At 43.5% G+C, this 144,179-nt stretch overlaps 2 protein-coding genes across 10 annotated transcripts in view; both read right to left on the bottom strand.

Moving 5' to 3' along the window:
- Nucleotides 1-17,716: 17,716 nt before the first annotated feature.
- Nucleotides 17,717-78,683, bottom strand: LOC138746992 (platelet-derived growth factor subunit A-like). Of its 5 annotated transcripts, none has more exons than XM_069905800.1 (8): nt 77,764-78,679; nt 75,856-75,952; nt 67,248-67,352; nt 46,880-47,067; nt 30,381-30,504; nt 26,984-27,014; nt 23,906-25,817; nt 17,717-18,488 (listed from the first exon to the last, which is right to left on the bottom strand). In XM_069905800.1, exons 1-7 carry the CDS (start codon nt 77,821-77,823, stop codon nt 25,628-25,630), a joined length of 795 nt encoding a protein of 264 aa, XP_069761901.1. In that variant the 5' UTR covers nt 77,824-78,679; the 3' UTR covers nt 17,717-18,488; nt 23,906-25,627. The 5 variants fall into 5 exon arrangements, with proteins under 5 accessions (XP_069761901.1, XP_069761900.1, XP_069761902.1 ...); XM_069905799.1 differs by having other exon boundaries at nt 17,717-19,198; XM_069905801.1 differs by lacking the exons at nt 75,856-75,952; nt 77,764-78,679 and adding an exon at nt 75,631-75,793 and having other exon boundaries at nt 17,717-19,198.
- A 42,075-nt stretch (nt 78,684-120,758) lies between these two features.
- The window catches only part of prkar1b (protein kinase, cAMP-dependent, regulatory, type I, beta), a 92,850-nt gene continuing 69,429 nt past the window's right edge, over nt 120,759-144,179 (bottom strand). For 4 of the 5 annotated variants that reach the window (XM_069905794.1, XM_069905796.1, XM_069905798.1 and 1 more), the window contains 4 exons: nt 142,757-142,817; nt 140,504-140,625; nt 127,259-127,340; nt 123,839-125,200 (listed from right to left, as the gene is read on the bottom strand). In XM_069905794.1, the coding sequence (XP_069761895.1) occupies nt 125,028-125,200; nt 127,259-127,340; nt 140,504-140,625; nt 142,757-142,817 (438 nt within the window). In that variant the 3' untranslated portion in view covers nt 123,839-125,027. Of the gene's footprint in view, nt 120,858-123,838; nt 125,201-127,258; nt 127,341-140,503; nt 140,626-142,756; nt 142,818-144,179 lie in introns of those variants that run through there. The other variant, XM_069905795.1, reaches the window with a different exon arrangement.

The raw sequence follows: 144,179 nt of genomic DNA on the forward strand, positions 1-144,179 counted from the left end.
CAGACTACAAATCCAGGAATTCACCCCTCCCTGGTTCCCCTACTGGTCCCTGATTATGTCCTCACATTTGAAGGCCATCTCCTCCCTGCGTTCTCAGTCTTGACAAAGGGCTCCGGCCCAAAATGTCAACCATTCTTTCTCTCCCACTGATCCTGCTCAACCCACCGAGTTCCTCCAGTAGAATTGTGTTTTATTCGCATGGTTGGTGTAGCAGTTAGTGCCATGCCTTTACAGCGCCAGCAATTGGGACTGGACCTGGGTTCAAATCCCGCACTGTCCATAAGGAGTTTGTACGTTCTCCCCATGTCTGTGTGAGTTTTCCCAGGGAGCTCCGGTTTCAACCTACCCTTCAAAAAAATGTACCGGGGATGTAGGTTAATTGGGTGTAAATTGGACTCGTGGGCTGAAATGACCTGTTACCGTGGTGTAGGTCTAAACAACAACAACTCAACTTTATCTATCTACCCAATGGAAATAGAAAGCTGTGTGTAACCCCCGGGCAAATGGGTGTTTGTAAACAAATGAAAGCACACTTCAAAAGTCATGGACAAATGGAATAAGGGTCATCTTTACATAGAATTGTGATATCATACAAAGGCCATCTTTGCAAAGCGATGCACAATCGTTGGTTTAGTCGAAGTTGAGGTGGTTGCCTTGACAATGTTTATCGTTTCAAAAAGGATTTTCTTCAGGAGATAAAGGAATGAGAACCAGTGTAGTCCAATTAAGGAATGGAATTAGAGTTGTAAATATCTGTTGGCTTAAAGGAAGCCACCCATGGTGTAAAGGTCAATACACTCGGATATAGAAATGAAACCTACCATCTGCCATGGGCAGGGTTCAGTAGGTATTGCAGACAGTCAGAAAGGGGGACGTAGATGATGTCTCTTTTGTCTCACTCCAGAGACCCGAAGACAAATGTGGGACAGTTGGACTGCCTCTCAGTGTTCCTCTCTCCCCTCTCAGAAGGCTAGGCAAGAATCCCATGGCCATATTTGAAAAAGAATTATCTCCAGTATCCAGCCCGTACTTATAGATTCACACAGTGTGGAAACAGGCTCTTCAGCCCAACTTGCCCATACAATCTCACCTCCCTGCATTTGGCCCATATTCCTCTGAATTTTTCCATTCCTTGTATCACTAAGGCAATTTTTTTGCATTACCTATAAGTGGTGATTTTGCCTCAACCACAGGAAAAAGAATCTCAGGGTTTTATGTGATATTATGTATGTACTCTGACAATAAATCTGAAATCTGAATCTGAAGTTTGATTCAACCAATTCCCTCTGGCTGCCCATCTTATACACCCACCAGCCTCTGTTAAAACAAAATATCCCTCCAGTTCCTATTAAATCTCTCCCCCCTCATCTTAAACCAGTGGTTTTCAAACTGTCCCCTAAATTCACATTCCACCTTCAGTAATCCCTATGCCTTAAGGGCTCTGCAATTAGTAAGGGATTGCTGAAGGTGGTATGTGGGTGAGAAGGGAAGGTTGAGAATCACTGCTCTAGACCCAATTGTTACTGAAATATTTTGCTTGAGAAAAATTGTCATTTGGAGTCCTGAAACCGCACACATAATGAGTCAATTAGAGACAATTAAAACAGTAGTTTTGAAACTTTTTCTTTCCACCCACATACCACCTTAAGCAATCCCTTATTAATGACAGAGTACCTATGGCATAGGAAATACTTAAGGTGGAATGTGAATTTAGAGGGGCAATTGGAAAACCACTGCCTTAAACCTATGTCCTCTGGGCAAAAAATAACATGCAATCTATTCTCCTCGTGATTTGTCTACCTCTATGGGGGATCACCCTTCATCCTCCTGCACTCCAAGGAATAAAGCCCCAGTCTGCTCAACCTCTCCCTGTAGCTCAGACCCCACCCCGCCCCCCCCCCCCCCAGGTCCAGGCAACATCCTCGTAAACCTCTTCTGCAACCTTTCCAGCTTGACCACATCATTTCCATAGTACGGTGGCCAAATCTGAATGCAATGCTCCAAATGTGGCCCTATCAACTTATAATACAAAATGTTCTGTCTTCCTGACTCAATCCTCCCTCAATGGGCATCATTCAGCACAGTCAGATGGACCAGAAGGATTGTTCCTGTGCGATACTCTTTTATATTCAATAAAAAACATTACCATCGGTGGAATGTTACCATGTGCCAGTTGGCTGCTGTACTTGCAACAGTCACTATATAGCCAATATCCTTTACCGTACAATCTGGCTTTTGATTGGAATCCAAGAAGAGATTTCTCCACCATTACTCTGCAGAGAACCATGCAGATAGAATGATCAGAGGAAGAGAACCTCTGCGCAGACATAGGTCGGCACGGTTAACATCGTGGTTTACTCAATGTTTGAATCCAGCGCTGTCTTTAAGTAGTTTATACATTCTCCACATGTCAGCTTGGGTTTCCTCCAGGTGCTCCGGTTTCCTCCCACCCTTCAAAAATGTACTGGGGTATTTCAAATAACACCATCCCACCCCCATGTCGGCTCCCTCAATGGGCCATTCAAAGCCCATTCGGAGCCAATGGCAGTCGACTGGGCATCTGGAGCCCGCGGGACTGCTGCATCTCCGCTCCCTCGCTCACAGCATCAGCCCTGCCATCTTTCATCCTTTGTATCTTCATAAACAGTGTGTATTCAAAATTAAAACCCAGACCATTACAGTCTGTGCCCAATATTTAAAAAGAGAAAAATCCCCCCAAAAAGCCCAGGTCAGTCAGGTCAGTCCAAAAACACAGTTCACAGAATTCAATCCCAAAGCTCAATGTTCAAGTTCACTTCCCCCAACTGAATAACAAAAAAGACATTGTATTGAACGTTGGGGAAAGAGAGGACTGATGTTGAGTTGCCATAAGCTCATGAATCCTTTCTCAAGGCCTCCTTAGATAACTTCCCTCGGTTCTCAAATTGTGGTTTTCCATCCTTCATTAATTTATGAGGCCTGTGCCTTTTCCACAGCTCTCCAGTTGGTCTCTGCAGCTCCAATTACAGTTATGCTACTCCCACTGCCTCTCTGCACCACAACTCACACAGAGATCCCCGTAAAATTCCATCCTTCATGATGACAGTCCTCAGTCCAAAAGGTCAGCCCATGGTCCATAACAGTTTACATTTCTTTCTTTCGTATACATGTACACACACACACACACACACACACATATCTATCTATCTAATAGATATCTATATATAGATATATTTCGATATAGATATATATTTATATATACAGCAAAACCTCGTTAGAATGCGATTCGTTAATCCGCAGAATCACTTATAGCGCAGGTGTCTGTGGACCCCAAACATTGATTTTAGGATGCCAGGCTAACAGCCACAAACTCAGAAATGGGCTCTTGTGACTCATTTACAAGATGTGTATGTTAATATGTGGAGTTTCAAGGTCTTATTATAGGGTTTGAGTTGTAGTATTCTGTTTTCCTGCTTCCTGAATTATGACATATATGCATCTGTTCCGCGATTCGGCTGTTACAGGGTATGAAATCTTGGACCCCAACTACCACATTCAAACGAGATTCTACTATATATATATATATATATATATATCTCTTAAGTACAGTTTATGGTTACCGGCAATTAGAAATTCTGCCTGGCCCACAGGAAAAAGAATTCCAGGGTTGTATGCGATGTCATCTATGCACTCTGACAATAAATCTGAACATTGAACTTGTGGAGACAACCCTATGGGACGATGACGGTAGCAGTGAAGCAGCAATGGTTCAGTGGCTGAAGGACCAACACTGAGCAAAAGGCTACAGGTGGCTTATGGCCCGGCAACCCACACGGGCTACGAGCTGCTGGACACTGGCTCCTGGGCACCAGGTATCGGAACCAGGAGTCGAAACGGTGCTGAGGGCAAGAAGGGTTCCCGAAGGGCCTTAGGCGCTGATCACGTCGAAGGTTTGGATCCGGAGCTCGGGTGGCCGAGGGATTGAACAGGAGTCTTGTTCTGCTGCAGAAGCGGTGGGAGCGCTGGAGGCAAATCCATGGTCACTCAGTCTTTTGTTTCTCTTTCTCTCTTACTGCAGGGGGGTGCTGGGTGACACTAATGGCGACTCTTTGTCTGCCTTGCGGCAGGCAAAAGGCGATTTTGTGTAATATTACACATTCTGTACTATTACAGGACAATAAAGGAATTTTAAATCCTGAGCTTTGAACATACACATGAGAGTTTGGTGTAAACAGCCCTCCGGAGGTACTGCACTGAAACCAGGTCAAATCACTGCCTGTCTGGGTCCAGGTGTGGCAGAAGTGATGGAAAAGAGATTGGGTCAACTAAGCCAATATTCAATGGAGTACAGAAGGGTGAGAGGGGATCGTGTAGTGGACAGGACAAGACAGAATAGGCTCAGGGAAGTGTTCCTGAAAATAGGTGCATCCAGAGTTAAGGCATCAGAATCAGAATTTATTTTCATGAACATGTCATGAAATCCATTGCTTTGTGGCAGTATTACACGTGCAAATATTACTATAAATTACATTTTTCAAAAAATAAATTAGTGCAAAAGAAGAGAAAGGTGAGATTGTGTCTGTGGTTCATTGTCCATTCAGGAATCTGATGGCGGAGGGGAAGAAACTGTCTCTATACCATTGCGTGTTAATCTTCAGGCTCCTGTACCGCCTTGCCGATAGGAGCAGTGAGAAGAGGACACAGCCTGGGTGGTGGGGGTCCTTGAGAATAGAGGCTGCTTTCTTGAGACACCACCTCTTGTAGACATCCTTAATGGAGGGAAGACTGATGCCCAAGATAGTTCAGGCTGAGTTCACAACCCTCTGTAGCCTTTTGCTGTCCTGCACATTGACACCTCCATGCCAGATGGTGATGTGACCCATCAGAATACTCTACCTTCTGAATCTTAGCCTCACGATGACATTTTGAACCAAGCTCAAGAGAAATTTTTTCAGAGGGTGATGAACCTGTGGAATTCTCTGTAATGGAAGGAATGAAGCAGGTTCATGGACGGGGGAAATCTATTTCTTAATGCTAAGGCTGTGGAGGGATGAGGGGAGATGATGGGGACAGGATCATGAGTGAATGATCAGCCATGATTCCACTGAAGAGGTGGAAGAACATCCTACTCTCACATTATAGCCATTTTCATTTAGAGATACAGCATAGTTGAGTTGGGTTATTAATGTGTAATAATTATTGGGGAGGGTATAGTTCATTTAGATTACTGATATTGTATTGTAATTTTATTATTTTATTCTTAATTTTTTTTAATGTAATCCTATATGTTATTCATGTTATAAAATCTTAAATAAAGTTTAAAAAAAAAGAGATACAGCACAGTAACAGGCCCTTCCAGCTCACAAGGCCTTGCTTCCCAAATACAGCCACGTGACCAATCAATCTATCAACCCCGTATGTCTTTTGAATGTGGGAGGAAACCAGAGCACCCAAAGAAAACCCATATGCACAAGGGGAGAACATACAAACTGCTTATAGACAGCGGCGGATTTGAACACGGGGTGCTGGCACAGAAACAGCATTACCCCATCCGCACTAGTTCTGAGAGACAGCATTAGCAGTACAAAGGACAACAGTTTGAATTGCGTCGTGTCTCAGCCGGAGATCCGTGGGCAACAGAGATCAGTGCACAAGAAAGCACGACGTCTCCACTCAAACAAACAAAGACTGGGAGTGCACCCATCACCAAAGGTCAAACGGCGAGGAAACGCAAAGGGTGATTTGGGGATTAGCCGTCAAACAGAGTCCGTGACCTCCTGGCCTTCCCTGCTACTTCGGAGGCATGATGAATGTCGCTCAATGGGAGAGAGGCACAAAAAGCATGGGTTGTGAGGGGGGACGCTGGGGGCTGTGTGGGGAGTAAACAAGAGAAGGAATGAAGCCCGGACTTTATGGAAGAAACATTTGTTAAAGAGCTCACAATAGCTCAGGTCTGAGTGTTGACTGGATTGGCATGTAAACAAGTCAAATGAGGCCGTCAATAATGTCCAGCACCTGACTTAGCACAGGAGCTGGCTGCTTAATCTGATGGCCAGGGCCTGTCTGGGTGTCAGCCAAACAACAGCCAGAAGACTCCATTCAGATACTGTAAACTGCAAGGTGCCAAACAGGACACAGGTCTTCATGACGTGACAAGATGTCCCCTTTGTGCCTTAATTCTCTGTCACTGATCTGAAACAACCAGTTTTGTGGGGAGAATTAATCAACATCATATCCTGAAATTACTTCAATCAACATCGCTATAGAGGGGAGTCACGTGATGGAGTAGTGGCCGGTCGGGGAACCCCAGCCCTCTCCAGAAAAGTTAAAAAAAATAGAGAAAAAGCAAAGGCACAAACTTAAAAACCAAAACAAAGTAAAAGTGTGAAGAAAATGGCAGCGAAGAAAGAAAAACCAAAAACAACGGGAAGAAAAGAAGAAGGAAAGATGTCGGAAGAAGAAGGTGAAGGCCTTACCTGTCCGAAGAGGCCCGCCGCGGAGAGAGAAGCCCGCTCCCTCAGGTCAGTGGAAGTCCCGGACAAGGGACTACAAAAATGGCTCGAAGAGCCGAGTAAAAGTGCGGAACCGCGCATGAGAAAAAACCCACTGACGGGAGGGGGGAACAGCTGCGGAGTCGATCTCCACAGCTGAGAGAGACACCTGCAGCACAGCAACAGGTGCAGAACACAGACAATAACGAGAACAAGAAAGAAGAGGGTAAAAAGAAAACAAGGAAACAACAGATGGTCAACCCAGAGGAAGAAGAAGAAGAAAAACAGAAAGAAGTGGAAGAAGAAGAGAAAGGCAAGACAATGGATGTATCTTTTTTTAAAGAATATATGGAATCAGTGAAAGAATGGCAATTACAAGAATTTAATGAGATAAAAAGAATTAAGAATGCAGAAGAAAGAATGAATAAAATGGAAGTGGCCATATCAGAATTGGCAAAAAGAGTGGAAAATATGGAAAAACGAGAAACATTTGTAGATATGGAAGTAAAAGACTTAAAAGAGAAATTAGAAGAATCTAATAAAAAAGCTAAAGAAGCACAGGAGCTGTTAGCTCAGAAGATAGATATAATAGAAAACTATAATAGAAGAAATAATATAAAGATAGTGGGCCTTAAGGAAGATGAAGAAGGCAAGAATATGAAAGAATTTATAAAAGATTGGATCCCCAGGGTCCTGGGAAGACCAGAATTACAGGAAGAAATGGAAATAGAGAGGGCATATAGAACTTTAGCCCCGAAACCACAGCCGCAGCAAAAACCAAGATCCATTTTAGTAAAATTCTTAAGATATACAACAAGAGAAAATATATTGGAGAAAGCAATGAAGAAAGTAAGAGAGGACAAAAAGCCACTGGAATATAAAGGTCAAAAAATTTTTTTCTATCCAGACATAAGTTTTGAACTCCTGAAGAAGAGGAAGGAGTTCAATACAGCGAAAACGATCTTATGGAAAAAAAGATATAAATTTATGTTAAGGTACCCAGCGGTACTTAAAATAATTATTCCAGGGCAACAAAACAGACTATTCTCGGATCCAGAGGAAGCAAGGAAATTTGCAGAACAACTACAAAACAGACAGAGAGATGAAGACATGTAATAAGAGTAAAAATGACCACGATCTATATGTATGTGTGTAAAGGGGTGTGTGTATATACACACACATATATATATATATACACACACATATACACACACATATATACATATATATACATACATATATATATATACATATATATACACACATATATATATATACACATATATATACACACACATATATATACACACATATATATACACACATATATACATATATACATACATATATACATACATATATACATATATATACATATATATATATATACACATACATATATACACACACACACATATATATATATATATATAGTGTGCATACATGAATGTATCCGTATTTAGAGGAAAATATATAGAGTATAGACAAGAATTCCGATGCGCTCTAGTATTTGCCAAAGCCCTTTCCTGCTCACGGTGTCGAAGGCTTTGGTGAGGTCAACAAAGGATGCCCCCCAAAGTTCCTCAACATGATTATCCAACTGCACGAAAACCAACAAAGTCGGGTCAGATACAGCAATGAGCTCTCTGAACCCTTCTCCATTAACAATGGCGTGAAGCAAGGCTGCGTCCTCGCACAAACCCTCTTTACTATCTTCTTCAGCATTATGCTGAAACAAGCCATGAAAGACCTCAACAATGAAGACGCTGTTTACATCCGGTACCGCACAGATGGCAGTCTCTTCAATCTGAGGCGCCTGCAAGCTCACACCAAGACACAAGAGAAACTTGTCCGTGAACTACTCTTTGCAGACGATGCCGCTTTAGTTGCCCATTCAGAGCCAGCTCTTCAGCGCTTGACGTCCTGTTTTGCGGAAACTGCCAAAATGTTTGGCCTGGAAGTCAGCCTGAAGAAAACTGAGGTCCTCCATCAGCCAGCTCCCCACCATGACTACCAGCCCCCTCACATCTCCATCGGGCACACAAAACTCAAAACGGTCAACCAGTTTACCTATCTCGGCTGCACCATTTCATCAGATGCAAGGATCGACAATGAGATAGACAACAGACTCGCCAAGGCAAATAGCGCCTTTGGAAGACTACACAAAAGAGTCTGGAAAAACAACCAACTGAAAAACCTCACAAAGATAAGTGTATACAGAGCCGTTGTCATACCCACACTCCTGTTCGGCTCCGAATCATGGGTCCTCTACCGGCATCACCTACGGCTCCTAGAACGCTTCCACCAGCGTTGTCTCCGCTCCATCCTCAACATTCATTGGAGCGCTTTCATCCCTAACGTCGAAGTACTCGAGATGGCAGAGGTCGACAGCATCGAGTCCACGCTGCTGAAGATCCAGCTGCGCTGGGTGGGACACGTCTCCAGAATGGAAGACCATCGCCTTCCCAAGATCGTGTTATATGGCGAGCTCTCCACTGGCCACCATGACAGAGGTGCACCAAAGAAGAGGTACAAGGACTGCCTAAAGAAATCTCTTGGTGCCTGCCACATTGACCACCGCCAGTGGGCTGATATCGCCTCAAACCGTGCATCTTGGCACCTCACAGTTTGGCGGGCAACAACCTCCTTTGAAGAAGACCGCAGAGCCCACCTCACTGACAAAAGACAAAGGAGGAAAAACCCAACACCCAACCCCAACCCACCAATTTTCCCTTGAGACCGCTACAACCGTGTCTGCCTGTCCTGCATCGGACTTGTCAGCCACAAACGAGCCTGCAACTGACGTGGACATTTACCCCCTCCATAAATCTTCGTCCGCGAAGCCAAGCCAAAGAATAGACAAGAATTAATAAGGGAGGGAAATGGAATAGAGGAAATAAGGAGGGAATTAAAAGAATGACCTTTGTTACATATGAAAATTGAAATCTTTTCTGGGGGGGCTGGGTGGGGAGGAGTTACAGTCACTGCAAAATCAGCTGACGTTTGCGAGTGAATTCGCAAATCCAAATGGAGAGGGTAGATGTGGTTGTCCGACAAGGGATAAAGGACAACTCAGGAGGGGGAGGGGAGAATGGGGTTAAAGAAGTTTTAAATAGGAGAATAGGGAAAATGTTTGATGTTTTAGAAATGTTGTCTTATAAAGTGTTCAAAACAAGAAAGCAGAAATGGATAAGGAAAGGTAATGATGGAGAAACGGAAAGGGAAGATAAACAAAGTATAAAATGGCTACGCTGAACTATATGACTTTAAATATTAACGGAATACATAACCAAATTAAAACGAAGAAACTGCTAAATTTACCGAAAAAAAGAAAAAATTGATATAGCATTTGTGCAAGAAACACATTTAACTGAATTGGAGCACAAGAAATTAAAGAGAGATTGGGTAGGACATGTAACAGCAGCGTCGTATAATTCAAAAGCAAGAGAGGTAGCTATATTAATTAGTAAAAATGTGCCAATTAAAATAGAAGAGGAAATAATAGATCCAGCAGGGAGATACGTAATGATAAAATGTCAGATATATTCGGAGTTTTGGAATCTACTCAATGTATATTCACCTAACGAAGAAGATCAAAAGTTTATGCAAGATATTTTTTTGAAGATAGCAGATACGCAAGGGAACATATTAATAGGAGGGGATTTCAACCTGAATTTGGATTTAAATATGGACAAAACTGGGAAAAAAATTAACAGAAAGAACAAAGTAACCAAATTTATAATTAAATCGATGGAAGAAATGCAACTTTTGGATATATGGAGGAAACAACACCCAAAGGAAAAGGAATATTCATATTACTCGGCTAGACATAAAACATACTCAAGAATAGACCTATTTTTGTTATCAGCTCGTATGCAAGATAGAGTAAGAAAAACAGAATATAAAGCTAGAATATTATCGGACCATTCACCCTTAATATTGACAATAAAGTTAGAGGACATCCCTCCAAGAATGTATAGATGGAAATTAAACTCCATGTTACTCAAAAGGCAGGATTTTAGAGAATTCATTGAAAGACAAATTAAAATGTATTTTGAAATAAACACGGAATCAGTGAAAGATAAGTTTATACTATGGGACGCAATGAAAGCGTTCATCAGAGGGCAAATAATAAGTTATGTAACCAAGATGAAGAAGGACTATAATCAGGAAACAGAGCAGTTGGAAAGGGAAATAGTAAATATAGAAAAAGAATTAGCAATGAAGGAAGATACAACTAAAAGAGAATTTGCAGATAAAAAAATAAAATATGGAACACTACAAACATATAAGGTGGAGAAGAATATAATGAAGACAAAACAGAAATATTATGAACTAGGGGAAAAAACGCACAAAATTCTAGCATGGCAGCTTAAGACAGAACAAGCTAAGAAAATGGTATTGGCATCAAGGAAAAAAGACAAACAAATCACATATAATCCAAAGGAGATCAAGGAAAACTTTAGAGAATTCTATGAACAATTATACCAAACTGAAAACGAAGGGAAAGAAGGGAAAATAGATGAATTTCTAACTAAAATTGAACTACCAAAACTACAAATAGAGGAACAAAACAAATTAACAGAACCATTTGGAATAGTAAAAATACAAGAGATAATAAAAAAATTACCAAATAATAAAACACCAGGAGAGGATGGATTCCCAATAGAATTCTATAAAACATTTAAAGATTTATTAATTCCTCCCCTCCTGGAAGTAATCAACAGGGAGATTACTTCAGCCACAAAGCCCCTCACTGGTCCTCCACCATGATCACCAACCCATGGGGTCGTCTTCCCTCCTTCCCCTTCTCACCCTGGGGTGTTCTCTCCTTTACTGGTGCCCCGCGCCAGTTCTCTGCTTCCCCAGAGTCTGCAACCCCTTGAGGCTGTTGCCGAATACAGGCACTGCCATTTAGTAGGATTTTAAAATAAACCACCGTCAGTCAGCTCCTTTTAATCGGCCATTTAAAGCCTGTTCAGAGCCGTTGATAGTTGGACTGGGCAGTAGGACCCTGCGGAGGTGCGCTGTGTCTCCACTCCCCGTGGGTCCACACCGTGACAGCAGCTCCAGCGGGGCTGCCATTTTTAAAAAATCTGCTCCTGTTCCCACTTTCAATCTTTCCATCCCCCTCCGCAGTGCTCTCCACCTCTCCCACCTTCTTCTATCTCTTGTCTCGGCCCCTCCCCAGTCATTCCTTTCTACCAACCCCACATCCCACCTTTCTGCACTCAACACCTTCCCTCCCTATATTTATCTCCGCAAACCCGACTGTCCTTCTCACTGCACACATGCTGCCTGGCCCTCCCAACTTTTCTATTTTCACTCAAGATTCCAGCATCTGCAGTTTTTAAAAGAAATTTGCCCTTTCCTCAGTTCTCTGGAGAAAGAGGTTTTCACATGATTTCCGTCGTTTTGAGCTCAGTGGTTAGCTTGCTTTTCAAGTTCCAGATTTTTCAGGGAATTCAATTGAAAAGTCACAGCTGCCATGGTGGGACTTGAACTCATTTTCCCGAATTGTTAGTGTAGGCCTCTGGATTACGAGCCCAGTAACTTAACTGCTGCATCACAACTGAGCCCTGAGGAATTCAGTCTGTCTCACTGCAGATATGCCATGCGTTAGAAGTGGGAGGATTATGTAACTGACCGCAAGAGAGCCAAGAATTTTGTTTAGAATAAACTGTAGCAGCTGTTAGCACTTCAGAGCCACATAGTTATCTGGCTAGGCATGTCTCTGCATGTTAGACTCTGTCACTGTGAACCTGTAGCAGTCAGGAAGCCTGGCTTCATCCTAAAAGTGCTTTGCATATGTTCAACTGTGATGGGGAGGTGATCTCCAACCAATATCTGTTTGAATGCTCCCAGCCAATTGCAAAATAGACAATGGGATTGTCTGTTACCCGACCTGGTCAAATTAATGATGTTTTTAACTAATAACATTGGACAACAAACCTTTTCAAAACGTTTTGCTTCCTGAAAATAAATTGGGGATTACGATAGACAATTTCAAGCTGAACACAAAGATAATTAAAGATTTGCTGCATCACATAGGAAGTTGGAGAAACATTAAATTAACTGTTATTGAATTTAGCATGTTTAATTGCATTATGATGCTGACCTAAAAATGTTTTGCCACTGATTTTCATTTGTACTCAGCATCTGATGCCTCTCATATCAGTGTACAACAATAGTTGGCCAGGATTGGTGGATTCCAGTTGCCCTGATACCACTTCCACGGTTGCAATGTCCTGGTGAAACCTTTCACCGTGTTCGTCACTGACTGCACCAAGATCATCAATATGTAGGCAGGTGCCTGGATTAAATGGTGGGGGTCGGGGCAGGAGGTGGAGCACAGTCCCACAGTCATGAGGTCATATGGGAGGAAAAGCACAAGAGTGAGTGTGAAAGAGATTTAAAACTAAAATAATCCTGGAATTTCAGCTACTCTGCAGTGACCAGTAATGAGATGATTATTTTGATGTCAGTAAATGATTCAACTTAAAACATGTGATGACTTACTAATGGGATTTTCCTCTCCCACACATGATCCAGGAACAGACGAAATTCATAAAATTCATAGTACAGCCATGTCTCAAATTACGCTCGAGTAATGTCCGATCGCAGATACTTCTAAGGTCACCATAAGGGCTTAATAAAAATGTTAAAATTTATGCACGTTGGTGGGCATTAGCGGATGTTAAGACATCCATCATGCATTTGACACTTGGGCTCAAAAGCCAAAACAAAACGATTGCATAGTGTAGACCAGTGGTTCTAAACCTTTTTCCTTCCACTCACATACTACTTTAAGTAATCCCTATGCCATCGGTGCTCTGTAATTAGTAAGGGATTGCTTAAGGTGCGATGTGGGTGGAAAGAAAAAGTTTGAAAACCACTGTTTTAATCGTCCCTCATTGACTCGTTATGTGCACAGTTTCAGAACTCCAAAGGAAATAGGCCAATGACAATTTTTCTCAAGCAAAATATTTCAGCAACAATTGGGTCTAGAGCAGTGATTCTCAACCTTCCCTTCCCACCCACATACCACCTTAAGCACTGAAAGCATAGGGGTTCCTTAAAGTGGTATGTGAGTGGAAAGAAAAAGGTTGAGAACCACTCATTTTAACCTCTCTGGGATGAAAGAGAAAGGAAAGAGTTGTAGATGCCACATGACTCATGCCACAAGGTTCAGGAACAGTGCCTATCCCTCCAGCATCAGACTCCTCAACAACAAACTCAATCAGGGACTTGTTTATGGACTTTTACTTTTGCAATTCTCTCTGTATTGCACAGTTAGTTTGTTTACATTTGTTATCTGTCTACAGTTCTTTATTTGTTTACATGTATGCATTGTCTACAGTTTTATTTGCAGTACCAATAAGTGGTAATTCTGCCTGGCCCACAGGAAAAAGGAATCTCAGAGTTGTCTGTGATGTCATGTATGTTCTCGGACAATAAATCTGAACTCTGAACCTGATCTGAAGCTGCCACAATCAAGGTCAAGGCTACACCATGCTGAGCACTCACCTTACAATTGGCCTTTCCAAAAAAAAAACCCACTCACGTCTCCACTATCTCTGTTAGCCACCTGCCCTATTTTGGGCAGACCTGGGTCACCCCACTGACCAGCAAGGGGGAGGGGGTATAACACGTGGAGAAGCTGGGCCTCTTTTCCCTGAGGAATGAACCTGAGCTGACGCTGGAAAATCGACACCAAGGCGTGTGCCAGTAACGGGTGCAGGACTTTTGTGGTGCACACTGATGAACCATCATCTTACAGCATTTGGTTTTTCCAATCAATTGGTGCCGTAGAGGGGTGGTGGGTACCGTTGTTGGGTCTTTTCTCAACTCTATATTCTTAGCGTGGTTTGTAGTTATTACCAGTTTCATTGTACTCTATGAAGTTGCACTGCATGTACCTTGCATACGTGTGTGAGTGTGTGTGATTCCCTGTGACGATTTCCCTCACGGGCAAATAAAGACTTTTGCTATGACTAAGCTGTGTCCAGACTCGTTCCTTCTTGGATCTGTTGAATTTGTTCCTTACATAACAGACATATACCTTGTTGAAGGGCTCAGTTATGTATCTATTGATGCTGTGAGACCTGCTGAGTCCCTCCATTCCCTTCCCTCTCCTTTCACCGAGCCATCCCTGTTCACTGCTGACCTCTCCCTCCCCTATCCACCTATTGCCTCCTATCTTTGGGACCATGCTTCACCCCCCGTCCCTACCCCCATCCCCTACCATTTTGTCCAAGCAGCTGCATACATACCTTGATGAAGGGCTCAAGCCCGAAATGTTGGTTATGTATCTTTGCTTTATAAAGCACATAGTTTGGCCAGCCAAGTTTTTCCAGCGACATGATTTTACTTCAATCAGTGTCTGCAGACTTTCATGTTTTTCTTCCTCCGTGTCTTTAGTGAATTTACTTGACGAGATGACAGCACTGAACTATCACTTACAACAAGGCAAAGGAGAACTGGAAAGAAAATAAATTTAGAGAGCTTTTGAGCATTTTTGAAAGAAGAATTGATTGGGTGAAATCCTGTGAAAAACAGAGGATTGGTCTCTGTTATCTATCTTGTGGTGATAAATCATTTTCCGCCGCTTTAGCATAACTAAAAGCAGATTTAAGCCAAAGAAACAGTTAACAGAAATAGTGTAAGGATTAACTCTAAAGTGTATAAATATCACGTTTCACTTAAGTTGCTGTTGCTTTGCGGTTGTGAGAAACAGGAGCAAAGTTGGTTCCCTGGCCCGATAGTAGGTTCTGTGAGCTTTGCGCGTTGTGGGGAAGCCGTGATAAGACTGAACTCTGAAATGCTTCAGTCATTCTTGGGTAGCAGAGGGGAGGGAAAGGACTCGGCATGTCATCGAAGACTCTCGAAAACTCCTTCAGGTGTACAGTGCAGAGCATCCTGGCTGGTTGCATCACTATCTGGTTTGGCAGCTCCAAACCTTGGGACAAGAATAAACTCCAGAGAGTTGTTAACTCAGACTGCGACATCAAAGGCACCAGACTTCACTCCATCAAGGACATCTACAAGAAAGAAGCCTCTATCCTCAAGGATCCTCTGCTACCATCAGGAAAAAGGAGCCTAAAGAAGAGCCCTCAGCGGCACAAGGACAGCTTCTTCCCTGCTGCCTTCAGATTCCTGAATGAACAACGAATCAAAGACATTGTCTTATCCTGACATTTTTTTTGTTTTTAATCATACCTTATTTGACTCGTTATGTGCATGGTTTCAGAACTCCAAAGGAAATGGGCCAATGACCATTTTTCTCAAGCAAAATATTTCAGTAGCATTTGGGTCTAGAGCAGTGGTTCTCAACCTTCCCTTCCACTCACATCCCACCTTAAGTAATCCCTTACTAATCACAGAGCACCGATGGGATAGGGATTACTTAAGGCGGGATGTAAGTGGAAAGAAAAAGTTTTGAAAAACAACTGTTTTAATCGTCCCTCATTGACTCGTTATGTGCAGGGTTTCCGAACTCCAAAGGAAATGGGCCAATGACCATTTTTCTCAAGCAAAATATTTCAGTAACATTGGGTCTAGAACAGTGATTCTCAGCCTTCCCTTCCCACTCATATCCCATCTTAAGCATTCCTTTACTAATCACAGAGCACTGATGGCAGAGGGATTATAAGGTGGGATGTGAGTGGAAAGGGAAAAGTTGAGAACCACTGGTCTAAATGTTTGCACTTTGATGCTGCTTCAAAACAACAAATTTCATGGCAATAAATTCTGATTTAAAATTGTAGGGAGCTGAGAGAGCAGTTTCTTCATTCCACTTTAATAACCCATAGCCCAATAGAATGCTAGATTCACACAATAGTTGCTTCGGAATCATTCTGGATCAGGCTGCGAATTGGAACCAACACCTCACTTTTCAGCTTCTACCTTCCCACCAGTGTCCACCACTTACCTGTTAGCCTGTGTTCCTCTCCCTTCCTTTCCTCTTCCTCCCATCTTTTTTTAAATTCAGGCACCTGCCTCATTTTGCTCATGGCTGGCGAAAGGCTAAGGTCCGAACCGTTGGTTCCCCCTTTACTTCCTGCTGCGTGACCTGCTGAGTTTCTCCAGCACTTCGACGTATTGCACTTGACTCCAGCGTCTGCAGACTTTCCCATTTCACAGCATAATTTGGCCACAATCTCTTCTTGCTGCTAACTTCGGGCAGAAGGTACAGAAGCCTGAAGTCCAGAACCTTGAAGTTCAAGAATGGGTTTTTATCCAACAGCTATCAGCCTTCCCATACTACCTCACTACATGACCACCAAAATTTCTGTCTGTACACTGAAACATTACATCTTTTCTTGCACTAACTGCAATTGTGAATCTTTATTTATCTACCCATTCATATTTATTATCTGACTTGGCTCATTGTGGTAACATTTTTATCTAGTGCAGATGGTATAACTTGTGCACCTGTTTGGCTGTGGGAATTTCAGTGAATCTGTACATTGTACTTGTGTCTATGACAATAAACTCTCACCGTCATCAATAAGTGGACTTTAGTCAAGGTCACACACTCTCCAACTTTCATGGTGCAAAATCTGGTTGAACATCAAGGAGGACCCCTATCCCCTGCACGCAGCATCTTCCAGCTGCTCCTGTCATGGAAGAGATACAGGAGTACCAGAGCAAGAACCACCAGGCTGAGGAACAGTTTCTTCCCACGGGCCGTGAGACTGCTGAACGACTGATGAACTGCTCACACTAACCCTCCATGACTCAACTATTTATTGAACAATATCAATTTATTTTAATATTGGTGTTGAAAATCAGGACGGCAGAGTTGGCATAGCGGTTAGTACAGTGCCTTTATACATCACTAATCAGGACTAGGGGTTCGAATCCTGCGCTGTATGTAAGGAGTTTGTACATTCTCCCTGCGTCTGTGTGGGTTTTCCCCAGGAGCTCCAGTTTCCTCCCACCCTCCAAAACGTACGGGTGTATTGGTAAATTGGATGGCAATAATTTGTGGGCCAAAATGGTCTGTAACCATGTGGTATATCTAAATATTTTAAAATATAAAATTGATATGTGTGTGTGTGTGTGTGTGTGTGTGTGAGTGAGAGAGAGTGTGTGTGTGTGTACAATATATACGAGTTCATATCTATTGTTTGTCGGTATGTGTATAATGTATGTATGTGTGGTATGTATGTGTGTTTGCGGTGTGTTTCACCGAGGAGCAGAGAACGCTGTTTTATTGTAAATAAACTAGAACTTGAACAAAGAGAGGTCCATGAATCTTTGTTTATTTTGCTGATGTGCAGGTGTTGAGCAGCACATCACAAAGGGTGTTCCTGTCCAAGGAACGAATGTGACATCTGGAACTCACCCAACTGCGCATGCAGCAAGGCGCAGCCCATCAGTCCTGCAGCAGTGCAAGCTCCTGTCCCTGAACTGCATACCATAAGAAAACAGGAGATATCCTTAGTCTCGATATCATCAGTCTTCTTCTTTGGCTTGGCTTCGCGGACGAAGATTTATGGAGGGGGTAAAAGTCCACGTCAGCTGCAGGCTCGTTTGTGGCTGACAAGTCCGATGCGGGACAGGCAGACACGGTTGCAGCGGTTGCAGGGGAAAATTGGTTGGTTGGGGTTGGGTGTTGGGTTTTTCCTCCTTTGCCTATCAGTCTCCCTATACCATTAACAAGCATCTCCTCTGGCATTGCAGAGAAGGCAATGGTAACATTTCAAATTGGCATTTGACCTTTCAACTGGCTAAAAGCAAACATAGTTCAATCCTCTGGAGGAAATGATAACTACAAGGTAATGAGTGCAATGTCTGAGAAACCAACAATCAAAGCAAATTCTAATTCAAAGTGAAATGCTTGCACTTACTCTTCAGTGTAAGTCCCTTTGAAGACATGCTGATGGATCCTTTTCTTGACACAACATAAATCCAAGTTCTATCTTCACTTTTAGAAGTTCTCCAAAATCTTAAAGGCTGGATTTGAATTTTCCAAATCCAGTTGAAGGACAGGAGCACACATTCTCTAGGTTACTTATGCCAGAGAATATAAAATTGTTAGTAATCGTGGCCTTTTTCCCCAAAGCCAACTCATTTCAATTTCCCATCCCATTCCCCTTGCCGACATGTCTGTCCATGGTCTCGAGCTCTGCCAGACTGAGACTACTCTCAAATTGGAGGAACACCACTTCACCTTCAGTCTGGGCCCCCTCCCACTGGATGGCATTAACATTGATCTCCAGTTTCTGTTACCACCCCCCACCAGCTTTTCCTTGTTTCCCTTCCAAAAGCTGTTTGCTTGTCTGTCTCTCCCCTTTTCCCTCTATTCAGAGGCAAAACTAACCTCCTCCCCCAATTAATTTTCACCATCCTGTCCTCTTATTGTCCATTTGACACCCTTTTGCCTGTTGGTCTGTTCTCCTCCCCCCTGCCCATTCTCCCCTGCCCTTTAATTCAGGTGTCTGCCAGCTTTTTACTCAATCCTTGTGGAAGATTTTTCAGAGGCCCAAGACCATCGGTTATACATCTTCGAATGCTGCGATACAGCTGAGATCCTCAGCATTTCTGTGTTTTTATTATAATCACAGCATCCACAGACTTTTGCGTTTTACTCTAAGACTAGAAGAGCCATTCCCAACCTTATTTTCATCTATTCCCACCTCCTACCCCCATCCCAAGTTTATGGGTCCCCTTCCTCGTGCAGCATCCAAAGGTCTGTTTCATCCGTACTTCTCTTCCAACGACTACATAAAAAACAAAAGAATGTTTACGTCCTGTGAGGTGAAAAGAAAACAAGGTTTTTACTGAAATTTGCTGTAGCTCATGTAGGGCCCCCACTGAGAAATGGCTGCACTAGAGGACATAGCTTAAAGGTGAGAGGGGAAGGATTTGAAAGGGAGTCAAGGGGCACCTTGTTCACACAGAGGGTGGTGGGCATATGGAATGAGATGCCAGAGGAAGTGGTAGAGGTCGGAACAACTCTAACATTAAAAAAAAATTTAGACGGGCATGTGGAGAGGTTGAGAGGAATATGGGACAAATGTTGGCAAAAGGAATTAGCTTGGTTAGCATGAACAAGGTGGGCAAAAGGGCAGTGTTGCAGAACTCAGTGGCTCTGTCACATTTGGAGGAGACAGCTGGATAAGAAAGTGGGGAACGGTAGGTGTGAAGGCACAGCAGGTGATGGGCACAGGTGGGAGAAGGCGTCATCACCTTCCCCCTCCTCACCATCTGATTTGGGGATCTGCCTGATTTTCAATACCCCTGAAGAAGGGGTCAGGCTGAAATGTCGACCGTCTTTATTATCTACAGATGCTGCACGATCTCCTGTGTTTAATGGGCCAAATAGCCTTCTTTCTATGTTGTAAGGAAATACAAGAAATGTTAAATGCTTGAATATTTGATTCAGTTCAGAGATTTATTTTAATAATTTTTTAATTAATATTTGACAAACTTCTGGATTTTTGGTTATTAAAGAACTGCAGTTAAGATGTGCATTAACCTTTGGTCACTATAAGGATCAATTGAATTGAAATTGGTGATAATGAAGGGAACTTTTCATATTAATTTTAACTTTTAAAAATCTTAATGGCGCTGTGGAGATGGTGGAGCTTTTAGGTTTTGAGGAATAATTATCCCCAACATCCTGCCCTGGTTTTACACCAGTGTTATGGCCAAGAAAGTGCACCTGCACCTCCATTTCTTCAGAAGCCTCTGGAAATTCGACACATCCACAATGTCCCTTATATAAAAGCACTCTGCCCAGATGCATCACTGCAAAGGACAGGAACTTGCTCTGCACACAACACAAGAAACCACAGAGATGTGTGAATGCAGCTCAGGCCAGAACACACACATCCCATCGTGTCGGTCTCCACCAACCTCCCCTCCCCCCCCCCCCCCCCCCCCACCCCAGCCACCAACCCACTGCCTCGGAAAGCAGCCAACATATTAAAGGACACATCCCAACCCAGTCGCACTCCCTTCTCACCCCTCCTGTCTGACAGAGCCATAGAACATTACAGCCTCACCAATGTCTAATACAACTTTATCATAACAGACCAACTCCTGCACTCAATACTTTGATTTATGAAGGCCAAGATGCCAAAAGTTCCCTTTACAACCCTATCCACCTGTGATGCCACTTTCAGGGAATTATGTATCTGTATTCCCAGATCCCTCTGTTTTACTACACACTTCAGTGCCCTACCATTCACCACGCATGTCCTTTCTTGGTTTGTCCTTCCAAAATGCAGCACCTCACACTTGTCTGCCATTAAATTCTATCAGCCATTTTTCACCCCATTTTTGTAGTTGGTCCAGATCTCTCTGCAAGCTTTGAAAACCTTCTTCGCCATCCACAATGCCTCTAATCTTAGAGTCATCTGCAAACTTACTGATCCAGATCATTGATATAGATGACAAACCACAATGGTCCCAGCACTGATCCCTGAGGCACACCACTAGTCACAGGTCTCCCGTCTGAGAAGCATCTTCCACCGCTACTCTCTGGCTTCTCCCATCCAGCCATTGTCAAATCCAGTTCACCACTTCACCATGAATACCTAGTGTCTGAACCTTCCAGACTAACCTCCCATGTAGGACCTTGCCAAGGGCCTTGTTGTCTATGTAGACAACATCGACAACATTTCCTTCATCAACCTTCCTGGGAACCTCCTCAAAAAACTCTAATATTGGTTAAATACAGCCTACCTCACATAAATCCATATTGACTAACCTTAATCACTCCATGGCTATCCAAATAATTGTATATCTGATCTCTTAGAACACCCTCCAATACCTTATCTATTATTGACATCAGGCTCACTGGTCTATAATTTCCAGGGTTACTCTTGGAGCCTTTTTTAAATAATGGAGCAACATGAGCTACCCTCCAATCCTTTGGCACCACACCCGTGGCTAAGAACATTTTAAATATTTCTGCCAGAGTCCCTGCAATTTCTACACTAGCCTCCCTCATGGTCCAAGGGAATATCTTGTCAGGCCCTGTGGATTTATCTACCCTTATTTGCTTTAAGACAGCAAGCACTTCCTTCTCTTTAATCTGTATAGGTTCACTGCTTGTTTTCCTCACTTCCCATGACTCTGTACCCGTTTCCTGAGTGAATACTGATGAAAAAAATTTAAGATCTCTCCCATCTCTTTTGGTTCCATACAAAGCTAACCATTCTGATCTTCAAGGGGACCAATTTTGTCCATGACTATCCTTTTGATCTTAATATACCTGTAGAAACCCTTAGGACTTTCCTTCACATTATCTGCAAAAGCAAGATCATTTCATATTTAACCTTCCTGATTTCTTTCTTGGCTTTAGTTGCATTTTTTATACTCCTCATGTACCTCATTTACTCCATGTTGCCTATACCTGTTATACACCTTCCTCTTCTTCCAAACCAGATCCCCAATATTCCTCAAAAACCAAGGTTCCCTATACCTGCTAACCTTGCCTTTGATCCTGACAGGAACATACAAACTCTAATCTCAAAATTTCACCTTTAAAGGTCCTCCACTTACCTCATATATTCTTGCCGGAAAACAACCTATCCCAGTCCAAGCATTCTAGATCCTTTCTCATTTCCTCAAAATTGGCCTTTCTCCAATTTTGAATCTTAACCCGAGGCCCAGATTTGTCCTTCTCCATAATTAATGAAAATTTTGGCACACTGGACCCAAAATGTTCCCCTACACATACTTCAGCCACCAGTCCTGTCTCGGTCCCTCATACGAGATCCAGTATTTCACTCTCTCTCGTTGGTACCTCTATTTATTGATTTAGAAAACTTTCCTGAACACATTTGACAAACTCCAAGTTATCCAGCCCTTCCACAATATGTGAGTCCCAAACAATATGTGGAAAGTTAAAATCCCCTACTATTCACAACCTTGTTTCCTGCAGCTGTCTGCTATCTCTCTACAGATTTGCTCCTCCAATTTTCATTGACCATTGGGCGGTCTATAATACAACCCCATGCGTGTGGTCATACTTTTCCCATTCCTCAGCTCCACCCATATAGCCTCAATAGATGAGCCCTCTGGTCTATCCTGCCTAAGCACAGCTGTGATATTTTCCCTGATGAGCAATGCCACTCCTCCCCCTTTCATCCTCCCCATTCCATCATGTCTAAAGCAACAGAAGCCCCAAACATTGAGCTGCCAGGCCTGCCCCTCCTGCAACCAAGTTTCACTAATAGCCACAATGTCGAAATTCCCCGTGCCAATCCACACTCTAAGCTCGTTGGTCTTTTCTACAACACTCCTTGCATTGAAATAGATGCACTGAGAACATTTCCACCACATTCAACTCATTAATTTCTTATGGTGCACGTAATTTTCATAAAATCTTTTCCCTCCTCCACTCCTCCATCTGCTCTGGCCCTCTGGTTTCCAAACCCCCCCCCCCCCCCACAAATCTAGTTTAAACCCACTGGAGCAGCACTACCAAACCTTCCCACAAGGATATTAGTCCCCTTCCAGTCCAGATGCAAATCATCCCTTCGGTACAGGTCCCACCTTCTCTGGAAGAGCCCAATGGTCCAGAAACCCAAAGCCCTCCCTCCTGCACCACGTCTTAAGCCACATGTTAAGCTGCATTATCCTCCTATTTCTAACCTCACTAGCACGTGGCATGCACAGCAATCCTGAGATCACAACCCTGGAGGTCCTGTCCTTCAACCTAGCACCTAACTCCCTGTACTCTCCTTGCAGGACCTCCTCACCTTTCCTACTCACTCCATTGGTCCCTATATGGACGACGACATCTGGCTGCTCACCCTTCCACCTAAGAGCGACATGAACTTGATCTGAGATATCTCAGACCCTGGCACCAGGGAGGAAACATACCATCCGGGATACCCGATCTCTTCCACGGAACCCCTTACCTGTTCCCCTAACTATGGAATCCCCTATCACTACAGCTCACCGCTTCTCCTCCCTTCCCTTCTCAGCCTCAGGACCAGATTCTGTGCCAGAGATATGATCACAGTGGCTTGTCCCTGGTAGGTCATCCCCTCCAACAGCATCCAACATGGAATACTTGTTATTGAGGGGGACAGCCACAGGGTTGCCCTGGTCTGCCTACCTGTTCCTGACGGCCACCCATCTACGTCCTCCTGCCTCCTAGGTGTGATAGTGTCCCTGTATATTACCCCCTCTGCCTCCCGAATGATTCAGAGATCATCCAATTCCAGGTCCAATTCCTTAACTCAGCTTGTCAGGAGCTGCAGCTGGATGCACATTTGCTGGCTTCCCTGACAACCCACACTTTGCAAGAGGAGCATTTCCCTGCCCGCCATTCCCACTGTTTACAACTAGAGGAACAAAATATATATCTAAAACCTGCCCTTACCTGTATTTACCTGCTGAATCCTATTTTGTTCCTTGAATAGGGTGGCCTTTTCTGACTTCAACTCCAACTATTCCTTGCCTCTTACCTATTCTCGCTGAAGCCTGATGAACCAAAGCCTTTCTGCTTTGTCTCAGCCCACTCCGACGATGACCGCTCCCCCCTTTATCTTCAACTGTTGAACTCAATTGCCCCATCAACTGCTTCCTGCTGAGCCTCTCCTTCTTCAGGCGTAAAGTTTGACGTGCCTGGATAGCACACAAAACAAAGTTTTTCCATTGTCTACACATGACAATAAATAATCCAAATCAATCCTACCAGCGCTGGGAAAAACTAGAACCAGGGGTCACCGTTTAAGGATAAGGGGGAAGTTTTTTAGGAGTGAGATGAGGAAACATTTCTTCTCTCAGAGGGTGGTGGATCTGTGGAATTCTTTATCATAGGAAGTAGTTGAGGCCGGTTCCTTGTCAATATTTAAGAGTAGGTTAGATTTGGCCCTTGGGGCTAAGGGGATCAGGGGGTATGGGGGAAGCCAGATACCAGGTACTGATCAGCCATGATCATATTGAATGGTGGTGTAGGCTTGACTCCTGCACCTATTTTCTATTATTCTATGTTACCAAACCACTACTGACCCAAAAGGACCAGTCAGCCATTTGTATCAACAACTTGGAAGCTACTTGCCTGACAAAAATTAAAATCTCCATGGCAAAATTTATGGTGTCAATTTTTATCATTAAAAAAAATAATTTTTTATAAGTTGGGCTTTTTTGTTTGATTACCTCAAAATGTCAACCCCCGATAATGAGAACGGTATTTTTTTTTTAAAAATCACATCACCAATTAGCAGACATCAATTTTCTTGGGTTTATTCAGGATTTTAATTATGGTTGTGACCACATTTTCTTTTTAAATCAGGCTTCTTGTGAAGCTTTCTGCTCATTTCGTTATAGTGGTCAACGCAACAGACACTAACTAGTTCACATTCACGCCTGAAATAAAACGTTAAAAAATACTTTTCCTTTTAGAAAATGCAAAATCAGAAAATGCAGTATTACTGAATGGCAAAATAAAACAAAAATAACATTTGCACTGTATAGGACCCAAAGATAGCTGCTTTTCGTATCATTTATTAATGCAAAATAATTTTACTTGAAATGATTTAAATTAGAAAGTAGGAAGAAGGGGAGACAAAGAAAATATTGAACCAGAAAGCCTTTTCTGGTATTTTTTTTGACGTTTTCTGAACATCTTGGGTTAAAGACCTAGTCCTCCAGTAAAAAAAATCAGTAAGACGCTGCAACATTGTACATGCAGTCTCCTAAATGCAATAAAATATACAAGTAGTCCATTGAATAATAAAACACTAGAAAGAGTACAGTAGAAGCAAGCTTAATATACACCAAATGGTGCGATCATGAACTCTCGACATCCATCTTCAAGGTTGCACACCCACCCTTACAGGGACCTGCAGAGTTCAATGTCATCAGAAAACAAAAACTCAGAACACTGTGCAAGGTTGCTCCAGAGTCTCATGGATAGGTCTGATGAGAAAGGCACAAGTTCTTGCCTGGGCCACGCCTCTCCTTTGTCTGTCTCCACCCCCACCCCCTTCTCCTGCTGAGGGAGACACAGCCTTTCAATATAACAGCACCATTAATATTAAAGTTCTTCATTAGACACATCTCCTCTGTCCAAGTGAAACCATATCCTTCCAGCAGCATTTTTCCGATACTCTCTGCAATCATTTGCATTGCATCAGTTCACCACACAGTCCCAGACCACATACTTCCTCTTTGCGGCCTCAGAGTTAAATCCATTTTTTTAATATAAATTGTCCATTTTTCATTTTGCTGGGGTAAGAGTTTTGATGAGGGCCTATGGGGAAATAACAGTCAACATAAAAGCACCTTTGGGGTACAGGCTTTAGAGTGTAATGAAAGGGTATTTGTCCTCGTCTTCCATTACAAGTCCTTGCATAGCTTATTTTCACCTCACATCTGCAAGAGAAGAAACATTCAGGATTAATGGGAACTCCTGACACTGCCTTTATGTCCAACTGCAAGCTACCACGTTGGGCATGCATCGTGGCAAATCACAAGCAAAGAGGTATGATCAGGAGACACACAAGAGACGGCAAACACTGGAATTTGGAGCAGCTGGCCATCCACTGGAGGACTGAGCAGCATCAGCAGGGGGGGGGGGGGAGGGGAGCTGTCGATGCTTTGGGCTGGGACCCTTCATCGAGACTGGACGAAGGGTTCCAGCCCGAGGAGGCGACCTTTCATTTTTCTCCGACTGATGCCACTCAACCCGCAGGTTGCACTTTATGATGCCCATGCTATGGCGCTGAGGGCTTCCTGATCCTGTCACAGATTTGGATCTGTAGCTCGGGTTGCCAATAGCTTACAGCAGTGGTTTTCCACTCACATACCATCTTAAGAAATCCCTATTCCCTGGGTCCTCTGTAATTAGAAAAGGATTACTTAAGGTGGTATGTGGGGAAAAAAAGGAAGACCCAATTGTTACTGAAATATTTTGCTTGAGAAAAATTGTCATTGGCCCATTTCCTTTGGAGTTCTGAAACCATGCACATAACGAGTCAATGAGGGACGATTAAAACTGTTTTTTTTCCCACTCACATCCCACGTTAAGCAATCCCTTACTAATCACAGAGCACCGATAGCATAAGGATTACTTAACGTGGGATGTGAGTGGAAAGAAAAAGGTTGAGAACCACTGGGCTAGTCCCACTGACCTGCATGGGGGGGCGGCAACTAAAGGCCGGTGGGGGTGGGGGAGACTCATCGATAGTTGCCGTGAGTGTGTGACACGTCACTTACAGTGTTATTGCGGGGTCGGGATTCCCCCTTCAATCGCCAGGTTGGCAATTTAACGGGTCGACCACCTGTAGCTTAAAAAGCCCTGAAGCACCTTTGCCTCAGTCATCTCACCTGGGTCCCAGAAGGGCTAGTGGCTCAGGGTCGGGGAACCTCTCTTTTGCTTCTCTTTCTCTGTCTGTAAGGGGTGGTGGGCAATTTCTGCTGATGACAAATCTTTGCCCATCTTAGTGTAGGTGAAAATAAATTTTGTGTAATATTTTAATTTTCTGTTTTGTTACATGACAATAAAAAGAATCTTAAATACGGTTTTAATTCTCCCTCACCTGTAATCGTTGTAATCGAAGACTACTGTGACTGCAGACAGAACAATGGTTAAAACAATATCAGATGCAAGTGTCAAGCATTGGTTTCAAAGATGAGTAATTTGTAAACTGGTCTCATATACAATAAAACCTATGGCAGATTATTTATTCAAATAATACCACTGTGTAACTGTTCCTAAACCACCATCCACTGTACATCTCTCACAGGGGAGATTCACAATGGAGTAGATTTCAACAGGAGCTTTGACCTTTATTCATCAAAGGGGTTGTTATTTATCTGGCTCCAGTTTTGTCCACACCCCATGACTAGCTGTACAGGGAGAGTGGTCGGGGACGGAACGCTGCCTCATTTCCAGTCTCCCTTGCTGAGGGCCACAGAGAAGTTGGAGGGATCTCCATAAGACTATAAGACATAGGAGCTGAAATAGGACCTGGTCCTGACTGCCTGCCTATCCGAGCTCCCGGCGCTGCGAAGTTACCGCGGTCAAAAGTAGCATGCATGTGACAATGGTTCCCCTAAATTTTATCCTCATTATCAGTCCACAAAATGCATATATATGGTCTTTATTTCCTGCAATTGTTTTGCCGGTTGTTTGAGGCTTGAATTCTTGATAACAGGGGGTTTTGCTGCATAACTTAAAACTTTTACAGAGTACCCAAGGGGACACCCATTTGTCTACTGGCTCAAGATGTGTGTTCTGATCTACCTCTTAGCACAAATTTATTTTGCAAAACATATGTTTATTAAAATTACATCTCACAGAAGAAAAGTCATTTTGCACCCCACATCATAGAAATTTTCCACAAGAAAACAAGCAGTCAGGCACAATGCAGGGAAAGAAAGCCAGGGTAGGATTGTGCAGGCCACATGTCTCTTCAAACCAGTGAAGGGAATTTAAAAAAACAAGCAGTGAGAGAATGAAATATCCAGCAGTGATCAATTTCCAGGAGACATTCTCCCAAAGGGGCAGAATCAGTTGAGCCAATCAAAACAGAATTTCGACACCCCTCCCCACCGCCCCTCAAGCTGAGACATGCTAAGATTTGGAACGTGATTGTGTTCAGGTACGGCATCTGATCATTCATTTTCTCTCATTGTGAGCGCTGGCCGACTTCCGTTCGCCAGCTCAACAAAGTCCTACCTGAACAGGTCCCAGAGCTTTTATGTTGGTAACACATCCTTGTCAGGTGACAGTATTAACTTTTTACGCTTCCGCTTTTTAATTTTTTCACTACTTCTTCCTTTAAAACGCTTTGGTTTGGTGATAGGGCCTGAGAAAATGCACTCGTATTGGAATTTAACAAGACCTTGGCAAGTCCCAGAGCAGCCACGAGCCAAATACGGATCACAGTGTTACAAAGTTCAGCAGCTCGATACATACGACGAATTACCACCTCGGAAACCGAACCACAAAATGTGTTGGGGAGTCTAAAGCCTAGTTGGAGGGACTCCTCCCTCCAACAAGAGTTCGCCGAGCGAAGGAAACTCACTGTCACTCTACGTTGCTGAATTACAATTTTATTTTGTGCTGTTACTGACATTGCGCGTCAATTTATTGGATCACCTTTTACTTTGGGGAAACTAAACCGTTGCATTAAAGCCTCAATTTAAAGGCGAATCCAGAGCAAAAAGTAGAAACTTGGAATTTGTTGACCTGCTGTGTGATGCTAAAGGAAGAGTGGGAATAAATAATGAGAACTAGTGTGGGTCTCTACTCATCAAATGCTCTTCTGCTCACACATCTGCATTATGGATGACAAGAAGACTAACGCTTCAAACGTTAACAAGTTAAAATAAATGCTTCAGTCAAATTAGCATTGCTTTACCCTGGCTCTGACAGAGATCAGGAGCAAGAGGGTTCACATACAAATGAGTGAGTACAGGTTGTACCACTTTAATCCAGTGTAACATTGGGACCTGGCCATTGCCAGACGACAGAAAATGCCGGAAAACATAAATTGACCCCTAAGGGAACCCTCTATGTAAACCGAACAAAAGTAGAACAAAGCTTAAAAACGGGAAATAATACGCTTATTAGCACTAGCACCAACTTCTGCACCTCTTGGTCCCTTGAACGACATCCCAAAGGGCTAAGGTGCAGCGGAATATAAGAAATGAACAAGACGGTATCACCCAAACACTCGGCTGCAGTGTAAACAGGTTTTGGGGCATCAGCGATGCTAACAGCGCCGCCCTGGTGGCAGATCCACAAACTAATGGCGGCAGATTCAAAGCGTGCCAGACCATGGTGGGGTGGGGGGGGGTGGTGCCAGACCACAGAGCGCTGGATTAGAGAGGTACAACCTGTACTTGCTTTTCATATCATAATAGAGAAACTTCAACCCCCAAGTCTATCCTTTAGCCCAAGCTCATCAAAGCAGGGAAATATGTATCCCGGGGGGGGGGGGGTGGGGGTGGGGGGGGTTGTGGAGGTGGAAATTATCCTGTTGAGAGTCCTAATCACCCAGCATAATCGCAGCTGTGCTTGCTATTCCACCTCTGCATTTGGCTTAATGGGAATGAATTTTGGGCAAACAATACTCTGTGTGGGGCCAATGCTCCAGACATGGTGAAACTGCAGGAACCCCTCATGATTCAGGGTAGCCATTCTCAACAGGGGAACCTGCGGCACTCCCTGTGGGGGCCAGAGCATATTTAAGTGGGGACACCATGGACTTAAATCATTACTAAAGGGGAGCAGTGAGGCAAAGTGTATAGAAGTGCATGGAAATTGAATGGACTAAACATTTTTAGAGGAACATTTTTCCTCCGTGTTCAATCTTAAACAATCAGTGCAGTAATAGGCCCTTTCGGGCCACAAGCCCGAGCTGCCCAATTGCACTCAATTAACCTCCAACCCTGGTACATTTTTGACTGGGCGGAGGAAACAGGAGCACCCGGGAGAAAGCCCACTCAGACACGGGGAGAACATAGAAACGTCCTACAGACAGCACGTGATTCCAACCCAAGTCCCGCTCTCTGGTGCGGTACAGCTTTTCATCAACCACTCTGCCAACCATTCTGCCCATCCCTCAATAAGAATGATTTCCCATTAGTCTGCTTGTTATGCTCAGAGTTTTCTTTTCACCTCATGTAACGTAAGTATTTTGTGTGTCGTCGGTAGGAGAGAAATACGGAGGCAACCAACTAAACTTGACTGCTTCACAGGGAAGGGGGCCCATAAACTTTGTGCAGAGTCCTAGGGTAAGGTGGGGGAGCATAGCCAAAAGGTTGAGAACGGCTGGTCTAGACCTGTGATGGAAATCCTATTGTTTAATTCCAAACTTCAGTGACAGCTGAAGAAATTGCAAATGATTTGATATTTTAACATTAAGAACATTTTGGTAAAACTAACCACTGACATATTGATACAGAACAATAGATTCAACAAAGTACCTTCATGTTCTCTGTACTCTGAATTGGACTGTATAACCATGCATGTACACTCCAGGTGCTCCTCTAACCTCACTATAACCTCCTTTAATCTCGGTCTGCGCCTGATGTATTCCACCTTTGCCACCTGCAAATCAATGGAGTAATTAATAGAGAGACACTGGAATCGTGAGCAGGCAAAGAACTACTGGCAGACTCAGCAGGTGAGAAAGCATCCATGGATAGAGACAGCCAGTCCACATTTCCAGTTTTGATAAAGGGCTCACATCCAAAGTGTTGGCGGACCACATCTACCCATGGATGCTGCCTGGCCTTCCGAGTTCCTCTGGCAATTCTTTGCCTTCTCAGAGTAAGTTAATTTTGCATTTATAAAGGCATTTACAGAACAAAGATACTCTGGTCATTAAGAGAAACAAAATGTACCTATTATTCATGACTATGAATTCAAGATTTACAAAGTGATAATAGACTTCAATGCTTTGCATATGTAAAACAGGCATTAGGCCGAATTTTCCTTGGGACCCCACAATGTTGGATTTGAGGGCTGCTGAGATTAAACATATTGAAAGTGACCCGATTGTAGAGGTTCAACTCTTATTTAAAAGTCTTGGGTGGTGCTAGTCAGCTCTGGCAGTGAACTACATTTCGAAAACATTCTGAATGAAGCCAGTGACTTGAGAATCCAATTCACCAAGAAGCCTGTCAAAGCAGCATGCAAAATAAACACAAATAAATGCATTTGCTGGCAAGTTTTAAACAGGCAGGTAGTTTGGAAGATGCCACAATTAAAGAGCAAGCATATTCCTGAGACACTTGAATGTTATTCTTGTTGCAATCAATTCAGACAGATTGTGAACCAAGCAAGTTTTCAATAATACTGTGAATTGTAAAGGAAATTCTATCTGAGACATAAGGACTTCAAGAAGGCAGCCAACATCGTGAAAGATCCGAATCTCCCTGGTCAAACAAGGCTGCAGTCCGGTGCCTCGAAGTCCAAAAAAAATTTTTCCCCCCCAAGAACCATCATGTTCTTCCATCTCCCCATATCACCTTAACTCAACTCCAGGGCCACCAAACATCTGTCTGCACCACTGACTACAGCACGTTTTTTTGCACTATGGTCAACTGTGAATATATTTTTTCCTCTTCCATTCACCTTTATTATCTTCGTTTTCTCTTTGTGGCATTTTATGTCAATTATACTTAAATTGTTGTCCACGTGCTGTATGTGCCTGGAAAGCTGCAGCAAGCATCTCTGCAGTGTCCTCACGGACAAGAAAATAAATTCATCCAATCGTTCAATGCAATCCACTAAGGATGGCTTCCAGATTATAGGAGCTTCCCAGAAAAAAGCTGGAAATATGCCAGGCAGCATCCAAGGAGAAGAAACAGAGTTAATTGAAACTGTTCTATCTCCACAAATACTAATATATCCAGATTTATTGTCAGAGTATGTACATGACATCATATACAACCCTGAGATTCTTTTTCCTGAGGTTGAGGCAGAATTACCACTTGTTGGCAGAACAAAAAAAATCTGACTCAACGTACACATGTAAACAATAAAGAAATGTAAACAAATTGACTGTACAATACAGAGAGAAAAAAACAATAGAGTTCAAAAGTCAGAGTCCTTAAATATGTCCCTGATTGAGTTTGTCGTTGAGGAGTCTGATGGTGGAGGAGGAGAAGCTGTTCCTGAACCTGGTGGGTGCAAGTCTTGTGGCACCGACACCTCCTTCCTGATGGCAGCAGTGAGAACAATGTGTGTACTGGGTGGTGAGGATCCTTGATGATTTTTGCTGCTCTCTGATGGCAATGTTCCCCGTAGATATTCTCGATGTTGGGGAGGGTTTTGCTTTTGATGTCCTGGGCTGTGTCCACTACCTTTTGGAGGGTTTTACGCTCAGGGATATTGGTGCCTCCATACTGGACTGTGTTGCAGCTGGTCAGCACACTTTCCATGACATACACGTAGAAATTTTCCAGGGTTTCCAACGCCAGCCAGACCTCCACAAACTCCTGAGGAGGTAGAGATGTTGACTTGCTTTCTTCACAATGTGTTGGGTCCAGGAAAGATCCTCTGAGATAGTGACTCCCAAGAACTTAAATGTACTCATCCTCTGAAGGGGTTCTCTTAGGGGTCCATTTTTGTTTTCCGGCATTTTCTGTGATCCAGGTCCCAACATAGCCAGATTAAAGCCCGACATACTGTGCACGGCCCCATTCCACACATTTGCAACCTCTGCCCCCTCCAACCTCCTTTGGGTTCTCATCCTTGATCTGCCCCATCAAACCGTCAACCCGACTGTCTCCGCAATCATCTCCGCAGCAGCTCTGACCTCACCATCATGTACAATACACAGGAACAGACCCTTCAGCCCGCGTGTCTGTGCCTAACATGTTATCTAAGTTGAATTAAATCTCTGCTACTTGTACATGATCCACATCGTTCCATTCCCTGCATAGAAGCCACTTAAACACTGTGATCATATTTGCTTCCACTACTACCTGTGGCTGCCACCTACAGGCTCCTGCCACTCTGTGTAAAAAAAAAACTTGTCCCACAAATCTCCATTAAAAAAGAACCTTGCAAATTTCCACAGGAGTACCATGGCAAGCATTCTGACTGTTGCAGCACAGTCTGGTATGGAGGTGTCAATGCACAGGAAAGGAACAGGCTACAGAGGGTTGTAAACATGACCACCCCATCATGGGCATCACTCCATTAAGGACATTTTTAAGAGACAATGTTTCAAGGAAAAAGCCTGTATCAACAAGGATCCCCCACCACCCAGGCCATGCCCTCTTCTTACTGCTATCATCAGGAAGGGGGGTACAGGAGCCTGAAGATGAGCACAAAAAACAGCATTTTCCCGTCCGCCATCAGATTCCTGAATGAACAATGAACCACAGACACCTCACTATTTTCTGTTCCTTTGTACTAATTATTTATTTTTAAACAGTGTACAAATTACAGGATTTGTAATTTCTTGCCATTTTGCATCTGCAAAACAACAAACTTCATAACTCTTGTTTGTTCGTGACAATAAACCTGATTCTAAATCATTCCCCTCACCCTCTGCTAGTTTATGGCATTCTTTTTTACCCTGGGCCAAAGATTATAACTATCTACCCGATCAATGCCTATCACAAATTTTACCAACATCCATCAGGTCACCCCTCAGCCTCCAACAGTCCAGAGAAAACAAATCAAGTTTGACCATCTTCGTGCTCACTAATCCAGGCAACATCCTGGTAAATCCCTTCTGTCTGCTTTGCAAAGCTTCCACATCCTTCCTGTAATGGGGCGACCAGTTCTCCAGACTGGAGACATTCTCTCTACATTATCACTCCAACATTTTTTCTGCAACTTAAAATCACCATGTTTTGTCTCTTTCCCAGCATTCACGAGAAATTCCTGACCGGAAACTTTCACAAATTCTCTTTCCACAGATGCTGCCTGATCTGCTGAGTGTTTTCAGCATTCTCTGACTTTATTTCGGATTTTCTGCACCTGTGCTCTTGTGGATTTCAATGGAAATGGACATTTTAAGCCAATCGTGTTTGGAAAATGATTGACTGGATACTTACGTCCATCTAGTGTATGCAAAACGTTCCGTTTATTTTAAAAGTGGGAGAAGTTCCAATGAACATTCCCATTAACTAGTTGTGCAAATTTGTAAACAAATTAATAAAACTATCCACTGCTGTTCACATCTAATGTCACCAAGTAACATCACATTTTGAATGCATGGCACTTTCCCATTTGAAAAGAACATTAAAAAATTATACAATGGTTTAGAATGACTAAAAGCTTATGGCTATTTTGGACAGGTTCTTGGTCCTTTCTATTCTTCATATTCAACACAGTGACTGTTGTTCAATTCATCCGAATCAGAGAGACTGTTAATGACAACACATTAGTTTTCACACACTCACACCCTCCCCCCCCCCCCCCCCTCCACATAACGTAATGTCATCTGTTTTTTTCCTGCATTAAGTGTAACTGTGAATATTTATCTATCAACTCTTTTATATTTATATCTTTTTCCTGCTTTGGTGTTTTGTGGTACCTGTAATTTAATTCTATTGTAGTTGCTGTATCTTATGTATTTGACTGGCTGAAGCGACCAAGAATTTACAAGCATCTGTACATTGTACTTATGGATATGACAATAAACTCTCATTACTCACCACACATCGTCCCACTCACATGCACACACACAGACATGCACACACACAGACACCCCCACACACAGACACCCCCACACACAGACACCCCCACACACAGACACCCCCACACACAGACACCCCCACACACAGACACCCCCACACACAGACACCCCCACACACAGACACCCCCACACACAGACACCCCCACACACAGACACCCCCACACACAGACACCCCCACACACAGACACCCCCACACACAGACACCCCCACACACAGACACCCCCACACACAGACACCCCCACACACAGACACCCCCACACACAGACACCCCCACACACAGACACCCCCACACACAGACACCCCCACACACAGACACCCCCACACACAGACACCCCCACACACAGACACCCCCACACACAGACACCCCCACACACAGACACCCCCACACACAGACACCCCCACACACAGACACCCCCACACACAGACACCCCCACACACAGACACCCCCACACACAGACACCCCCACACACAGACACCCCCACACACAGACACCCCCACACACAGACACCCCCACACACAGACACCCCCACACACAGACACCCCCACACACAGACACCCCCACACACAGACACCCCCACACAGACACCCCCACACACAGACACCCCCACACACAGACACCCCCACACACAGACACCCCCACACACAGACACCCCCACACACAGACACCCCCACACACAGACACCCCCACACACAGACACCCCCACACACAGACACCCCCACACACAGACACCCCCACTCACAGACACCCCCACTCACAGACACCCCCACTCACAGACACCCCCACTCACAGACACCCCCACTCACAGACACCCCCACTCACAGACACCCCCACTCACAGACACCCCCACTCACAGACACCCCCACTCACAGACACCCCCACTCACAGACACCCCCACTCACAGACACCCCCACTCACAGACACCCCCACTCACAGACACCCCCACTCACAGACACCCCCACTCACAGACACCCACTCACAGACACCCACTCACAGACACCCACTCACAGACACACACTCACAGACACACACTCACAGACACACATTCACAGACACACAAATACACACATTCACATACACACAAATACACACATTCACAGACACACAAATACACACATTCACAGACACACAAATACACACACTCACAGACACACACATAAATACACACTCACAGGCACTCAGACATATATAGACTGACACATTTAAACTAACATCTATAAACGTAATCTATCAAACATATTGCAGCAACTTGTTCAGGTTTCTTCGCTACCCTAGGAAAAAGACTGTAACCATTTATTTTTTTCTCTACTCCCCTTTGCCTCTGTACTGCGTAATCTTTTGTGATCCAATGTTACTGAAATCTGGATCATCAGAAATGCTGCAGTATATCTGAAGGTTTCTTTCTTTGGCTTGGCTTCGTGGACGAAGATTTATGGAGGGGGTAAACCCTCCCTACCCCATAACCCTCTATTTTTCTTCCATCCATGTGTCCATCTAGGAATCTCTTAAATGCCCCTAATGTTTCACCCTCCACCACCATCCACGGCAAAGCATTCCAGGCCCCCCACAACCCTCTGTGTGAAAACCTACCCCTGACATCTCCCAGAAACTTCCCTCCCTTTACTTTGTACTCATGTCCTCTGGTGTTCGCTGATCCTGCCCTGGGAAATAGGCGCTGGCTGTCCACCCTCTCTATGCTTCTCAGAATCTCGTAGCACTCTATTAAGTCTCCTCTCATCCTTCTTTGCTCCAAAAAGTCTCAGCTCTGCTAATGTTGCCATATAAGACTCATTTTCTAACCCACTCACCCTCTCCATAGCTTCCACATTCTTTCCTGAGGTGACTAGAGCTTCTCACCCCACCACAGTTTTCTGAATCAACAAATGCACCTATGGACACTACCTCACTTTTTCTCTTTTTTTCCCCACTAGTTATAAATTTTTTAAAATCTTGTATTTTCAGAATTGCAACTTATAGTAATTTTTCACCCTGTTCTACACCACAATCCTGCTGCTGCAAAGCAACAAATTTCATGACACATGTTGATGACATAAAACCTGATTCTGGCTCTGAATTCTGAGGAGGTGCATCATGAAGCTTTGAACCAGATGATCAACTAATCTGGGCACTAAATGCAAGGGTATAGAAATAATACTAGATTTTCCGTTGGATGTAATGTTTACAAAATAGACCTGCCCTTTCAACCAAATCCTGCAACTTAGAACAGCGCTGCGAAGTTTGAGCGCGTTTCCCATGACAAATTGGTATCCGTAACCACATTTTAAAAATAATTAATCCAGCCACTTTCTAGACAGTACTAAAAGGCTAAATTCCAATTATCTTAGTTGCATTTGCTGTGCATTTTACATGGTTACCAAGTGGTTCACGACAGACCATTATTTCAGTGTTGGTAACTGGAGACTGGATTTACTGGTGCACTGCCTGATTGGAAATTTCTCACTAAATACAATAACTTAATATGTTCTGAAATGATTCGGTACTTAGCTGTATTATCCAACAGATGTATCATTAAAAATATATCTTTCAATGCTTGCCATTAACCCGTCCTTATTCCCCTATTTTCTATAATAATTGAGTGACAATGTGTCCTATTAACATCATACTTGGAAGAATTTAAAATTAATGAATAGATTTATTTGCAATTAATATCACACAGGGTGCATTCTACCCCAAAATGTGCAAAATATGTTACAAGGGGAATAAGTGGTACTCCCTTATCTGTGGCTTTGTTTTCCATGGTTTTAGTTATCCACGGTCAACCGTGATCCAAAACTGATCCAACTGCCCCGCTCTCTCTCCACAGCCCTGTATCAGTCCCAACTAATTCCACTGCCTCGCTCTCTCTTCACAGCCCCATATCGGTCCCCACACTGATCCCATTGCCCTGCACTCTCCCACAGCCCCATGTCGGTCACCACACTGATCCCTATTTACAAATAAAAAGTTTACAAGAACACTACCACATCCTATATAGCTTTGCTAAGTATATAATATGGTGTTTGCACAACATCCACATCGCATAACACCCAATTTCACAGAACGTATAGTGGATATTAAGCAGCACATACTTAATCCATGGTTTAGCATCCATTGGGGGTCTTGGAACATATTCCCCATTGATGGTGGGGGGGTGGGGGGGAAACTCCTGTAATTTGCAACATTCTATTGCTGAGAATGCCTTTTTGACTTTGACTGGGACTTGCAGAACCAAGATATAGAACATTGTTGGGCTTTTTTTCTCTGAACTAGGCATGGGTTGACTAGCACTCATCCCAAACAAAATTAGACATTGACCCACTTAAGACAATCAAAATATTAAATTGTGAGGATTTCCTTAATGAAGAGGTAAAGAGGCAACGGTGTTTACAGAGAGTTTAGGAGCGGAGAGCAGTAGTGACCACTTGCTTGGCAGATAGTAAGGGAGGAATTAAAGGGTCACACTTTCCTGATAAGAGTCCTGAAAATAAATATATCCTGAGAATAGCATCACACACAAACACACGTCTCTTGGACAGGTACGCAGATAGGAATGGGCAGATGGGCTGAATGCAGGCAAATGGGACCAGCTTGGTCAACACTGGCAAGTGGGCCAAAGGGTCTGTTTCTATGCTGTAAAATTCTATGGCATGTGCACGCGTGCTCGCACACACACACACGCGCAGATGTACACATAGGCACGGACAAAAAGACACATACCCACACAAAGACACAGACACCTAAACATGCAGACATAGACACATTCACACAACAGTTCAAATAGATGTACAGTCACCCAGAGAAACAAAGACACACACACACACACACACACACACACACATACAGATGCAGAGGCAGACATGCTCTGAAAGACCCACGTACACATCAAGACACACTCACACAAAGCTTAAAAGTTGGTGGGTTGTGCCTGTAGCAACAATCAAAAAAAAACCCAGCACTGCACGTTCATCTGCCTCAGAGATAGCCTTGAGCAGTGAAGCAGTGTTTAAGCTCCTAATGGTTTTGCCGATTGTCTGAGGTTTAACTGCAAGGTCTTTCAGGCTTTTGCTGTTGCAATAGCTTTTGCTTTTTAAATTCCTCCCTTTCTTCGGCCTCTCAGACCCTAACCTGCTGCTGACAGAGCAGAGCAAATGGAGGCACAGACTTGTCTGCCAGTGTCTCAGCCCTGCGCTTGCTATCTGCATGCGTGGAAGGTTTGGTATGTGCATGTGTTCTGATGAATGTGTGGGCTTGGCAGGTCTCAATTTTAATTATGATGGAATTTGGCTTAGAGTTTCTTTACAATCTACAAAGTTTCTGTAGCCTTTTAAACCGGCTCAAAACTGAGAATCAGTCCAAACTGTTGTAGAATTTATGAAACTATTCAAGCAATTATTGGGCAGATGTGGGGGAGATGTAGGCTTGAAAAAAAATAGCAAGTAGAACAAGGACAATCACGTTATTTATGTTCTGTTGCAGTTTTGCCGAATGTTCTTTGCCTCATTTACACACCATTATCCTAAAAATACTTTCACTTTACATTTCACATAATTAATAAACTTGTTGTCGTCCCCCAAAACTTTGGAACTATAATGTCAACCTTCCTTACCAGCTTGGTCAGCACTGACAAGTGGGCCAAATGGTCTGTTTCTGTGTAAAATTCTATGGCATGCGTGCACGCACACGCAAAGTAAGAAGTTCTCCCAATGTCCCATGTGTTTTCCTCAGAGGGGCTCCAGTTTCTTCCCACCGTTCCAAATGTAAATTGGGTGGCACGGGCTCTTGGGCCGAAATGGCTTTTTACTGCGCTGTATGTCTAAATTTACATTTAAAATTTTAAAAATGTATTTAAAATACATTTTAAAATTTAAATTCCCTTTCATTCCAGTGTCTGGGACCATTGGTTTCCTCCACTATCCAATTAATCCAGGCCTGGTTCAAAGGGACTTGGAATGGTTTTGCTGAATGTCGATAGGGAAAGTCGACAGTGAAAGAAAGAAAATCTGCAGCTGATGGAGCTCAGAAATAAAAACCCAAAACTCGTCAAATCAACAGCTTCTGTGGTGATAGAGGTTTCAGTTCCTGACCGTTCTTCAGATGTGGGAAGGAAAGAAATCAGTCTACCTTCAAACTGCCTTCTCTGTGCTAGCCCCATTTCCATGCGTTTGGTCGTTATCCCTCTGAACTTATCCTATCCACGTAGCTGTCTTTTAAATGCCAAAATTGTTCACCCACTTCCCCCCCCCACTCCCCCCCACCACCGCCACACTTCTACCACTTCCTCTGGCCATACAGATAACAGAGAGGCAGACAGCTTTACCACAGCACGTCGTCAGTCTGCTCAGTGTTAGATGATAACTGAGGGAACTCCAGAGTGGAGGCAGAGGAAGTACGGTAGAGTCATGGAATTATGCAGCCCAACAACAGTCCCTTCAGCCCTTCTAGTCCATGCCAACCATTAAGCAGCCATTTAGACTGATTTTCCCCAAATCCCCACATTCTCAATCCAAGATGCCAGTGCTGAACTGTTCAGATTGTGGCGGAACAGTGGCCACTATGTATCCTGCACAAGGGAAGTTGGAAAGAGATAATAATAGAAGTTTATAAAATTATGAAGGGCTTGACAAGATCAACACAAAGGACCCACTTCCTTCAGCAGAGAAAACAACAGGCAGAGGCATGGATTTAAGATGATAGTGGAAGAATTAGAGGGGAGCTGAAAAAATATAATTTCATCCCAAGACTGATAGGAATCTGGAGCTCAGTGGCTGAAAGAGATATGGAGGAGAACACACTTAAAAGGTACTTCCCTTTCTCCTATCAGTCTCTATACACAAGTTTCAAGGTTTTGGGAAGTGAGGTGCCCCTGTTGTGGTTTTCTTGTCCCTTTTCTCTCTCTTTTTTTTTTAAGTTTGTGGGGGGTGGGGGAGCGGAATTTAGAGGAGGTGATTCTTATATTTTTTTTGTTTTTAATATACAAAATACCACATGTATTTGGATTAAGTTTGAAATATTGTGATATGTTTGTAAAGTGGTTTTATATTAAATAAAATTATTAAAAAAAAGAATTTTCAAACTCCATTTGGAGACCAAGAGTTTGACAGCACAGAAATAAGCCCTTCAGCCCAACACAGCACGGTTAGTATAGTGGTTAGCGTAGCACCGTTACAGCGCCAGCGACCAAGGTTCTAATCATGCGCTGTCCGAATGGAGTTTGCACATTCTCCCCATGTCGGTGTGGGTTCCCCCCACCCCCCCCCCCCCCAGAGAGGCTCCAGTTTCCTCCCACCGTCGAAGTGTATTGGGCATTGCAGGTTAATTGGGTGCATTTGGGCTGCCGGGGCTTGTGGGCTGAAATGGCCTGTTACTGTGTTGCAGGTCTAAATTTAAAAATCCATGCCTGTCCCATGGATGGATGTTGCATGACCTGCTGAGATCCCCCAGCACTTTTGTGTATTGTTCCGGTCCCATTTACCTGTACGAGATCCCTCTGAACCTTTCTATCCACATACCTGTCTAAAGGTCCTTTAAATATCATTATTGTACCTGCCTCTATCACCCTCCCTGTGGAAAAGGATCCCTTCGTGCCTCTTTTTTTAAAATCTTTTCCTCTCTCCCCAAATCTCTGCCCTCTGGATCGGTCATTCTCAACCTTTTTTTCAGCTATGGCCTCTCTCCCAGGACTTTGCTCAAAGTTTATGATCCCCTTTCTCTGTGAAGCAGTCAAGTTTTGCTTTCTTCTGTATTTCTCTCTTACTGACGGCATTAACAAAAAACTTTTAAAATGTTCGTGTTGAATGTACTGTGGTCCCCGAGGCACCCTTGTTGAGAATTGCTGGTGTAGATTTTGATTCTAGGCTATGACTATCGACCTATTGTCTGCCCTCAAGATTTTCAAAAATCTTTATAAAGGTCCCTCCTTAGTCTCCATCACTCCAGGGAGAAAGGTCCTAGCATATCCAACCCCTCCTTATAACTCAAGCCCCCTCCCCCAGTCCTGGCAACATCCCTGTATCCAGCTAAACAATATCTTCCCTGGAACTGGGAGGCCAGAACTGCTCACAATTCTCCAAACAGTAGTCTCACCAACCTCTTGTTCACCCGTGACATGATGTCCCCGTTCCTGTATTCAATGCCATGACAACGAAGGCATGTCAAACACCTTTTGCCTTCCTGTGTCATCACTTTCATGAAATTATGTACCTGTACTCCTTGGTCTCTCTGCCCTACAACAATCTCCAGGGTCCGACAATCCTGACATGGTGTAACCAACTCCCTCAGTTTCTCTGTTCTACCACTCTCTCCAGGGAACTACCATCCAGGGTGTCAGTCCTGCTCTACACTAACCTACCAAAGTCTCACATCTCCTACTTGTCCAAGTTAAATTCCATTTTGGCTCCTGAGTATTCAAGGCCCGGGGCCAAATTAACAATACCACCTCATGGATGTATCAGTGCAATGCTTTCTGGCGCACACTGCCACCATTGTAACCAACTGCCTATTTTCTACATTACTGAAGCGCTACATTATCTAAACTGCATATCATTAGGTGCAGATTTATCAGGTACAATCTTGAATGCAAGAATCCTGACAGTCAAAATATGTTAACTGCCTATATATACTGCAACTTAAAACAGAGAGAGATTCATAATCCCTATGGGCAAAGATATTTTGAGGAAGAAGATTTATATAGAACTTCAGACAGTTCATTTTACAAGTCAAAGCATAGCAAAACCTAATAAAATTTCTGAAATATGTGCTCAGGAACACCTGCTACTGCCACGGAGACTATAATTAACAACTCAGTCAAGTCATTGGTCCAAAGTTTTACAAGCAATGAAAAGGCATCTTTTTTAGATGTTTAGTTAAGAAGGTCTAATCATTCACACAATTAGTCCCTCACCTCAGAGTAACAGACTGAGGAATCTAATTGTAGGCACAGAAAGTTAGCAAGAATCTCAGTGAAGCCATCAATGTCAGCTCGGTTTTTCACTCAATGTTAATGAGGAGTATGTCACAAATATGGTAAGTCAGGCAGAATTTGAATTAAATTGTACTACAGTTGTGTTAATCCACAAACTCTCTCCAAGATCTGCTGCTCCACCCATCCTTCCATTGTTATACAGGTGGTAACTAAGGAAACCACCAGACAAATTTCACACTGGGAATTCAATTTCATTGTTCTGAGCAAAGAGAGAGAAAAAACATTTTTTTCAAGGTTATTTTTCCCAAAGCCTTTCCTCCTTTCCAGAATGCCCCAAGAGATTGCGGTCTCAGTTAAGTACACCCCACCCAACTGTCATCTTTCACAAGTAAGTCAGGCCAAAAAGCCTCAATAGCACAGCACTCGAGAGAGCTTCAGGAAATAGTTGCAAAGTTTATGACCAGGTTGAGAGATACCCCACCTGAGGTCAGTGGTAACAAGGCCAAATATAGTATCATTGAATTCGAATGAGAAAAAAACAGGATGTTGCCTGGATTGGAGGACATATCTTCAAAGCAAGGTTGGTGGCAGTGGCTTGGACAATAGGGATATTCAAATGCTCCTTGATAGGCTCAAATGGGTGTGAGAAAAATAGAGTTATGGGTGTGAGTGAGGGAAGGGAAAAGTTGGCATAGGTCAGCACAATATCATGGGGTGAAGGGCCTGTACCTTGCTGTGAGGTCCCATGTTCCGAACATGCCAATTTTCTAGTGAGTGAATACATTTGGAAAAGTTTTCGGATATTTGCGCCCATTTCCTATTGAAGTCCCACCTGGGGGAAATTTGGATCAGTTATCTCCCGTTGCAATTCCCTCCGATAGTGATGCGATTTTCTCAAGAGTGCTTCATATGCGGTGAGGTTGTAAAAGTGCACCCTGTTCACCCACAATGGACAAAGAGAAATGAGACCAAAAAATTCCAAAGTATCACCTTTGTACAATCACGATTCAGCAAGGAGGCCTTCATGCTGAAAATAGTGAACAGTGAAATGTCCTCTTGTAGTTTTGTCATTGGTAGCACCTGGTACAGATCAAGGCTACTCAGAACCATCATCTATGCTCAATACCTCTCCTTCCAGCTGATCACTTACGGGGCTGGGTACCATCTACAACCATTTCAACCAGTTCTCGGTAGGTGGGGCGGTCACTTTGGGAAGACCCAGTTATCATTATTTACCCCACTACCACCTTTCAAGTCTCTCAAAAACTTATACAGATGTACTGTACTGGATTCTGGCTGGTTGCATCACTGTCTGGTACAGAGGTGCCAATGCTCGGGACAAGAAAAAATTCCAGAGGGTTGTTAACTCAGCCTGCAACATCATGAGCACCAGACTTCACTCCACCAAGGACATCTACAAGAGGTGGTGTCTTAAGAATGCAATCTCTACCTTCAAGGACCCCCACCACACTGGCCATGCCCTCTTCACTCTGCTACCATTGGGAAAAAGGTATAGGAGCATGAAGACGAGCAATTAACAGTACAAGGACAGCCTTTTCCCCTCCGCCATCAGATTCCTGAAGGAACAACGAACCACAAAAACTGCTTCACTTTGACTTTTTCTTGCACTATTTTTATTTATTTTGTAAGGTAGTTTATATAAACGTTTGCCCTGTGATGCTGCCGCAAAACAACTAATTTCCTGACATGTTCATGACAATAAATTCTGATTCCAATTTATTTTTATCCCTGCCACCCCATTTTTCACAATTCCCAACCATTTGACTACCACTCAACAACCAACAAGCAGCAGTGCCTGTGAAACATAGAGGCTGGGATTTAACATTTCGTAAAGGCAGTGAACCACAATAACGTGTCATTTCAGCAAGTATGGCCTAATTGCATTATCTTACCTAATAGCTTCCAACATTTTTAAGGCAATAAAACCGCAGTAATGATTTTTAAGCCAAGTTGTTCCAGTTTTACAGTCTTACCGAGTAACTTCCAATTTTGCATGAGCTCGTTGAATTGTTCAGGACATCAAGTGTGGGGAGAAATCCAATTTCTAGATAAATGTTTTTATGGAGCACTTATAGAATATAGAACGCTACAGCACAGTACAGGCCCTTCAGCCCTCGATGTTGTGCCAACGCACATATTTCTTTTTTTGTTAAAGTACTGAACCCTCCCTACCCTATAACCTTCTATTTTTATTTCATCCATGTGCCTGTCTAAGAGTCTCTTGAATGCCTCTAATGTTTCAGCTTCCATCAGCATCCCCAGCAAGGCATTCCAGCATGCCATTGCCTGAGGAACATGGGCATCAGCATACGTTCAAACCATAATCAGTGTAATGCACAGCATCTGTATATGTGAGCTGCTTTTAAAGTCTGTCTGAATCTATCCTGACTAAGCATGCCCAAGCCAAACTCACCATTTGCATAGCGCCTGCACTAAGTGCAGGCCTGGGCATGGACTGTCCAAAACAACTAGCTTTGTTGACTTAAAATATAACACAAAATAAGTTATATCTATTAAAAAATACATGATAGGAAAATTCTAAAGTGATTTTCATGATCAGCAGCCAAAAATCCATAAACCCAAAAGTGTTCAGGAAGAAAAATCTTTGTTTGCTATATGTCTTTTGACATCAACCTCTCCATTAGCAGTCGCGGTGTTTATTCTTGTTTTATTTAAAAGTGAAATTAAATTCCAGAGGAATTGAGCATGCATCTCAAAATCATTATTCCGGGCATCTGTGTTGCAAGTCTGGTAACCTATGTAGAAGGGTGGTATACCCGTGGCTGGCATTTAACCAGGTTATGTTTGGAATTCCTTCAGTTGGATTGCCAAAATGTTGTCGGAATACTAGGCAGAGCAGAAGGTGTTGTGACACTTCAATAAAAACCAGCTTGACAGAATCTGAAAGGTACCTGCTGCACGAAAGACAAGCAACTTTCTGTCTCCTTCGTAGCTGAGCGACATGTGTTGCCCAAGCTTAAACAGCCTGTTCAATGGTGATGAAAATATTTGGAAATTTATTCGGTGATTATAAACGACTGCCCATATCAAATTCAAAACTTGGCACAAAACAAAAATGTCTACTCATATCAAAACTCGCAAGCTACTGCTGCTTCAGTTTTTGACAAGTCCTCCGCATTGTTCTACTCTCGCCTGAGTCATTAGCTGTACACTAGTTCCGATAAATGTAGTCTTTTAATAATGCTGCTAATTTTATTCAGTTACAATTGACATTTAGGCATAAAGCAATGGCCCTTTTGGCCCACAAGCTCGCGCTGGCCAATTTCACCCAATTGACCTACAACCCCCCCAGTACATTTTGAACGGTGGGAGGAAACCGGAGCCCCTGGGGAAAACCCACTCAGACATGGGGAGAATGTGCAAACTCCTAACAGACAACACAGGATTTGAACCCTGGTCCTGATGGCTGGTGCTGTAATATCGCTGGGCTGACTGCTACGCCAACCGTGCTGCCCGGTGACGTGGTCACTGAAAAAAAACTGAGCACCCGTCCAGGAACAACCCACTTTTGCTGTTGTTTGAGTCACGTGCCATGGAAATTCTGCTCTCACAGGGAATCGCCCCATTCTGACAAATGGCAGTATTCATCAAAAGCTACCATTTTTTTTTTTAAAAAAGTGCTTCCATTGAAATCTGAACGCAATTAATTACATCAAAGGGCCACATGGCCACATTGAGGGGAATAAAGCAAATAAATACTTTCCCCATCTTGCCATTTTCATTCAAAGGAATTGGCTTGCAAATCCCACAACGGGCTTTGTGTTCTCTGAGCTTTGATACATTACATTAAAAATGTTAAGTGTCTTGCTGCACCAGTGAAGATTTAATGTCATCAATAATCCACAGTAATAATGACTCTGCAATTCATTAAATTAATGCAACACCAGTAAAAGTAATGGTTCAAAACGTAAAATTAACTCATTTTATTTCATTTCAAATTTCTCCAGTTCCCCGACCCCCTCCTCAGCAGCTGAACTAGAGTTGGGTATAAATGATCTATTTTCCATGTATTCCCTTCTGCCAAAAGCAGACAGACCATATCTTTGTTTTCATTTTTTTTCCTCCCAAAAATGTATTCTCCAGACATTAAAAGAACCAATTAAAATTGCTTTATGTCTTATTACAATATGGACAATGATGAAGTTGAGTTATTTTTCACATATCCCATGCCAATGTGGACCGGGTCCAAATTTTCCCAGATTCCCCTCTCCCCACCCCCTTTCAGAAATGAGATGAGATCATGGATGAGCGGAACTGCAATGGCGTGCTGTCCACACGGATCTCTTGCTGCTTCCCCTCTCACCTTGACGCTCCGATGGTGTATCCGCGAAGCCTGGCATTTGACTTTGCCAGTGTTGCAACATCCAGTGCAGCGCCTGACCTCCACACAGGCTGGCCATATCAGGAAGTTGGCAGACGTGGGGTCTATCTGACTGCGAGGTATTTCATAAATGACTGTCCTCGCCTTGCACACAGCAGGAACAGCTTCTTCTGTAAAGTTTCAAGAAAGTGGCTTTGAGTGCCAGCAGAAATCAAATTATAAAAGACCTTTGCACCCTCAAGACATTTTTTTTGTAAACAGATAAAAGCATTCAAATCTTACAGCATCAACAAGGTATGAAATTTGAGCACACAGAGGAGAAAGTTGTCATCAAAAATAACTTGGAAAAGTACTGAAAACTCTTTATCTGGTTAATCGAGCATTTTTTCCTCTGTAGATTTCTCTTTTGTTGTTTTTTTTTCCCCCACCCTCCTTCCAGAGACAGTGAGTGGGTCAGTGAGATGACGGATTCAATGTGTACCGAACTCATCAATTATGTGTGGATCCAGTGGTGGATTTAAGCTTTGAGTTCAACTAACAGGGGCTTAAACTCAGCGCCCTTTACTTTTCACGATTTCGGGTGCATTTTAACACCCGAAATGCTGAGTGTTGTGGTGAGGCTGGTGTCTGAAGCCCACGCTGAGAGTGGGGGGGGTGGGGGGGGGAAGGGAAGAGAGGTCAAACACTACCACAATGGGAGTGGTGGGCAAGAAAATAACTACACTGGGGGGGAAGAAATCAAGGGGTCTATTACCACTACCAAGAGAGGGCCTTAGCACCATACTGGGAGTGGGTGGGAAGGAGAAGTCTATCCAGTGGACCACTTGGAGTGGGGAGGAAGGGGTCTATCCAGTGGGTGGGAAGGAGTTCTATCCAGTGAACCATGTAAAGATACATGGTGCTATTGTCAAGGTTAATCTTGCTGCCATTTACTGTAAACTTTCTTTATGGATCTAAAATGCTGCAGGAACGTGGTGACTATCTACTAACCTTTTGGGTGGCACACAGAACTAGGCTTTACACTGTGTCTCTGTAAAAGTCAATAATTGCCCCTGGTGGTGAGTTGGCTTTTAAAATGAAGCACCTCAATTAAGTAAAAACAAAATCAAATAAACTGCATGTGCTGAAAATCTGAAATAAAAACAGTAAAATAAAATGCTGTTCCAGCAGCATCTGCGGATAGAAGAACAGAGATATCTTTCAATGACAGGTACAAGTTCAAGATTTCAAAATTCCTTTATTGTCATGTAATATTGCACAAAATTGTATTTTACCTGCTGAAAGGAAGACAAAGGATCGCTATTAGTGTCGCCCAGCCCACCATACAGTCAGAGAAAGAGAAGCAAAAGAGAGTCCCACCCAGAGTCACCGAGTGTCCGTGGATTCGCCACCAGTGCTCCTGCCGCCTCTGCAGCTGCACAGAATGCTGTTCGATCCATCGGACGCCCAAGTTCCAGGTCCAAACCTCCGACACGATCAGGAAACCTTCAGCGCCCGAGGCCCTCCTTGCCCTCACGAACCCTGGTTCTCATGAGCCAGTCTCCAGCAGACCATGTGGTGTCCCCGACACATTTCTTGCAACCCGTACGGGTCCCTCAGCAGTCGAGTCCTTCACTAGTCCGCTGCCCTGTTCACTGACCCGCAGGGTCATCTCTGCTTCCCCTTTTCAACAGGGGGGTGGGGGAGTGTCCTCTCTGTATCTGGTGCCCTGGATTAGTCTGCTGCTTCCTAGACTTTGCAACCTCTCATGGCCATTGATGAGCATTGGCACTGCCATCTTGGGTATAGACCCCCGTGGTTGCTGGATTTTAAAATAAAACACCATCAGCTCCTTTAACAGGCCGTTTAAAGCCTGTATGGAGCTGTCAGAATTAGAACCAGACAGTTGGACCCTGTAGAGCACCACTGTGACTCTGTTCCCGCTCTCCTGGGTCTGCACTAGCAGCAGTGCCGCCATTTTTTCCTCATTAAGCCATTGCATTAGCTATTGAACTAGATCTGGTGAGTCTAGAGTCAGGTTAGGATGGTACATCTCCCCTAATTCAGCCCAACAAGTCTGCCCTGCTATTTAATCACGAGCTGATCCATTTTCCCACTCAGCCCCACTGCCCGGCCTTCTCCCCTTAACCTTTGATGCCCTGGCTAATAAAGAACCTATCAATCTCTGCCTTAAATATGCCCAATTGATAGCTTATTGATTAGCCTCCCCTGAAGGGTAATGAATCAGGTGGGATCTTACAATGTTTAAGAACATTGTGACTAATAACTAGTCTGTTGTTCCAAATTCCAGTTGAGTGATAGCTGCTGTGGTAGGTTGGGAGTTCAGGTCTCTGGGTTGCTCATCTGGTATCTCAACCACTTAACCAATACCAGATCCTCACCATTGAAACTAGTGTGAAAGAGGTTCCACAGAAGGACACCTGGCTGCCCCTCATACCCCAAGGAGGACCAGGCCAATTGTAGCTCAACCATCGCGGATTAGACTGCAGAACTTGGACTTTATTCAGATACATGATTAAATGCACCTGAAGCCACACATTTAATCATTGATCCATCCATGCAAGTGAACACAAACATACGTGGAACGTAGAGAAATGCCAAAGTATGCAGAAGCTACTATTGTAGAAAATCTGGATGAGCTTGATAGGTCTCGCAGCATCCATAGGAAGTAAGGACATATTATCGACATTTCGGCCCAAGCCCTTCTTCAAGGTCTGAGTAAAATGCAGACAGGCACCTGAGTGGCACGGTTGGTGCAACATCTTTACAGCACCAGCGATTGGGACCAGGATTTGAATCCCGTGCTCTCTGTGAGGAGTTTGTACGTTCTCCCCATGTCCACGTGGGTTTTCCCTGGGGGCTCCAGTTTCCTCACAACGTTCGAAACTTATCGGGGGTGTAAGTTAATTGGGTGGCAGAGACCTGCAGGCCTGTTACCGTGCCTAAATTTATTTTAAAAGGAAAGAGCAGGAGGAGAAGGACAGACCAACAAACAAAGTGGTAACTTGATATGGATAGGAGAATTGAACAGGAGAGGGGGGTGGCTCTGTGAAGGCAGAGCTGGAGGAAAGGAGAACTAGGAATAGAGAGAGGGGCTAACGGAAACTGAAGAAGTAATCCGGGTGCCGAAGTGTTGTTCCTCCAATTTACAAGTGCTCTCAGTCAGGCAGTGCATGAGACCATGAACCCTTCAGTCCACGAGTCTGCGCCAAACATGGTGCCCAAATTAGACTAAAACTCTTCTACTTGCTCCTGATCCATTTCCCTCCATCTCTTGCAAGTTCATCATTCTGACCAGAAGCCTCTTAAACAAAACTACTGTATCTCTGTCTCCCACAACCCCAGGCAGCCGGCCCAGGCACCCACCACCATAAAAGATTTGCTGCGCACATCTCCCTCTAGGAGGTGGCAATTTGACCCTGGGGGAAAAAGATTCTGACTATTCACCCTGTCAGTGCCTCTCATAATTTAATACATTTCTATCAGAACTCCCTTTAGCCTCTGACACCCCACAGAATCCAACTCAAGTTTCTCCCATTATTGAATGAGATTGGATGAGAATACTTCACAAAAAAATCTGAAATACAAGAGATCCTGAACAGAGGTGACAACGTGCCCAAAACTAAACTCGATGCTGAGATAGTTTTGAATGTTACCCCTTGGGTCAAGCACAGGTACAGCGAGTGGAGCTATTGCCTCAGTTCCTGCGACCTCAGGTGACCTCTGTGTGGAGTTTGTCCTCCCAAAGATGACCAGACTCGTGGGCTAAGTGAGCCGCTGTAAATTGCCTCTCGTGAAAGGCAAGTCTGGGGAAGCTGATGGAAATGCACAGAGAATTAAATGAAATTAGTGCGAAATGCATGCTGGGTGTCAGCACAGATTCAGAGGGCTGAAGGGCCTGTTTCCATTTTGCCTGATTCTCTGACTGCAGGACTTCTCAGTCAGCAAGGTCAATATGAAATTATTTGTTTGCTGCTTCCAACCCAAAAACAATTATTTACTCTTCGGCAGAGAGGCAGGGTGAAAAGAGGCCAGCAAGGATGTGGGTGCCAAGTGGTCAAACCATTGACACGGAACACTGTAAAGGAAGCCTTTCTTTTCCTGGAGTGCACACTGGGTTTACCCATCTTGCCATGAGAAGGAAAGCCAAGCACACGCTTCCTTCTCTCTCCACCTCACCATTGTATCAGACCCTCTCCGTTTCCCCACCTACTCCGACAGGGAGACTTTAAGAGAGCCTTTACGAGGCGTGGACAACGATCTGAAACATCCGTTTTGCCTCTCCTTCCAGTTGTGCTGCGTGATCTGAAAACACCAAGGACAGATTCTAGATCAAGGCGAGGACCCAAATCTTCGAAAATTCTTTCCCACCGCCTGCAGAATCTGTCCATCCTACTGTGTTCCTCCAGCCTTTTGTTTTATGCTACACGGTTGGCGCTAACGCCTTTACAGCGTCAACAATTGGGACCGGACTGGGGTTCAAATTTTGCGTTATCTGTAAGGAGTTTGTACATTCTCCCCATGACTGCGTGGGTTTTCTCCGGGGGTTCTGGTTTCCTCCCACCCTTCAAAACGTAGGTTAATAGGGTGTAAATTGGGCGGCTGAAATGGCCTGTTACCATATGTCTAAACTTCTTTTTAATTTAAAAACGAGTGAACCAAATACTACGCATTCCCAGTAAGTCTGTTTGTTTTTACTTTATGCATAACAATTTTTATGATAGAGTTATTTTGCAAAGCACTAATAATGATCCTTCAATGCATCCTTTAGGGCTGAGTATATTCTTTCATATCACTACAATCCTGCTCAGAAACTATGGAAGTGTGTCTTGAGTGGCTGCAGGAGGCAAATCCACAGACATTCAGTGACTCTGGGGGGAGTCTCTTTTGTTTCTCTTTCTCTGACTGTAAGAGGCATGGGGCAATGCTAATGGAAAATCTTTATGGCACACTAAAGCCAGTTTCTTTTTAAAAAAAAATTAATTTAGACATACAGCACGGAAACAGGCCCTTTTGGACCACAAGCCCCTGCCACCCAATTATACCTAATTGACCTACAGAACGATGGGAGGAAACCACGCAGACACGGGGAGGACATGCAAACACCTTACAGACAGCACGTGATTCGTACCCTGGTACTGGTTGCTGGCACTGTAACAGCATTGCGCTAAACGTGCCGCCCTTTTTGTGTAATATTACATTTCTGTTTTATTACATGACAATAACTAGCAGCTGATCTGATGACGTGGTTGGAGAAACGCAAGCTTGTGTTGAAGTGATTGATGATATTACAGTGGTTCAGCTGGCTTTCTGACCCATGTTCTTTCTCCCCAGCTTATACACACATCCTTTCATTGATTTCTTCTGAGTTCTTGGCGCCGACACAACGCGGGGCTGAACCAGTAACGGAACTTTATTTGAATCTCCCGCGGTGTTTTAAGGGGACGACCCTCTTTCTGTCTGGGGCGCGCTGATCTAAGGGAGTGACGTCAGCGTGTTGCGGGGTCACTGCCTGCCCAACGACATACAACCAGGATGTGGCGACATCTCCCGGGCAACCCCTGTCACCAAACGCGGGCTTCTCCTGAGAAGGGAAGGGGGCCCGCACCATCTCGTATCAAACAACTGGGACGGCAATTCGGCCTATCTAACCGCGCGGTCGCTCGGCCTGCTACATCATTCTCTTTCAGCATGGGGTAACTGAATTTATACTGTTACATTCGTTTGTGTTTCAAAAGATGACTGTGTGGCTGAAGTTCAGGGTCTCTGTCCATCGTACTCATGTACATGACAATAAACTCGGCAACATTACAGTCTCAGCATGGCTGCAAAACCTTAAATCCTCACACAAAAGACCAGCTGCCCTCATGGCTGCCTATGATACATGCATGTTAGTTTGCAGTAACTTAGAACACGGATCGGTACAGCACAGGAACAGGCCCAACGGCACACGAGGTTTCACTGAAACCGATATCAAATTATACTAATCTCTCCCGTCTGTATGAGATCCATACCTCTCCCTTCCATATTCAAGAATCTATCGAAAAGCCTCTTAAACACTACCATTGTATCTGCTTCCACCACTACCCTGGCACCCACCACTCTCTGTGTGAGAAAAACGTTCCCCACACACCTCGTTTTAACTTCCATCCCTTCACCTTAAACACCTGTCCTCTGGTGTGTGACGATTTTACGCTGGCATGTCCACCCACATCTACCTCTCATTGTTTTCTAATCTTCTATTGGGTCTCCCCTTGTGTGCAAGGACGGCCTGGTCCATTGCAACATTTACCAACCACGGCATGGTTGGTGTAGCAGCTAGCGCAACGCAGCAACCCAGGTTCCAGTCCAGCTCGGAATCTAAGGATTTTGCACGAGTTTCCTCCCACCTTTCAAAACATATGGAGGTTGTAAGTTAATTGGGGTATTTGGGTGGCATGGGCTCGTGGTTCAGAAGGGCCTGTCATGAAAAAAAATCTGCTCTTTTGTTTTGCGCACAAGAGTGGATGGGCTGATACTTCACACCTAAATTTCCACTGGCCACGTCCTCACCCACACAATGAGTGCTTTAGATGTTGCCTTCTACACTCAAGTCTTCAGCTCAGCGGCCGAAGGATACACGGACCAAGTCTCAGATCGTTGGAGCCTGGCTCATGGGAATCAGGCCTCGTGAGAGTGCCGTCAGCTCCCAAAGGGGCTCGGGTGCTGATGGCTTCTTAATCGCATCGGGGAATGAGGAGGGCAACAGATGCCTGGAGCTCGGATTCACCGATGGATCGGACAGGAGGCCATGCAATTATAGAGGTGGCAGGAGCACCTGGGGTGGGAGGGGGGAGGATTAGCAGCAGTGGAGGAGGTGGCAGGATTCATGGACACTCGGTGTTTCGGAAGGGACCCTCCTTTGTTCTTTTATTGATAGGGATGTTGGTTGAGTGCCACTTCGGTTTGTGACTTTAACAGGACATATCAAAGAAAATGATTTACACAGTGAGTGGTGGGTGCCTGGAATGCACTGCCAGGGGTGGTGATGGAGACTGGAACAATAGGGACATTTAAAAGACTCTTAGACAAACACATGGATGCAAGAAAAATAGAGGCTTATGGATGTGAGGTAGGAAAAGTTGTGTAAGCTTATATAGGTCAGCACAACAGCAAGGTCTGTACTGGGCTGCAATGTTCGATGTTCTCATTTTTTTTATGTACATGGCAAAACAAGGAATTTTCAATCTTTCATCCTATTTTGCATGGCTCCATGTCACACCAGATCCACCTGTCTCACCATCAGTTCGATCTTCTATCTCTCTCTCCCTGCATTCTGCATCCGCACAGGCTTAACTTTGGTCAATACACCCAGGTTTCTCCAAACCTTCTCTGATGGTTGTGAGGTTTCTGGACACACCCTCGCCTCACTGTTACCCGAGTACAGAAGACTGAAGACCAGCGTCTCTCGATTTAAGAGCACTTTCATTCCAACAGCTATCAGACTCTCGAACCTCCTCTTGGTACATTAATAGACTGTCCCAACACCACAGAAGGACTGTCTACACGATCACAAATTCCTTTTTTTGCATGGGGATTCCTGTAAACATTTACAAATTCAAAGGTTCCTTTTATTGTCATGTAATAAAATGTAATATACGTGATATACTTCAACTTCTGTCAGCCGTAAGGCAAACAAAGTCACCATGAACATTGCCCAGCGCCCCTAAAAATAAGAGGAAGAGTCCCTTTAGAGACACTACTGTCTGTGAATTTGCCTCCCGCACTCCCACAGCCTCCCATTCAAACTACCCAAGCTCCAAATCCAAACCTCTGATATGATTTACGATACCCAAGATAAATTTATTCTGCTTTGATCATCTCTTAGTTCCAAAGGTGGTCATAGCTGAAGGGTGATGGTGGGGATGAGCTCCCACTGCTACACAAATGCTCTTCTCAGCGGGTGACTCAAACAGCCTCTGACAACCAAGTCCAACTCCTGGCCTTCACAAGGGGCACAGTTCTTTCGCCCAGTGGAGCAATTCTCACTGACAGGAAAAGGGGCAAAGGTGCCTTGAAACCAGTTGCTCCAGGTAGATGAGGCTTGCTAACCACAGATGATAACTCATCTAGGAGAGGGAACCTCCGCTGCTTCGCGGCTCTACCCGCTCAAGGGAAAGGCATTGGAGTAAACCCCGAGGGAAAGAAATCGGGACAGGGAGTCCTGAAGCACCGACATGGCAACTCCTGCAAAGCTGCTGATACCAAACTGTTTGTTGTTCCTTTGGACCTGTCATTGGCATGGAGAGTTGGGGGGTGGGGGGGTGCCCACTGCGCAACAGACAATCTCCATATCAATTCTACCCTGGCTTGCGCCCTGGAGAGGCCACTCCAGCTTCACTTGTACCCATGGCCGACCCTGACTGACAGAGGCCACACACAAAAATTGTCTCTTGTAATTTTGGGGCGGCACCATTAGCATAGAGGTCAGCGCAATGATGTTAGAGCACCAGCGACTGGAGTACGAATCCAGCACTGTCCGTAAGGAATTTGTATACCGTCTCCGTGCCTGCATGAGTTTGGCTCAGGGGATCCAGTTTCCTCCCACTGTTCAAAATGTACCAGGGTGTAGATGAATTAGGTGTAATTGGCCAGCACAGGCTCGTGGGCCAAAGTGGCCTGTTACCGTGGGTGTGTCTAAATGTTTAAATTGTAATTTATGCACGATGGATGTCCTTGCTGCTCTTCTCGATGAAGACTACGACAGGCGTAGCTAAGTACACAGCAATGACTTGGAGTGGTGATCAGATCAGAACTTATTGTCATGAACAAGTCATGAAATTCGGTGTTTTGGGGCAGCGTCACAGGGCAAACATTCATATTATAACCATCCTACAACATTACTATAAATTAAAAAAATTAAATAATAATGTACAAAAATTGAAGCAGTGTCTTTGGTTCATTGATCATTCAGGAATCTGATGGCGGAGGGAAGAAGTTGTCCTTGTGCTGCTGAGTGTTCTTCTTCAGGCTCCAGTACCTTTTTCCCCAATGGTTACAGAGTGAAGACTTTGACGATAGAGGCTGCTTTCTTAAGATACCACTTCATGTAGATTTCCTCAATGGAGTGAAGTCTGGTGCCTGTGATGCTGCAGGCCAAGTTAACAACCCTCTGGAGTTTTTCTTGTCCTGACAGTTGGCACCTCCATACCAGACGGTGATGCAAGCAGCTAGAATGGTCTCTACGGTACACCTGTAGAGGTTTACAAGAGTCTTCGGTGACGTACTAAATCTCCTCAGACACCTCATAAAGTAAAGCTGCTGGTAAAGCTTTCTTTGTGATTGCATCAACGTGGAGGTTCCTGAACAGATCTTCGGAGTTGCTGACACCCAGGAATTTGAAGTTCTTGACCCTCTCCACTACTGGGCCCTCGATGAGGACTGGGTCGTGTTCCCTGACTTCCTCCTGGAATCCACAATCACCTCCTTGGTTTTGATGATGTTGAGCACAAGGTTGTTGTCCTTACACCTTCAGCGAGTTGATCTTTCTCCCTCCTGTACGCTTCCTCATTGCCGTTTGTGATTCTGCCAACTGTGGTGTCATTGGCAAATGTAGATAGTATTGGAATTGTGTCTGGCCACACGGTCATGGGTGTATTACGATTAGAGCAGTGGGCTAAGCACAAATCCTTGAGGAGCGCCTGTGTTGATGATCAGTGAGGAGGAGGCATTGTTTCCAATTTGTACTGTTGCGGTCTTCCGATGAGAAAAATCAAGGATCCAGTTGCAGAGTGGGGTACAGAAGCCTAAAGTTTGTAGCTTCTTGACCAGCATTGAGGGAAAAATGGTATTGAAGGCCAAGCTGTAGTCGATGAAGGGCAGCCATATATAGGAGTTGCTGCTTTCGAGGTGATCCAGTGAAGAGCCAACGATATTGCATCTGCTGTGGAACAATTGTGATGAGAGGTGAATTGCAGTGGGTCCAGATCTTTGCTTGGGTCAGTGAAGGAGGTTTGACATGACGCTGACTTAATAACCAACAGAATTGCAACTCCACTCTCCAACCTGACAGTATCAATATCGACTTCTCCAATTCCAGATTCAAGATCTGGAAGATTTGTGACTCAGTTTATCATGTAATAAAGACAGTGCAATAGTTCAAGGAACTTGTTTTCATCTCCCGCAAGGCAGACAGATTTGCCATTGGCAGAAATTACCTGAAGCGCCTCTTCCAGTCAGAAAAAAAAGTCTGTGAATGACCCTGAAGGAGTCCCGGTAATCCCCCTCCCGCTCTCTCCCTTTCCCTTATCTCTCCAGCTCCCACCCCTTTCCTCCTTTCTCACCCTTCTGCCTCCTTCCCCATCACCTCTCAGCTCCTTCCCCCTCCTACCTGAATCCACCTACAACCCTGGGCTCCTCCTCTAATTTGGGCCTCGGCCTGATTTTAAGCACACCTGAAGAAGGGCTCAGGCCTGAAACGTCAACTGCCTATTGTTTCCCATGGATGCCATGAGACCCACAGACACAGGGAGAACGTACAAACTCCTTACAGACAGCGCGGGATTTGAACCCCAGTCCCGATCGCTGGCGCTATAACAGCATTGCTAACCATTTCTCCAGCACTTTTCTGGGCTGCACTCATTTGCCAGCATCCGCAGGCGCCTTGTTTAACTCTACACTTGGAAGCCAAGAGTTGGCTTGGTAAACGGTTTAATTTCAGCCTCAATTGGGTGAACCCTAGATTGCTGTAGTTCCCTTCAATTGCAGAGTAAAGCAGAAAATGCTACGGTCAGGATGAACTCATACTGAGAGAGGTACGTGCCTTGCAGAGATGTTGATCTAATATGATTTTTACGGGGCTATGACTTCCCTCCATGCCCTAGCCATGGGAAAACAATGTGCTATCAAGTGTGCTTCCGTTTGGATAGGCCAACCTTTCAGATTCACCCTCTCGTGAAACTATTGCAGGACAGACCAACAGGCTAAGAATCCTCTTGTCTTTTTCTACTCTGAGCAGACAGTAGGCCCATTTCAGAGGGTAATTCAAGGTCAATCTAATTGCCATGGTCTGGGGTCACATACAGGCCAGAGCAGGTAAAGGACCGCGGATGGCCTTTGCCGAACAAGGTGGACTTCCGCGACAGTCCTGAAGTTTCAAAGCCACCCAGATGTGAAACGCAATCAGCGTACGAAGATAGGACACTTGAAATTTGGCAGTCAGTAAAGATGTGGTGAATTGGAATGTTGGCCTTCATTGCTAGAGGGATTGAATTTAAGAGCATAACCGGGAGGTTATGCTGTAAACGTACTGGTGAGACCTCATCCGCAGAACTGCATGCTTACTTGAAGAAGGTGGTGCAGAGGAGGTTCACCAGGTTGATTTCAGGGATAAAGGAGAGACTGGGTCGTCTGGGACTGTACTAGCTGGAATTTAGAAGAATGAGAGGAGATCCTTCAGGAGTGTATAAAATTATGAAAGACATAGATAAGATTGAGGTGGGCAAGTTGTTTGCATTGGTGGGAGAAACCAGAAATAGGGCACATAGTCTTAAGATTCAGGAAAGAATATTTAGAACAAAGATGAGGAGGAACTGTTTTTCTCAAAGGGTGGTGAATCTGGAATTTGCTGCCCATGGAAGCAGTGGAGGTGACCTCAGTAAATATATTTAAAACAAAGTTGGATAGATTTTTACATTGTAGGGGAATTAAGGGTTATGGGGAAAAGGCAGGTAGGTGGAGATGAGCCGATCAGTCAGATCAGATTGAATGGCAGAGCAGGCTTGACAGGACAACATTACTCCTATTTCTTATCAGAAACATCTTCATTCACCCATAAGTGCACAATGCCGAAACTCACCAAAAGAAGATGTGCAGAGGTTCTGCCAACTAACTGAGACACACCCCAAATTTAGAGGCACAGAGGGATGTCTGGATCCTTTGAATCTATACCCAACTCTGATTACTGAACGCCACCTAATATGGTCCAATCTTCAGCAATTTTCTTCATTAAGTATAAGTAAGTCGAGGCAGGCATGAATTAAGAAGCCCGAAACATCCACAGGACTGACCAACACTGTTAAGTTCTGGCCCTGGAGCATGAACGTCCTGCTGATCACCAGATGTTTCTCACTCGGGGTATGTGCCTGCAGAACACGTGCAGCAAGTAGTGCAAGCAGAGCATTACAATAGGTGGAGAGCAGAGTATAGTTATCGCTCAAAATACAAGTTAAATACAGTGCAAGGCATCCTCCTACTGTAACTGTAGTCTCAACAGGAGTCTGATGACAGCAGAAACGACACAGCCCTTGAATCTGGAGGTGCCCACAGAGCAAGATGGTGGGGAAGGGGAGTGTGTACCTGGGATGGGATTTTATTTGTCGTCTGCTTTCTTTAGGTAACGTGAGGTGAAGATGTAAGGGAGGCTGATTCGTGTGACGGCCTCGCAACGTTTTGGGCGGCACGGTTAGCGCAGCAGTGTTACAGAGCCAGCGACCTGAGTTTCAAATCCAGCGCTGTCTGTAAGGAGTTTGTGTGTTCTCCCTGCGGGTTTTTTCTGGGTGCTCCCATTTCCTCCCACCTTCCAGAAATAAACCTACGGGGTTTATCGACGAAATTGGGTGGCACAGGTTTAAATGGCTGGAATCAGCTTCTACTAACATTAAAAATGTAAATTTAAAACTCTCTGTGGCAGAGGCAGTGAACCGAAGTGTGGGCTTTCAGAACGCTGCTAGGTTCTGGGAAAAAGTTAACTCAGATACAAGCTGAGCACTCCTGGTACCTTCTGTTTTATCTTCATATATGCAGTGTCCACACATTAAAAAACAAGCTCTAATAATCGCAAGGCCATCTTAAATTTTGTTAAATTATTCAGAACTTCAAAACAAAAAGGCCAAATGCTACCCATGTATAATTAATATCACCCTGGACTGTTTCAGCCTTCAAGGATGTATTAAATGTCATAACAGTTTTGTTTATTTTCCAGTGGATCGTCATCCAGGATAGGTTTCTGTCCCCAGTTTGACCACTGCTCTAGTTCACTTAATGTCCGCTCAAACGTATATAACAAATTAAAATCTTTATACTGACAGAAAACAATCAATCCCTCCAACTGTCTGCATACATGGGTGCAGATATCAACAAGTTTTGCAGGAGTGCAATGCACCCTGTTGCACGCTGGAACACGAATTTGAATTCAAGGAATTTATTGGGGCAGGTTTGTTGAAGGAGGATTTTCCACAGGACGTTCCAAGTGTATTAAACAACAGAGCATTGTAGAACAAAAGTCAAGGCGGAAAATATTAATAAAAGTCCATTTAAGTTCAGAGATTTTTTTAAATATTATGCACTGCATTGCAGGGTAGAAACAAAAGCAGAATATTGCTGCTTTGTGCACCATTCTTGTCCAAATAACAGCTGGTTTACAAAGGCAGTACTTACTTATGCGACAAAAGCCTTTTAAAACACACTCTTTTGCAAATGCCACAGATTTCATGGAGGGCTTGGAATCTATCATTATATACCTCACTGTGGTGGGATTAAGTTAAACTCATTAATGCAAAGATCAATAACTAGCTGCTTTGACATTTCATAGATAAATTAACCAGCTCTAATTTCTACGCTAACATCATATATTCAACAGATTTGATGTCTAAGTCTTTAATTTTATGTTCTTTAGAGAGATTTCCACTCTGTTTTTAGGTAGGTAAATGTGAAAAGGATAGTGTAGATCCTGTTTAACCATCAATTCACTTAGCAAATGAGACCAAGAGAAGATAAGAAGGAGTAGAATGGTCTTTCCAGCCTGTACAGCAGTGATTCTCAATCTTTCTCTTTCCACTCACATCCCACGTTCAGTAATCCCTGTGCCACCGGTGCTCTGTGATTAGTAAGGGATGGCTTAAGGTGGGATGTGGGTGGAAAGAAAAAGTTTGAAAACCACTGTTTTGATTGGCTTGTTATGTGCACGGTTTCAGAACTCCAAAGGAAATGGGTCAATGACAATTTTTCTCAAGCAAAATATAGAGAAGTGGTTCTCAACCTTCCCTTCCCACCTTACTAATCACAGAGCACCGATGGCATGAATATTACCTAAAGTGGGATGTGAGTGGAGAGAAAAAGGTTGGGAACCACTGGTCTAAAGGTTGTGCCTCTTTAATCCAGCAATGTTGGGACCTGGCCATTGCCAGACCACAGAAAATGCCGGAAAACAGAAATTGGCTCCAAAGAGAACCCCCTATGTAAACATATCAAAGGTACAACAAAGCTTAAAACGGGAAATAATACTGTGGGGTGGCATGGATACCATAGTGGTTAGCACAAGACCTTTACAGCGCCAGCAATCGGACTGGATTTTGAGTCCCATGCTGTCTGTAAGGAATTTGTACTAATGGCGGCAGATTCCAACATGCCGGACCGTGGGAGTTGCCGATCAAGAGAGTTACAACCTGTATTTAATCTCACAATAGCCATTTCTACCCTTCCGAAATGGTTGACTTCTTTGCCCTCCAAGTGTAGATCACTCCGCAAGGGGCTTCCCTCAGTGCCAGTGCTGTCAACCCCCTCCGCCAACTCAGCAATTAAAAAAATCTGAAACACCCCTGAAATTTCAAAGGATGTCCAACCTATTGAGTGATTCCTCAGCAGACAACCAAATTCGTCACCACAATCAACTTTCTTTCAACTGCTTCCAAAGCAAGTATATCCCACCGTATGTGAAGTGGCCAACGTTGCCCTGTACAGCCATGTCTACTCATGACCTCCATCCTCATGACCTCCATCCCCATGCAATGAGGAGCAACAACCCATTGATCTCATTATTTGTTGTACCAGAATTCACTTTCCCAGCCACTTACTCTAGAAGTCCCAGATTCTGATGATCAGGTGACAGTTTATTGCCATATACAAGGTACAGACTGCAACAAAATTCTTGCTGGCTGCAGCCACACCACTACAATAGCATAAAAATTTCAATCCATGATCCATGTAAAAAGAAACTGATTTCTTTTGTACAACTCTTGTATAAATGTTAGCAAAGTTCTGGGAGTTACGGGTGCCAGTGAACACTCTTGAACCCTCACCTCAGCTATATTTCAGATCAATTCATTGGGACTTTGGCATTTAATGAGCAGATTTTCTAGACTATTAATATCCAAATATACTTCTATCTGATTTTTTTTATGCACCCAGTATATAATTAATTCTCTGTTGAAGCTGTAGTGTTTAGAGCTGGAACTATACCTGCCCTGTGGATCCAAGATCCAGCCACAAATTCCTGCCCCCGGTGTTCCAAACCCCAATCCCAGCTCTGATCGCAAAGTATGGAACTCCGGCCCCATCTGCACTCTGAACACTGGCTGTACATCCTTCTTACACTCCAGATCCTTGTCTCACATTCCAACCTAACCAGCAAGCTTACCCCTGACCTTTCCCCTAAACTTTCCTCCCTTCACTTTGTACAGATGTCCTCTGGTGTTTGCTGTCCCTGCCCTGGGAAACAGGTGCTGGCTGTCCACCCAGTCTATGCCTCTCAGAATCTTTTAGACCTCTATCAAGTCTCCTCTCATCCTTCATCGCTGCAAAGAGAAAAGTCCCAGCTCTGCTAACCTTGCCTCATAAGACTTGTGTTCCAATCTCTCTCTCTCGCTCTCTCTATTCATCCACACTCTTAAATAATCAACTATTAACCCTGTCCTCAGCCTTCTGTTTTGTCCTTCCAAAATGCATCACCTCACACTTATCTAAATTGAACTCCTTCTGCTACTCCTCCACCCAACTCTGCATCCTGTCTATATCCTCTTGTAATCTTCAACAACGTTCAACTCCAACCACAACTCCTCCAACCTTCATGTCATCATCAAACTTACTGACCCATTCTTCCGCCTCGTCATCTAGGTTGTTTATAAAAGTCAGTTCTATTTATTTATGACATCCTTGCCATAGAGGGAAGTGAAGAGAAGGTTCACTAGATTGATACCAGGGATGGCAGGACTTGCATATGAAGAAAGGCTGGATCGACTAGGCTTGTACTCATTGGAATTTAAAAGATTTGATGAGAGGGGAATCTTATAGAAATGTATAAAATTCTTAAGGGATTGGACAGGCTAGATGCAGGAAGGTTGTTCCCTTTATTGGGGAAAACCAGAACCAGGGGCCATAGTTTAAGGATAAGGGAAGTCTTTTAGGACTGAGATGAGAAATTTTTTTCCTCTCAGAGTGTGGTGAATCTGTGGAATTCTTTGCCACAGGAAGTAGTTGAAGCCGGTTCTTTATCTATATTTAAAAGGGAGTTAGATTTGGCCCTTGTGTCTAAGGGATCAGGGGGGGTATTGGGAGAAGGCGGGTACTGAGTGAATGATCAGCCACGATCTTAATGAATGGCAGTGTAGGTTTGAAGGGCCAAATGGCCTCATCCTGCACCTATTTTCTATGTTTGGCTCATTCAGTAATTTAATTTCTACTTATTGTTTGTTAGTGTATTTTACACACTTGTGAAACTACAGCAAGTATTTCCGACCCCCTGTACATTGCACTTGGACGTTTATAACTTTAAATTGAGACATACAGCACAGTGACAGGACCTTTCAGCCCATGAGCTCATCCCTCCCAATTACACCCGATTGATGTACAACCCCTGTACATTTTGAAAGGTAGGAGGAAACCAGATCCCCCAGGGAAATCCCACGCAGACATGGGGAGAACATACAAACTCCTTACAGACAGTGCGGGATTTGAACCCTGGTTCCCATTACTGGCACTGTAACAGCGTTGCGGCCCATCCAGGACTACCCAGGGAGTGAGCTGAGCAAGCATCGCCACGCCCTCTGGAGTTATAATTCAGGTGGAGTTAGCGTCTTTGGAAGCGGGGGCAGAGAACTAAATTAAAGAAATGCTAACAGAAGCATTTTGTTTTCTTACTTATTCATTCGCTGGCCATAGATATCCTCAATGAATGGCCTAGAGCCTCCTGGAGCTGGCAGGATGTGGAAAGTGGGACAAAACATGAAAGTCTGCAGACACTGTCATTGCACTAAACACACAGAAAGGATGGAGGAACTCACAGCGTCCACAGGAGGCAAGGATACATAACTGCCTATCTGGGACTGAGCCCTTCTTCAGAAGAAGAATGAATGACTCAGATTGGGTTTTTCACAACAATCTAATAGCATCAAGGTCTCTGTTACTGGAATTAGCCAGTTTTTTTAAAATGCAGATTTGTTTAATGACTTGATTTTTAATGTTCTTGATGCCATGGTGGATTTAAACTCAGGCTTTTAGATCAACAGTCAAGAACCCCTAATACAAGCCTGCAAAATTCTGAAAGGCATTGATATGGTGGACAGTCAGAATCTTTTCCCCAGAGCAAAGCTCTGCACACTAGAGCAGCCATTCTCAACAGGAGCCACAATATATTTAAGGGAGGGGGGGGGCGGGGGCCACGGACTGTGTTTTTTATGTAGTCGATGGGAGAGAAATATGGAAAAACCAAGAAAACTTGACTGCTTCTCAGGGAAGGAGCCCCATAAACTTTGAGCAGAGTCTTGAGAGGGCCATTACTAAAATAAAAGGTTGAGAATGACTTCCACTCTAGGTTTAAGGTGGGGGGGGGGTGGTGAATGCTGTGGGAGATGTGGGAGGCAAATATTTTACTCAGGGAGTGGTGGGTGCCTGGAATGGGCTGCCAGGAGCAATGGGTGAAGCAGACACGACAAGTGGTGTTTCAGAGGCACACACACACACACACACACACACACACACACACACACACACACACACACACACACACACACACACACACACACACACACACACACACACACACACACACACACGTGATTCCTTTATTGTCATGTAATAAAGACAGTGCAATATTACACAGAATTTGTTTTCGTCTGCCACAAGGCAGATAGATTCGCCATCGGCAGAAATTGCCTGAAGCGCCTCTTACAGTCAGAGAAAGAGAAGCAAAAGAGAGAATATGATGGAGGTGCAAGCAGCAGTTTTAGTTTAATTAGGACATCATGTACAGGACAGATCTGTGGGCTGAATGGCCTGTTCGATGCTGTATGGTGCTATGTTCTAACACCTTAGCCACTACACTACCAAATTTGTGAATGGGGAGCACTCAAAAGGGAATTATATTTCCAACAGCACCTCATTTACCACGTATATAAAAATCCAGCAACCTCATCCTGTGAAGCACAATATTTGCTGACAAGATCATTAATTACATTCAGGTTAATGGATACCCAGGTGCACATCACAGAGCAGGAACACAGCCACAGACGGCATCATGAACAGTGAGAACAAAGCTCAGTGCCTTATCAGCGGCATCGGAATCCAATCTCAGGAAACATTACAGCCTCACAATTGAACTTTGCCTTCTCATTTTTGAGTCATTTGATTTTTAATCCATCCTCCCACATTCTCAGGGATCCGCACTATTCCCGGTTTTTGGGGTGGGGGGGGGGGCGGCAGCTTGCAAAATGTCAAAGCTACTTCTTCGCGGAAGTGACTAACTCTCTGCACCGTACCCAACCATCCCCACCCCTGCCTCCTGGCTTAAAGTATGCGAGTGACTCACTGCGCAAGGAGTTGCAGATAATACCATATACCCTGGCACTTCATAACTTTTATTACGATACTTCTACTCCTTGTCATTATTAAATGCTGATTCAACAATCCCACACACGCAGGTGAAAAATTGCAGATTGTAGACGCAGACCTGTTCCTGATACACTGCCACCTAACTGCCTACAAACAGAAATCTACACCAGTGGAGTAAGACTGAAGGTTCACCACAAAAATCCACACATAATTCCAATGGTTATTAACCAAAGTATCATTGCAGGTGCGGTGATAATATAAGGTGTCTCTAGAAATGTACAAATTGGCTTCAGTTCAAGTTATGTCACCACTTCATTTACTTTAAATTTATGCAGCTTGGCATGAGGCCCACAAGCCCATGCTGCCCAATAGCGCCAAAGTAACCAACAACGCTGGTTCATTTTTGAAGGGTGGGAGGAAACTGGAGCCGCTGGAGGGAACCCATACAGACACGGGGAGAGCATACAAACTCCTTACAGGCAGCGTGGGATTTCAAGCCTGGTTGTGGGCATCGACTGCCACAAAGTACCGTGTTGTACCCCAAGAAGCAGGGCATTGAACACCACAAAGCAGGGTGCCAAACACCAAAGAGCTTGCAAGCAGAGCAATGATAGCTCCACGTTAACTGGGCTAGTGTGAGCGAGAACTAGATCCACCAGCTCCCTACCCCCAGTTTGCTCTGTAAAGTGCCTGCAGCAGGGTCTGATGGTGTAGGCCAGTCAAACACGCACCCACCCCTATCTGCCAACACCCCTATCTGCCAACACCAATCACTCCATGAGATTTCCTGCAAACAAAGCAAGAGAAGGGGGAAGAAAAAAAACAAAGGAAATCTCCATTGTTTTATTTCCCTTGTTTTTTGGCTTTTTTCTTGAATTGGTTCCTTTTGCCACCGCATTCATCACAGAGCAGAACATCAAGGCTTGCAGATAAACAACCACGGCAAGATTGAAGACTATGTCAATATTAAGTCGGCCACAAGGTGTGCAATGTCCTTGAGCCGACTTACAGCTGGAGACAGACCAGATAACGTTGGCAGGTGGAGCTTGTGCTCTTTTGGGTGGATTCAGGAGGCAGTTGTGAGAACAGCCAATCTCAGGAGGTCACATTGCCGGACCCGAACTGCAGCAACAACTCACCTTTATTCCACAGCAGCATGAAAGGAAATAATGCAGCTCGTACGTCAAGCAGGGAAAACAAAATCACATCTGAACCTTAATGGGGAAGTGAGAGCTACAACTTCAGAGTTATTTTAAAAGTTAGGCCAAGAATCCAGGTACAAGTGCTCCTCAATTTACGATGGAGTTCCTTTATTCCACACTGAAAAAAAAATTAATGTATTCAGCTGAAAGCACACCGGAGATGAAGAATGTTTGAAGCATTGAACCATCGCCCAGGATCGTGAGGGTGTAGCGCACTGCATATCACAAGCGCGGGAACAGATCGGAATTCGAAATTAAAAGGATGGATTCAAACCATCGTAACTTTGAAAAATCGTAAGTCGGACCCTCGTAAGTAGGAGAGCACCTGAAATGGCAAAATCACCCAAGAAAAATGATGTCAATCTAATCTGCAACCGATCAAATCCAAAAGTCTGAATCACATTCCCCATGTTGTTATAAAGCAATAATGAATAATTAGTTCACTTAATGTAACCTCTTTCACGTTCACACACTGCGGTAAGGGAATGGAAATGCAGCGATCCAGCTTACACTGAAGCCAAAAGTCATTTATACTTTTATGATACAAGTGTTAAAACTAAACTTACCAATACTTCGCTTTCTCCTTATAGGTACAGAGCGTTTTGTGTACTCATGCTTTATTGTACGAATACTGTGAGACCTTTGATTAGAGTCAGATTGATCATCATCACCTGTAGCACAAGGAAAATAAAACATATTGGAACAGTCATGTCAACTGATGTATATCAATGTTAGTGATGAACACAGATATTTTAATGTGCGGCGTTGATCTATATCATTTCTTCAATGGAAACCCATAAAGCGTGTTTTATATCTCACAGGTGATTCAATCTCAAACAAGACAAAACAGTGTGATTTTTTTTGCAGCCTCAAGGTACTTCCTATTCTTGTTTGATGTTCAGACATGCAGGTTTCTGACCAGGAGCCCAGGAATTTAAAAGACAATTCTAGTTCTCTGGGGTTCTTTATATACCCTAAATGAAACCAATATACCCGATGGAGATGGAAGCAGAGCCCCTCTGCTCGGTTTGCCCTCATACATCACCAACCTATGCAGCTAACTTGGGCATAACAATACATAAAGAGATACATTACGGATAGGAAGGGATGAGAAGGATAATGCAGAACGTCAACTTGGTCAGCATGGACAAGTTGGGCCGTAGGGCCTCTTCTATGCTGTATGCCCGGTCCCTCTTCTGAGCAGGTACAAAATGTGCATGGTGTAAATTCAGATGTGGGAATGACTCCTGACTCGTGATTAAAAGTAGCTATTTATGCCAGAGGAAAAAAAACAGGAGGAATTCAAAGATAAACTCTGGAAAGTTAGGAATTTGTTCTCAATCAAATATTATCATTTATTTATCAAACGCATTCAGCATTTTATCTTTTCTCACCTGTTTGGATCACAGTGGGGGAAATAAAAACCCTTTGATTGCAGATGCTAAAAGCACAGTGTGATTATTAGACTTTGGCCTGCCCTCACCACAACACAGTTTCACTGATTTCACTACCTCCAGCGCTGGTGATCAAAGACAAACCTGCCATTCAACTAACTTCCTAACAGCTCTGCGCACAGTTACACATGAGAAAAAGGGGGCATGTTTGAGTGCAAGTCTTGACATGTGTGTAGGGAAGCAAAACACGGACGTGAAAGGTTATTCCCCCCACCTACTCACACAGGTGTGTGCAAGGCCACAGGGTCCCTCAGTAATCAGAAAGTACACTGAAGATTGCACATACTTGCATAAATAACAATCCAGTGCAGAGAGAGTCCTACACTTTGAAAGTGAAGGCACCACTTATGTATAACTGTTTAATATCCTAGGCCCAGCAGTTCTCAACCTTTGTTTTCCACTCGCACACCACCTTAACTATTGGAAGTAAAACACAAGAGTCTGCAGACACTGTGGTGGAAGTAAAAACACAAGGCTGGAAAAACTCAGCAGGTCAAACAGTGTCCTTTATAGGGCAAAGTTAAAGATACATAACCAACGTTTTGGGCTTGAGCCTCTCCTCAGGTATGGAGGCAAAGGAAAGAATTGGAGGCGAGATTTTAGAAACATAACTAAATAAGAGAACAAGTTACTGCTTAGCAAATCGGCTCTTGAAAGCACAAAGAAAATGAATGATGAAGGTTAAGAAACAAGACACTAAATGAGATTAGGAAAATCCCTCCGCTCCCCCACTGTGCTTTCTGTAGATGCACTGATTACAGCTGGGCTCTGGATCACGGCTACCAGTCAATCCTTGCCCAAGTGCCATTCTTCAGGTGTGACCTTTGACAAAAGAGTTGGCAGGTTACTCGACTGCATCGAAGGTGAATGAGTCTCAGATCATCCCCGCTCCACCCGCGAGAACACCCACACAAACACTCACTTTCCCTGTGAACCGCTGCATCGGAACTCAGAACCAGGAACCCCGGGTGATTTTTAAATCTGCAAACAGTGGCCACTCTGAAGGGCATCTCCAACCTGATCTGGGTGCCAAGTGCCTTACCAGACAATGCACAGTCCATCGAAATTTTTGCTTACAACATTTTGCAAATAGAACTGTATGGATAAAAAAAATCCACCCATCTAAATTCTAAATGGCCAGTGCAGCAGGTAGATTTTTAGAAATATCACACTGTTGATCTGTAACAACTACACTCTGAATAGCAAATTGATGAAGCCTCTTTCTTTTTTAATCTGTGGGAAACTGAATAATACTGCTTGCTGCACTGGTTTTTATCAGTGGGAACAACAGCCAAGTTCTTCCCCCCACCCCCCACTTCTGTTTCCACTCCCAGCCCCACCACCAAACACCACCTTCACATCCAAGCGGGCCCACAGAATATCCTGTGGGAGCATGATCTTGGAAAATAAAAACTTGGAAGGGTGCTGTGGGTACAGTGCCCTGGGTAATGTGTCTTTCAGTGGGGATGCCGCCTGACCTCCTCAGCATTGGTTGAGTCACACAGGAGGTCACTTAGCCCTCCCTGACCCTGCTAGCCAAGGAAGGGTAGCAATAATGACAAGCGCTGGATGTGTTAGCTAGCTCGACGTGCTTGAACAGACGAGCAGATCCATCCATTCTCCCCATGTCTGTGTGGGGGCTTTGGTTTCCTCCCATCCTTCAAAACGTACCAGGGTATAATTGGGTGGCATGGGCTCGAGGGCTGAAAGGGCCTGATATCGAGCTGTACGTCTAAATATTTTTTTTTTAATTAAAAAATCACAGAGCTTTTTGGGGAGAACACAGAACAATTTTAAAAATTGTCTGTTTTTCTGTATTCTGTTAAAACCCATTTAGAATTTTGCCAAATATTCTGAACAGAGCTAAATCTTCATGAATATATTTACAGTGGCACCACAAAGATTCATAAGAATAGTTAGCCCTGAATTTAATAGTTTGCTTTAACATTTCCATTAACAAGGCAAGAGTCACGTCTCTGTTGCTTCCTGCCTGAAACCTGTTGGTCTTTCAACACGTGGAGACGTCAATGAGGGAGAGCTGCCGACTGGCACATTCCAGGCTGCAGTACGCGTTGAGGGACGCGCTGAGGCCTGGTGTAGCCAATGCGAAGGTGCTGAGGGGAAGAACCGCAGTCTGGAGTCCTCCCATTACCGGGCTGAGACTGAGGGGAAGCTTGTCACACAACAGAGGAGGGAGTAACACAACAACAAGGCATCACAGGAGTGGTGTTGGGGTAAACAGAAATTAATGTAACAATGTACAGTGATGGAAATGTATGAATACAAAATGAAGGGCGGGAAGACACTTTGAACGGGATTCCTTTTTTTTGTAAATAATTTATTGTGAATAAAATCTATATTTATGAAAATAAATGTCTCTCTGCTGCTTCCCCTGGAAAATTCCCCGCAACGTGCTCATGCTAATTTACAGAATCATGTAGGTTTCTCTACTGAAGGAAGCAACTTTTTTTCATATTTTTAAATCTAAGATATCCATACATCTTCCTAACTTGCAATCTCCATTACAATGTACATGAGTACAAGGAAAATCGGAACAGGGGCCTTGGAGACTGCACCACCATTCGACACCATCGTGGCTGATTACTCAATTTCAGTCGCCTACTCCTGCTCTCTTTCCACGCCCCTTGACCCCTTTAGACACAAGGGCCATATCCAACTCCCTTTTGAATTTATCGAATGAACTGGCCTCGACGACTCTCTGTGGTAGTTCACAACTCTCAGTGAAGAATTCACTTTTGGTCACTACAGGCATGCATCGACTTGCGTCCAGGTTAAGTTCTGGAAGCGGGGACGCAAAGTGATTATATGCACGGAACGTGATTTGATGCCAGATGTCGGTGTCTCATATGTTCTCAAGACTAGGAAAATGTTATACAGTAGTATTTTTTTTGTAGTAAATAGAGAGAATGCACGTTAATGTAATAACACACGAAAAATAAAAAATATTATAGATTTCAGTTACATATATTTACTGTACTAGAAGTTAGGTGTATACCGTGTACAGCGTTTTGTTTTGGCTTTCGATCCCACGTGTCGAATGCATGATGCATGACTTGATGTTCACTAATGACTGCCAACGTCGGCCCCAGCGTAAATTTCATTAAGCCCTTATGGTGACCACAGATGTATCTGCGATCGGACGTTACTCGATTGGGAGTAAATTAAGGTACGGCTGCATTGCAGTGGTTTGCTTTACATACCAGCCACTTGTAGAGAACCACCAAAGCATAGGAGGTTGCCATTTGACCTGCCCACTCCATCCCTTTTCAACACTCTTTCCCCAAAGCCCTGCATATGATTTTCCCTCAAATGGTATTTCAACTCCCTCAAGACCAGTCTGCGTCCAGTCTCTTTGATGTAGAGCACACGACGCAGTAGGTGTTTAACTGCAGGGAGGTCGTGTCAGCTCAGTGCTGAGATAACTTGCAAGGTGACTAAAAGCAAACTTTTTTTTTAAATAAATCACTATTGTAGAAGAAAAATGTTGCACTTCTAGACATAGAATAGCGATTGGCAAAAGACAGGAATAATGTGAATTAAAAATTACTTGTACATAGGGGGTTGAGAGGGAACCTTATAGAGGTTTATAAAATCATGGCCTCCTCTGCTCTGTTTATGGGCTCCATTCCCTGTGAAGCAGTCAAGTTCAGTTGGTTTCTTACTGACTAAAAAAAAAACTTTGATTTCAGTCCCGAGCCCCCTCGTTAAATTTACAGTGGCCTCATGAGCCCCAATGATAGCCTGACTCTAGATAGTCTAGATTGACTTGGTTTCTACCACCTCTAATAAGAAACGAGTTCCAGATCACTACCTAGAGTTTGGCAGCACGGAACCAAGCCCTCTGACCAACTTGCCCACACCTAAGCTAGTCCCATTTGCCAGCATTTGATCCACATCCCTCTCAACCTTTTCATGTACCTGTCAAAATCACTTGTACCCACTTACACCACTTCCTCTGCCAGCTCCCTGAGGTGATAAAGAAGCCTCATCACTCCCCTCTTGGCTTAAATCTATGCCATTTCACCTTTGATTGCCCTACTCTGGGAAGAAGACTGCTTATCCTATCTATGTCCGCCAGGATTTTATAAACCACAGCATCCCAAGTTCATAACAACATAAGAAATAGGAGCAGGAGTCGGCCATCCAGCCCATCGAACCTGCTCCGCCATCCAATGTGATCATGGCTGATCTGATGGTTGCCTCATCTCCACCGACCTGCCTTGTCCCCAAATCCCTTAATTCTCCTACTATGTAAAAATCTATCCAACCTTGACTTAAATATATTTACTGCGGTCGCCTCCAATGCTTCAATGGGCAGTGAATTCCACAGATTCCCCACCCTATGGGAAAAGCAGTTCCTCCTCATCTCTGTCCTAAATCTACTCCCCTGAATCTTGAGGCTGCGCCTCTTACTTCTGGTCTCCCCCACCACTGGAAACAACTTACCTACCCTATCTTATCTCTGCCTTTCATAATTTTATACATTTCTGTAAGATTCCCTTTCATTCTTCTAAATTCCAGTGATTACAGTCCCAGATTAATCAATCTCTCCTCAGAAGCCAACTGCCTCATTCCTGAAATCAACTTGGTGAACCTCTGCACTGCCTCCAAAGCCAGTACATCCTTCCTCAAGTAAGGAGAACAGAACTGCACACAGTTCTCCAGATGCAGTCTCACCAGTACTTAGTACACTTGCAGCATTACCTCGCTGATCTGAAATTCAATCCCTCCAGCAATAAAGACCAACATTCCATTTGCCTTCTCGACAGCCGGCTGCACTGCAAACCAACCTTTTGTGATTCATGCACATGCACTCCCAAGTCCTTCTGCATGGTCACATGCTACAATCACTTGCCATTTAAATAATATTCTGATCTTCCATTTGTCTTTCCAAAGTGGATAACCTCACATGTGCCAACATTGTCCTCTATCTGCCAGACCCTGGCCCTACCTACCTATATCTCTCTGCAGAATCTCCATATCCTCTGCACAATTTGCTTTTCCACTCAATTTAGTGTCAACAGCAACTTAGATACATGACACTGTTTCTTCTTCCAGATCATTTATGTATACTGTAACAGTTCTAGCAGTTTTCACATCACATTATTCCTGTCCCGAAGAAATCCAAAATGTTTCTTCTGCAATCATGATTTATTTAGAAAAAAACCTTGTTTGCTTTTGGTCACCTTGCAAGTCATCTCAACAAAGGTCAACACTGACCTGACACAACCTTCCTGCAGTTAAACATCTACTGTATCCGGTGCTCTCATTGTGGCCACCTCTACATCAGAGAGACTGGATGCAGACTGGGAGTGTCTTTTGCTCTCTCTCTGTCTGTCTGTCTCCTTTCAGCCAGCCCCCACCCCCTTCCTTCTCCATTCAGAGATCTGCCCCTTGCCCTATTGCTCCTCAGCTTTTGTCTCTTCTGCCCTCCCGCCTATGACCTCTTACCAATTAGCCTGGACTCCCCCCCCCCCCCCTCTCATCGCCCCAACTTTAATTCAGGTGCCTGTCTGCTTTTTGCTCATACCTTGACGAAGGGCCCTGGCCCAAAACATTGCGTACCTTTACTTCCTCTAGATGTTGCGTGACCTGCTGAGTTTCTCCAGTACCTTTGTGTATTGCACAGTCTCCCTGACGCACACTTACACCCTGCTCCTGCATTCTGGCCCTTTTGCATTCACTAAGGAGGTAGCTGAGATCGCAAAGGATAGCAAGACCCTTTTGCTGTGTTATTTACTACATTTGCAATAACAGAACAAGATTTTGATGAACAATTATCTGTATTGCATAATGTAATGGTTATCTTTGCTCCCTGCCGAAGGAAACAAAACATAATGTGCTGTAATATTGCAAAATATCTCCCTTGATTGGCACCTCTGGTGAAATTGCAATTTTAAAAAGTATCTGGTAGAGGCAACTGATCGGAGACATTAACACTCTCTAGAGTTACAGCCTGACCTACATTAGTGTTTCCAGCATGGCCATTCAACCCTCCCAGTGCCACCAGTGCACAAAACAGGTATAACCTCCCCCACTCTCGGGGAGGCACAGTTGGAGTAGCAGTTAGCACAATACTATTACAGCGCCAAGCTCGATGTAAGGAGTTTGTCCGTTCTCTCCGCATCGGCCTGGCACTCCGATTTCCTGCCACTGTTCAAAAACTGTACTGGGAGCTGTAGGTCAATTGCGTGTAATTGGCTCATGAGCCAAAATGGCCCGTTACTGTGCTGTATGTCTAAAGTTAAATTAAATTTACTGCCTTATATTAAAACCTGTTCAATTTTTTGCCACACATTCTGGGCAGAGATAAATCTTTGTAAATTCATTACCCGTGCCACCACAAAGAGTAATAAGAATATTTAGCCCGGAATTTAATGTTTTAGCATTAGCATTAGTTTTACATTTTTACCTTAGCAGACCAAGTCAAATCAAAAGTTGCTCTCGGGCAACCCCAATGGAATCACAGAAGCATGATCCAACAGAAGATGCCATTCAGCCCACTGAGGACATGCTGGCTCTGCGCCATCACCCAACATCTCCACTCCAGTAAGGCAACTAGTCATTTACTTCACTGACGCTTGTGGGGACTACTTTATTTCCATAGAAAGTCGACAAAAGCACTACAAGACTTCGTATAGTTTTGAAATATTATTTTTAAAGGTTGCTCTTTAAACACTTGTTTGGGTTTGATGTCATTGCAATGAGAGCAAAGGCTGTAAAATTACTCCTTCTGTGGTAGTTTAGTTTCTGCCTCCTGTTTATGGATGGTCATTACTATCACCACATTTCACCTGGTCAATGAATAAAGTGGTGCAGTTGCCGGCACTGTTACCTGCTTTCATTTTATGCTCTTTATTACCAATGTGGCATTTTCACTGTAAACGACTTTCAAGTTGTTTGTGTGATGTTTGATCTAGTATTTTCCTTCTGCTGCCTTAAATCGATTGTGGAGATGGAGCTGTGTTTCAAGCGCAAGATATTTTTGAAGGAAGAAATTCTCTGGTTAATTTTTTACCACGTTCCTCTCGGGGCGTGGGGAAGGGACAGCAATGTCCATGCAAATGTCGAGGCTAATCAGCAAAATCCTTGCACTGTGAACACCGCAGATGACCAGCCAAGGGCTGGGCTCACCGTGGGACGGGGAATGCGTCTGTGACTGGACTGGGTCCAAGAATGCAGCCCTTCTATTTTGTCCCGGGGGTGGGGGGTAAAAATCCAGGATTCCCCTCCGGCTTGCGAACACGGCAGAGCCACCGGGCATTGCTGCTTCGCAGTCTGTTTGCGAGCCTATGTGGCCAGATGGGGACTGGGTTCTGACCCCTCCCCCTCGCTACTTGCTGGGGTTGGGGTTAGCAAGTCCCCCTCGCTACTTCTAAAAACACCCCGCTGGAGAAACTCAGGACAGTGGACTTTATGAAGCAAAGATAGAGATGCAGAATCAACGTTTCGGGCTTGAGCCCCCTCACCTTACCTTGAAGAAGGGGCTCAAGCCCGAAACGCTGGTTCCGCACCGTAAAGGACCCGCTGAGTTTCTCCAGCGGGTCGTTTTTAACTCCAATTACAGACAGGGTTTTATACCACGAGAAAGGTCCCTGCCGTGGTGAACCGCTGCTCCTTGAGTGCATCCTAGGGTAACCGTTAGAGGAAATAAAAATGCACACATCTACATGAAATATGCATTGAAAACAGAATTTACCTACGGATTCAATCTCCAGGAGGCGCTCAAGGTCGCGGATGCTGGTAATGTCACTGTGGGCCAGTTTCTCCAACAGTTCTGGGGGGAAATCGGTCTCCTTCAAATAAAATGGACAAATTAGTGTGAAGCAGCGAGAGAGTTGGCCGACAGAAAGAAGCACGTCGCGGCCTCTCCTCGGCGCGGAAAAGCTTTGAAACTTTCTCATTGCTTTTAAAAGTGCATACGAACTCAAATGTCAGGATGATTGGAAATGAGGGGGGGGGGGGGATGAGATGGGGAGGTGAGGCTGTGGGTTTGAGGATGAGGAGGGGCTGTGGGTTTGAGGAGGGGGAGGTGGGGCTGTGGGTTTGAGGATGAGGAGGGAGGAAGGTGGGGCTGTGGGTTCGAGGATGAGGAGGGGGAGGTGGAGCTGTAGGTTTGAGGATGAGGAGTGGGAGGGTGAGGCTGTGGGTTTGAGGATGAGGAGGTGGGGCTGTAGGTTTGATGATGAGGAGGGGAGGTGGAGCTGTAGGTTTGGGGATGAGGAGTGGGAGGGCGAGGCTGTGGGTTTGAGGATGAGGAGGTGGGGCTGTAGGTTTGAAGATGAGGAGGGGGAGGTGGGTTGTAGGTTTGAGGATGAGGAGTGGGAGGGTGAGGCTGTGGGTTTGAGGATGAGGAGGTGGGGCTGTGGGTTTGAGGATGAGGTGGGACTGTGGGTTTGAGGATGGGGGCACGGTTCCTTCCAGCATTTGTGCCCAGTGCGAGGTTCATACACTCGACCGCTCTGATGTTACCGCCCGCAGTTCAGTCGGCTCTCTGCTTCGGAGCCAGTCGTCGGATAAAGACTCCAGGTGCCGAATATCGAGGGCATTAAGGAGTCACTGGGCTCATGGTGGGGCATTGGGGGCTTTTGTTGCCTTGTGACTTTTGAGCAGCCTGTCATAGGGACTCCCCTCAAACTGCAAGGGGAGATTCCGCCGCGACCACCCCGTGCCTCTTCCCCATCCACCGACACGAGTGAAGTCCCACACATTCCTGTTCGGTCCAGCCCCTTCACCCCACGGAGACACAGACTTGATTCCAGCCCCGACACTCTCTCACACCTGCTCCTACACACCATCGGGTGCACGCACACCTACAAACTCACTAGAATGTAAAACCACCCCACTCACAACACACACCTGCTCCAACACACACGGAGACCCAAGCACAGGGAGGGATTCCCTTGAATGCAGAACCCCACACAGGCACACAATCCACCCCAACCTCTCTCCACACACACACACACACACCGGGAGAGAAAGCCACCCCGTCCCCGCACATCTCCCAGGACCGATACAATCCGACGCGAGAGTTTCCAACGCCCTGCAAACGGATCACCCACAAAGGGGCTTCAGCGAGCGCTATCACTTCTTGTCTCTTTTCTCCTCCTCCCTTCCCCCCCTCTCTCCCACCCACCCCTTCCTTTTTACATCTCGGTGTCTTTCAGTGCAAGCGCCCGTTCTATACCTTCACGGTCCAATTGCCTGGGGTTTTATTTAAACTGTTCGTGAATACCGTGGCGCTTCGCAACACAAGTCGAAACTTGCCGCAAATAAAAATGCTGTCACGTCCCAGCAGCGCGACACCAAAATATCCCTTTCCCGGGGCAACAAAACGCACTCGGACTCCTGGCTGAAGAGAATGGGAAGTGTAATGAACGATTGCAAAAAAGATTCTCCTAACACCAACCCCAGCAAGTCGGCGCTGGGAGTCCACGGCGCCACTGTGTTGCAACACAAAAGCAGTCCCGTTGTCACTCTCTGGGACCCCCCCCCCCCCCACCCCCTCCTCTTTAAAACTTCGGCGGAAGAAAGTCTCCGAAACGGCTTGAACGCTCAGATAAACTGCAAGGAGGGGAGAGAGAGGAGGGGGAAAGCCTCCATTTACCTCAGTCAACACGCCAGCCAGGTAACACAGTCCGAGCACTAAGCAAAGTGTGCCTCTCATCGCGCTGGAGTTGGTTTTCCTTCAAGAAAAAGAACCGATCATTTAGGAGCTCCGGGAGTGCTCCTGTGCCAGCCAGATTCAGTACCATCCCTCGAGAAAAGTAACTAGTGTGGAGCACTTATTGTTTCACATTAGGGTTTGTAAGTTTCCTTGCGAGCTCTCTCTCTCTCTCTCTCTCTCCCTCTGGCATCAGAAGTTCACCAGCCGGTAAATCTGCATATTTGTTTAGATCAGACCAACAGAAAAATCCCCATGAGTCAACAGTGCACCGTTCTGATACCGCCCATCACCTGTCTGCTGCTCAGGGCTCCAGGATGAGAAGGTTGCTTCACACCCCTTAAATTGTTCTCTCTTTTTAAAAAAAGAAAGTTCATGGCATGATCTGCTTCGAGCTCTTTTTGCCCGCGTGTGTGTTTGCATGAGTTGTTTAAAAATAGTTTTCTTCGGCTGGTGCAGTTCTAGCCCAGATTTTGTCCTATTGCAGGAATAGTCTCTCAGTCAGAGCTGACAAAGAGACAGGCTGTTTTCAGTGGTCTCCTCTCATGCTCCCGAGTTCATTGAAGCGGGTGCAAAATAAGGCTTCATGTCACATCGAGGGGAGGGGGTGAGAGTATCCGCCTCGGGAACCTTGGGGGGGGGGGGTTCTTGACTTGCTCGCGTTCCATGGCTCTGAGGGATGAGGGGCGCAGGGGGTCACTTTATAAATAGATAGACTCCGGTCGCCCACATACCTGGAGACGAGAACTGGGGAAGGTGGAGAGAAAGGCAAAGGATAAGAGGGTAAAGTGGGATGAGGTGAAAGGATGGAAGGAGGGGACGGGAGAAGTTGAAGGGATGGGAGGGGAGGACAATAGGGGATGGGGAGAGTATTGGGAGGCAGAGAGGGGAGAGGCGATGGGGGCGGGGTGCGGAGGGGGAGAGGGATGGGGAGGAGGGTGGGGAGGGGGAGAGGGATGGGGAGGAGGGAGAGAGGGGGGAGAGAGGGGGGAGGGAGAGAGGGGGGAGAGAGGGGGGAGGGAGAGAGGGGGGAGGGAGAGAGGGGGGGAGAGAGGAGAGAGGGGTGGGGAGAGGAGAAGGGGAGTGGGGGGAGGGGAGAGGAGAAGGGGAGTGGGGGGAGGGGATGGGTGGGGGGAGGGGATGGGTGGGGGGAGGGGGGTGGGGGAGGAGAGAGGGGTGGGGAGAGGAGAAGGGGAGTGGGGTGGGGGGATGGGTGGGAGGAGGGGAGAGAAGGGGTGGGAGAGGGGAGAGGAGAAGGGGTGGGGAGAGGAGAAGGAGAGGGGAGTAGGGGAGAGGAGAAGGGGATGGGGAGTGGGAAGGGGGTGAGGGGTGGGAAGGAAGATCGGGGATGGGGAGTGGGATAGAGGAGGGGGCGAGGGGTGGGGAGTGGGAGAGGAGAAGGGGAGTGGGACAAAGAAGGGGGTGAGGGGTGGGAAGGAAGATCGGGGATGGGGAGTGGGACAGAGGAGGGGGCGAGGGGTGGGGAGTGGGAGAGGAGATGGGAGGGATTGGGCGGAGGAGAGAAGGAGGGTGACACAGTGAAGTCGCGGTCACACACTGCACTGTCCCTCCCCGTCTCCTCCTGCCAGTCTGAGAGACGGGACGAGTGACCAGTCAGAGCCAGGCGCCTCCCACGTGGCTCTGTGACGTCCCTGGGTACTGCGTGTGTTTCCGGGGACGGCGGTGGGGAGTGGGGACCGCGGGCGCTGATGTTTGCAGAGGATTTCTCTGGCAGGGCTGGAAGCAGCATGGCTGGTGGCCGCGGGTGAGGCTGCAGCGTGAGGAGCCGCCGGCAACTGTGCTGTGTACGCGCCTTCCTACTGCCAACTCACACTGTAACCACGGGATGGCTTAAGTTCCACGACAGATCGCTCGCCCTGCGGTCACGGGAACTCCTCGATTAGGTTTCTCCCCTGGGGGAAAAGAAACGAAAGTCCAGACAGGGAGAGAAACAAACGTCCACCCTCAATAATGTGCAAGGTGTTTTAATCGTCATCCACTGCCCCTCTTTAAACATTTATTGTCTAATTGGTGTCAGGACAACAACCTTGTGCTCAACCAAAGAGATGATTGTGGACTTCACGTGGAAGTCTGGGGAACACGACCCTGTCCTCGAGGGCTCAAGAGGGTCAAGAACCTCAAATACCTGGGTGTCAACATCTCTGAGGATCTGTCCTGGAGCCTCCACGTTGATGCAATCACAAAGAAGGCTTGCCAGCGGCTATACTTCGTGAGGTGCCTGAGTCATCAAAGACTCTTGTAAACTTCTACAGGTATACCGCGGAGAGCATTCTGACTGGTTGCATCACTGCCTGGTTTGGAGGTGCCAACTCTCAGGATAAGAATGAACTCTAGAGGGATGTTAACTTGGCTTGTGGGCGCCAGATGCCGTCTACATGAGGCGGTGTCTTAAAAAAGCAGCCTCTATCCTCAAAGACCCCCACCATCCAGGCCACGCCCTTTTCACCCTCCAACCGACAGGGAAAAGGAGCCTGAAGACAAGCACTCAGCAACACAAGGACAGCTTCTTCCCAGTGCCATCAGATTCCTGAATAATCAATGAACCAAAGACACGGCCTCACTTTTGGTACACTATCATTTTAAATTTTTTAATAGTAATGTCATAAGATCGTGATAATATGAATGTTTGCTCTATGACACCAAACTTCATGACTTGTTCATGACAATAAATCCTGATTCTGATTCCAAAAACTGCACATTTTATTTTAGCTGAAACTAGCAGAATCAAATTAGCTCCAAAGAAGTAGATTGCAACCTCTATACTATTTGCAATAAAAAGAGAATGCTGGTTTAACTCAGCAGGTCAGACAGTGCACTTTAGGGAGCAGACATAAAGATAAATAATCAACGTTTTGGGCTTGAGCCCTTCATCAAGGTATGAGCAAAATTTTGCTCAATCCATACCAGGGATTCAAACCCTGGTCGCTGGCAGTGTAACAGTGTTGCATTAATCACTATGCTAACTGTGTCAGACAAAGTCAAAGCCCCGAATGGCCTTCCTCCTCCACCTCCTAAAGTCTATGTCTTTACTGGTGATCGGCCACTTGAGCTTAAGTAAACAACAACAAGCAGTTGTGCAAGTGGAAAGGTTTGCAAATTGTCAGGCAGCTTTAGGATGACAGCACTTGGGGTCCTTCACTCAATGGATGGAGGGAGACCAGAGACAAGGATTAAGTTGAAATTGCAGATCCTGAAATTGTGAGCAAATATCTCCAGTAAAAGGGGCACAAATAGCAGCAAAGGAACTGGCTGCTTCACGGTCTAGTCATTCCACCCCCCCCCCACCCCACCCCACCCCCGTCCAGTGGCTAAGTCACTCCCCAAGTATTGGATGAGATCACTAAAGGCCAGGGTTCCTGGACTAGGTCCAAAGCAGAACACTACTGGCACAGAAGCATAATTCCCAGCAATGCCGGCACAAGAGACCCAGGATGTTCAGTTGAGATTCCAGGCATCAGATTACAACTATTGTTTTGGTCTGGGATTCACTCGACGAACAGACCATCTGCTGAATGGACAAAAGTTGGGAAAGCTGGGCCGCATCATAAGGGGATGATAAATCAGTGCTTTCTCAGTTGTCGGTGTGCAGGAAGAGCCAGATACCTCACTATGTTCTGCTGCTATCGGCCGGTGGTTTCAATAGACCTGATATATTTCAAGGGAAGCTTTCAGCAATAGTGTTCATGAGGTTCCATTAGGTCCAGAGGGTGTTCATTCTACAAGTGGCCTTGTCATTCCTCCTTTGTCCTTGAGAGAATGAGAGAAAAGAGAGAGGGAAGAGAGGAAATAAGGATGAACAACTTTTCCCAGAGAGTAGTGAATCTGTGGAGTTCTCTCTTCAAGTAAGAGGCACAAGTTGCCTCATTAAGTGTATTTAAGACAGTTAGATCTTTTGCATGGTAGAGGAATTAAGGGTTTTGGGGAACTGAGTGGACGGCCAGTTCAGCCACAATCACATTGATGGCCGACTCCTGTTCCTGTTCCTTATGTTCTTATGAGGGAGTTCATTGTCAATACACAATAAATACCATATGCAACGAAAGTATTGCTTTCTGCAGCTTCCCATTTCTGTGATACAAAGAAACAAACACAAATTATGACAACACAAAGAGAAAAATAAAAGATATAAAATTAAATAAAGATATAAAATGAAGAGAGAAAAAAACCCAAATGTTCCCAGTGGTGCAATTCCCATACAAACAGCTCCAACTGCCGATGTGCTCCAGTGTTCCAATATGTTTATTACTTTAGTTGTCCTAACATCAGCTCAGACTATTGAGGTCAGCTGTTGAGGGAACCTGCAGTGCATATTTGGCTGCTATGTTTCCTATTACAGAAGTTACTGAACTTTAAATATACTGTAAATTTAATTTTTTTCAATTTCAATTTCGACATACAGCACAGTAACAGGCCATTTAGGCCAACGAGTCTGTGCCACCCAATTTACACCCAAATGACCCACACCCTCGGTATGTTTTTGAATGGTTGAAGGAAACCGAAGACCCCTGGGTAAAACCCAAGCAGACATGAGGGGAACGTACAAACTCCTTACAGACAGCGCAGGACTCGAGCCGTGGTCCCGATCGCTGGCACTGTGAACGCATTGAGCTAACCACTACACATAATTGTGCAGGGCTGAGAGATTCCTTACATGAAGGAACTGCTCGTGCTAACCATCTGAGACTCTTATATGTACAAAACAATATTTATTTATTTAGATGAAATACTTGTCCTGCATATGTATTATTTGTCCATATGTGTGTTATGTCTGTTTGGAGTCTGCATGTTTTGCACTGAGGACCAGAGAATACTGTTTCATCGTGTTGTACAATTAGATGACAATAAAGCTGACATGAACTTACTTATGTCAAATGTGTGTGAATGGGATTAGTGTCGATCAGTCATTGTTGACTACCATGAATTTGGTGCAGCCATTCTCAACCTTTTTATTGGCTATGACCCCCCTTAGGACTCTGCTCAAAGTTTATGGGCCCCCTTCCCTATGAAGCAGTCAAGTTTAGTTGGTTTCTTCCATACTTCTCTCCCACCGATAACATGAAAAACATAAAAAAGTATTTACGTTACGTGAGGCGAAAAGAAATCTTAAATGTGCTGTGGCCCCTAGTGGGACCATTGGGCTCCTACTGAGAATGGCTGATTTGGTGGATCTGGCACTGTCTTCTATGACTCGATGTGAAGGAGGTCATTCAGCCCATTGGGTACATGCCAACTCCCAGCACAGAAATGCCATCGATCCCGTTGCTTCCCTTAATTCACAATAACTAGACACCCCATTCTCTCTCAACTGGTTGCCAACTGGCCTTTGATCTTTGTAGTGGTCAGAGACACCACGGAAGAGCAAAATCCTTCAGGACGACCAACAGTAGGTCATCCAAGCAGATAAATCCTGTAAATTAAAGTTCAGTGGAACTTCCCTGTTACAACTCTATAAAACAACCCCATATTAACTACCTCTAAGCTCATATGGTAACCCTACAAATAATGTATGTATTATAACAGTCCCAGATGTGAAAACAAACCCAAAATAAGGTGCACAAGTAGATTAACTTATATTTAGTAGTAACACTGGACAGCCTTAGAAAATCTGTGCCAATGTAATTTTCCAAGATTAAATGCGTGTGTCTAAAAATTGGATTTCGCCCCTCTTTGATGTTCTAAACTGCAATTGGATAAATTCAAAGAATTGCCAGATTTGGAAAATGTAAGTCGGTCAGTGCTTCGAAGATCTCAGAAGCAGATAGGTCTGACGTAAGGGAAAATATCTCTTCAATGGGCAGGGTCTCCAACCACACACCCTTCCCTTCTCCACCCCTTAGCAACCTCTCATATGGACAGAGACACAAAGCCCACTCCACCACAAGACACAGGCTTGTAATCCAGGCTGTGCGTCTAAATTTTTTTTAAATTCAAAAATTTCACTTGTGTTGTACGACAACAAACTCTCATCTTGTCTCTTTAGAATATGGAACATTACAGCACAGTACAGGCCCTTCTGCCCATAAAGTTGTGCGGACCTATGGAAACCTAGTCCACTAACATTTCCATATCTCACCCTCCCAACCCTCTCTTCTTACATCCATGTGGCTAATCCATGAGCCTTTTGAATGTCCCTATTATACCAGCCTCCACCACCATCCCCGGCCGTTCATTTCAGGTGCCCACCACTCTCTGTGTAAGAAGACTAACCTCTGATGTCCCCTAAACTTACTCTAAACCTACACTCATCCCATTTTACGCTCTCTGCTTTTCAATCCACACACACTCCAGATAATTTACAGCGGCAAGTTAATTACGTGTCCGCACACTCTTGGAAGGAGTAAGGGGAACATGGAGCAACCGAGAGACAGGGAGAACATTACAGCACAGTACAGGCCCTTCAGCCCATGATATTGTGCCAACCTACCTAAACCTACTACTCAACAATCTAACCTCACAAAGATATTCCTCTATTTATTTTACATCCTTGTGCCCATTTAAGTATTTTGAACGCCCCAATTATACCAGCCCTCTCTTTGGCTCTGCTGCTCTTGTTTTACTGCTTGTCAGTTGCCAGTCTCCGAAGAGACGAGTGACATTAGCATCATTTTGCCTGTGAATGATACCGGGAACATGTCAGCTATGTGTAACCAATCACAACCCAGTCCAATTTCCTGAGTGTTCGAAATTTCCACCATAAATGATTGCGGTGGAATTAGACAACATTTTTGCATGGTTTATCAATCTAAAGTGAGGAAAAAGTAGGCCCAATTTCTAGACAGTCTTGTGAGTGTACACTCATTGTATTTAGTGCATGTAATCTCTTTGATAAGGTTAAACAGCATGTTTGTTGAAACCACTTTCTGCAGTCTCTCATAAAGATTCACTTCTGGTGGTTATTGAGTGGCCTTCATGTTACATATTTCTTAGATGAGGGCGTAACATGATCCAGAGCCTTCCCAGTAAATCCACTAATTACTGAGTGCATCCTGACCAATCTTTTTTTATTTTGAGAAACTTATTCCTTTAGCTTATAAGGTTATTAAAACAAGGTGCAGTTGGAACCAACCCAAACTCAGGCCACATGTCTCGCACATATGACGGGGCGGGCTTGTTGGTTAGGAGCAGTGATGATGAGATTAGTCAGCATAACTTTTCTGTCTTGTTACACAATGCTGTGGGAGTTTTGCTTTTGGATTCATTCCTGCAAGGCAGTCTTTTCAAATAACTTGATCCGAAAGCTCGATTGAATCACAGCAATTCTTAATTTCCAACCTGCTTCCAGTTTTGTTTATAGTGGACAACTCGACCTTTACATTAGATTAAAAACTAGGAGATGGATTAGGCCATTCGGCCCCTCATCTACCCCATCATTCCATATAATCATGACTATCTTCAAGACCATAAGATATAGGAGTAGAAATAGGCTATTCAGCCCATCAAGTCTGCCCCACCATTCAATCATGAGTTGATCCATTTTTCCTCTGCCCGGCCTTTGATGCCCTGGCTAATCAAGAACCTATCAATCTCTGCTTTGAATACACCAGGTGACCCAGCCTCCACAACTGCCTGTGGCATCTAATTCCACAGATTCGCCATCCTCTGGCTGAAGAAATTCCTCTCCATCTCTAAGTGGATGCCCTTCAATCCTGGAGTTGTGTCCTCCTGTCCTAGACTCTCCCTCCATGGGAAACAACCTTTCCACATCTACCCTTTCAACCTCTGATGGTAATCATAATTCTGCTGCCTGCAGTAACCTTTCAACCCATTGCTTATCAAGAACCTATCTAATGCTTATTTGAAAAATTATTTGGAGTCTGCTTTCACTGCCCTTTGAAAAATAATTCCAAAGACAGGACCCTCCAAGAGAAAATCAGCATCCCCACCAATGATTCCATCTACACGCGCCCCCCCCCCCCCCCCCCCCCACTCCCACAGTCTTAGGGAAGCTGTTAACATATTAATGGTAAAAACACACAGAAATGCTGGAGGAACTCAGCTGGTCTTGCAGCATCCATAGGAGGTAAAGATATATTATTGATGTTTCGGGCCTGAGCCCTTCCTCAAGGTATAAGCAAAAAAGCAGGCAGGCATCTGAATTAAAGATTGGGAAGAGAAAGGTGGAACAATGGGAAGGGGAGGAGACCAGACCAACAGGCAAAGGTGTTAATTGGATATGATAGAAGGAAAGGTGAGCATTGATTTTGGCTCTGTGAAAGGATACAGAGGGAAAAGAGAAGGGGGAGAGGGAGAGAGAGAGAGAGACAGACAGAACTAGAAGGAAGGAGATGGGAAAGAAAAAGGGGGATTTCTTAACAGAACCAGAGAAGTTGATGTTACTGCCATCTGGTTGGAGGGTAACCAGACGAAAGATGAGGTGTTGTTCCTCCAATTTGTGGGAGCTCTCAGACTAACAGTGGATGAGACAATGACAGACATCAGCAAGGCAATGGGACAGATAATTGAAATGGGTGGCCACTAGGAGATCCATGCTATTGCAGCAGACAGAGCCAAGTTGTTCAACAAAGTGATTAAATTACTCATCTCACCCCAGTCACACTCTACATTGAGGAGAAGATACATGAGCCCGAAACATGAACCTCCAGATTCAGAGATAGTTCCTTTTCTGTTGTTATCAGAGCCTCGACGCTTTCCTCCCCCCACTCTCAACAGGAAGAAGATTAACAAGTATGATATCACCCACCATCAGGATGAAGGGCAGTTTCTTTCCTGCCATTAACAGACTCCTAAACAAACCCCAAAATAGTAAAATGATGCTGCCTTTGCTCAGTGCCAGCTGTTCTCGCTGTATCCCTGACCCTCTTTACTGTGTCTTACTTGTTGTACCATGTATGAGATGCCTACTGGTCTGCTCGCGAAACAATCTCTATCACTGCATTTAGGTACATGTGGCCATCAGATTTAAGGGTTCTCTCACTGCCAAAAGATAATGCCCTTGCATTTATTTTCAAATGCACTCTTCTTTATACCCTGCGTTATTTGACTTACTGTAGCACTCCACACCGCCATTCCAGTTATTTAATTATTTGTTTGCCATTGTTCCACTAAATCCTGTATGAGTTGACTTGCCTGGACAGCACGCAAAATGAAGCTTTTAACCATATCTCAGCACAAGGGGCAATAATCTATTCAGTTCAAAAAAAGATGATCTCACCTCGGGCTGAAGACTTTCTCTTTCCACTAATGTTAACACCTGATAAGTGTTTTTAACATTTTCTGGGCTCTTTTAATTTCTGATTTATGGAATCTGCATTTTTTGTGGCTTTTTTTCAATTTTAATGGAGTAGAAGGTCCTTCCTGTCCATGAAACCTGTGCTGCCCAATTGTATCCAATTAACCTCCCAACCCCCGTACATTTTGGAGGGTGGGAGGAAACCGGAGCACCCAGGGAAAACCCACACAGGTCACGGGGGAGAATGTACAAACTCCTTACAGACAGTGGTGGATTGGAACCCGGTTTGCTGGCCTCGTAACAGCGTGGTGCTAACTGCTGTTCTGACTGTGCCACCCCATTGAACGTATGAGTGGGCCACGCCTCATTTCTAACCAAAATCCCTGTTCTAGACTCCGCCACAGGAGGAAATGGCCTTTCCTCATCCAGTCGATTCGCCTCCAGCGCTCCCACAGCCCCGCAGCCACACAGAGTCCAGTCCGAACCATCAACAGCCCAAGCTCCAGATCCGAACCTCCGATACAATCAGGAACCCTCTGCACCCTCTCACATCCCAGTTCCGATACCTTATGCCCTGTCAGCCAGTCTCCAGCCATCCACAGCCCGGTATGAATCCCTTGCAGGGCCCAAATCTGAAACGTTGGTCACCCTGAAGGTGCTACTTGACCTGCTGAGTTTGCATCCAATCACCAACAATGTTTTTTGTTGAATCTGGGAGGCCTCCTTCTCACATTTCAATCCTAACTCCCGATGTTCTTTATTGTGTCACACACTCCAAGATGCAGTAATAGAGGTTGTTTTGTGAGCTGACCAGTAGACACCTCATACATAGCACTACAAGTAAGAGACGGTACAAATCGCAGAGTGAGAACAGTTGGAATGAGGCAAAGGCAGGATAATTGTACAATTTTAGGATTAATTCAGTTAACGGCGGGAAAAAGACTGTCCTTGAATCTGGTGGTGCATGATCTCATACTCGTAATGGGTGGGACGAATCTTTTAATATATTGGTAGCTTTTCCAAGCAGCGGGAGTTATAGATGATGGAGGGTATGAGCCATATTGACAGTCGTCTGCAGTTTCTTGAGGTCTTTGGTGGAGCAGTTCCCGTCCTACACAATGACACACCTTGACAGGATGCTTTCAACGGTGCATCTTAGAAGTTGTTGAGGGATGCAGGTGACATCCCAAATTTCTTCAGGCTTCTGTGGAAGTGCGGCGCTTTCTTGGCCATTAATGGAGGCAGGCAATGAGATCATTAAGCAGAATAGTTTCATGTTTAACACTAAATTCAACGATCACAGATAACATTATCATTCATTTCCAGCTGTCCATTTTTGTCTCTCTCCTCTTCTGGGTGTCTTCAAATGTTCTTTATCTCTTAACTTTCATACTTTCCTCCTTTGTGATTCCCCACCCTCTGCCAACTGACAATAGCACTACTGGTATCGTTCGCAGACGTGATCGAGATGCGGACACTACTGCAGGTGGGGGGGGAGGAGCAAAGGAGCCGAAACGGTCCTTCCACACTCCTCCGCAGGGTCCTACTGCCCAGCGGTCCCACCCGACGGCCCCAAACAGACTTAAACTGCTAGGGTCAGTGGGCGGCCGTGGCAAATAACCTCAGACGCCCGCGCCCAAGGTGGAGGTGCCCAGTGTCTCAAGGAGTGAGGGCTCTGGGGAAGCAGTGGACTGATGCAGGGCCCCGGAGCAGGAGAACACTCCCCAACCCATCTCGCTGAGGCGAAACCTGGGAGAGGACCCTACAGGGAAGGAGATCACAGCAGCTGATGAGTTACGCACACCAGGCCACAGGCTGTTGGAGACCGGCTCGTTATACACATTGGACAATATACATAGGCACTAAAATTTTTGCTTTCTGCAGCTGAACAGCTACTTATACAGAAAAGCTATAATAGTAAACAAATTGAATTAAATTAAGAGTCAATAAATACACAAGTTAGTGCAGACAGGCCTTTTGTGTTGTTGGAGCAGTCCCTGGTTAATGTAACAAGGGAAGTTCAAGAGCCTGATCACTGTTGGAAATAAACAGTTCTTGAACCTAGAGGTGCTGGATTTCAGGTTTCTGTACCTTCTGCCCCAAGGGAGCAGTGAGAAGAGGTTGTGACCAGGGTGATGGGGGTCCTTTATGATGTTGGCTGTTTTCTTGAATCTAGACTGATGGTTCTCAACCTTCTTTTTTCTATTCACATACCACCTTAAGTAATCCCTTACTAATCACAGAGCACCTATAGCATCGGGATTACTTAAGGTGGTATGTGAGTGGAAAGAAAAAGGTTGAGAACCACTGCCTCACTGAATGCATTTAAGACAGAGTAGAGCGCGTGCGGCCATTGTGCAGCAACAGACCTCAGCAAAGTGGCCGTTTTTAAGGCACTTCTGGCACCTGGCTTTCCTCGCCGGGCACTGGGACCTGCTGTGCTTGTTCCTCCCGTACAAATAACATTTTGGGGTTGCATCGGGCAGGTTAGTGGCACCCGACAGGCCGTCGGTATGCCGGGGGTAGTAGGGTAGAGGGAGGGCATCCTACTCACATCAGAGTGTGGGGTCCAGCCCCAAGAGTACATGACCATACTTAAGATCGTAGCCTCCATCGACTCTGCGATCTGGATCATGTCCTCTAGGTTTTCTCCGCCGTGCTCGAACCCCGGCCTCATAGGCATCCCGAATGAGATCATCTGTGGTCTCCGCAGCAGTTCCGTCTGTGCAGGCACAGTCCCTGCCCATTGCCCTTAGTGCCTGAATATAAGCTCTACAGGACTCACTGGGCTGTTGCCTCCTTGTTGCAAGTTTGTACTGAGCATAGACCCTGATCACCAGTCGCTCGTAGAGCCCTATCAGCACCTTCATGGCTGCGGCGTAAGTGGTCGCATCCTGGACACTCTGGTAGACTCTCGGGGACACCATAGTCATCAATATTACTAGTCGATGGCTGTCCTCTATCACAGCAGGGTCAGAGAGCTGTAAGTAGGTTTTGAAGCATCTCACCCAGTGCTTAAAGTCATTCGAGGCTGTAGCTGACTGTGGGTCGATGTCGAGGCGTTCCAGATGTAGCATACGCTCCATCTCTTCAAAATTTTAGTCAATAAAATTGTAGAGCGCATCAAAAGAACCAAAGACATTGATCCAAACCAAGGCTTTTATTAACTAAAAGACTGGAGCATATCACAAGTAGGTCGACCAGTCCAGAATGACCTGGTCTGGCTAGGAGAAATCCTTTAAGATCTGCCAGTAGGCGTGGCTACACTCTCAGCCAATCACAGTCATCCTACACTACAATCTGTACATAGACACATTGGTGATAGAATCTGTACTATCACAGACAGTTAGATAGATTTTTGAAGAATTGGTGAATTAAGGTTTATGGGAACAGGTGGGGAAGTGGACCGTGATCTCATTGATTGGCAGAGCAGGCTGAACAGACAAGATGGCCGACTCCTGCTCCTATTTCTTAAGTTCCATTTACATAGTGCACCTTTTGTTCCTTTACCACTCCCCCCCACCCTTTCCTCACTCTGTCACCTTTTTTTTTGCCATTCATTTCATCCTGAAGTAATGGACAGGTTGTTTAATGAGGAAAGATTGGGCAGTCTAGGTTTGGGTCTGCTGGAGTTGAGAAGTGGGAGAAGGGTCTTGACTGAAACATGGTTTCTGGAAGCCTCTTCTACAAGAGTGGAAATGGAGAGGGTGTTCCCTCTTGTGGGAGAATCTAGAACTAGGAGTCATTGTTCAGAACAATGGGACTGCCCACTTGAGGCAAAGATGAGCTCTTTTTTTCTTTCCACAGGTTATATATGATTGAATGATGAATTATTTCCAACTGCAAATTAGTTATTTCTCCCCCTCTCTCCCACTTCCTCATATATTCCCTTTACTCTCTCATCTGTGCTCTTGCAGTATTTGATGCAGCTGGGAAGCTGCAGTAAGTGAGACTTGCAGCTGGACTGTGTGCTTATGAATCTGATAATACGCTTCAAAAAACTAATTTGGGGCAGCGCAGTTCGCGTGGCGGTTTAGCCCAATACCTGTGACCCAGATTTGAATCCAGCACCACATCAGGAGTTTGTACGTTTTCCTTGTATCTTGATGGGTTTTCTCCGGGGGCTCCTGTTTCCTCCCACCCTTCAGAACGCATGAGGGCTGCAGGGTAATTAGTGCATTTGGGCGGCATGGGCCGGAAGGACCTGTTACTGTGCCAAACGTCCAAATTTATGGGTCTTTGGAACTCCTTCCTTCAAAGCAGCGTCTTGCGTTATTTTTAAGGCAGGTGTAGATCAGTTCTGGATTGGCAAAGTAGTGACAAAACGTGCCCCTCAGGTCTTTTTTAAATCTTTTCCCCTCTTATCTTAAACCTCTAGTTTTAGATCCCCCTACCCGAGGTAAAAGACGTGACTATTTACCTTATCTACGCTGCTCCGGATTTTATAAACTTCTATTAGGTTCCCTGTCAGCCTTTGTACACTCCAGGGAGAAAAGCTTTCCGGATGTTACTGGGACAAGAGAGCTTGAATTATAAGGAGAGGCTGGGACTTAATTCAGAATTAGAATTTATTGTCATGAACAAGTCACAAAGTTTGTGGTTTGGTGGCATCAATAGTGCAAACATTCATATAAACCACCTTCAAAAAGTTTTTAAATAGTGCACAAAAAGTCAAAGTGAGGCAGTGTCTTTAGTTCATTGATTATTCAGGCATCGGATGGAGGAGGGGGAAGAAGCCGTCCTTACGCTGCTGAGTGCTTATCTCCTGTACTTTTTTCCCTGGTAGCAGAGTGAAGAGCTTCTATCCTTGAGGATAGAAGCTGCTTTCTTAAGACACTGCCTCTTCTAGATGTCCTCGATGGAGTGAAGTCTGGTGCCTGTGATGTTGCAGGCCGAGTTAACAACCCTCTGGAGTTTTTTCTGTGCATTGTCACCTCCACACCAGATAGTGATGCAACCAGCGAGAAAGCTCTCCATGGTCCACCTGTAGAAGTTTTCAAGAGCTGTTGATGACTTAATGAACCTCCTCAAACTCCCCACAAAGTACAGCCACTGGCGAGCCTTCTTTTCCCCATAACATCCTCATGAAGCTATTCTGCACCATTTCCAGCTTAATGATATTGTTTCCATAGCTGGGTGACCAGAACTGCGCACAATACCCCAAGTACAGTCTCATCATCGTCTTGCGCAGTTGTAACATGACATGCCTGCTCCCATACTCATTGTCTTGACTGATGAGGCAATGGCAGATGCCTTCTTCATCTCCCTGCCAATCTGAGTTTCACTGTATTCAACTTGTCTCTGTGTGAGACAGTGCATGTGACTTCCTTTGACCAATCTGATCGCAAATCTAGAGCTCCTGCAAACAGGTGACCATGGGGTAATATTGGCTTGGTTTCCTTGACTATTCAGTTCCAACGGAACCTTTGCACTGATCGTCTACTTTCTTAATTCACCTCCAATCGGTTCCACTTTTAGAAAGGAGAGAAGAGAGGGAATAATACCTTGATGAAGGGTCAAGCCCAAAACATTAGTCATGTATCTTTACCTTTGCTATATAAAGGACACTGTTTGACCAGCTGAGTTTCTCCAGCGTTGTGTTTTTAATTCACCCACGATGTCTGCAGACTTTCGTGTTTTAACTAACGTCAAAGGAACTTTTCCTTCAGTCCGTCTTCACAGTCGCCCAAAAGCAAAATACTGCAACTGCTGTAAATCTGAAATACAGACAGAAAAATGCCGCAAATACCCTTTCCCCAATCCTGTTCTCTCCTCAGATCTTCCTTTTCCCAATTCTGTTCTCTCCTAAGGCCTTCACCTTTCCACTCTGTAATAACGGACACTACTCTTCAAAGGGAAATGCACCCCTTCTCCCAAACTCCTGATTATTCTGTACCTTCCCCTGCCCATCCATTTTTTCTCCTATTCCCGACCTAACAGCTGTTGTTCAGTCAGAAACGCTCTTCCTTTTGAGTCATTGGGTTGTGGCTTGTAGTCTCCCTCTGGAGAGAGCAGCCCAGAATCTAGCCGAACACACCCAGAACAAGTAGTGAGGGAGGGGTGCACTGTCTATTCTGTCATTCTTTGGATGAGAACTTAAGTTGAGACTTTATCAACTCTCTCTCGTGAACTACAGAAATCCCACTGAACTCTTAATGCTGAAAAGAAGGGGAGTTCCCTCTCTTCCCCGAGCCAATGTTTTTGCCTAATACAGATTACAGTGATTCACTTCATACTGGATTTATCTCGACTTTGAAAGAGGCCATTTGGCCCAAGTTACAAGGTTTAAACATCTCCAGTGACCTAGCCTGCTCCACCCACGTCGATGAAGGTCATGAAGGTGCACGGTGCCTCCTCTTCCCCAGAAGCCTGAGGAAACTCGACATGCCACCTGCATCCCTCAACGACGTCTACAGGTGCACCATTGAAAGCATCCAAGCCGACACGGTTGGTGTAGTGGTTAGTCCAATGCTGTTACGACAGCAACGATCGGGACCGGGGTTCAAATCACTGCTGTCTGTGTGAGTTTTCCTCGAGGCTCTGGTTTCTTCCCACAGTTCAAAACAATTGTAGGATAATTCGGTGCAATTGGCTGGCACGGGCTCATGGGCCAAAATGGGTGCATCATTGAGTGGGATGGGACCTGCTCCACCCAAAACTGCAAGAAACTGCAAAGGGTTGTGAATGTGGCTCAGACCATCACATGCACATTCCCCCTCTCCATCATTGACCCCATCTATAACTCCCGCTACCTTGGAAGTCAGCCCGTAACTTGAATGTCTCATCCCACCCCGGCCACACTCTCTGCACCTTCCTCCCATCAGGAAGAAGATTCACAAGTGTGAGATCATGCTACCATCAGGTTCAAGGACAGTTTCTTTTCTGTACTTTTCAGACTTTTGAATGAATCTCAACATAGTAAATAGTAAATCATTGCTCTGTACCAACCGACCTTTCTCTGTAATTCAGCCCTTCTGTTCTCAAGGCAGTGTTTCAAGAAAGAAGCCTCTAACCTCAAGGACCCTCGCCACCCAGGCCATGCCCCCTTCACCCCGCTACCATCGGGAAGGAGGTGCAGGAGCCTGAAGATGAACACCCAGCAGCACAAGGACAGCTTCTTCCCCTCCACTATCAGATTTCTGAATGGACACTACATCATTTTCCTTTTGCACTAATTTGTTGACTTTCTTGACATATTTACAGAAATTTTGGACCTGTAATGCACAATAATGCTGTCGCAAAACAACGGAATTTGTGAAACATTCATGACCATAAACCTGATCCTGATCCTGATTCACCTCTCCTGCTTGGATCCCACCACTCTTCCAGTCTGTCCTCAACTTCCCTCCACATTAATGCTGTGGTTATCACTCTGAGGTGATTCAGATTCATGTTTTCACTTGCTGACACTCCTTTTGAGCACCCTGGGTGGAAAGCTAAAGGAAAGAAGACAAGGGGAAAGGGAAGGGAGGGAAAATGGAGAGGTTAGCAGAAAGTGGAAAAGTTGATACCATCCAGTTGGAGAGTGTCCAGATGGAAAATCAAGTGTTGTTCCTGCTGAGTTCCTCCACCTTCTCTTTGTTCATTTATTTCTCAAAGCGTATGGTGATTTATTGAAGAGTCACCTTCAGGACTCTGGAGGCACACAGGAAACGGCAGACTCTACAATCTGGAGGCACACAGGAGACGGCAGACTCGACAATCTGGAGGCACACAGGAGACGGCAGACTCGACAATCTGGAGGCACACAGGAGACGGCAGACTCGCCTATCTGAAGCTAAACGCCAACTGCTGGAGGAACTCAGTGGGTCAAGGAGCATCAGTGGAAGTAAAAGAATGGATTATCTTTTGATCAGAACCCTTTTATTGAACACTGACTATTCTTTCTCATTGAAAGAGCTAGATAGAGTTGACATGGCGAAGATGTTTCCAGTAGTGGGAGAGTCTTGGACCAGAGGGCACAGCCTCCAAATACAAGGATGTCCAGTTAGAACAGAGATGAGGAGAAATCTCTTCAGCCAGTGGGAGGGGTATCTGTGGAATCTGATGCCACAGACTGCTGTGGAGGCCGTCATTGGGTAGATTTAAAGCAGAGGTTGTTGGCATCTTGATAAGTAAGGGTGTCCAACAGCCATGATTCGAAAGGAAATCTGTTTCTATGTCTTGTAGTCTTCACATTTGGGACCCATTTCCCTTCATATCAGATTCCATAAATGGACAGGGAACAAGAAGAACCCATTGAAAATGTCACCAAACTTCCAATGCATTAAAGTTCAAAGTTCAGATTTATTGTCAGAGTACACACATGACATCACATACAACCTTGATATTCTTTTTCCTGCTAGCCAGACAGAATTTCTACTTATTGGCAGTACAAGATAAAAAAGAAAACCATACACAATATACACAAGTAAACAAATAAAGAAATGTAAACAAACTGTGCAATACAGAGAGAAAAAATTCAATAAAGTGCACAAGTCCTTAAACCAGTCCCTGATTGAGTTTGTCATTGGGGAGTCTAATGGTGGAGGGGGAGCAGCTGTTCCTGGACCTGGTGGTGCGAGTCTTGTGGCACCGATACCTCTTTCCTGATGGCAGCAGCGAGAACGGAGGGCGTGCTGGGTGGTGAGGATCCTTGATGATCGCTGCTGCTCTCCGACGGCAGTGTTCCCGACGGTGGGGAGGGTTTTGGCTGTGTCTCCCACCCCTTCCAATGGTACAATGTTGTTGCAGCTGAGGGGAGTCACATAACAAGTCCCTCTTCCTGTTATGTGAGAGACATGATCCAACAACCATGAAGACATTAAACGGGAAAATAATACAAGAAGTACTTCTGTGTGAACTCAAGCCCAACAATGACGAGACCCAGAACCCTGGGAATATGACACCAAGTCAGTCAGGTTATTATATTTCCCAGCCCTGGATATTGTATATATAGTGTTATACAACATTATAGCAGTAGAGTTTTGCATTGTAATCCTGTAACATTAGCTAAGGTTCTGTTGGCTGTACAGATGGTTTATATGTAGCGTTAAATTGGGAGGTGAGTCAAAATGCTCAACATATCCTTAGATAATAATTACATTCTTAAATACAGACCTTGCATTATCTTTCATAGCCCAAGGCACTTTTCAGCAGTTGCCATTTAGGGTTATGCACCTGGCCCCACAGAAGCCAATGAGAAAGGCTAGTTAGCAATATTTTGGTTGAGGGGTAAGTGTTGCCCAGGGCCTGATCTTCGCTCATGAATGGGAGTGTCTGCATTCATGTGATGGGCTCCATTTCCCCTACAGAGCAGCCTGCACACCAGTACTGGCATGGTGTCAAACTATGAGAAGCTTTAAATCTACCGAATGATGGCCGTCTGTGGCATCGAATTCCACATATTCGCCTCCCTCTGGCTGAAGAAATTTCTCCTCATCTCTGTTCTAAAGGGACATCCTTTTATATGGAGGCTGTGCCCTCTGGTTCTAGAGTCTCCAACTTCATGAACCGACTCCAATCTATTTCAAAGGCGGATGTGTTGAGCCACTGTGGGCACCCGGGAAGTAATAGGATCTCCTGAATCACTTGCTGGTCCCCTACTATTGAGGACGTGATCCTAAATCATACAATAAAGGATTGTTACCTTCCCAAAGCAGACCATTCTGCCCACCCATAAGACCACATAGGAGCAGAAGAAGGCTATTTGGCCAGTCGAGTCTGGTCCGCCAATCCATCATGAGCTGATCCATTCTCCCACTCGGCCCCACTTTCCTGTCTTCTCCCCATAACCTTAGACACCCTGACTATTCAAATACACCCAACAACTTGGTCTCCACAGCTGCCCGTGGCAGCAAATTCCAGTGATTCACCTAAAGAAATTCCACTGCCTCTCTGTTTTAAATGGGTGCCCTTCAATCTCGGTTCTGTCCTCTTGTCCTTGACTGCCCCATCCAGACTGTACTTGCTCCCCTTCTAGAAACTTGATGGTTCAATACCTTTCTCCAAAGGCCTACAGATATTATTCTCTAATCCAATGCCTCTCTCGAAAGTCCTGTTTCATTCTATTTCTATATGCCTTGCTACCAATAACTTTGAGGTCAAAATTCAAAGATCAGATTTATTGTCAGAGTGCATGCAACCCTGAGATTCTTTTTCCTGTGGGCCAGGCAGAATTTCTACTTATTGGTAGTGCAAATAATAAATGTACTCAAGAACAGAGATGAATAGAAAAATAAGAATGTAAACAAGGAAGTGTAAACAAACTGTGCAATACAGAAAATAAATATTCAGTAATAAATAATGTGCAAAGTAAGAGCCCTTAAAAGAGTCCCTGATTGAGTTTGTTGTTGAGGGATTTGATGGTGGAGGGGGAGCAGCTGTTCCTGAACCTGGTGGGGCAAGTTTTGTGGCACCGACACCTCTTTCCTAATAGCAGCCAGAACAGAGCGTGTGCTGGGTGATGTGGGTCCTTGACGATTGCTGCTGCTCTCCGACGGCAGTGTTCCCTGTAGATGTTCTCAATGGTGGGGAGAGTTTTGCCTGTGAAGTCCTGGGCTGTGTCCACTACCTTTTGCAGGGCTTCCAGGCCGTGATGCAGCTGGTCAGTACACTTCCCAATACACATCTGTAGAAGTTTGCCAAGGTTTCCGATGTCATACCAAACCTTCGCAAATTCTGAGGAACTAGAGGCACTGACGTGCTTTCTTCATGATGACGTTTGTGTGTTGGGTCCAGGAAAGGTCCTCTGAGATAGTGACTCCCAGGAATTTAAATTTGCTCACCCTCTCTGATCCCCAAATGATCACTGGATTGTCCACCTCTGGCTTTCCTGACTATCTTCTCGGTTGAAGAGGTCTTATCTTACTTTTTTCCTGAAAAAATAGCAATTTTTAAACGGCGTGGGAAAATTAGTAGCGCTATGGCGCACAATTTATAAAGACTGTGGGGGGAGGGGCATTCCCTGAACGCTGTGCAGCAGAGAAACCCCTCTATGAATGCTCCATGCATGCAGTCTGTGACCAACATGGTGGCTGAATATCTCCTGCTGTTCTGGGCAAGCCATCCCAGGAACTGGCTACAGCTGGCTGAGTCACAGTTCCACATCAGGGGAATTGTTTCAGAGGACACCAAGTTCTGGCACATTGTCAGCGCCCTGGACACCTCCACGGCTGCCAAAGTAAGCTCCTTCATAAAAAATCCACAGATGGAGCATAAGTACGAGCAGTTCCAATATTTCCTCCTCGACATGCTAGAGCTCAGCTGGCATGAGTGTGCCAGCAGAATCCTCAACATGCAGGGCCTGGGCAACAGAAACCACGCTAAGCTAATGCACGAGATGGTGGCCCTGGCAGATGGGTACACAGACGGTTTCCTGTTTGAGGCCCTATTCCTCTCAAAACTACCAGTACACATAACCATGTCAGTTTCAGACATGGATTTCAGAGCCATGCACTTCATAGCCAAGGAGGCAGACAGGTTGTTCTGCAGTCCACATGCAACCAGTCTATGCAATCGGTGCTGTCACCCCATCCAGTACACCAGAAACACCTGCGGCACAGCGGTAATGTGAAGGGCGCACGGAGAAGAACATTGAGTACTGTTTCTACTATCGGCAATGGGGCAGGAACTCCCGGCAGTTCGCCTCCCCCGTGCTCATACCCCCACCGCCAAAACCAGCACGGTGATGAGAAAATGGGCAGGCCGGCTGCCAATAGTGGCCTCAGCCATTGGCACACAAAGGCCTACTCTACTTCAGAGACCAGAGAACCAAGAAGGTTTTCCTCATTGACACGGTTGCGGAAATTAGCCTCATCCCGTCTACATACTTTGAGGCGAGACACAACACAAAGGCCTTCCCCTGCAAGAGGCCAACAGGTCCTCCATTCCCAACTACGGGACCTGCCTGGTCACCATCCACGTTGCAGATGCTGTTTTCCAGTGGGAGTGCACCATCATGGCCTTGGGACAGGCACTACTCGGAGCAGATTTCCTCTGGGCTCACGAACTGCTGGTAGACATGACAAGATGCCAGTTAGTAAATGCCACAACTTTCCATCTTTCCCCCTTACCCTGCAGTGATGTTCTTTCCTGCCATTGGAAATCCACGCCCTCGACTAAGACGAGTATGCCTCTTTACTGGCCAAATACACGGTTTTATTGGCACTGAACTTCCAGGACTCCAACCCGTCACATGGCATGGAGGACAAAATAGAGCTCAGCACCTCCTACCAGACAAGCTCAAACAAGCCAAGGCCAAGTTCGCTGCCATGGAGGAGTTGGGGATTGTCCGCCGTTCCTACAGTCCATGGGCCTCCCCGCTCCACAAGGTGCAGAAGAGCTTTGGCGGTTGGCGTTCGTGTGCAACTACTGAAGACTAAACGAGGCAACGGCCCCAGACAGGTACTCCATCCCACACATCCAGGATTTTGCCATGAGGCTGCAGGGTATACTCCAAGGTGGACCTTGTAAAGGGGTACCACCAAATCTCAGTACACCTCAGCGATGTCCAGAAGACAGCCATTGTCACATCCTTCGGCCTCTTTGAATTCCTAAGAATGCCTTTCGGACTCAAAAACTCAGCCCAGACATTCCAGCGGCTAATAAGTGTGGTCAGCATTGACCTCTACTTCATCTTCATTTACCTAAATTACATCCTCATCGCCAGCCCCGATGCCAGCACCCACAGGATGCACCTCACCCGCCTATTCGACATACTGCAGCAGTTCAGGCTCACAGTGAACCTGGCCAAATGCAAGTTCAGCCTGCAAACAATAGACTTCCTGGGACATCGCATCACCCCAGAGGATGCCACACCACTACCCGACAAGGTGGAAGCCATCCAGATCTTCCCTAAGACATGCACGACCAAAAGACTACAGGAGTTCTTGGGGATGGTCAACTTCAATCACACTTATCATTTCCTCCCAGGAGTGGCCACCCTCATGCAGCCCCTGTTTGGCCTCGTCAAACTCGGGGACGACGCTGCAATGGATGCCGGAGGCCACGGAGGCTTTCCTCTCCACCAAGTGTAGTGAAGGCCACAGCACTGGCACACCTGGATCTCACCTCCCCTTGGCCCTCACAATGAATGCTTCAGACAGAGTGGTGGGCACAGTGTGAGAGCAATGGGTTGATGAGCACTGGTGACCCATTATCCTCTTCAGTAAGCACCTCCGAACTCAAGAGCTCAAATACAGCATGTTCAACCACCAACTGCTGGCATTGTACCTGGTGATACGACTCTTGGACAAGTTTGTGTGGCGTGTCGTTGTCTTAAATTTCTCCAGAGTTCTTAACAATGCTTCTTTTCCTGCCATTTCCTCCCCCTCCCCTTATGTCTTGGTTCTGTGCATCTCTCTCAAATCTCTTCTCAACTTCCATTGTTCCAAGGAGAGCAACCTTAGAATTGCTGTCACATGTGCCAAGATACAATGAAAAATTTTGCTTTGCATTCTATCCAGGCAAGTCAACCCATATGTACGTCTAGCAGGTGGTGCAAAAATAAAAATATTGTGTTGCATGAAAACAAAAGTGTGTGATGAAGGAGTAAGTTTGGAGGGTTCAAAGAGAGGCAATCCTACATGCATGTTAGTACCAAACCGTAGTCTTTAGTCACAAACGGGGGAAGGCACATCAGATACAACTTAAAGTAATTATGAGTTAAATTCTTCACTCCATTGAGAACATCTACAAGATGTCTTAAGAAAGCAGCCTGTATCCTCAAGGACCCCCACCACCCAGTCCATGCCCTCTTCACTCTGCTACCATCGGGCAAAAAGTACAGGAGCCTGAAGACGAGGACAAGGATACCTTCTTCCCCTCCACCATCAGATTCCTGAATAAATATTGAACCATAGACATGGCCTCACTTTGACTTTTTCTTTCTCTTGGACTATTTTTATTTATTTTGTAAGGTGGTTGATACAAATGTTTGCCCTATGACGATGCTGCCAAACAACGAATTTCATGACTTGTTCATGACAATAAGTTCTAATTCTTCTTCTGATGAAAGCAACTCCCGATAGTGCACTGAGGGTGAAAACAAACAGCAAAGCCATCCCTCCCTCAGCAGCCAGGTATGGCACACCGATGAGCAGAGGTAGTGGCCTCTCCAGTCTTTACATGTCCCAATTTGAGTTAGAATCTCTTCCTTGTTGTTACCATTAGCGAGCATCTCCTGAGTAAAGGAGCTTACTAATCTGGTCCTCTGTGACCTCACATGTGTGAATTTTCTTCCCAATGGCTGGGGGTGAGGGTGTGAGGACAACGAGGTTGAGACGGATGGTGTCTTTGAACACGTTGGCTGCTGTTCCAACAACACCCTCAGAGAGCATCCTCGTGGGTGAAGTCACTGGACGAGAATGAACGGAAATAGCTCCTGAAATAATTGAAACCTCTTGAGTTAATTGCAGGCTTTAAGTAGAGTTTATTTCCAACAGTTTCCTGTAAATGCAGGAAGCACATGTCAGTGTTTGCAGAGAAGCGTCTGCTCTTACAGAATCAGAGAATGTACTCTCACTTTCCATTAATTCCAACAATTTGACATCATTGTTTTCACTGAGGATATCGGCTGTGACCTGCATTAGATTCACATCTAAGCCAGGCTGTTAGCCAGTTTTAAAGTGTGCTGGATTCCAATTACGGCATTGAAACTTGGTAGGACCAGATTATGCTGCAGTAGTTATGAAGGGTTTGAAAGTATCTCCATATTCAGTGCACAGAAGAAGCCAGAATCGTAACCGAGCACTCGTACAAATTTTAAGTTCTTGGGAGTTACTATCTCAGAGCATCTTTCCTGGACCCAACGCACTAACGGCATCGTGAAGAAAGCACACCAGTGCCTGTTCCTCAGGAGTTTGCGGAGGTTTGATATGGCAAAGGACATCCAAGCAAATTTCTACAGATGTGTGGTGGAAAGTGTGCTGACCGACTGCATCACAATCAGGTATGGGGACATCAGGACCCCTGCAAAAGGTAGCGAACACAGCTCAGGACATCACAGGCAAAACCCTCTCCACCATCGAGAACATCTGCAGGGAACGCTGCCATCGGAGAGCAGCAGCGATCATTAAAGATCCACACCACCCAGCACACGCTCTGTTCTTGCTGCTGCCATCAGGAAAGACGTGTAGGCACCACAAGACTCGCTCCACCAGGTTCAGGAACAGCTGCTCCCCTCCACCATCAGACTCCTCAACAACAAACTCAATCAGGGACTCATTTAAAGGACTCTTGGTTTTTTCGCTCTCTCTCTCTCTCTCTGTGTATTGCACAGTCAGTTTGTTTACATTTCTTTATTTGCTTCGTTAAGTCTGTTTTTTTTTCGCACTGCAAATAACTGGTAATTCTGCCTCGCCCACAGGAAAAAGAATCTCAGGGTTATATGTGATGTCATGTATATATCGGACAATAAACCTGAAACCTGATACTGTATCTACAACAGCAGGTTAGACTCTGAGTGTACATAGCATGGACCAGGAGTATTTTGCAATGCTCTCCAGTTGCAATGCCAATAACAAGTACACAGTGTACATTTTCAGTAATTCCAGTGCAAAATAATGTAACTTGCAATAGGGCAGGCAGTCTTTTTGTAGTGTCCAAGCAGTCTCAAAGGGAGGTTCAAGACCCTGATAACTGTTGGAAAGAATTTGCTATGGAACACAGAGGTACTGGTCTTCAAGCATTCCTTCTGGTTGAATGTGGCACCGAGAAGAGGTTCTGCAGAAATTCAACCAGCCTCAAGGACCCTCTCTGGCAGGTTGCCCTCCACACCAGTAAGGGTGGTGGAGAAGAAAAATGCATCAGCTATGATTTGAATGGTGGGGTAGTATCAATGGGCCGAATGGCCTGAATCTGCTCTTACCTTCGTTTTATGGTCTAAACCACGCCCATCACAACGCCCCCCCCCCCCCCCCCCCGCCCCAGTTCGGACAAAGGCACAGGGCAGCTGCTCCTTTTGAAGCGGAAGCCTTGTACCAGCCAAGAAGGGCAGCTCTTCAAATTCAGACACAGGGGTGAAAGACTGGCCCTTGTCAGCGCTGACACAGGCCAAGAGTGAATAAGAAAGATGCCTTCAAGTTGTGTGGTGAAATTCACCTTGGGAGGTAACACAAAACAGACAACAACAGCCTGTATTATAACACTCCCTATTTTGGCTTCAATCACCCATACCAATTGCGATGTATTTTCCTTTATGCACTCCTCAGATGTGGGTGTCAGTAGCAAGGCCAGTATCTAATTCCCATTACTAATTGCCCTAAATCTGAATGAGGCCACGCCAGAGGCAATATAGTCACTCACAACCCTGCTCACTAAAGACAACTGGCTTTCTGCCCTGATTTACACAACCTAGATGTGTTGCCATGGGAACCTGGTAGATTATTAGATTTAGCATGGCGCTATTACAGGATCAGCGACCCAGGTACGAATCTGCCGCTTGTCTGTACGTTCTCCCCAGGTCTGCGTGGGTTTCCTCCGGGAGCTCAGGTTTCTTCCCACGTTCCGAAGACATACAGAATTATCTGACTGATTGGCAGCTCAGTGGTTAGACCAGGGGTTGCAAGTTCGATCCTCACTGGGGCCTCATTTCTATGAGGGCCACTGGATAAAGTGGTGATTCTGTCTTCCTTACAGGAGACAAAGTTAAAGAATTACATGTGTGTTCCGTCCTAAATGTAGTATTATGTGACAATAATGGAACTTTTACATGGGTGTATTTGGGGTGTGGGGGCCGGAAGAGGCCTGTTACCTTGCTGTATCTCTAAATCAAAAAATATATAATTTTGGTCACCATTGCTGATACCAATTCTGGAATTCATTAAATGGACTAAATTGAAATTTGTATCTACCAGGACTGGAAGGCTTAGTTACAAAGAGAGGCTGGAGAAGCTAGGACATTTGACTTACAAGGTAGGTGGAGGGGCAGGTCATGAGGAGGAAACAAGAAGGCTGCAGAAACTCAAATAGATTAGGTGAAAGGGCAGAGAAGTTTCAAATGAGATACAATGTTGGAAAGTGTACGGCTGTACACTTTGGAATAAAGGATTCGACTATTATATGGATGGGGAGAAAATTCACAATTTGGAGATGGAAAGGGACCTGGTCCTTTTGCAGGATGCCCTACAGGTGGTGTCAGTGGTGAAGAAGCGAATGCAAAGTTGGCGTTCATATCTACAGGGGTAGGATATAAGAGCAGGCCTGTGAGGTTGGGGCTTTGTTAGGCACCAGTGAGGCCTCACCTGGAGTACAAGGTATAGTTTTGGGCTCCTCATTTAAGAAAGGATGGGCTGGCATTGGAGACGGTTCAGAGAAGATTCACAAGAATGAAGGGATTAGCATATGAGGAACACTTGTCGGCTCTTGGTTTGTCCTTCTTGGAGTTCAGAAGAATGAGAGGGACCTCATAGAAGCAATGAATGTTGTAGAAGAGATGGAGGAGAGGGCAGAGGATAGAAGAGAGAGGGGAAGCCGATGTGAGCTGGAGGAAGGGAGACAGAAGGGTGAGAGAAAGAGTTGGGGGAGGGAAGGGGTTGTTAAAGGAAGTTGGAGAATGTCGACGCCGTCTGGCTGGAGAGTACTAAGACAGGATTATCTACAGGTGGTCCTGTTTTGGACAGGCATGGTGGCAGTGGTGTGGGCAACTAAAATGGTTGACCTTTGATGAAGTTCACTAATTTTTTTTTGCTCTGGGATAACTGTGCATATTATTATCTGTATATTTATTTAAATTAAATTAAACGTACAGCACTGTAACAGGCCAATTCGGCCCAATGAGTCCGTGCTGCCCAAATTACACCCCATTAACCTCCACCACGTTACGTTTTTGAAGAGTGGGAGGAAACCGGAGCCCCTAGAGGAAACCAACATGGGCACGGGGAGAACATACAACCTCCTTACAGACAGCGCGGGATTCGAACACGGGTCCGGTCCCGATCACTGGTGCTGTAAAGGGGTTGTGCTAACCGTCTTTTAAAAATTTCATTGAGTGTACTATCATCAATTTTTTTAAAAATGAAATATCTGTTCGGCTTCAGAATTGCATACATACATTGTTCAATGTGTATGACAATAAATTCTTTATCACCAATATATTCAATGACTCAATTCCTAGAGCAATTTGGAGTAGAGAATTCCAGATTCACAAACCACCATGAGTTGAAATTTATTCTTATTTCAATTTTAAATGAGCAACACTTCATCCGAGATAATGCCTTTGTTCCATGCTCCCCCACCAGGGAATGACTCCCTCAATGTTTCGTCTGTTAAGTCCCCTTAGAACTTCACATAACATCATGCTACTCTCCACCCCTATGGTTGGAATCTTCAAAATCTCCTTCGATATTGGGTCGCAGAGGATTGGGAAACTGCTAGTTCAAATAAGAAAGGAAGGAAAAAAGTGGGAAGAGTAAGATGAGGGCAGGGTGAGAGGGGCAGGAACCCTAGTGCGGGGAAAATGTTACCATTAATTGTTCAAAGGTTCAAGGCTCCTTTCATTGTCACTGCAAATGTAATACATGATGTACTTCAGTTTCTGCCTGCTGTAAGGAAAAGAGTCGCTGTGAGCTTTGCCCAGCACCTCTAACAATAGGAGAAAGGGACACTGAGTGTCCATGGATTCACCTCCGGCGCTCCCATAGCCTCTACAGTCACACAGTCTCCCTCTCAAACCATCAACAGACCGAGCTCCAGGTCCAAACCTCCAACACGATCAGGAGGCCTTCAGTGCCCAAAGCCCTTCGGGAGCCTACCTTGCCCTCAGCACCCTCTTGCATCTCAGTTCTCATGAGCCAGTTTTCAGCCTGTGTGGGTCCTTCGACCGCAAGTCACTAACCTCCCGCATTCTGCGCGAGTCCCTCAGCCGCTGAGCCCCTCGCTGCACCGTCCGCCCTGGATACCATTCCGTAAGGTTGCCCCCTCTGCCTCTTCTCCTTCCAAGGAATCGGCTGCAGCACTTAGACAAAATTGCCATCCAATCCAGCAGGGCCATTATGGCTTCATTAACTCGCATTTGATTTTGGCCAAAAAATGAATATTGATTGTCCAGGAGAACTCTTCGAAGCAGTCCTAGGTCAAGTAACAGTTGGTTTTTGAAGCAATGCAGCGCAATCTCAACCCTGCACTGTGGAGCATTAAATGTAATTGTACTGTAATGGGGGCACATCGCCTCTTGCTGGCTTATCCATATGGACAATAGGAGCAGAAGGCCATTCATCCCCTCGAGCCTACACCATCATTCAAGGTTGATCATGCGACATTAGTCCCTTAATCCATGCCCCTTGATATCTTTAGCCACAAGGGCCACATTCAACTACCTTTTGAATATATCTAACGATCCGGTCTCAGCAATTTTCTATGGTAGGGAGTTCACAAGTTTGCTCCTCTCTGACTGAAGAAAATTTCTCCTCACCCCATTGCTAAGTGGCTTTAATAAGGAGCAGTGTAAATTTCAATAATTAGTGGCTTGAGATTTCTTTCCCTGACCCCAAGTTTAGAATCTCACGGTTCCTCCCTCTCTCCACCTTTACAAACTGTGCGAACTCTCGACGTGACTTTACCATCCTGTTGATGTAATTTGTCCAGACTTGTAACCCAAAGCCCTCCAGATCCACGTGAGTGCTGATTTATAGCTGATGAGTGCTTCACACACAGCGGATGCTTTCAGGGTATGATCAGTAAAGCACTCTCAAATCCTCTTCGGTTCCTTCCAACCGGAAATCCTTTCATCTCATTCATGACTGCGGTCCCTGCTCTTTATTTATCTGCTCCATCTCAGTTCAGCTGCAGAACCTCGGAGATGGTCATGGGGTCCTTTTATCTACTGGAAAGGGATGAAGAGACTCCTGTTCCTGATCACTGTTGAGTCTCCTGCACTGGCATTTCCTTGCATTGAAGAGACAGGCAATCGGATATTTTTAAAATAAAGCAGAAAATGGTGGAGACACACAGCCTGTGCGATGAACTCAGTGAGTCGAGCAGCATCATAAAATGTCAAATGTTGCGTTATAAACCTATCAATATGAGCGTTTACTTAAACGATCTAAGCAACATTATTATGAATTAGGTGAGAGAGTTCAAAGTATTAGCATGGCAATTAAAAACAGAACAGGCATCATGAACTATTAATGCTGTGAAAAAGAACTCAATAGTTACCTATAAACCTCAGGAAATTAATGACCAATTTTATTTATTTTACCAAAAGTTATATATTTCTGAGGGAAAGCAGGACGTTGGTTCTATCGAATCTTACTTATCTAAATAAAATTTACCTGCTTTAGGGGAGGAGCAGATTAGAGAATTAGAAGTTCCATTTATGGATTTTGAGATTAAAGAAGCTATACAGGAGATGCCAAATGGAAAGTCACCAGGAGATTATGGTCTTTCAGTTGAATTTTATGAAGTATTTTATGAAGATTTATCTTCTGTATTTGGAGATGTTTTACAGCAAGTAACTGAAGAAGTCATTACCTGAATTTTGTTCGAGTGCTATAATTACAGTGAATCCTAAGAAAGATAGAGATCCATTGAAAGTATCCTCGTATAGGCCTATTTCTTTATTAAATGTTCACTATAAAATTATAGCAAAAGTGTTTGGCAAATAGACTTGCTAAGTATTTACCTCAGTTGATACATATAGACCAAGCAGGTTCTATTAAAAATAGAAACGCACTTGAAAATATTCTTAGATTGATAACTCTGGTCAATGCATTTAGACAGCAACCCAACCATCCAATGGTGGTTGCGCTGGATGCAGAAGAAGCCTTTGATAGGCTTCGAGTGGAATTTTTTATTTACGGTATTAGAGAAGTTTAATTTCGGCCCTCATTTTATTGGCTGGGTTAAGGCTTTATATACAAATCCAGTTGCTAGGGTGGTGACGAATGGCCAAATTTCTCCATCATTTCAATTAATGTGATCAACCCAACAAAGTTGTCCATTGTCACCAGCCTTATTCGCATTGGCTATTGAACCATTAGCTCAGACAATACGACAGAATGATAAGATTAAAGGAATGAAAATTGTGGATGATGAATACAGGATTAATTTATTTGCAGATGATGTGTTGGTATTTGACAGAACCTGAACAGTCTTTGAAACATTTACAAGATTGTTTGTTAAAGTTTGGTGAATTGTCTGGATATAAAGTAAATTGGGATAAAAGTGAAATATTGCAAATTGGGGATGGGGATTATTCAGAGTATAAAAGTTTTATAAAATTAAAATGGTCCGATAAGATTAAATACTTAAGTGTGGTAGTAAGTGCAGATTATCAGTCCCTATATAAATTAAATTATGTTCCTTTATTAAAAAAAATAAAAATGGATTTGATTAAGTGTAAAGATTTGCCATTGACATTAATTGGTTGAGTAAGTTGCATTAAAATGAATATTTTTCCTTGAATTCAATATTTGTTTCAATCCATACCGCGTTCGCTTTCAAAGAGTTTTTTTCAAGATTTGAATTGAGCAGTGTGGGAGTTTTTGTGGAAAGGGAAATTAGTTTGTGTAGCTTTATTTAAACTTGCATGGAAATATGCCCTAGGTGGACTGCAGTTACCTCCTTTTCAAAATTATTATGATGCAGCTCAGTTGAAATTTATTAGCAGATTGATGAATATGGATCAACCTCCGAGTTAGGCAAAGGTGGAAATGGCTTGTATATTTGAAGCTGAGATACATCAGTTTACGTTTAAGTGGGATTTGAATTTGTTGCGAGGATGTAATATGCCGGTATTAAAACATTTTTTAGAGATATGGGTTAAAAGAAATAGGGTTTTAGGATCTAAGGGTAAACTGTCAATTCAAACTCCGTTATATTATAATCGGCTTATTCCTTTTTCAATGTTTAATAATCATTTGAAGAGATGGAATTCTAAGGGTATAAAGATAATTCAGGATTGTTTTGAAGGTGGTCAATTCCTTTCTTTTAATCAATTGCGGGAGAAATTTGATATCTCAGTAAATTCCTTATTTGTGTATTATCAAGTTAGAGCTTTGATAAAAGAGAACTATGGTACAGAGATGTATTTACCCATGTTAACGAAATTTGAGTCTTTGATTTCTTCTGTACCTAAGAAAGGTTATATTTCGGATATGTATCAATTGTTACAAGAAGCTATGGATAAGCCGGGCTGGGAGAAATCTAGGCTTAAATGGGAAAGTGATTTTTACGGAAGATAATTGGGAGGCTATGTGTCATGATAGTGTAACTAAAGTGATCAATGTACGATATGGAACGGTCAATTATAATTTTTTACATCAGTTATATTTGACTCCAGAGAAATTGAAAAAGTATGGGTTTAGTAATTCCGATTCTTGTTTTAAATGTGGATTATGTACTGGAACTTTTTTTACATGCAGTCTGGTCTTGTGATAAAGTACAACCATTTTGGGAAGGAATTAGGTTGATTTTGGAAAAATTATTTAAAATTAAATTACCATTAGATCCATCGATTTTTTTTGTTGGGATATAAGGTTTCTTTGAAAGGATTAGGGTTAGATAAATTTCAAATTGCTTTTGTACATTTGGTGCTATCTGTAGCACAGAAGTGTGTAGCTAGTACCTGGAAAGATTATGTGGAGGTTAATATTTCACGTTGGCATAATGAATTGGGAACCTGTATTATTATGGAAAAAATTACATATAATTTGCATGATAATTATCTGTTTTTTGTTCAAATGTGGTCTCCTTGTTTGGAGTATATGAATCTAGACATACTTTGAAATATTTTTTATATTTATTGATTTGTTTTTTATATTTGGATCCCCTTAAGGGAGCTGGCTGAAGGGGTGGGTGGGTGGGAGGGTTTTTTAAAATATATATTTTTTAATTTTCTATTTTTCTTTGTTATCGTTGTAAGTTGATTGTTATCTTCAAATAAAGTTTTCAAAAAAAAAAGGTCAAATGGTAGAAATTCTCTGTAGGTCATGCAGTATCTATGGAGAGCAGAGCAGAGTTAATATTTCAGGTTGGCGAGCTTTCATCAGAACTGGGAACATTTAGATACCAAACATGCTTTAGGTTGAAGAGAAAGGTAAGGAGACCAGGATGGAGACAGAGAATGAATGCCACGTGTGGTGGAGAGGGCTGACATGGGTGCCGAGTGTCATTTACCCCAGCTAATCTGTCTGAAGGAGGAGTAAGTAGAAGGCTATGCTGAAACTGATACACAAAACGCCGCAATTCCTAGGACCTGGAATTTGTTGAGAAATACAAGAACCAAAGGAGGAGTAGATCGACGACTTCCTGGCTCACTTTTCCATCTGCACCAAATGTTCAACATCCACTGCATCGCAGGAATTGGAGCATCTGTCCTTTCTCCTCTTCCTGCTGTTCAAGGAACCAAATATCACTTCCAGTCTGAAGTAGTGAATTACACTGGACATTGAACACTTTGGGGTGTATTTAATGGATTTTGAGCTGTTGATCACAAAAATCACCTTAAAATGTTCCTATATCGTACTATTTTTTAGATATAACCTATTTTTGTGATTTCCTGTCATATTTTAAGTCTACTTCAAGTGTACAAAACCATGAGGTGCAACATGTAGATGAAAATTCATTTTCTGCTTTCACACTTGGACTTCTTCCCTGTTGATCTTGGTGTGCCAGTGAAGAACACGGTGAAAGGTTTCAACAGGACATTGCAACCATGGAAAATCAGTATCAGGGCAACTGGAATCCATCAATGCCGGCCGACTATTGTAGGACACTGACACGAGAGGCATCAGATGCTGAGCCCAAATGAAAATCAGTGGCAAAACCTTTTTAGGTCAGTTGAACTATTGCAATCATGATGGGATTAAACATGCTAAATTCAATAAAAGTTCATTTAATGTTTCTCCAATTTCCTATGCGGTAGGGCAAATTATCTTTGCATTCAGTTGTCTTATCATAATCTCCAATATTTTTTCAGGAAGCGAACTTTTTGTAAAAATTTGTGGTCGAATAGTGCAGATAAACGTTCCAGTTTAGTGCCCTGCATTCTACACTCACCATCTTTCCTTCAGTGTGAGAAACCAATCTGACGACTTCCATACGTTCTGCAGTGGTGACCCTGAGTTTCTAATTGCCTCACCCACTTTGATCTTTTTTGGCCTCTTACACTGCTCTAACAAAACCCAACCGAAGCCCAAGGGACAGTTCCTCGCCATCTAAATATGCCCTCAGGACCTAACACTGCATTCAACAATTTCAGATAGCCCACCTTTCCAGTTTCTATCACAACTGGTTGGTTTCAATGAGAGTTCTTCTCCCTGAAACGTTGACTCGGTTTCTCTTTCCATGGACATTACCCAACTTGTTATGCGTTTCCAGGACCTTCTGCTTCCGATGAAATGTCACCATTTTCCAAAGTGCTAACTTTTTTTCTCTCTTCCCTCAGATGCTGCTTGACCTGCTGAGTATTTTTAGGATTCCTTTTTAGTTTCAGGGTTCCAGCAGCTGCAGTGATTTACGTTGCACAGTTCCTGCATCTCTTTGACTCTTGATTCTGTTCTCATAGAGAGTCTGACCAACTCTGATTAAAAAGCCTCTGTCAATCATTGCAGTCACTCAATCTCTCTTCAACCGCACCCTAAAGGTCCCTTGTTCCCATTTTCTTTGACAGCTAATTTGATCATTAACTTGTTCTAATGAAGGATCAGCTACTGGAATGATTAACTTTGGTTATCTCCTTGATTTTTAAAATCTTATTCCTGACAAAGGGCGTCACAGTTGGCGTAACGGTTAGCGCAACACTGTTACAGCACCAGCCACTGGGGTTCAAATCTCCTGAAGTCTGTCAGGATTTTGTACGTTCCTCCCTTGTTGGCGTGGGTTTTCCCGGGGGCTCCGGTTTCCTCCCACCCTTCAAAACGTATGGGTGTGTAGGTTAATTGGTTGTAAATTGGACAGCACACGCTCATGGGCCAAAAGGGTCTGTTACCGTGCTGTATGTCTAAAAAAAATTTAAAGGGCTCAGGTCAGAATCATTCATGATATATCTTTACCTTCTACCTACGCTGCGGGACCGGCTGGGTTCCTCTAGCATTTCTGTGTTTTCACTATAATCACAGCGTCTGCAGACTTTCCAGTTTCACTCCCAGAAATGTCGCTTACCATTTACTTGCTTTGTGCCCTGCTGAATTTGTCCAGCACATTTATGCATTGGACTTGACCCCAGCGTCTACAGATTTTCTTGTTGAACTCGACGAACCCGACTAGAGTTTACTGCCATTTGTCACCTGCCCTCGTGATCGAGGGGAAGGCTGGAAGTCTCCACAAGGTCTTCACGGGCGAGAGCTATGGACGCAAGAGAGACTGCGGATCCTGGGATATGGAGCAAAAGACAACCTGCTGGAGGAACTCAGCACGTCAAGCAGAGTCAAAAGAACGTTCGACGTTTCGGGTCAGAACTTGATGAAGGGTTCTTATTATTGAGACCGATCATAAAAGACCCTGTTCTTGATCCCCCAAAATATTCCAAATGGAATTTAAAGGGGAGGTGGGGAGGGTCTGCTGCTCAACCTGCTGCGTTCCTGTGTGGAGTGACCATTCATGGAGATTCACAGGTGACCTCATTGATTTAAGGTTGGTGTGAATTTGCAGTGTGAATGTGAGTGAAACGAAAGGGTTATCACATGAGGAATATAAGGCCTGTACTCATTGGAATTTATAATGGGCAGGAGGATCTCATTGAAATATTTTGAATGTAGAAAGATTGTTTCCCCTGGTGGGAGAGTCAAAAGGCCATTTCATATAGCTCAAAACTCCGCAAAATGTATAATCACCTACCTTTCTGACTGTGCGAAGACGATCTTCAAGCCGCATATTCCAACCCTTCTCCGAGAGGGATAATCACCGCAGTGCTGCCCTCCATCGATCAATCTGAATGTACAGCCACACTAAGAGGCTATTTAGGGGCGGGCTGATGAAGCAGTCAGCCTGTGACCCAGTTCCCCACTCACCCCTCTCCCTCCAGGTCAGCGGGGCAGTTGGAGACCATCAGGGTAGCGGGGACTGGCGGGAGCCATCAGGGGGCGTCCAGTGAGGGCTGGGACAGCCACACCGGGCCTCTTTGGCCTTCAGGGCTGCTCTCTGTGGCTCAAAACATGGCAGAGCAATGGCCTTCTTCCCTATGGGTAGGGAAGACAGCCATGTATTTATGACAGGTGGCACAACGGCGCCAGTCGCCTCACCTCTGTTGGATCTGGAGGGCACTACGAGGTGTCTCTAGGAGTGGTAAGTTCCCATTTTCCATCTGCTCTGCAGCCAGACTCAAGGTGGAGGCCTGACATGAAATGGCCTTAAAAGGGCCACAACCACTCAAAACAGAGATGCAGAGAAATGTCTTTAACCAGAGGGTGATGGATCTGAGAGATTTCTTGCCACAGGCAATTATCGAGGCCATAATAATTTAAGGCAGAGATTGATAGGTTCTTGATTAGCCAGGACACCAGAGGTTATGGGGAGAAGGCTGGGCAGTGGGGCTGAGAGGGAAAATGCATTGTATAGCAGGCCAGACTCGATGGGCTGAATAGTCTATTTCTGCTCCTATGTCTTATGGTCTAAGTCTGCTGGTGGTTATGAGAAAGCAGCCAAGGAACTTACAAAAGTGAGGCCAAAGTTTTTTTTTAAAAATATCAAAATGCTGGAAGAACTCAGCAAATCAGGAAAATGGTCAATTTCGGCTCCGTCTTGAAAGGTCGGCTCTCCAACTCCCCCCGTGGGTCCTGCCTGCCCCGCTGAGTTCCTCCAGCAGTTTGCTTATTTTGTTCTGAATTTCAGCCTTGCATTTTCTTGCATCTCAAGTGGCTGAAATAACTTGTGGAGAGGTTACTTGCCTGAACAAGTACTTGTGACAAGACTGGTTTATTTTGGGAGAAAATGCCACATCAAACATTCATTACAGACGACAATTAAATGTGTATATTTAAAGAGGGTGAGGGTGACCTACATTTCTAAATCTTGTTGAAAGTCCTCAGGCATTGGAAATGTTTAGTCAGTTCTGTCTCTGGGAAGGGTCCAGATTGTGATCCTCCCATTCAAGGCAACGTTTTGGCACCACCTATCAAGCTTCCACAGGCACACTTTGGGAAGCATACTGACTGACTGACTGTATCTTGGCCTGGTTCGGTAATTCGAGGGCCTGGGAATGCTGAAGGTAATGAGCATAGCCCTGCCCGTCAGAGGCTCTGACCACCCATCCAGTGCAGGAGCTGAAGATAAAGATTCACCCTGAGCTGACTTGCCAACAGGTTCACAGTGGCTGAGGTGTTCAAGCACCTTGACACCAGATTGCAATGCTCATCTAATGAGCCCCAATGCTCTCAAGTTACCAGTCAGTCTCAATGAATACCTTGCTACAAGGACATCCTCCCTGGACAAGTTCATAGTGAAGTTTGAACACCAACCATTAACATTTCATCATCCCCAATCCATCTACTTCTTCCTCCTCATCTGATTAATTTCTCAGAATCCTCACACCACCACCACCCTTTGTATAAGACAACACTAGGACTTAACATGCAAACGGTTACATTACTTTGACGACAATTCTTTTTTAAAAGGTTTGCTTCCTGGAAAAAATATTGGGGATTATGATAAGACAACTGAATGCAAAGATAATTTGCCCTATCGCATAGGAAATTGGAGAAACATTAAATGAACTTTCATTGAATTTAGCATGTTTAATCCCATCATGATTGCATTAGTTCATCTGACCTAAAAAGGTTTTGCCACTGATTTTCATTTGGGCTCAGCATCTGATGCCTCTCATGTCAGTGTCCTACAATAGTCGGCCTGCATTGATGGATTCCAGTTGGCCTGATACTGATTTTCCACGGCCGCAATGTCCTGGCAAAACCTTTCACCGTGTTCATCACTGACAGCACCAAGATCAGCCAGGAAGTCCAAGTGCGAATGCAGAAAAGGAATTTTCAACGACATGTTTTATATGCTTGAATATGACAGGAAATCACAAAAATACGTTATATCAAAAAAAAATAATGTGATAAGAACATTTTAAGATGATTTTTGTGACCAGCAGCTCAAAATCCATAAAATACACCCCAAAGTGTGCAGGAAATAAATTCTTAATTGCCCAGTGTAACTTTCTAATTCGCCTGGTCATTTTTAGTTCTAGTTTATTTAGTACAGGTACTCGCCAACTTGTGATCTATGTGACTTACCATAAATATTCATGTATAATGTGAAGAATTTTGTACCAAAATTCAAGCTCAAAGTGGGGGGGGGGGTCTGGGTCGCATTTTACATGAGGGTATTACTTTAACAATTTTTTCTGCCAGGTTTAACAGTAAGTAAGATTATCAGAAGCCAACTACATTGACAGCAGCGTAACTAGGTTGGGCAGGCAGAGGGGAGATGGCAGCACGAATTGGGGGGAGACGGCAGCGCGACTCGGGCAGGCGAGGGGGAGAGACACCAGAGCGACTCGGGGTGGGCGAGAGGGGAGGAAGTCGGCAGCGTGACTCAGGCGGGCGAGAGGGGAGAGATGGCAGCGGGCGGGCGAGGGAAGGGGTGTCGTGATTTATACATGAGGGGTAAAATTTTTCTCCCTTTTTCCCCTCAAAAATGGGGGGGGGGGGGGGGGGGTTCGCATTATGCACAAAACGCATTATACATGAATATTTACAGTACTCCATCTACACATACGACCAAAAACTTTAAAAAAATATAAAGGAATATAAAATGTACACAGGATGATATAGTATTTGACAAACTATAACAGGAATACAGGGCATGTAAGAGCCAAAATGCGGCAAAGATAAAGCACTGTTTGACCTGCTGAGTCTCTCCAACATTTGTGTTTTTTCAAAAGACTACAGAGAGAGCTGTGAACCTGGCCAGCGCTATCATGGGCTACAGTCTCCACACTATCGAGGACAACTTCAAGAGACAGTGTCTCAAGAAAGCAGCCACTTTCCTCATGGACCCCCACCACTCAGGCCATTCCATCTTCTCATCACTACCATCAGGAAGGAGGTGCAGGAGCTGAAGACCAACACCCAATGGCAGAAAAACAGCTTCTTCCCCTCTGCCATCAGATTTCTGAACAGACAATGAATCACCGACACTGCCTCACTTTTCTTTTGCACTAGTGTATTAATATATTTTGAATGCAATTTATAGCAATATTTTCACTGTAACTCTGCCGCAAAACAACGAATTTCCTGACATGTTCATGGCAATAAATTCTGATTCTGAAACTCTTTACATGTTAGGGATGTTCTGTATTGGATACCCATATACATCATGCAGCCGTCATCAACTTAGATGTCAATTAATGACTACAATAACCAAGACTAGTGGTTCAGCATGCCAATAAAGGTATGTTGGTAAAGGGCTTCACAGCACAGAATTGCTTATTCAGGCAATGCTGTTGCCATGACACTGAGTGTACATAAATCTCATCTGCAAAATACACATTTGTCATTATTCAACACTTCATGACTGAATTATGGAGGAAGGTCCTTTCCACTGAAAATTTTCAGGTTGGGAATGAAACAGACCAGAACAAAATCTGCTTGAGCATATTTGAATTAGAACAGAATTCCCATTGAACAATTACACACAAAAGAACAGAATTTGGATCTGATTACTTCATTGGTCTCTGCAGAATAGAGTGACAATTTATTCTGGGTCTGATCTATACTGGAGGCCTGCAGAGTGCAAATGATTTGGAGCCGAGATTTAGCAGCATCTAAATTTTGTGCGATATTACATTTTCTGTATTACAGATGTGTACAATCCAGTATTGGGGGATCAGAGGTGGGGAGGGTAAGTTCGGGGGGGGGGGATCACCATCTCAGAGGATCTTTCCTGCACCCAACACACTAATGGCATCGTGAAGAAAGCACGTCAGTACCTCTAATTCCTCAGGAGTTTGCAGAGATTTGGTATAACATCGGAAACCCTGGCAAATTTCTAGATGCTTGGTGGAAAGTGCGCTAACCGGCTGCAACACAGTCTGGAATGGGGAGACCAGTCTCCCTGAGCGTAAAGCTCTGCAATAGTGGACACAGCCCAAGACATCAATCTATAGGGAAAGCTGCCATTGGAGAACAGCAGCAATCATCAAAGATCCACACCACCCAGCTACCATCAGGAAAGAGGTATAGGTGCAGTAAGACTCGCATCACCAGGTTCAGGAACAACTGCTATCCCTCCACCATCAGACTCTTCAACAATAAACTCGATCAGAAACATTTAAGGACTCATACTTTTGCACTTCATTAATTCCCTCCCCTCTTTATCTCTGTCTCTCTGTATTGCAGTTTATTTACATTTCTTTATTTGTTTACATGTGTATGTTGTGTACCAATAAGTGGTAATTCTGCCTGGCCCACAGGAAAAGGAATCTCAGGGATGTATGTGATGTCATGTATGTACTCTGACAATAAATCTGAAACCCGAATCTAAAATTTGACAATAAAGGAATCTGGAATCTTGAATCTTTTCCAGAAAGATGGAACTCACGAGGATAATTAATCATAATCTTCAGAGTTCTGACTCATTAAATCAGTTGCTGTCCTATCTGCAGTTATTATTTTTCTGGCAAGAGAGATGGGTGGGAACATGAAGACACATCAAATACAAAAGAATCAGCCCTACAAGAATTCTTAAATTAAAGACAAAGGCTTTATTAATATAATTATGCACACCCCCTCTCTCAAGATGGATCTGCCACGTGGGACAGCAATGTAGATTTCACAAAGCTTTGTTTCACTTGATCCTTTGGGAAAATTCCTAAAAGTCATTGGGACAAAGAAATGTCCCTGTTACTTGAATTAAAATAAAACAGTAGGAGAGAGCAAAGGGACTGTTCACCTCTCATTCTGCATGCCTTGGAGGAAGAGAAAAGGATTTAGCTGCATTACATCCAACCTTGGCGAGTGGCAAGTATCCACACCACCTAGCACACGCTCTGTTCTCGCTGCTGCCGTCAGGAAAGAGGTGCAGGTGCCACAAGACTCGCACCATCAGGATCAGGAACAGCTGCAACCCCTCCACCATCAAACTCCTCAACGACAAATTCAATCAGGGACTCATTTGTGGACTCTTACTTTTGCACTTTAAATTTTTTTTTCTTAGATTTCAGATTTATTGTCAGAGGACATACGTGACATCACATACCACCCTGAGATTCCCCTTTCCTGTGGGCGAAGCAGAATTACCATTTACTGGTAGTGCCAAAAATCTGCACACAGCATAAAAAAAATAAAGAAATATAAACAAACTGACGATACAATAGAGAATTTTTAAAAATCTAAAAATCTTCTGCTCAGTTTGTTTACTTGTGTACATTGTGTCATCTTTTTTTGCACAACGAATAAGTGGTGATTCTGCCTCACCCGCAGGAAAAAGAATCTCAGGGTTGTATGTGTTGTCATGTATGTACTCTGATAATAAATCTGAAATATAATTGTTAGTAAATTGCAATTTTGGTAAGATTATACTCAGTGGAGGCATGGTTAGCACGACACTGTTACAGCATCAGCGACCCGGGTGTTCAAATCCAGCGCTGTCTGCAACGAATTTGTATGTTCTCCCTGTGTCTGCTTGAGTTTTCCCCCAGGGGCTCGGATTTCCTCCCATTGTTCAAAATGTACCATGGGTTGTAGATCATTTGGGAGTAATTGGGCCAAAAGGGCCTGTTTCTGAGCTGCATGTCTAAGAGGTGAGGAGAGAGGAGTGCCCCTAGAGGCAAAGGGGAGTGGAATCAAAGGGGAAAGGGCACTAGGGGGTGGGGAGAGGATTGATTTTAATTCACTGTTCCCACACGCCAACCAACCATTTCCCTGCACAATCCTCCAAGGAATTTGGGGCAGTGAGCAATCTTTTCAGTGCTGGTCGCAAAGCCTGCTGACAAAACCCCACATCAAACACCACTGGTGGGTAGCTGGAGTCTGTCCACGTATTTGAGGGCGAAGCTTGAGTTGGGAGGGACATACAAGAGATTGCAGATGCTGGAATTTGGAGCAAAAAAAAAAACACAGCAGGTTGAGCAACATCCGTGGGAGTAAAATAGTGTTTAACATTTTAGGCCAGAACCCATCATCAAGACTCAATGAAAGGTTTTTGATGTCTCGATGAAGGTTTCTGACCTGAGATCATTTCTGGACTGGCGACACATTACTGGCATCAGCTGCTGAGGGAGGAGAGGGACAAGGAAGATAAATGGCAGGTCAGGCCAGAAGAGAACAAAGGGTGAACATCATGATTGGATCTGAACTTTGGTTCAAGTTATTTGGAGCTTAAAAAAAAGGAAGCAAGTTTGAGAAAGATGTGGGCAAGTGCAGAGAATGCCTCTGCACGTGCTGTGTTAGTAGGTGCATGTGCATTGAAGTCATTTTAAGCTCATGAAACAGAGCCTGTATACCAATCATCTTAGTCCTTCTTGCTGTTTGACCAAGACCTGCTCTGTTATGGCCATTCGGCAGCAGCTATACAAAAACCACTTTGTATCAAAAGAAATCACGTCGAGGTATTTTCCAGACTTCAGTCCAGTGAAACATGAGGGACTTTCAATTATTTACTGACAAAAATAAAACTGCCTCCACAAAAAGTAGGATGGTTAGCGGAACGCTATTACAGCATCAGCAATGTTTGTTCAAATCCTGCATTATAAGGAGTTTGTACATTTTCCTTGTGTCTGCATGGGCTACCTCTGGGTGCTTTGGTTTCCTCCCACCCTGCAAAGATGTATGGGGGTTAGCAGGTTAATTGGTCACAGTTGTATTTAAGCAGTAGGGGCCTGGGGGCCAGAAAGGCCAGTTATGTCTGAATTTTAAACAAATAAAAATCATCTAAAGTAAAATTGTGATTCATTTTTATCATATTTGTTATAAGTAGATACCTTGATAAAGGGCTCAGCCAGAAACGTTGGTTACAGATCTTTATCTTTGCTATATAAAGTGCACTGACCTGCTGAGTTTCCCCAGCATAGTTTTTACTTCAGTCACCACATCTGCAGACTTGTGTTTTACTTTTGTTGTAAGTAGTTTTTTGTACTTTGTTCCATTTAGAGACTTTATTCCCATGTTGTACTATTCCAAGAATTAAGATTCCAATTATTTTGCCTTGAACTATATTTTGTATGTTTTACTTTAAGCTTTAATTTATCCTTTATTCACATGCTGTGCTATTTGAAACTTTTTTAAAAATCGGCAGATTTAGAGAGTACATCTTTAAATTGCATACATTATATTTCAAGGGAAGAGTGCCAGAGAATTTTAATCCTTTTATTCCTAGGAACAGGATTTTTGAACCATCAACTGAGACCACCAACGTAAAATAGCATACTTTTCACATACAAAGGAAGACTTGCACAAGCATATCACCTTTCACAACTGCAGAGTGACCTAGAGCACTTTACTGCAATTGAAGCACTCCTCCTCAACATTTCCATCACAACCAATTATTGTCCCATGTTCATCCTCCCTTTCTCTACAAGCCTTCAACATGTCACTGCCTCCCTGGTCACTCCTAGGATTCCATATTCTGAAGCCAAGCAGGTAACTCAGAGAAGTGAAACAACATTAACAAAGCCATTGACTGTGACCATGCACCCATTTAATCTTTCAACAGTGTTCATCGTAATTAACCACTTTACAACTCCTTTGTATCATAATATTCATACATGATCAAACATAGACTCTGCATCCAAACCTCTCTCGTCCTGAAGTCATTCTGTCAGTTATAAGTTCATTTTAAAGTTCAAATTTCATATTTATTACATACCTGACATCACATACAAGCCTGATTCTTTCTCAATACAATGTGAAGCCTGAAGACGAGCACTCAGCGGCACAAGGACAGCTTCTTCCCCTCCGCCATCAGATTCCTGAATGAACAATGAACCACAGACACTGCTTCACTTTGTCTTTTTCTTGGACTATTTTTTTAAAATTTATTTTGTAAGGTGGTTTATATAATCGTTTGCACTGACGCTGCCACAAAACAACAAATTTCATGACGATCATGACAATAAATTCTGATTCTATTCTATTTTCTACTTATCGGTAGTGCAAATAAAAAACTGTACTCCAGAAAAGAGCAGAGAGAAATGTAAACAAAGTGCAAACAAACAGTCTGAGCAATACAGAAAATATTCAATAATAAATAATGTGCAAACTAAAAGTCCTTAAATGGGCCCCTGATGGAGTTTGTTGTTGAGGAGTCCAATGGTGGAGGGGGAGCAGCTGTTCCTGAACCTGGTGTTAAGAGATATCTTTTCTTGTCTCCTGGCTGGCGTTAGGCACTGAACTGAATAAATGGACTAAAACAAGTGATCCTACTTTGATCGCAGTAAGGAGTTTCCTAAATGGCAACGATCTAAAAGCAATTCACCTAAAACACCGAACTAAAAATTAATCTTAGCTTATTGTGTGTGGCTGGAGCAGATGCAAAAAGGCAACCTTCAGAAATGATTGGAAGCTAAGGTTGATGAGGTACTGAGAAGCAAGTGAAGAGGATTATGTGGGCCTTTGCTGCATGAAGACACTGTTTGACCTGCTGAGGTTCTCCAGCATTTGTGTGTTTTTTCAGGTTTTAATGAGATTGAAAAATAGGACACCAGGTGTAACAGGAACTGAGGAACATATCAAATGCAAACTCCAAAGAGGAGTGAAATAACATCACAAGGTAGTTCATGTGCCATCTTTGGGCTACAAACCAAACAGTTTTCATGTATTGTTAAAGAGATTACTGGAGCAAATTGACATTTTTTTTCCATGAAGTATTGCCATACATTGTGTGAAATAAAGGCATTCAGAAATTTTGATCCTAAAGGTTAAAATTATCGGCACAATTTTAACAACAACATTAGTTAACTCCTCAAATTTAAAAATAAAGGTGAGATAATTAGATCTAATTTCACTGAGATAATGCAGCTTGCAATATCTTTACCTCAGATTCTTTAGCTGTTTAATAAACTATTAAACTTAAAATACAATCCTATGGATCTCTTTACAGGAAGTTTTAATAAGGAAAAAATGTTTAATGCTCTACAAGATTAAAATCAAATGAGGAAGCAACCTTTTTTGCTTTTATCCACTACTTTCATGCAAGGAATTCAAGAGACCTGCAGGAGAGGAATTTTTCACCTAAGAATCAGGTAAGCATTTATCTGCATTCAACCTTGGCAAAAGAGAAACAAGGAAATAGTCATGATTTAAAATAATTGCAAATAGCCTCTTACCAGTGTGCAAATGCATTTTTTAGTTCAAAGTTAACTGATGTACTAGTGTCCAAGACAACTTTCTTTGTACTTTTAGATGAGGCGAATAAAATTGATCTAGGTAAGCTTGACACAATGTGGTTTATTCCTCAATATGTCAAATATATGACATCTGTACTTTCATGCTTGCTTATATTTATCTTCAACATTCATTGGAGCGACTTCATCACCAACATCGAAGTACTCGAGATGGCAGAGGCCGACAGCATCGAATCCACGCTGCTGAAGATCCAACTGCGCTGGGTAGGTCACGTCTCCAGGATAGAGGACCATCGCCTTCCCAAGATCGTGTTCTATGGAGAGCTCTCCACTGGCCACCGAGACAGAGGTGCACCAAAGAAGAGGTACAAAGTCTGCCTAAAGAAATCTCTTGATGCCTGCCCCATTGACTACCGCCAGTGGGCTGATCTCGCCTCAAACCGTGCATCTTGGCGCCTCACAGTTCGGCAAGCAGCAACCTCCTTTGAAGAAGACCGCAGAGCCCACCTCACTGACAAAAGACAAAGGAGGAAAAGCCCAACACCCAACCAACCAATTTTCCCTTGCAACCGTGTCTGCCTGTCCCGCATCGGACTTGTTAGCCACAAACGAGCTTGCAGCTGGCGTGGACATTACCCCTCCATTAATCTTTGTCCGTGAAGCCAAGCCAAAGAATGTTTATCTTAAATTTAATTTTAAAAATGTTTATTTTCAACATGGTGGAAGCAGATTCAGCCACTTAAATCACACCCAAATGAACCCACAACACCATACTCCTTGAAGGGTCGGAGAAAACCCATGTAGGGAGAATGTACAAACTCCTGACAGACAGCACCAGGTTTGAACCTGGATTGCTAACTGCAATGCTAACCATGCTGCCCCTTTATAATTGCTCAATTTCATAGTAAAATATTACATTAATTATTACATGATTTTCCCCATATTCCAACAAGAAGAAACTCCAGAGGGTTAACTTGCCCTGCGACATCACAGGCACCAGACTTCACTTCATAGAGGACATCAACATGAGGCGGTGTCTTAAAAAAGCAGCCTCTCTCCTCAAAGACCTCCAGCACCCCAGCCAGGCTCTCTTCACTCCGCTACCATCGGGAAAAAGGTACAGGAGCCAAAAGACAAGCACCCAGCAGCACAAGGATGGCTTCTTCCCTGCTGGCACCAGATTCCTGAATGATCAATGAACCAAAGACACTGCCTTACTTTTCGTGCGCTACTTTTTAAAAAATATATAGTAATAAGATGTTTGCTCGATGATTCTGCCACACACCAAATTTCATGGCTTGTTCATGACAATAAATTCTGATTGATTGTAACAGCTAAATGTATTTTAAGACTAATAGATTTTTTTTTCTTGAAGTTCCTGAAATGGGGGAGGGTGGGGGAAATGACTTGTACACCACTGCATCAGATTTTGTTAAATATAGTATGCTATCCCCCACCCACCCCCTTGAGTTGCCCAATTCTGTGTAATCCCATGACATATTCAGTCCATGTCAGACATGCCAATGCTTTAGTCACATTGATACGCATAACTGTGTCATCAAATCACTTCATTGCAAGAGTTATTTTTAAATAAAGAAATACAGATGTATTAGAGGATGCTTTATTTGACAAGAAAGCAAACGTATTACATAAAATGATGGAAAATATAATCTCATTTGGAGAATAGTACCTTTTTAAACTAAATGATATGCCAGAATGTTTGGGTATGCAGCTCAGCACTGAAAGCAAATATGATGAAATCTGCTTACTAATTGTGTGAAAAAGACAACGTTCTTCATATCAGATCAAAGCTTGATAAAATAAAAATAGCTAATTTAAAAAATATATAAATAAAAGTGTAAAATAAAACTATACAAAATATCATAAACCTTCATTGTGAAGTTTGGTTTGGACATTTTTTTTTTTAAAAACCACAAAGACTTTAATATTCTGAAACCAGCTTCTACATTTTAGATCGTGGTATGCAAGGCCTCAGGAACAACTGCAAGATCATCTAGAGTGCAATGGAAAGCAGAGCTGATTGAGGACCCCCCACTTCAGACATTAATGATTATATTTCAGTGCACACAAATAAAAATGCCTGCCACACCTTGCAAGTCCTCACTGACAGGATTGAGGTTTCTGGTAGAATAAGCTTGAAAGAAGAATACGTGTTTAGGTGATAAACAAGACGACCTTAAGCTTTGTGCACAGAAAAGAAAACTCAAATTTGAAGAACTTGACTCAAAGCGTCCAAATGCATCACAGATTCTTACGTTTTTCTAAATAAATGCAATAATTATAATTATAATTGGGCCACTCATTTACATTCTCACGCTTTACAGTTATGCTGTCAGCTGTACAGTCAAGAATAAAACATTATAACCCATTCATTTCTTTGATTCAGAACTTCAAATCATTTGTAGTATGCAACTTACAAGTAACAGCTTTTGAAACAGCTATAAACAGAGAAATAAGTTGGATTAACTAGCAATGTTCTTGGCCATCTACAAGTTTACTTAAATGTTGCAGTAACCTATTGTAGCAGATAAAGCAACAAACTAGAATCCATTATTAAATATCACTTACAAAATGCAACAAATTTTGAGCTTTCTTTTGCAAAAAGCCCCACTTAAAGGCCAGTTTCTAATGGCCTTCCAAAATTGGTTAAAGTTTGTTTCTAATGTTACTTACGTAAAACATATAATATGCAACTTATTTGCATAAAGCTAGGTGACACAAATCAAGTTCAAGTGCACAAGGTAAACACAAGGGCAGCAATCCCATACAAGCGTTTCAAACAGTTAAAGAAATGAAACTGTTATATCGCTGAATATTTCGCTTGAGAATTTCAGAGCATGGACCCAGAACCCGTTCAAAGCGAGGGCGATCCAACTTGACACATTTCAGTGGGCCACGTGCAACCACAGTTGCTGCCCTTGGCCGATTCAACAGAAGGGCAATTTCTCCTAAATAGTAACAAGGTGGTTAGAATCAACACTCAGTCATTATAAAGTGAGGAAGCTGTTCAGTTTGTTTATAAAAATGATGTTTTTTTTTTTATGAATAAGAACTCTGGCCCAAAGAATAGACAGTAAAAACACAATGCTGGAGAAACTCAGTGGGTCAAATAGTGTTCTTTATGTAGCAAAGATAGAAACATAGCCAACATTTTGGGCTTGAGCCCTTTATCAGGGTAGGAGCAATTTTTGGTATAAAAAAGGTATTTTGCTCGAACCCAAAATGCTGGTTATGTTTCTTTACCTTTCCTAGATAAAGAACACTGACTGACCTGCTGAGTTTCTCCAGCTTTGGAGCTTTTACTTCAATCACTGTGTCTGCAGACTTTCATGCTTTACTACAAAACTATACACAAATACATGATGGGTACAGGAACTTACAATAAAGAAAGCCAAACAAGAGAATTTAGGTTAGACTGTACTCCCGTGTCAAATTATCAGCAAACATACTGTTGAGTTACTGAATTTCTTTTATTACTAACAGCAAACAATGGAGTTCAATTCCTGTAGAGTTTCTCTATTCATCTTTATAAACTGGCTAAACGACCTATAGTTGCAGAGGTAACTATGAAGGGTTATTTTAAAGGTTGTGAGCACCTGTTTAAATTGGATTAGAGCGCCTGTGAACTTTATGGGTTTCTTGACTTAACATCCTCAGCTTTAAATGGTGTCATAATTTGACCCAAATGACTGGGACTCAAACTGGAATTCAAAACAAGCACAGAAATGAAAACTAGCTGGCAAAGTTGAAGGGATTTAAGAAGCATTTTTAATTTACATTGAACCTTGTAAATAAAAAGGCAAGGCTTACTTCCTCTAATCTGTGCCAAGGCAGTTAGCAGTTAGCATTAAAAAGGGAATGCTATAATACCCTCTCCATAAGCTGCTTGGGGAGGGAAAGGGGTGAGTGCCATCAGCCAGGGGTGATGCTCTTGGGGACTATTTGTGTCTCCCAGTGCAGTTCTCTGGTGCTGTAGACATCTCAGATGATCTAAAGGTTCTTCCGAGCAGATAATCTGTTTTTAAAATATTACCACAAAAAGTGATGGCAAGAATTCCAAAATAGATCAGGCCCAATCCTGTTTCACCACTTCATTCAACATCAGCAAAGTGACCCCAAAAAAAACATTAGAACAATGAGGTTTAAGCATTGGGGTCTAAAGGCCATTTTAGATGGTCTCCTGAAACCAGGCATTTTCAAAGCATCCTTTTGTACCTCAAATTGGCCAATTTTACATTCATAAAGTGATGCAAAAGTCCATTTTCTACTGCAAAATCCTGATCATTATCATCTATCAATGCAGAAATAATTGCAAAAGATGCTGAAGCTCATACAAATCTGGGAATCGACTGGACAATGACAACTTTTGATTACAGTTTTCAATGTTTTACAAGCTTGTCAAAAATGGTTTTGTAGTGCTTTTTGTGGAGCAGACACTGCTTTCCTTCACATGAATGTCTAAGAACTTAACACATGGTGATGCAAGAGTTTACAAAATTAAGAGGAAATGAATCTTGCCATCGAGTTGATCAGAAAGGACTGCTGCCGTTTGTATATTTACACATTTTCCAAGTTCAACAATGTCCTTCATTCGAAACTATATGGACTATTCCAGGGGAAACAAACAAAATTAAGTCTGAATTGAATTTCAGTGAAGATATTTAACTTTTTTTTGTTAACTAACCTGGAAGGTTCTAACATTTTTTCAGAAATCTTCTTATTGTTTCTTAGCTATTTACATGACAATTGCAGTTAGTAAAACTTAACTCATTTTCACCCATACCATTAACCATTTTGTAATTGATTATGTATTTCTTTTAAAATTTGACATAAAATTCATAACAAAAATTGAAAGGGAATACCCAGAAGGATGAGAGCACAATTATGCAATATTAGAATTTATTATAGATCAAAACATTTTCAAATTATGAGATGTGGTCAAACTATTTAACATAATTCATGAAAACAATATTCATCTTGGAAGCAAAGATGAAGTAAGCACTCACCAAAATAGTCTGAAGGCCCTAGTCTTCCAACTTCCACATACTCCTCATTATCAGATCTGCGCTGTAGAACTGAAGCTGTGCCCTAGTGAATACAATTAATTAATCAATCGTAAGTGAAGATTCAAGGTACATTTTAAAAGCATCAGGGGACAGTAGGAAGTAACCATCTGGTTATTTTAACATTGGGTCATTACATTCAAAGTGGTATCATCCATTCACCTGATTTACTCCTCCAACTTCAGGGAAGTACCATTTTCAACAGCAAACTATTACTAAAATATTAACATTATCCTGCTTTCATCCACAGTGTAATCCACAATTCTATCACCAATGTGTATATATGTACACATGTACAGATGATAGTGTAGGATGACTGTGATTGGCTGAGAGTGTAACCGCACCTACTGGCAAGTCTTAAAGGATTGCTCCTAGCCAGACCAGGTCATTCAGGACTGGTCGACCTACTTGTGATATGGTCCAGTCTTTTAGTTAATAAAAGCCTTGGTTTGGATCAACACGTCTTTGGTTCTTTCGACGTGCATTACACACAGTAAGGATATTATTTGGGCCTAGACTTCAAGTACTAAAATACTGAAATGAAAGTCAACATTTAACACACGTCATGCAATGTTTTATCATTTTGATTATTAAATGGTAGTGCCAACTTGAGACCCACAGATAAAACATACATTCTTCCTTTTTCTGATGGTGATGGAACTTTTTCTTGATTTTTCACAATATATTTTGTGTGCAATTATTTAATTAATATCATGTCTTTCTCAAGAATGTTCATTCTCTTCCTTGTCTTATTCAACCCAACTTCAGAGCTGACTCCATATCTCACTTACAAAGGGTTCTCATACACTCTTTGTTCTTAGATACAATGACATACGTGTTTTCCATCATCTTCAGATTTAATTTCAGGTTAATGGCATTTGCAGTTGCTTCTTTTTTAACTAAATTATTTCTCTATTCGTCACTAGAATTCAGCACCTATCATCCCATTTGTTAGTCTGAGCTTCAGAGTTGCTTTTCAAATGCATTATGAAAATTATCGATTAACAGTTGTTGATGGGAGATTACAGCTAACTTCTGCATCATTTGAATGCAAGGATAAAACTCTCTCCTTGTTCTCTGGAATAGTGAACTAGATTTAGCATTGAGTCGCATCTATCTGATTAGAATGCCCTTATTTGCCTTCATCTGTGGAACAAAGACACTTATAGTACACAAGAATAACTTAGCAAATTGTTTGACGCAACTGATTACGTAATATATTACTTGCTGTCAAATTAGACAAAGATAAATGATGTCCATACATGAATATTTTTGTACAGAAATTGACAGCAAAACCTGAAAATATTCACCTATCCTACTTCAGGAAGGAAGCCATTTAATGAAATGCTGGCAGGACTACAGAAAATGGTGGCAGAACAACAGAAAAAATTCTTCTGCTTTAAAAAAAGATTAAAATAGAAAGAAGGGTGATCTACGTGAGCACGCCTTCTCCCTGGATTAATGATTTTTACATTTATTCACTAACCCACATATGCAATCTTCAATAGCAGGCAATTACAGAAAAATGAGAAATAGACTCAGAGAACCAGAAGTACAAAAAAAGACCTATCCATCCACAATGACAAGTTGTCGACCTGAGATTGTCCCATTCACCTGCATTTAGTCCACATCTCTCAAAACCATTCCTAGCTGTTACCTGTCCAAATACCTTTTAAATGTTGTAATTGTACCCACCTCTACTGTTCCCTTGGAGAGATGGACCCTGTGCCAAAGAAGTTGCCCATGTCCTGCCTCAACTGCCATGACACACTCACTTAATCATCCTGAAGTGCTTCGAAAGGATCATCATGGGGCACATTGAACACCTTCTGCCCTCCTCACTGGACCCCCTGCGGTTCACTTATAGATCTAACTGCTGCATGGATGATGCTATTACCACCATCTTACAACCATCTTACATCTAGCCCTCACCCACCTGGAAAATACTCATATGCTGTTTATTGACTTCAGTTTGGCATTCAACACAACCATACCTCAGTACCCGAAAAGGAAGTTGAACCTGCTGGGTCTAAACACCTCCCTCTGCAATTGGAATCTTAACTTCCTGGTGGGAAGACCTCAGGCAGTCTGGTTCAGAATCAGCACCTCCAAGACCATCACACACAGGGCTGAGTGCTCAGTCCACTACTGTTCACTCTGCCCAAACCACATCATCAAATACATTGATGACACAACGGTGGTGGACCTTATCAGTAAAAACGAGGAGGCAGCACACAGAGACAAAGTGCAGACACTAACAAACTAGCGCAGAGCAAACAAGCTGTATCTGAACATTTAAAAAACAAGAGATGGTTGGCGTCATCAGGAGGGCCTGGGGTGATCACACTCCCCTGACCATTGACGACTTCACCATTGAGATCATCAGGAGTATCAAGTTTCTGGTGGAGAATCTCACCGGGTCCTTTAACACCAGCTCCATAGCCAAGAAAGCCCAGCAGCGACTACTTCCTGCAAAGGCTGAGCAAAGTCCATTTTCCACCCTCCATTCTACAGAGGATGTATTGAGAGTATCTTGTGCAATTGTATCACTACCTGGTTTGGAAGCTGTACTCCTCGGACCGCAAGACCCTGCGGAGGATAGTGAAGTCAGCAGAAAAGACCATTGGGGAACCTCTTCCTAGCATGGAGAACATCTACTGCACTAAATGCAGGCGGAAAGCAATAAAAATTATGGAAGACTCCATGCATCCCACATGTAAACTGTTCTCATTTTTCCCCCAAGCCATCAGGCTCCTGAACTCCCAGTACAGATGTGGGTAGTGTGCCATGGACTTTCATTCTATACATCTTAATACCTTAATATTTTAATGTGTTAACTGCTTTCCTAACTTACAACTATGTAAATATATTCCGTGGTCCTGGAAGAACACCATCTTGTCCTACCATGCGAGCATGGAATTAACAATAAATAAAGTTGACTTGACTTGGTTCCACATGCCCTCTCAGGACCCTTGGAACTCTTTCCCCTCTCACCTTAAATACTTTTAGAGTCCCCTTGGAAAATGACCATGACCATTCATCTTTTCCACATCCCTCATTATTTATACCTCTATAATATGTCCCCCCCCACCCCTGCCGCCCTCTCCTCCCCCCCCCACCTCGTTTGCTCCCGGGCAAATTGTCCCAGTCCATCTCATCTCTTCTAAAAACTGATGCCCTCTAGTGACATACTTAGATACACCATCGTCATTCCTCCCCTTCCAAATTGTTAATGTAGATCATGAATAGTTGCGGGGCCAGCACTGGCCCATGTGCTGCTCCACTCACCACTGATCGTCAACCAGAGAAACACCCATTTACCCCAACTTTTTGCCTTCTATTAGTTAACCAATCCTCCATCCATGCTAATAAATGACCCCCAACTTCATGTGTCCTTACATTACAGATCAATCTTTTATGTTGCATCTTACCGAACGTCTTTCAGAAATCCAACATCCACATGTTCTATTCTATCCACTGTGTTTATTATAACAAAGAACTCCAGTAAATTTGTCAAATCCATGCTGAACAATTTCTATCCACATGTCTTACTTCTAATTCTTTATTGTTATCTTAGCATCTGTAGTCTGGAATATGGTTCAAGATAACTGGTCTACATTTACCTTAGCATCTGTAGTCTGGAATATGGTTGAAGATAACTGGCCTACATTTACCTTAGCATCTGTAGTCTGGAATATGGTTGAAGATAACTGGCCTACATTTACCTTAGCATCTGTAGTCTGGAATATGGTTGAAGATAACTGGCCTACATTTACCTTAGCATCTGTAGTCTGGAATATGGTTGAAGATAACTGGCCTACATTTACCTTAGCATCTGTAGTCTGGAATATGGTTGAAGATAACTGGCCTACATTTACCTTAGCATCTGTAGTCTGGAATATGGTTGAAGATAACTGGCCTACATTTACCTTAGCATCTGTAGTCTGGAATATGGTTGAAGATAACTGGCCTACATTTACCTGCCTTTTACTGTCTATTTTTTTAAAAAACAGTGGCATGACATTTTCAGTCTTCCTATCCACCGGGACCCACCCAGATTCCAGAGAATTATGGTAAATTATCACAAACACCTCTACTATAACTTCCTCCATTTCTTTCTGGGATGCATTTCATCAGGATTGGGGGAATTATTTACCTTTAAGCCCACAAGGACCAGGTCTTTATTGCTCTTTTTTTGGCCTGTTCAATGTGTCCGTCACTGTGAGGACTGACACACAATAGTCATTGAAAGCCTTGACCATTTCCGTATGGCCCAATATTAATTCTCCCTTTGAATCTTCCAAGAACCCTACATTCACTTTAGCCGCCTTTTTCCAATTTATACAATTATAAAAGCTTTTACTTATCGGATTTATATTTTTTGCTAATTTACTTCCATTATCTATCTTCCCTTTATTGATGCTGATTGAAGGTGATGTTGTAGCTGTTACAAGCCCAGAGGACCCCAAAACCCACCAGGAATAGATATTCACTTAAACTTATCACTATTGACTTTACTAACCTTACTTAACCCCCCTCTAATTCTAAGCGCATGTATATGTAGTGTGTGTGTGTGTAAGTTCAGAAAAGTTCTTTGATTCACAGTCCAATCTCACTTCTCATTCCTCCAAGTTCACTGGTTGCAGGTAATTCTTATACTGTGCACAGAATTTAACATTTATAAAATTCACCAGGCTTTGGTGCTTGAAAGATAAATGGTTACCACTCAGGAAGGTTCTTGTCGGTTTTCAGAGAGAGATTTGTTATACGCTGGATACCCAATGATTGATTCCTTTTTAATCAGCTCTCTCTCTCTCTCTCTCTCACACAGAGAGAAAACCTGTTTGACTCTCTCTCTCTGCTTGCAAAAACCACATGACCCTCCTAGAACAGCAATTTCCTCTCCAGACAATCTGCGGCTCTGACAAGTTCTTTCTTCGGTTGCATTTTTGTAAACAACAATCCATTAGTGAAGCCTCCTGGGCACTCTCCAAAGCTTTTTCAAAGGTTGTTGGCCCCAACATGTTTAGCATAAGCAGAACTCCAGTATTTAAATAAGATCCGTTTTAAAGTGTTTGCATGTGACCTACTCTTAAAAAAAACCTGCCCCAATTTATCTCCCAAAAACATATCTATATACAATACAAACACAACATAATCTGTCACATAGCCAACATACTGGATCCCACAGCAATTGTGGAAAGAGAAATAGTTAAGCTTTCAAGACAAGGTAGCTTTGATGAATTGTCTTCGATCTAAAGCATTAGCTCAATTTCTCTTTTCAAGGTGTTGCCTGACCTGTTGCATCTTTTCAGCATCTGCAACTTTTTGATTAATTGGAATCGTCTAGAGGAACTCCAAAAATTACCTTTGGAATTTATTTTATTGCAAACAACAGAGAACCTGAGTGAACAGAACAGACAGCACATGAATGCAAATACTTCTTGCTTTTGAGGCTGCGCAGGTTCCACCCGCTTCAACGTCCTTTAAAAGGGTCTCTTTCTTTGGCTTGGCTTCGCGGACGAAGATTTATGGAGGGGGTAAAAAGTCCACGTCAGCTGCAGGCTCGTTTGTGGCTGACAAGTCCGATGCGGGACAGGCAGACACGATTGCAGCGGTTGCAGGGGAAAATTGGTGGGTTGGGGTTGGGTGTTGGGTTTTTCCTCCTTTGCCTTTTGTCAGTGAGGTAGGCTCTGCGGTCTTCTTCAAAGGAGGTTGCTGCCCGCCAAACTGTGAGGCGCCAAGATGCACGGTTTGAGGCGATATCAGCCCACTGGCGGTGGTCAATGTGGCAGGCACCAAGAGATTTCTTTAGGCAGTCCTTGTACCTTTTCTTTGGTGCACCTCTGTCACGGTGGCCAGTGGAGAGCTCGCCATATAACACGAAAAGGGTCGTGTTATATAACATAAAAGGGTCTACAGAGCTCAAGAAAACATCTGGAAAATTTCTATGTAGATTTTGCCATCAAATTAAATGGTTTGGAGCTGCTGGCAGTACTGGGAATGGGTTCCCCTGTTTCTATTGCTCAGCTTGCCCAAGGATTAACGCACCCAATCCTCGGCAAGGACTTGCTCCCACCTTAAACCATTAAGACAGGCAGGCCTGAAGATGATTCTAACACTGGTGGCAAATGTAACATACTCTCAACTCATTTTTCAATTACATTAAAGATAAAAGGTTTCCATGGCACCAAGATGGGTCAGTCTTTCAGAATCTGGAAACTGCACACTCCAAAAAAAAACTGAGATCTGTAAGCTCACTGCACAATTTTTTCAACAGTGGCCTGCCACAAAAAGCAGTAAAACAGCTTGGACTTTTCACTGAATTAAGTGGCCCTTCCAACATCTTATAAAAGCTAATTCTTCAGGTTTCTATCCATTAACATGAAGATAAAGAGCTTTCTCACCGTCTCTATTTCGTGTTAAGACAACAGATTATTAAAAAGAAACAATAGCAGCCATTCAGGGAAAGAAAACAAAACTCTAAGATGCATAAACAAATGGATCTCAGTCCAGAAAAGAAAGTGTCTGAGTGTACGAGAAGACCCAACTACCTAACACTGCATCACATGGTCAGAGTAAAAATAGGGAATATTACACAATCAATACTTATTTAGGCTCCCAGAAGATACTTCCCAATCTAATTACTATATTGTCCTCCATTCGCTTGGTGAAATTGTGACCATAATTAGTGTTTGGATGACTGTGTAAATATTTTCCCCAAGTTGTGCTGCACCTCCACACCCATTCCTCTGCTGAACAGATAGTCCCTTGCAATAAGCTCTTAAACAAAAACAAGAACACTACCTTGCCTTGGCCAGATACTTCTTCACATTTATTTTTTGACAACTAGTGTCCAAACCATTGGACTGTTTTTAAGAGATCATTGGGTCAGAATAATGAATACTATCAAAAAAATATATTAATTGCTTTGGATTAGAATGAATCAAATGAAGTTCAATCAGAAGTCACAAAGTGAAATCCCAATCGTGCTTGTGCATTTCACGATGCTTCTTCTCACATATAACTATGCAAATCAAAAATGTTGCATTTAATCATTTATTGCACTTAATAATTTATTAAAATCTTAACGGCAGGCAAATTTAATTGCCCAGATTTCAGAGCAGTTATCAATACAACATTCTGCAATCTGTGACATTTTAGACTCTCAGATATATTTTTTTTAATGGTTTGCTATGTAGGAAAATGGTGTTTGAGAATTTGAGGGTTGAAGTAGAGCAACATTAGACACAGACTGGCAAGATATGTTACAGAACACCACTATTATAAAGCCTTCATGAAAACTAACAAAGCAGCTGGCCTGCAGTGGTCCAGCATAAAGAAATAAGCTACCTCTCTGGAATCTCAAAAGAATGTGAAGAGCCTTTTCTGAGAAGCAAGTGGAAAACCATCATAAATGGTGGAAGGGTTACCAGAGGGAAGTAACTTTGAATATGTGATTACAGATACAATGACAATCAAAAGATTTATAACAAATATGTATATCAAACTGCAAGAAAAGGAGAATGAGGAAACAAATGGTAAAACTAAACAAAAATGGGAACAAGATTTAAATATAAAGATAAGAAGGAAACATGGGAGAAGTTATGCTCTGGAACGATGAGAAATACAATAAATACGAGGTTACGTATGAGACAATATAACTGGATAAATGGTGGAAGGAGCATATTAATTCTACCCATCCTCTTTCCCCATCAAACACTTCCTGCTCCATTTGCGGCAGAAATTGCAGATTTTTTTTGTTATCGTCGCCCATCTCAGTAAACAAAAGAATTCTGGTGGAAACAAGTTATTCTCAACTCCAAGGGACTCCCCAAGAACTCAACAGCAAAATTAACATGTAGTGAGACAAAGATTTCAGTAAATTCTGAACCAAATACAACTGCCGATTATCTGAAAGGTAAAATGAGAAAGTTTCTTGGACAAATCCCTATGCAGAATTAGGTTAAGCCAATTGGGAGCTCGGATAGAAAAATGCATTAAACTTGGTTTCAGCAAGGATAGAGAAGAGAAAATTTAACTGACAATTTGCAAATGACATTTCTATTCATACAAATTAAATGTCACAATGGCAAAGATAAAAGAATAGGATTACAGATCGTTAATTTTAATTTTTTAACTAGCTTGTGCTCATTATCAATACAAGAGTAAAATGTTTTTAATAAATGAAAGGTTTGTTAGTGCTGGTGTGAAATATATGCACATGTTGATAAGTACAAAATAAAGGAGTTTCCAGCAACATCACAGGATAGCATTTTTCTAAGCTTGTATTCAAGAGCTACTTGTACAAAGAACATCACAAAAAGGGTTTTTGCGGATAAGATAGGAAATAACCGAGGTGCGCAGGTCAGCGGAATAGAACCAATAAAGTGGTATCATCTTGCTGAATACATCCTTTCTTTAGGCTGCGTTACCAATCAAATTAATAATCAGTCCAGGTGCATTCCTGAAGGAATTCTCCTCGATAGGACTGTATGCTTAAGGTAATGGCATCTTTAATCAATCTATCAAATTTTGTTTGCTGTTCATTCCAGATTGGTACGGATGGAATGTGGCCAAGGGGGCCTCAACTTGAAGCGTGTACTTTGTTACATTCTGACACTGTTAAGCAGAGTGGTGCTCTCAGTGGTTGCACAGTAGTAAATGAATAATGCACCTTATTACACATTTAACGGCACTCTCAATGGTTCAATTGGCGTAGTTTTTAAATCTGATGACAACTAGGTGTACGTACCAGGAGACAACATTACATGCAGACTGTAGGTGGAGTGTAAAGCCAACAGTCAAAAATCAATTGACTGAGCAAACAATTTAAAGAGTAAATTACTCCAAGAAAAATTAAGTACAGAATCAAATTATCGATACAAAGTCAGTTACAGTCACTAATCTTGAGAGGGTGGGGTACTTCCCATTATCTCCACGATGAGAGCCTTATCACCAGTTCGCCTTGATCAAAACCTCTTGGATGTCAGGTAAGGTGCCAAGCCTGTTAACCCATGGACTATACTCAATGTAATAATCAATGTTCAGGTGATGAAGAAAAATGGTGTCGAGTGTTAATTTCAATAATATAATGTATATAACAAATATAATGGATTCCATTAGAGCAAATAGAGGATTTTAAAACATTGAAACTTAAATTGTCTGGAATCTAGACAATAAAAATATCAAAACCGCCAGCTCATGATAATAACCTATCTGGACATTAATGGATTATCTCCTGCATCCCTGTGTCTTCCAATATAGTCAGGCCCAGACATAACTCTAGATGCAGAATATTTAACTAACTGCTTTTGAAACACCTAATAAGCCATCCAACTACATTAAAAAAACCACAATAAGAATAAGTTTAGATAGATTATTCGACAGTAACTCTGGGCTCCCAGCCCACTACATCTTGAAAGTCCTCTAAATGACTATCTAAGGACTGGTATCTAAATTGGGAGATCAATCAATGACCATCAGTGAATCACATCTTACAGAGATTGTCTCAAACTCCTCCTTCTCAGTCCCTCAGTACATCATGTGACCACAGCTGAACAGAGCCCACACAGGTAATACCACAGTTGAATACAAGCAGGAAGGAATATTTATTAGAATTCTGGACATTAGCTCCAGACACCATAAAGTCTCAAAGAATCAGTTTAAATATGAGCAAAGAAACGATAATTACTACTGTTGGTCTTGCTGAATCACTAGTCACTCGTGCACAACCCTCATGTTGCAAACAGATGGGGGGAAAATTAAAAAGAATCCAAGTGGCATTCCAAACAAAAAAAAAATCACAATGTTCAAATGGTTGGATTCCTCAAATGGCATACCTCCAATTGAAAATGCACAAACACCACTCTATTGGTCAGTGCACAACAACCTTTCTATGAAGCACAAGTTAAGTTTTCTCCCTGGCTACTTTGTTGAACATTCTCAGATTCAATTTTAACTATACAGTCACCAGAACCAGTGGCCTTATAAAAATGGCGAAAGTGGCAATTCAACATCACATTTACACAATAGCGAACATATTTTAAGAAGCTTTCTATTGTTTATTTTTCCCCAAGACTGATTACACAAGACTGAAAAAGAATTTAAGATTAATATTTAAGCAGTCACATCAATAAATCAAACTAATCTGAGAAGATTTGGCACACAGTCAAATATTCTTTTGAACTTCTGCAGATATACACTTGTTTGCCTCATTGGAAACACGAATGCCCAGGAATGAAGAAGACTGCAGAAAGTGGCAAACGTAGCCAAGTTCATCACGGGTCCAACCTATATGACGTTGACAGCCCTCTTAAGGCAATATCTCCCATCAAAAGGACCCTCATCACCCGGGTCACAATCTCCTCTCGCTACTCCCTTTAGGCAGAAGTTCAAGAATAATTATCCAACAGCTATCACAGGCTCTTGAACCTCCCCTACCACCTTAACGTTACACATCTCCAAAACCATTAAAAGATCTGTCTGCACACTTGAAACTTCACTTTAGTTTCTTGCACCAACTGCAACTGTGAATATTTATCCATATTTTATATTTATCATCTCTTTTTACAACTTGACATTTATGGAAACTTAAATTTTAATATTGTAATTGATGTGAGGCTGCGGCAAGTAAGAATTTTGGTGTATCTGTACATTGTACTTGTGTGTTTGACAGTAAGACTCACATTAACAGATGACTCTCCCAAACCTCTAAAATCTGTCAAAATATCAAACAGCATAGGCATAAAAATGTGCATATGTTGAGTGTTGGATACGCTATATGATGGTATAATCCACAATTCAGCTGTACAAAGCAATAACATCTGTCATTCTAATGTATTTGCCATAACATCTTGGTAAATAGAAAGATCTGCAAATGGTGAAGACAGTTTTCACTCAGATTTCAAAAATTTCATACGTGATAATTCCAGAGCTTTGGATAGAATAGATGCATTCCACATCTGCTTGGGTTAGGAAGGTTTAAATTTGTGTTGATACAGTGTGAATGAATGCAACAGTGGGAAACAAGCATTTCAAAACCTCCAAGATTTTAATAGCTCACTCCATTAGCTTCAGTAGTTTAACTCTTGGCAGCCGCATTTTATTGCTCCAATGATGTAACTGTTACTTAAACAGTAACTAAGGAAAGAGAAACTTAGAAGTAAAAGAATCTCCATTCATCAGCCTGCATGATATTCCTAAATTATGAAAATGAATGTCTACATATTTTGCCTTACAGAATGTACGAACAGACGTCAAGCTACAGCATTCAAAAAACTAACAAAGATCCCTTTTATCAATAAAAGGGCAAGAAAAGATCAAGTGAGAAAGGCAGACGAAAAGTTTCCCATGGAAGCAAAGGGTTTTTAATATGATAAAAATGCAGGGAAATATGTTTTTAACCAGTATTAATAATTCTCACTTTATTTTGGAGTTTAAAAAAAATTAAATTTAACAAATTTAAAACTTCAGCACTGTTACAGAAACAAGTAAAATAAATTTAAAATCATATCTTGGGTTAAGACAACTCATAATACCAAGACAGGATTAACCACATTGTTCAGCAGCTAGAACTGACTCCAAGGCAATACATTTAGTTCTAAATTAGAAGTTTTTTGGTAGACTTGTTTAAGAGATTTGGCACAATTTAGTTGACACTGAGTACTGTACCACGGAAGCAATGCAGAATTGGAGATTTAATCTTTGTGCTGAGATATTAAACTTGCGTCTCATTTGTCCCATTAGGTGAATTTTCAATGAGGTGCAAGAGATTATTTTGTAAACGTACCGTATTTTCATTCCTATAATGTGCACATGCTTATAAATCACAGAAAATCATAAATTGTGTCAAGAATATTTTTGTATAACGCGCACACACATATAACTGAATGCTATAAGACATGGGAGCAGAAATAGGCTATTCAGCCCATCGAGTCTGCCCTACCATTCGACCATTCTCCTACTGCCCAGCCTTCTCCTCATAACCTTCGATACCTGGCTAATCAAAAACCCATGAATCTCGGTCTTAAATACCACTTTCTGGTTAAAGAAACTCTTATACATCTCTGTTCTAAGCAGACACCCTTCAATCCTGAAGTTGTGCTCTCTTGTCCTAGATTCTCCCACCATGGGAATAAACCTTTCTACATCTACTCTGTCTATGCTGTAGTATAAGAGAAGTTATTTGGAACATCAAACCCAGTGTTTTCTTTGCAAGCAAAAATCAGATTGTTAGATCATACGCTGATCAAAACTGACAGCCCTATACCGCAGGTACTAGAAATCTAACACAAAAGAGTGATGCTAGAAATATTCAGCAAGTAAGACAGTACTTTTGCAGATGGAAACTGAGCCAATGCCTCAGGCCTAACTTGCTAGGTATTCCAAGCATTTTCCATTTTCATTCCTGCTCTTCCATCAGCAAGTCGTTAAATAGTGATTAAAAATGATTACAATGCAGAAATTAGACAATGGGCCTCATCAAAACCTGACTTTATTTTTCCACATTCAGAACTTGATTGAATTGAATTTCTCAAGTTCTTTTCCCTATGGAAGCTAGATCATTTTTAAAAAGGCAGGTAAGTGTTCAAAAGATTATAGAAGGAGAGCTATGGGAAATTGGCACAGAAGAGGAGCTGTGACCTGGACATATCAGCCATGATTACACTGAATGGTGGGGCAGGTGATCTACTCCTGTTCCCATTTTCTTAAGTTGCAATGTTCATAATTCCATTTTTCCTCTCATTTTCATAAAACGTCTATCTAATTTTCTCTCCTGAGTCATGGCCAATCCTCAATAGGAGACATTATTGCAGCTTCAGCAACATTGCATTTGCAAATCATGGTCCCTACGGAACTAATTTTTGTAGCTTTCTTTTATTTCATTGATCATCTTAAATCTGTACCATCTTTCACTGTCCAGTTAAAATAATTATTTGCTTTATTACCCTTCACAATCTGCAAAATTTCTGTCAGATTATCCTTTGCCTTTAAATTATAATGAACTAACCAACCTAAATAGCTCTTATATATACCAAAAAAGTTTGATGAAAAATAGCTTGTTGTATTTACCTCATAACAGTTTTCTCTGACAGATTCAAAGTTAACAACTCTATTTGAGGAATAAAAAGCTTTCAACTTAGGTCACCAGAGAAGCATCAAGTGCAGCCCTCCCTGACACATTACCTCTGTGATAATGAAGAAATCATCGCCTGGTTCACCCTGAACCACAATTTTCTCCCCATCTTCAAACTGGACAGGCTCCAATGCATCAGCTACTGTCAAACGCTCCCATTTGTCCAATGATTCTATAAAATGCAGAATAAAACACCAGTTAACATTTGGATTAATAATTAATGCATCTTAAATAACTGGCCTGAATTTTGTGATAATAATGACAGCAAAACTACCAAAAATATTGCCAGAAATCTCCAGCATGTCACACAGCATCTGTGAAGAGAGAGACAGTTAATATTTCACTCTTCTGATGGAAAATCTTCAACCTAAAGCATGATTATGACTAATCTACATCAACACCAGTTATTGTCCTATCCATATTACCAGAGATCTTCCAAAGCCTACTGATCTCCCTTTTAAATGCAATCAGAAAGTGAGACCTCACAACATCTCAGGGTAGAATTATCAGTCGATGCCACAGTTTTCTCACTGTAATCAACCTGCCAAATCAGTTTCTCTGAATCCATATGAAACATCCATACAGCATTTTCATTACTGACAGTTGAACATGATTTTGTAATCAACAAACTTGAAAATTCACAAATACTGCCCAGGTTGCTACAGATTCCTTTATCGACCCATCTGTCCTCTGCCTCCTCCATTGCCAGAGTGACGCCAAATGCAAATCAGAAAAACAACTCCTTATGTTCCATCTGCGTAGTCTACAATCTAAAGGCATGAATGTTGAATACTTCAGTTTCAAGTTACCTGCCCCACCCCAGCCCTTTTCCCTGGTCTCTTTCTCTCTCCTTCTCATCCACCTGCATCCTCCACACAGCCCTTTTTCCAAATCATACTGTTCCTTTCCAATTTCCAATCAATATACCATCCACACATCCTTCCCACTGTATCCATCCCTCCACTGTTTGCAGCAGGCCATCATCCTTCCCTTATATGGTTCCACCAATCTCCTTCTTTCAACAGCTGTCTTTATATTCACCCTCCCCTCCACCCTCCTAGCTCCACTTATGCCCATTTTTTTTGTCCATTTCAATCTATTTCCTGTCCTGATGTCTGTCCATGGACTCCTGCAGTGCAGACAGAGACCACCTGCAAATTGGAGGAACAACATCTCATCTTTCATCAGGGCACTGTCCAACCAGATGGCATTAATGTTGACTTCTTCAGTTTCCATTAAACCCACCTTCCCTATCTTCGTCCACACCTCCTTTCCTCTTGATCTCTCTCTCTCTTCCCTTTTCCCTATGTAGCTAAAATCAATTCTCATCTTTCCTCCTATCATATTCAACTAACACCTTTTCTCTGTTGATCTGGACTCCTCCCCCTTCCATTCTTTCTCTCCCCCCCCCCCCCCCCCCACCCTCCAGTCTTTATTCAGGTATCTGTCTACTTTTTGGTTAAAGAAGGAATCAGGCCCAAAACGTTGGTCATTTATCCTTCCCTCCTATAGACACTGCTTGTTTGGCCAAGTTCCTTCAGCATTTGTGTGTGTTTTGACCCTTCTCCTCCCCACCTGGCTCCGTCATCACCTACACCCCTCCTTGCTCCGCCTTTCACTTACTAACTCTCCCCTTCTCTTTAGTGTTGCCTGTTCACCTTCGCCTTCTCAATCCTGAAGCACTATTTTGATCCAAATCGTTGATTGCCCATTTCCCTGCCTGGATCCTACCTGACCCAATGAATTCCTCCAGTAGTTTGTTTTTACAACACGCAATTTTTTAAACTTCAAAAAAAAAGGAAGACAACAGATGCTGCTGTAATTATTCTGTGTAACTATCCACTTCTTCAGGATTCTTACATGTGTAGTTTAACGCAGATCCCAAATTTACCATCAGTAATTCAGCATGGCTTCACATATAGTCATTGACATTCTTCTCCACTGAAATCAAGGATTTCAGATATGTCAAGGGCTAATTTTTTTTAATATAAACACTACCCTATTTTCCAGCTACCTTCATGTGAAATCAGTACAAGAATATCAAAAGGTTCGAGTCAGATTAGATACCTTGAGAGACAGTGTTCATGCACAAAATACCACTCATGGCACTCAAGGTAAAAGTCTCAAAATATCTATCAACCACTTCACATTCTTTCTGTGTTGTGCTGCAGGGCTACTTCAGGTCAGCCACAGGATAGTGTTTTTTGGACCTTGAGCCATATATTTAGGTATGAGGCCTACCCTTCAGGCAGGCAAGCTACATGTGTGGCAGTGACTAACATTAAACACAGTAGCCAACTGACCCAAAATGGAGACCTTGCTCAGGAATTCTTCATACATCTTGCGCTTCCTCAGTGTGCTACCCTGTTTAAAATAGAAGTTAAAAAGTTACTGGGACTATTTATTTCAGTAATTGTAATTCATTGTTTTCTTTTGAGCACTTGAAGTTTACCAGTCTACTTTCTAATACATAAACTTTGTACAGAACTTTGGAAAACATGCCAACATCCTTTTTCAAAGATGACAAACAAAAATAACAAACATGTATGCATCATAAAGCAATTTATGGGATATTTTTCAGTTTAAACAATTTTCATTCAAAGTATCCAGTCCAGAAATTAAAAACAATTGTAGCAAGATGTTTGAAATACATTGTCATATATATGAATAAAGCAGGCAAAGAATCTACAAAGTGCACAGTACATACTGTCAACAAATTTGTGTGGAGCATCTTTGAAGGCATTTGCTTATGTTCTGCATGGAAAGATGATCAACATTAAAGAATGGAAACTCTTCTCTGACACCCCCCCCCCCTCCGACTCCTTGGTCATACACAATAAAATTGAACTTAACTTATTCAGTCACTCTAAATAGCCCTAATTACAGGGATCTTATATCAATTATCGGCATGACTACCAGTTTTCTAATTTCAAAGGGGGAAAAAAAAGAATCATTAATTGCAAAACACCTGGTATTCCATGAGATAAAAACAAAATTTGACTCGATACTCACCAAAAGCCTTCCTAACCTTTAATTGTGTATTTGAACAATTACATTCACAAGGTCAGCAAATTATACAAAGAGATTTAATGATTGCACAAGCTTCACATTCTAAGCCACATTTATATTCTTATTTAAAAAATGGCATGTTATCAATTGCTATTTTTAAGTCTAAAAAGTAATAATGCACAATCACAAATACTGACATTTTAAACGTTATGAGACTTGACAACTTATACTCATCTTTTGAACCTGAATACCCTCAAGTTATTCGACACAGCTTTGTACATATACATGGTTATTATTGGTGTTTCAGAATACTTTTCTGCCTGAGGTACAGATAAAAGGACAGACAGCACAAATAACACTATGGGAGATCATTCTGATCCAGAATTGTTATTTGAAATGGTAGGCAAAAAAAAGTCAATAATCTTCTTTAAAATTAAGTTTTATTTAAAGTGTGAGGTGTTGCATTTTGGAAGGAAGGACCCGGTGAATGGTAGGGCACTGAGTGCAGTAGAACACAGGAACCTGGGAACACAGATACATAATTTCCTGAAAGTGGCATCACAGGTGGATAGGGTTTTAAAGAACTTTTTGGCATATTGGCCTTCATAAATCAAAATATTGAGTATAGGTATTGGGATGTTATGGTAAAGTTGTCTCAGACATTGGTGAGGCCAAGTTTCAAGTACTGTTTTCAGTTTTAGTCACCTAACTACAGGA

The sequence above is a fragment of the Narcine bancroftii genome, chromosome 12, assembly GCF_036971445.1.
Source record: "Narcine bancroftii isolate sNarBan1 chromosome 12, sNarBan1.hap1, whole genome shotgun sequence".
Lineage (NCBI taxonomy): Eukaryota > Metazoa > Chordata > Chondrichthyes > Torpediniformes > Narcinidae > Narcine > Narcine bancroftii.

Excerpts from the sequence above, each read along its gene's own strand:
- LOC138746992 (XM_069905800.1), bottom strand. The coding sequence starts at position 77,823 with ATGAGAGGCACACTTTGCTTAGTGCTCGGACTGTGTTACCTGGCTGGC. Across the intron at positions 67,353-75,855 it reads CCTGGAGATTGAATCCGTAG|GTGATGATGATCAATCTGAC; the intron begins GTAAATTCTGTT and ends CTTGTGCTACAG. Across the intron at positions 27,015-30,380 it reads AGAGTACAGAGAACATGAAG|TCACAGTAGTCTTCGATTAC; the intron begins GTACTTTGTTGA and ends TTCTGTCTGCAG.